Below are 126,900 nucleotides of genomic sequence, written 5' to 3' on the forward strand. Positions count from 1 at the left end.
CCTGCTTTGTCTGTGCCCTTATGATTGGCCTGCTTTGTCTGTGCCCCTTGATTGTCCTGCTTTGTCTGTGCCCCATGATTGGCCTGCTTTGTCTGTGCCATATTACGCATGCTATTGACCTGGTGGCTCCATACCCTGGACCAACTTTTGTTGAGCCTGCATGCGTTTAATACTTGCCTCTGCCATACTAGGGGTGCTGCCCCTACTGCCTGCTAGTGATACCTGTTCTCTATCCCCTTAGGTATCACGTGCCGTCGTCTCAGACGTTATGGAAGCCTCTGCACGGGAGCAGAATTTGCAGGCACTGATTAATGCGTCTGTGGCCGCCTCTGTAGAGGAAGCCCTGGCTAGGGCCCTTCCTCAACCACAAACGGACAGGGGTGCGAGAGGATCCCCCAGCTTGGCAGACGACTCGGCTGAGTCAGACTCTCAGGAACGAGAGCAGGCAAGTGCGCAAATGCGCTATTGGAAGGGTGAAGGCCCTGAACCTCGCTCCCGGAAGGGCAAGGCTCCGGTGAAGCGGTAGGGTTCGAGGTTATCAACCTCGCCGGCCGGCCGGGCGCCGCCGTTTATCGGGCGCAGGGGAGGAGGCCTCCTTACCCCCCTACTATGGCCGTGCTGGATGAGTGGCGGGAAGACCAATCTCCCTCAGAAGAAGAGGATGATAGGGAGGAGGACCGTGGGGATGGTCCCGGTTGGCGCTGGGAGGATGAAGACGCGCCAGAACAGAGGCCCCATCGGCGGTGCCGGGAGACGACCCCTTTCTGGGTGCTACGGAAGAACCCCTGTTTGACCCTCGGTCTATCCGTCACCCCAGGTCCACAGAATGGTCGTTGCCCGCCCACTTGGCACAGTTCTTGCACTACTGGGTCCGCAGACCCCTTGAAGGGGAGGCCCGCAAGAAGCTGAGGGCGGAATGCCCCAGACCCATCCTGTCGGACAAGGTGGCAGCGACCCCGGAGTTTGACCCCTTGGTAGCCGCGTATTTGACCCGTACGGGTCGGGACCCCAAGAAAGGGGTGGAGCGGAGCCTCCGGTCCGCGCAAGATAAGCAGCTGGACGTGCTGGGACCCCTATGCAGAATGTTGGCCTTAGCGGACGAGGCCTACATAGAAGGTACGGCCCTGGATCCGGCCACCATGCGGGACTGGGCACTACGCTCCATTTGCCTGCTAGGCAATACCAATGTGGCCCTCTGCACTGAGTGCAGGATGACGGCTCTGTTCCGTATGGACAACAAACTGTCGGGACTGGGCTCCAAAGAATTGGGCCCCATGGCTAAGGGTCTACTGTTCGGAGAACCCTTCATTAAAGAGTTACAGAAGCACGTCAACCTGTTTACTTCCCTGGATAAATTCCATTAAGAAGGTTTTTTGGCCGCAAACACCCCGGGATTTTGGACGGGCTGGACGACAGCGGGGTCGTGTCTCCAGCCGCGACTGGTCCCCGGGCCGCCACAGATCCCGTGGTCCGTCCTTCTTTCAGTCCTACCACTCCAGAACCCCCTACGCTCAGAGGACGGATAGAGGTCGCGGATACCGCGCCAGGGGACGGGCGAGTTTTCCTGCAGGTGAGTGCACCTCCTCCCACTTTCGTCCACCCTACTTTGCATGCGGGCAGACTGTTTCACTGCAGGGACTGGTGGCGGGAGGTGTCTTCAGATGTATGGGTCCTTCAGACAGTACAGGGATATGTCATATATTTCCACTTCCCTCCTACACAGGTTGGACCCCCAAGGGTCCCCATCATCGCAAGGGAACAACAGTCCTTGATAGATACTGAGGTTCGGGCACTGTTCGCCTAAGGCGCGATTCAAAGAGCCCCGGATGCGGGGGGTTTCTTCAGCTCGATTTTCCTGGTGAAGATAAAGTCCGGGGAGTTCCACCCAGTGATCAATTTACGAGAATTGAACGCCTTCATGGTCTACAACCACTTCAAGATGGAGGGCATTTATCTTCTGCGGGACCTTCTCCGGCTGGGAGTCTGGTTCACGAGACTGGACCTCAAGGGCGCCTACCTCTCCGTCCCGGTGGACGAGGACTGTCGCAGGTTCCTTCGCTTCCGATGGAAGGGCATTCCATGCCAATTTACATGCCTCCCCTTCGGCCTCAGCTCGGCTCCTTGGTGCTTCACCAAGCTCCTAAAACCGGTGGTTGCCCGATTCAGATCGGAGGGTGTCCGCTGCATGATATATCTGGACAATTTGCTGATCTTTTGCGAGGACCCCTCCAGACTCAGGTATCAGACTCGCTCTGCGATCTCCTTGTTGGAACACCTGGGTTTCGTGGTCAATCTGAAGAAATCGGCGTTGGAGCCTTCCCAGACGGTGGAATTCTTGGGTTTCGAAGTCAATGCGAAAGGATGCGTTCTTCGACTACCCTTGGCGAAGATAGCGACCATTCGGAAGGAGATAAGGCGAATATTATGACAAGACGTGATTCCCCTTCGGACGTTGGCTCGCATGGTGGGACTCCTCTCGGCCTCGATACAGGCGATTTGCCAGGGCCCACTACATTACAGGGCCATGCAATGGCTGAAGGCTCTTTTTCTCCGCAGGAGACCCTTTTATGATCAGATGTTCTCCCTGTCTCCGGACGTGAAGACCGAACTGCGCTGGTGGCTCCTGCATATGTCCGCCTGGAACGGCAAGGCGATATTCGGACCAACCCCGGATTTTGTGCTAGCAAACCAGCTGCCGGACTGCTGCGTCCTCCTTCGGACTGGAAACCCCTGCGATCCCTCTTCCTCGAACTCGAGTATCAGAGGGGCCCGTTCACCTTGGATCTGTTCGCCTCCAGGACGAATCACCAGACCCAGAGGTACTTCAGTTGGCTCCCGGATCCGGTGTGCACAGCGGTGGACGTTTTTCTCCAAGTGTTGACTTCGCGGGGAGCGTATGCGTTTCCTCCATTCGCTATGATTCCCAGGGTATTGCTACAAGTTCGAGTGTGTCCTTGGGGTTGCTGACTCCGCTTTGGCAGAGTCAAGCCTGGTCTCCGGAGCTCCTGGATCGGTCCTGTCGGGATCCTCTTCTGTTACCGTCCTCTTGACTGCTCCTCTCAGACTTCCGGGGCAACCCTCATCCCCTAGAGGGAGACGACTACCTACTCCTGGTGGCCTGGACTCTTTCAGGGGTGCCTGGAATGTCGAGGCGTTATCGCAATCGGCTAGAGGCCTTCTCTGGGATTCCTGGGCTCCCGGGACGAGAAGGTGCTATCTCTCAGCATGGGGTTCCTGGTGTCACTGGTGTTTGGAACGGGATACCGATCCCTTTACGGGTCCTGTATCTAGCGTGCTGAATTTCTTGTCTCATCTTTTTGACCTGGGTCGGTCATAGTCTGCAGGCTCCTGCGGGGAATGAGACTGGCGCGCCCTCCGGCGCCCAAGTACTCTTCCCTCTGGGCCGTGCGTTTGGTTTTGGCGTTCCTTCGGAATTGGCCTGATAACCAGGACCTTTCTCTTCACCAGTTTTCGGCAAAATTTGCCCTCTTGTCGTGTCTGGTCTCGTTCAGACTTGTTTCGGATGTCCGGGCCTTCGATGTCGACACTTTCTTGTTTTCTCCAGAGGGGGTCTCCTTCAAGGTGGTTAGACGTACCAAGTCGGATTCGACGGTTGTATCATGCCCTTACTTCAAGGACTCGCCTAAGCTTTGTGTAGCGAAGGCACTGGCTCGTTATGTTGCAGTTACCGCGCCTTTGCGCTCTTCTCATTCTGTTTCTCAGTTGTTGATTTTCGTATGTCAGACCCCACAAACCGGTCTCGTCCCCTACACTGGCTCGATGGATAAGATGGCTTTTGGGCTCTGGCGGGCGTGGATGCGACCTTCGGAGCGCATTCGGTTAGGGGCGCCGCAGCTTCCGGAGCTTTTTTGGCGGGCGCTTCCCTTCAGGACATTTTGCGTTCGGCGGACTGGTCCCGTGAAGAGACTTTTCGACAATTCTACTTTAGACCGTCGGACCATGCTTCTTTTGCTTTGCTGTCGGAGCGTTAAAACAGCAAATATGAAGCCTCCTGTCATGCTATAAAATTGTAGATTATACTAGCTTTAGTGTAACTATAATCTTAATTTTATTAATGACAGGAGGCGAATATTTCCCTCCCAGTTTGGTTTCTCCCCCCCCTGTTTTGGATGGATTGCATTGATTGTATTTCTGTTGATTTGTCTGATTATCTAGGCTAGGTTTGGTAGTCTGGGGTGATGTTGTGGGAAGTGCATGTTATATTGTATTGACGGTAATTAGTGATGGATTTCATGTCTTTATTCTATCAGTACTGGATCGTGGGATTTATGTTTTATCAGTACATTTCGTTCACTAATCAGTGTTTTCGACTCTGTTTATTTCGTTTCAGTTTAATGGTTCGACTTCAGTTCATAGAATCGGCTGTTTGGCAGGATGAAGATCAAGATCATCCATTATCCGAAGTTTTTCCAGATGGCATTCATTGTTATGTTGTAAATTTTTCTTTATTTAGTTATTGTCATTGTTGTGTACGTTACGTTGTCGCAGCGTGAAAGAGGAAATGGTGGCTTAGGAGGAGCCTTATATAGATACCTTATGTTTTTGTCTTTGGTGTATCTCTCTATGTGCTCCTGTGGAGTTCAAGTAAAGAGAGACTTAAGCAAATATTCGCCTCCTGTCATTAATAAAATTAAGATTATAGTTACACTAACGCTAGTATAATCTACAATTAGCAGCAATGTATGCAATGCAGATATGGATTATGCAGGTTTGTATAATTCAGGTTGGCAGGATAAAGCAGGGCTGTAAGCCATCCAGGTTGGTATGGATTATGCAGGTTTGTATAATTCAGGTTGGCAGGATAAAGCAGGGCTGTAAGCAATCCAGGTTGGTATGGAGCAGGGTTAGTAGTAAATCAGGTTGACAGGATGAAGCAGGGCTGTAAGCAATCCAGGTTGGTATGGAGCAGGGTTGGTAGTAAATCAGGCTGGCAGGATAAAGCAGGGCTGTAAGCAATCCAGGTTGGTATGGAGCAGGGTTGGTAGTAAATCAGGTTGGCAGGATAAAGCAGGGTTGTAAGCAATCCAGTTTGGTATGGAGCAGGGTTAGTAGTAAATCAGGTTGACAGGATGAAGCAGGGCTGTAAGCAATCCAGGTTGGTATGGAGCAGGGTTGGTAGTAAATCAGGCTGGCAGGATAAAGCAGGACTGTAAGCAATCCAGGTTGGTATGGAGCAGGGTTGGTAGAAAATCAGGTTGGCAGGATAAAGCAGGGCTGTAAGCAATGCAGGTTGGTATGGAGCAGGGTTGGTAGTAAATCAGGTTGGCAGGATAAAGCAGGGTTGTAAGCAATCCAGTTTGGTATGGAGCAGGGTTAGTAGTAAATCAGGTTGACAGGATGAAGCAGGGCTGTAAGCAATCCAGGTTGGTATGGAGCAGGGTTGGTAGTAAATCAGGCTGGCAGGATAAAGCAGGGCTGTAAGCAATCCAGGTTGGTATGGAGCAGGGTTGGTAGAAAATCAGGTTGGCAGGATAAAGCAGGGCTGTAAGCAATGCAGGTTGGTATGGAGCAGGGTTGATAGTAAATCAGGTTGGCAGGATAAAGCAGGACTGTAAGCAATCCAGGTTGGTATGGAGCAGGGTTGGTAGTAAATCAGGTTGGCAGGATAAAGCAGGGCTGTAAGCAATCCAGGTTGGTATGGAGCAGGGCTGGTAGTAAATCAGGTTGGCAGGATGAAGCAGGGCTGTAAGCAATCCAGGTTGGTATGGAGCAGGGTTGGTAGTAAATCAGGTTGGCAGGATAAAGCAGGGTTGTAAGCAATCCAGGTTGGTATGGAGCAGGGCTGGTAGTAAATCAGGTTGGCAGGATAAAGCAGGGTTGTAAGCAATCCAGGTTTCTATGGAGCAGGATTGGTAGTAAAATCAGGTTGGCAGGATAAAGCAGGGTTGTAAGCAATCCAGGTTGGTATGGAGCAGGGCTGGTAGTAAATCAGGTTGGCAGGATAAAGCAGGGTTGTAAGCAATCCAGGTTGGTATGGAGCAGGGCTGGTAGTAAATCAAGTTGGCAGGATAAAGCAGGGCTGTAAGCAATCCAGGTTGGTATGGAGCAGGGTTGGTAGTAAATCAGGTTGGCAGGATAAAGCAGGGCTGTAAGCAATCCAGGTTTCTATGGAGCAGGATTGGTAGTAAATAAGGTTGGCAGGATAAAGCAGGGTTGTAAGCAATGCAGGTTGGTATGGAGCAGGGTTGGTAGTAAATCAGGTTGGTAGGATAAAGTAGGGCTGTAAGCAATCCAGGTTGGTATGGAGCAGGGTTGGTAGTAAATCAGGTTGGCAGGATAAAGTAGGGCTGTAAGCAATCCAGGTTGGTATGGAGCAGGGCTGGTAGTAAATCAGGTTGGCAGGATAAAGCAGGGCTGTAAGCAATCCAGGTTGGTATGGAGCAGGGTTGGTAGTAAATCAGGTTGGCAGGATAAAGCAGGGTTGTAAGCAATCCAAGTTGGCATGGAGCAGGGTTGGTAGTAAATCAGGTTGGCAGGATAAAGCAGGGTTTTAAGCGATCCAGGTTGGTATGGAGCAGGGTTGGTAGTAAATCAGGTTGGCAGGATAAAGCAGGGTTGTAAGCAATCCAGGTTGGGATGGAGCAGGGTTGGTAGTAAATCAGGTTGGCAGGATAAAGCAGGGCTGTAAGCAATCCAGGTTGGTATGGAGCAGGGCTGGTAGTAAATCAGGTTGACAGGATAAAGCAGGGTTTTAAGCAATCCAGGTTGGTATGGAGCAGGGCTGGTAGTAAATCAGGTTGGCAGGAAAAAGCAGGGTTGTAAGCAATCCAGGTTGGTAAGGAGCAGGGTTGGTAGTAAATCAGGTTGGCAGGATAAAGAAGGGCTGTAAGCAATCCAGGTTTGTATGGAGCAGGGCTGGTAGTAAATCAGGTTGGCAGGATAAAGCAGGGCTGTAAGCAATCCAGGTTGGTATGGAGCAGGGTTGGTAGTAAATCAGGTTGGCAGGATAAAGCAGGGCTGTAAGCAATCCAGGTTGGTATGGAGCCGGGTTCGTAGTAAATCAGGTTGGCAGGATAAAGCAGGGCTGTAAGCAATCCAGGTTGGTATGGAGCAGGGTTGGTAGTTAATCAGGTTGGTAGGATAAAGTAGGGTTGTAAGCAATCCAGGTTGGTATGGAGCAGGGTTGGTAGTAAATCAGGTTGGCAGGATAAAGCAGGGCTGTAAGCAATCCAGGTTGGTATGGAGCAGGGTTGGTAGTAAATCAGGTTGGCAGGATAAAGCAGGGCTGTAAGCAATCCAGGTTTCTATGGAGCAGGATTGGTAGTAAATCAGGTTGGCAGGATAAAGCAGGGTTGTAAGCAATCCAGGTTGGTATGGAGCAGGGTTGGTAGTAAATCAGGTTGGTAGGATAAAGTAGGGCTGTAAGCAATCCAGGTTGGTATGGAGCAGGGTTGGTAGTAAATCAGGTTGGCAGGATAAAGCAGGGCTGTAAGCAATCCAGGTTGGTATGGAGCAGGGTTGGTAGTAAATCAGGTTGGCAGGATACAGCAGGGCTGTAAGCAATCCAGGTTGGTATGGAGCAGGGCTGGTAGTAAATCAGGTTGGCAGGATAAAGCAGGGCTGTAAGCAATCCAGGTTGGTATGGAGCAGGGTTGGTAGTAAATCAGGTTGGCAGGATAAAGTAGGGCTGTAAGCAATCCAGGTTGGTATGGAGCAGGGTTGGTAGTAAATCAGGTTGGCAGGATAAAGCAGGGCTGTAAGCAATCCAGGTTGGTATGGAGCCGGGTTCGTAGTAAATCAGGTTGGCAGGATAAAGCAGGGCTGTAAGCAATCCAGGTTGGTATGGAGCAGGGTTGGTAGTTAATCAGGTTGGTAGGATAAAGTAGGGCTGTAAGCAATCCAGGTTGGTATGGAGCAGGGTTGGTAGTAAATCAGGTTGGCAGGATAAAGCAGGGCTGTAAGCAATCCAGGTTGGTATGGAGCAGGGTTGGTAGTAAATCAGGTTGGCAGGATAAAGCAGGGCTGTAAGCAATCCAGGTTGGTATGGAGCAGGGTTGGTAGTTAATCAGGTTGGCAGGATAAAGCAGGGCTGTAAGCAATCCAGGTTGGTATGGAGCAGGGTTGGTAGTAAATCAGGTTGGCAGGATAAAGCAGGGCTGTAAGCAATCCAGGTTTCTATGGAGCAGGATTGGTAGTAAATCAGGTTGGCAGGATAAAGCAGGGTTGTAAGCAATCCAGGTTGGTATGGAGCAGGGTTGGTAGTAAATCAGGTTGGTAGGATAAAGTAGGGCTTTAAGCAATCCAGGTTGGTATGGAGCAGGGTTGGTAGTAAATCAGGTTGGCAGGATAAAGTAGGGCTGTAAGCAATCCAGGTTGGTATGGAGCAGGGCTGGTAGTAAATCAGGTTGGCAGGATAAAGCAGGGCTGTAAGCAATCCAGGTTGGTATGGAGCAGGGTTGGTAGTAAATCAGGTTGGCAGGATACAGCAGGGCTGTAAGCAATCCAGGTTGGTATGGAGCAGGGCTGGTAGTAAATCAGGTTGGCAGGATAAAGCAGGGCTGTAAGCAATCCAGGTTGGTATGGAGCAGGGTTGGTAGTAAATCAGGTTGGCAGGATAAAGTAGGGCTGTAAGCAATCCAGGTTGGTATGGAGCAGGATTGGTAGTAAATCAGGTTGGCAGGATAAAGCAGGGCTGTAAGCAATCCAGGTTGGTATGGAGCAGGGTTGGCAGTAAATCAGGTTGGCAGGATAAAGCAGGGCTGTAAGCAATCCAGGTTGGTATGGAGCAGGGCTGGTAGTAAATCAGGTTGGCAGGATAAAGCAGGGCTGTAAGCAATCCAGGTTGGTATGGAGCAGGGTTGGTAGTAAATCAGGTTGGCAGGATAAAGCAGTGTTGTAAGCGATCCAGGTTGGCATGGAGCAGGGTTGGTAGTAAATCAGGTTGGCAGGATAAAGCAGGGTTTTAAGCGATCCAGGTTGGTATGGAGCAGGGTTGGTAGTAAATCAGGTTGGCAGGATAAAGCAGGGTTGTAAGCAATCCAGGTTGATATGGAGCAGGGTTGGTAGTAAATCAGGTTGGCAGGATAAAGCAGGGCTGTAAGCAATCCAGGTTGGTATGGAGCAGGGCTGGTAGTAAATCAGGTTGACAGGATAAAGCAGGGTTTTAAGCAATCCAGGTTGGTATGGAGCAGGGCTGGTAGTAAATCAGGTTGGCAGGAAAAAGCAGGGTTGTAAGCAATCCAGGTTGGTAAGGAGCAGGGTTGGTAGTAAATCAGGATGGCAGGATAAAGCAGGGCTGTAAGCAATCCAGGTTGGTATGGAGCAGGGTTGGTAGTAAATCAGGTTGGCAGGATAAAGCAGGGCTGTAAGCAATCCAGGTTGGTATGGAGCAGGGCTGGTAGTAAATCAGATTGGCAGGATAAAGCAGGGTTGTAAGCAATCCAGGTTGGTATGGAGCAGGGCTGGTAGTAAATCAGGTTGGCAGGATAAAGCAGGGCTGTAAGCAATCCAGGTTGGTATGGAGCAGGGTTGGTAGTAAATCAGGTTGGCAGGATAAAGCAGGGCTGTAAGCAATCCAGGTTTCTATGGAGCAGGATTGGTAGTAAGCCAGGTTGGCAGGATAAAGCAGGGTTGTAAGCAATCCAGGTTGGTATGGAGCAGGGTTGGTAGTAAATCAGGTTGGCAGGATAAAGCAGGGCTGTAAGCAATCCAGGTTGGTATGGAGCAGGGCTGGTAGTAAATCAAGTTGGCAGGATAAAGCAGGGCTGTAAGCAATCCAGGTTGGTATGGAGCAGGGTTGGTAGTAAATCAGGTTGGCAGGATACAGCAGGGCTGTAAGCAATCCAGGTTGGTATGGAGCAGGGCTGGTAGTAAATCAGGTTGGCAGGATAAAGCAGGGCTGTAAGCAATCCAGGTTGGTATGGAGCAGGGTTGGTAGTAAATCAGGTTGGCAGGATAAAGCAGGGTTGTAAGCAATCCAGGTTGGCATGGAGCAGGGTTGGTAGTAAATCAGGTTGGCAGGATAAAGCAGGGTTTTAAGCGATCCAGGTTGGTATGGAGCAGGGTTGGTAGTAAATCAGGTTGGCAGGATAAAGCAGGGTTGTAAGCAATCCAGGTTGGTATGGAGCAGGGTTGGTAGTAAATCAGGTTGGCAGGATAAAGCAGGGCTGTAAGCAATCCAGGTTGGTATGGAGCAGGGCTGGTAGTAAATCAGGTTGACAGGATAAAGCAGGGTTGTAAGCAATCCAGGTTGGTATGGAGCAGGGTTGGTAGTAAATCAGGTTGGCAGGATAAAGCAGGGCTGTAAGCAATCCAGGTTGGTATGGAGCAGGGCTGGTAGTAAATCAGGTTGACAGGATAAAGCAGGGCTGTAAGCAATCCAGGTTGGTATGGAGCAGGGCTGGTAGTAAATCAGGTTGGCAGGATAAAGCAGGGCTGTAAGCAATCCAGGTTGGTATGGAGAAGGGCTGGTAGTAAATCAGGTTGGCAGGATAAAGCAGGGTTATAAGCAATCCAGGTTTGTATGGAGCAGGGCTGGTAGTAAATCAGGTTGGCAGGATAAAGCAGGGTTGTAAGCAATCCAGGTTGGTATGGAGCAGGGTTGGTATGGAGCAGGGTTGGTAGTAAATCAGGTTGGCAGGATAAAGCAGGGCTGTAAGCAATCCAGGTTGGTATGGAGCAGGGTTGGTAGTAAATCAGGTTGGCAGGATAAAGCAGGGCTGTAAGCAATCCAGGTTGGTATGGAGCAGGGCTGGTAGTAAATCAGATTGGCAGGATAAAGCAGGGTTGTAAGCAATCCAGGTTGGTATGGAGCAGGGCTGGTAGTAAATCAGGTTGGCAGGATAAAGCAGGGCTGTAAGCAATCCAGGTTGGTATGGAGCAGGGTTGGTAGTAAATCAGGTTGGCAGGATAAAGCAGGGCTGTAAGCAATCCAGGTTTCTATGGAGCAGGATTGGTAGTAAGCCAGGTTGGCAGGATAAAGCAGGGTTGTAAGCAATCCAGGTTGGTATGGAGCAGGGTTGGTAGTAAATCAGGTTGGTAGGATAAAGTAGGGCTGTAAGCAATCCAGGTTGGTATGGAGCAGGGTTGGTAGTAAATCAGGTTGTCAGGATAAAGCAGGGCTGTAAGCAATCCAGGTTGGTATGGAGCAGGGTTAGTAGTAAATCAGGTTGACAGGATGAAGCAGGGCTGTAAGCAATCCAGGTTGGTATGGAGCAGGGTTGGTAGTAAATCAGGCTGGCAGGATAAAGCAGGGCTGTAAGCAATCCAGGTTGGTATGGAGCAGGGTTGGTAGTAAATCAGGTTGGCAGGATAAAGCAGGGTTGTAAGCAATCCAGTTTGGTATGGAGCAGGGTTAGTAGTAAATCAGGTTGACAGGATGAAGCAGGGCTGTAAGCAATCCAGGTTGGTATGGAGCAGGGTTGGTAGTAAATCAGGCTGGCAGGATAAAGCAGGACTGTAAGCAATCCAGGTTGGTATGGAGCAGGGTTGGTAGAAAATCAGGTTGGCAGGATAAAGCAGGGCTGTAAGCAATGCAGGTTGGTATGGAGCAGGGTTGGTAGTAAATCAGGTTGGCAGGATAAAGCAGGACTGTAAGCAATCCAGGTTGGTATGGAGCAGGGTTGGTAGTAAATCAGGTTGGCAGGATAAAGCAGGGCTGTAAGCAATCCAGGTTGGTATGGAGCAGGGCTGGTAGTAAATCAGGTTGGCAGGATGAAGCAGGGTTGTAAGCAATCCAGGTTGGTATGGAGCAGGGTTGGTAGTAAATCAGGTTGGCAGGATAAAGCAGGGTTGTAAGCAATCCAGGTTGGTATGGAGCAGGGCTGGTAGTAAATCAGGTTGGCAGGATAAAGCAGGGTTGTAAGCAATCCAGGTTTCTATGGAGCAGGATTGGTAGTAAAATCAGGTTGGCAGGATAAAGCAGGGTTGTAAGCAATCCAGGTTGGTATGGAGCAGGGCTGGTAGTAAATCAGGTTGGCAGGATAAAGCAGGGTTGTAAGCAATCCAGGTTGGTATGGAGCAGGGCTGGTAGTAAATCAAGTTGGCAGGATAAAGCAGGGCTGTAAGCAATCCAGGTTGGTATGGAGCAGGGTTGGTAGTAAATCAGGTTGGCAGGATAAAGCAGGGCTGTAAGCAATCCAGGTTTCTATGGAGCAGGATTGGTAGTAAATCAGGTTGGCAGGATAAAGCAGGGTTGTAAGCAATCCAGGTTTGTATGGAGCAGGGTTGGTAGTAAATCAGGTTGGTAGGATAAAGTAGGGCTGTAAGCAATCCAGGTTGGTATGGAGCAGGGTTGGTAGTAAATCAGGTTGGCAGGATAAAGTAGGGCTGTAAGCAATCCAGGTTGGTATGGAGCAGGGCTGGTAGTAAATCAGGTTGGCAGGATAAAGCAGGGCTGTAAGCAATCCAGGTTGGTATGGAGCAGGGTTGGTAGTAAATCAGGTTGGCAGGATAAAGCAGGGTTGTAAGCAATCCAGGTTGGCATGGAGCAGGGTTGGTAGTAAATATGGTTGGCAGGATAAAGCAGGGTTTTAAGCGATCCAGGTTGGTATGGAGCAGGGTTGGTAGTAAATCAGGTTGGCAGGATAAAGCAGGGTTGTAAGCAATCCAGGTTGGGATGGAGCAGGGTTGGTAGTAAATCAGGTTGGCAGGATAAAGCAGGGCTGTAAGCAATCCAGGTTGGTATGGAGCAGGGCTGGTAGTAAATCAGGTTGACAGGATAAAGCAGGGTTTTAAGCAATCCAGGTTGGTATGGAGCAGGGCTGGTAGTAAATCAGGTTGGCAGGAAAAAGCAGGGTTGTAAGCAATCCAGGTTGGTAAGGAGCAGGGTTGGTAGTAAATCAGGTTGGCAGGATAAAGAAGGGCTGTAAGCAATCCAGGTTTGTATGGAGCAGGGCTGGTAGTAAATCAGGTTGGCAGGATAAAGCAGGGCTGTAAGCAATCCAGGTTGGTATGGAGCAGGGTTGGTAGTAAATCAGGTTGGCAGGATAAAGCAGGGCTGTAAGCAATCCAGGTTGGTATGGAGCCGGGTTCGTAGTAAATCAGGTTGGCAGGATAAAGCAGGGCTGTAAGCAATCCAGGTTGGTATGGAGCAGGGTTGGTAGTTAATCAGGTTGGTAGGATAAAGTAGGGTTGTAAGCAATCCAGGTTGGTATGGAGCAGGGTTGGTAGTAAATCAGGTTGGCAGGATAAAGCAGGGCTGTAAGCAATCCAGGTTGGTATGGAGCAGGGTTGGTAGTAAATCAGGTTGGCAGGATAAAGCAGGGCTGTAAGCAATCCAGGTTGGTATGGAGCAGGGTTGGTAGTTAATCAGGTTGGCAGGATAAAGCAGGGCTGTAAGCAATCCAGGTTGGTATGGAGCAGGGTTGGTAGTAAATCAGGTTGGCAGGATAAAGCAGGGCTGTAAGCAATCCAGGTTTCTATGGAGCAGGATTGGTAGTAAATCAGGTTGGCAGGATAAAGCAGGGTTGTAAGCAATCCAGGTTGGTATGGAGCAGGGTTGGTAGTAAATCAGGTTGGTAGGATAAAGTAGGGCTGTAAGCAATCCAGGTTGGTATGGAGCAGGGTTGGTAGTAAATCAGGTTGGCAGGATAAAGTAGGGCTGTAAGCAATCCAGGTTGGTATGGAGCAGGGCTGGTAGTAAATCAGGTTGGCAGGATAAAGCAGGGCTGTAAGCAATCCAGGTTGGTATGGAGCAGGGTTGGTAGTAAATCAGGTTGGCAGGATACAGCAGGGCTGTAAGCAATCCAGGTTGGTATGGAGCAGGGCTGGTAGTAAATCAGGTTGGCAGGATAAAGCAGGGCTGTAAGCAATCCAGGTTGGTATGGAGCAGGGTTGGTAGTAAATCAGGTTGGCAGGATAAAGTAGGGCTGTAAGCAATCCAGGTTGGTATGGAGCAGGGTTGGTAGTAAATCAGGTTGGCAGGATACAGCAGGGCTGTAAGCAATCCAGGTTGGTATGGAGCCGGGTTCGTAGTAAATCAGGTTGGCAGGATAAAGCAGGGCTGTAAGCAATCCAGGTTGGTATGGAGCAGGGTTGGTAGTTAATCAGGTTGGTAGGATAAAGTAGGGCTGTAAGCAATCCAGGTTGGTATGGAGCAGGGTTGGTAGTAAATCAGGTTGGCAGGATAAAGCAGGGCTGTAAGCAATCCAGGTTGGTATGGAGCAGGGTTGGTAGTAAATCAGGTTGGCAGGATAAAGCAGGGCTGTAAGCAATCCAGGTTGGTATGGAGCAGGGTTGGTAGTTAATCAGGTTGGCAGGATAAAGCAGGGCTGTAAGCAATCCAGGTTGGTATGGAGCAGGGTTGGTAGTAAATCAGGTTGGCAGGATAAAGCAGGGCTGTAAGCAATCCAGGTTTCTATGGAGCAGGATTGGTAGTAAATCAGGTTGGCAGGATAAAGCAGGGTTGTAAGCAATCCAGGTTGGTATGGAGCAGGGTTGGTAGTAAATCAGGTTGGTAGGATAAAGTAGGGCTTTAAGCAATCCAGGTTGGTATGGAGCAGGGTTGGTAGTAAATCAGGTTGGCAGGATAAAGTAGGGCTGTAAGCAATCCAGGTTGGTATGGAGCAGGGCTGGTAGTAAATCAGGTTGGCAGGATAAAGCAGGGCTGTAAGCAATCCAGGTTGGTATGGAGCAGGGTTGGTAGTTAATCAGGTTGGCAGGATACAGCAGGGCTGTAAGCAATCCAGGTTGGTATGGAGCAGGGCTGGTAGTAAATCAGGTTGGCAGGATAAAGCAGGGCTGTAAGCAATCCAGGTTGGTATGGAGCAGGGTTGGTAGTAAATCAGGTTGGCAGGATAAAGTAGGGCTGTAAGCAATCCAGGTTGGTATGGAGCAGGATTGGTAGTAAATCAGGTTGGCAGGATAAAGCAGGGCTGTAAGCAATCCAGGTTGGTATGGAGCAGGGTTGGCAGTAAATCAGGTTGGCAGGATAAAGCAGGGCTGTAAGCAATCCAGGTTGGTATGGAGCAGGGCTGGTAGTAAATCAGGTTGGCAGGATAAAGCAGGGCTGTAAGCAATCCAGGTTGGTATGGAGCAGGGTTGGTAGTAAATCAGGTTGGCAGGATAAAGCAGGGTTGTAAGCGATCCAGGTTGGCATGGAGCAGGGTTGGTAGTAAATCAGGTTGGCAGGATAAAGCAGGGTTTTAAGCGATCCAGGTTGGTATGGAGCAGGGTTGGTAGTAAATCAGGTTGGCAGGATAAAGCAGGGTTGTAAGCAATCCAGGTTGATATGGAGCAGGGTTGGTAGTAAATCAGGTTGGCAGGATAAAGCAGGGCTGTAAGCAATCCAGGTTGGTATGGAGCAGGGCTGGTAGTAAATCAGGTTGACAGGATAAAGCAGGGTTTTAAGCAATCCAGGTTGGTATGGAGCAGGGCTGGTAGTAAATCAGGTTGGCAGGAAAAAGCAGGGTTGTAAGCAATCCAGGTTGGTAAGGAGCAGGGTTGGTAGTAAATCAGGATGGCAGGATAAAGCAGGGCTGTAAGCAATCCAGGTTGGTATGGAGCAGGGTTGGTAGTAAATCAGGTTGGCAGGATAAAGCAGGGCTGTAAGCAATCCAGGTTGGTATGGAGCAGGGCTGGTAGTAAATCAGATTGGCAGGATAAAGCAGGGTTGTAAGCAATCCAGGTTGGTATGGAGCAGGGCTGGTAGTAAATCAGGTTGGCAGGATAAAGCAGGGCTGTAAGCAATCCAGGTTGGTATGGAGCAGGGTTGGTAGTAAATCAGGTTGGCAGGATAAAGCAGGGCTGTAAGCAATCCAGGTTTCTATGGAGCAGGATTGGTAGTAAGCCAGGTTGGCAGGATAAAGCAGGGTTGTAAGCAATCCAGGTTGGTATGGAGCAGGGTTGGTAGTAAATCAGGTTGGCAGGATAAAGCAGGGCTGTAAGCAATCCAGGTTGGTATGGAGCAGGGCTGGTAGTAAATCAAGTTGGCAGGATAAAGCAGGGCTGTAAGCAATCCAGGTTGGTATGGAGCAGGGTTGGTAGTAAATCAGGTTGGCAGGATACAGCAGGGCTGTAAGCAATCCAGGTTGGTATGGAGCAGGGCTGGTAGTAAATCAGGTTGGCAGGATAAAGCAGGGCTGTAAGCAATCCAGGTTGGTATGGAGCAGGGTTGGTAGTAAATCAGGTTGGCAGGATAAAGCAGGGTTGTAAGCAATCCAGGTTGGCATGGAGCAGGGTTGGTAGTAAATCAGGTTGGCAGGATAAAGCAGGGTTTTAAGCGATCCAGGTTGGTATGGAGCAGGGTTGGTAGTAAATCAGGTTGGCAGGATAAAGCAGGGTTGTAAGCAATCCAGGTTGGTATGGAGCAGGGTTGGTAGTAAATCAGGTTGGCAGGATAAAGCAGGGCTGTAAGCAATCCAGGTTGGTATGGAGCAGGGCTGGTAGTAAATCAGGTTGACAGGATAAAGCAGGGTTGTAAGCAATCCAGGTTGGTATGGAGCAGGGTTGGTAGTAAATCAGGTTGGCAGGATAAAGCAGGGCTGTAAGCAATCCAGGTTGGTATGGAGCAGGGCTGGTAGTAAATCAGGTTGGCAGGATAAAGCAGGGCTGTAAGCAATCCAGGTTGGTATGGAGAAGGGCTGGTAGTAAATCAGGTTGGCAGGATAAAGCAGGGTTATAAGCAATCCAGGTTTGTATGGAGCAGGGCTGGTAGTAAATCAGGTTGGCAGGATAAAGCAGGGTTGTAAGCAATCCAGGTTGGTATGGAGCAGGGTTGGTATGGAGCAGGGTTGGTAGTAAATCAGGTTGGCAGGATAAAGCAGGGCTGTAAGCAATCCAGGTTGGTATGGAGCAGGGTTGGTAGTAAATCAGGTTGGCAGGATAAAGGAGGGCTGTAAGCAATCCAGGTTGGTATGGAGCAGGGCTGGTAGTAAATCAGATTGGCAGGATAAAGCAGGGTTGTAAGCAATCCAGGTTGGTATGGAGCAGGGCTGGTAGTAAATCAGGTTGGCAGGATAAAGCAGGGCTGTAAGCAATCCAGGTTGGTATGGAGCAGGGTTGGTAGTAAATCAGGTTGGCAGGATAAAGCAGGGCTGTAAGCAATCCAGGTTTCTATGGAGCAGGATTGGTAGTAAGCCAGGTTGGCAGGATAAAGCAGGGTTGTAAGCAATCCAGGTTGGTATGGAGCAGGGTTGGTAGTAAATCAGGTTGGTAGGATAAAGTAGGGCTGTAAGCAATCCAGGTTGGTATGGAGCAGGGTTGGTAGTAAATCAGGTTGGCAGGATAAAGCAGGGCTGTAAGCAATCCAGGTTGGTATGGAGCAGGGTTGGTAGTAAATCAGGTTGGCAGGATAAAGCAGGGCTGTAAGCAATCCAGGTTGGTATGGAGCAGGGTTGGTAGTAAATCAGGTTGGCAGGATAAAGCAGGGCTGTAAGCAATCCAGGTTGGTATGGAGCAGGGTTGGTAGTAAATCAGGTTGGCAGGGTTATAAGCAATCCAGGTTTGTATGGAGCTGGGTTGGTAGTAAATCAGGTTGGCAGGATAAAGCAGGGTTGTAAGCAATCCAGGTTGGTATGGAGCAGGATTGGTAGTAAATCAGGTTGGCAGGATAAAGCAGGGCTGTAAGCAATCCAGGTTGGTATGGAGCAGGGTTGGTAGTAAATCATGTTGGCAGGATAAAGCAGGGCTGTAAGCAATCCAGGTTGGTATGGAGCAGGGTTGGTAGTAAATCAGGTTGGCAGGATAAAGCAGGGCTGTAAGCAATCCAGGTTGGTATGGAGCAGGGTTGGTAGTAAATCAGGTTGGCAGGATAAAGCAGGGCTGTAAGCAATCCAGGTTGGTATGGAGCAGGGTTGGTAGTAAATCAGGTTGGCAGGATAAAGCAGGGCTGTAAGCAATCCAGGTTGGTATGGAGCAGGGCTGGTAGTAAATCAGGTTGGCAGGATAAAGCAGGGCTGTAAGCAATCCAGGTTGGTATGGAGCAGGGTTGGTAGTAAATCAGGTTGGCAGGATAAAGCAGGGCTGTAAGCAATCCAGGTTGGTATGGAGCAGGGTTGGTAGTAAATCAGGTTGGCAGGATAAAGCAGGGCTGTAAGCAATCCAGGTTGGTATGGAGCAGGGTTGGCAGTAAATCAGGCTGGCAGGATAAAGCAGGGCTGTAAGCAATCCAGGTTGGTATGGAGCAGGGTTGGCAGTAAATCAGGTTGGCAGGATAAAGCAGGGTTGTAAGCAATCCAGGTTGGTATGGAGCAGGGTTGGTAGTAAATCAGGTTGGTAGGATAAAGCAGGGCTGTAAGCAATCCAGGTTGGTGTGGAGCAGGGTTGGTAGTAAATCAGGTTGGCAGGATAAAGCAGGGCTGTAAGCAATCCAGGTTGGTATGGAGCAGGGTTGGTAGTAAATCAGGTTGGCAGGATAAAGCAGGGCTGTAAGCAATCCAGGTTGATATGGAGCAGGGTTGGTAGTAAATCAGGTTGGCAGGATAAAGCAGGGCTGTAAGCAATCCAGGTTGGTATGGAGCAGGGTTGGTAGTAAATCAGGTTGGCAGGATAAAGCAGGGTTGTAAGCAATCCAGGTCGGTATGGAGCAGGGTTGGTAGTAAATCAGGATAGAAGCAATGAAGGTAAATCACACGGTGCTTCCCAAGTCTCAGGATCTGAAGTCTCTTCAGTATGAACATCAACTTCAATGTAAAGGCCTCTGGTTTTCTCAGGTGTGGCCTTTTATAGCAGACTTGATTCATGCTATCCAGGTGACTAGGGGCTAGGGAGGCCACTAGAGGCGAGAAACAGGTATTGCATGAAAAGAAATACAGAAGGAATTAAACATGTTCCTGGTTGTCAGGATAGGATCCTGACACTTATCGTGACTCCTGGTTTAATCAATACACATGTTCAGTGTGATCTTATGCTAAAAGTCATGGATTGGTAGTAAGTACAAACATGCTTGCTCACAGTGCAATCCCTATGATATAGGTTCAGTATGGAACTCCTGTACAATCCTTTAAGAATGGGACTGCATTTAGAATGTTAGTCACATAGTTACATAGCTGAAAAGAGATTTGCGACCATCAAGTTCAGCCTTCCTCACATCAGTTTTTTGCTGTTAATCTAAAAGAAGGCAAAAAAAAAAACAGTTTGAGGCACTTCAAATTTTGCAACAAACTAGGAAAAAAAATCCTTCTTGACCCCAGAATGGCAGTCAGAGTTATCCTTGGATCCACTGGCGTACATACCGCGGTCACAGGGGTCGCAACTGCGACTGGGCCTGGCCCACCAGGGGGCCCGGCCACCCTGCGACCGGGTATGTACGCCAGTATGCAGCCTCTTCTCCAGGGAGGCCCAGGAGCTGGCAGTGCTCTCACCGGGCGGGCGCGCAAGGGAGCATTCTCCCCTGAGCGCTCTCTGCCCAGCTCCCTCGCGCGCACCGCACTGATACCCAAACCGGAATATGACGTCATTCCGGCTCCGGCATCAATAAGCGGCGTGCGAGGGAGCTGAACAGGAGCATCAGTGCTCCCTCGCCGCCTGCCGTCACCGGCCGCCCAGCAGCTCCACTGAACTCCAGGGAATCCCCTCAGCACTCCCAAAGGTAGGAGGCTGGGGAGTAAATATTAAATAAATAAAAATATGAGTGTGTGGGTTAGTGTGTATGTGTGTTCATTTTTGTGTGTCAGTGTGTGTGTGTTGTTACTGTATGTGTGTGTCTGTTATTGAGTGTGTGTCTGCTAGTGTGTCAGTGATTGTTAGTTTTTGTGTGTGTTTGTGTGTGTCTGTTATTGAGTGTGTGTCTGCTAGTGAGGGTCAGTGTGTGTGTGTGTGTGTGTGTGTGTGTGTCAGTGAGTGTGTTACTGTGTGTTTCTGTTACTGAGCGTGTTAGTTTGGGTGTCTGTTAGTGAGTCTGTTTGGTGTCTGTTAGTGAGTGTGTGTTTGTCAGTGAGATTGTATGTTTTGTAAGTGAGTGTGTATGTATGTCTGTCACTGAGTGTGTGTCTGTCAGTAAATGTGTGTGTCTGTTAGCTAGTGTGTATGCGGCTGTTCGTGAGAGTGTGTGGTTAAAACCCTTTGCACTGGGGATCTCTCCGCCCCAATCCGCCCCAATCCGCCTCTCAGCTCCGAATGCGCATGCGGCACATTCAAACCGCCCATAGGAAAGTATTACTCAATATTTTCCTATGGACGTCCAGTGTCTTCTCACTTTGATTTTCACAGGGAGAATCGCGGAAGCGCCTCTAGCGGCTGTCAGTGAGACAGCTACTAGAGGCTGGATTAACCCTCAGTGAAACATAGCAGTTTCTCTGAAACTGCTATGTTTTCAGCTGCAGGGTTGAAACTAGAGGGACCTGGCACCCAGACCACTTCATTGAGCTGAAGTGATCTGAGTGCATATAGTGGTCCCTTAAGTGTATATATCTGCATGCAGTGGCGTACATAGTTGCCCGCCGCCATGTGTTGCGGCCCTGTCACACACAGAGTTAGCGTGCGGGGGGGCCCACAGATCAATTTTCGCACCGGGGCCCCATGGATCGTGTGTATGCCACTGTTCGTATCAAGAAACTATTACCCTACATTGAACAATTACATCCTTGAATATTCTGTTTTTGCAAGTATGCATCTAGTTTCTGTTTGAACATCTGTATGGACTCTGATAAAACCACTACTTCAGGCAGATAATTCCACATCCTTATTGTACCTAACAGTAAAAAAAACTTGTCTTTGCCTTAGACGAAATCTTCTTTATTCCAGTCTAAACGCATGACCTTGTGTCCTATTTAAAGTCTGGTTTGTGAATAGATTTCCACACAATGGTTTGTATTGGCCCTGAATATTTTTGTATAATGTTATCATATCTCCTCTCAGGTGACATTTTTCTAAACTAAAGAGGTTTACATTTGTTAACCTTTCTTCATAGCTGATATGTTCTATTCCTTTTCTTAATTTTGTAGCCCGTCTCTGCACTTTTTTTGTGCCATAATATCCTTCTTTAGAACAGGTGCCCACAATTGCACAGCATATTCAATATGTGGTCTTACCAGCGATTTATAAAGAGGCAAAATGATATTCTCATCCCGAGAATGAATGCCCTTTTTCATGCATGACAATACCTTACTGGCCTTAGCCACTGCTGATTGAAATTGCACATTGTTGAATAGTTTGTTGTCTATAACAATTCCCAAGTCCTTTTCGTGTGTTGTTATCCCTAATTTGCTTCCATTAAGGGTATACGTTGCTTCTGCATTCTTTACGCCAAAGTGCATAACTTTGCATTTTTCAACATTAAATTTCATCTGCCATTTGAGTGCCCAGTCCCCCAGTCTATCTAAATCCCTCTGCAGCAAAGTAATATCTTGCTCACATTGTATTATTTTACAGAGTTTTGTGTCATCTGCAAACCCTGGATTTAATATCAATCCTACTTAGAATCTGTTATTAAAATGGAGCTGCACTTAATTATGCTATCTGCATTAAATGGTTTGGAACCTTAGTGTACTTAGTAAACTTAGTAACATTTAGTCACAAAAATAAGCAGAGTCAAAACAACTTAAGGGGCGCCTATCATGCCCTAAACAACTTATGCTCATTTGCTTGAGCACAAGATTTTATCTATTCGTTGTGCTAGCAGTTTTGCTAGCAAATGTGTCGATTATTTAAAAAAAAAAAATATTTACAAATATTTATTTTTTCTCCTAGATGTCATTCAATACTTTGGTGTGCTGAGACATTGACTGACAAAGGAGAGTAGAAAAGACCCATGTGCTCTCCTCGTATAGAAACCACAGCACATGAACTACGGTTGCTATCGGAATTCGCTAGCAAGCACTTCTACCACTGGCTAAGGAATAAATTGCTATTTTTTTCAAACCTCATAAACAAACATTTGTTAAATATAGGACGTAATCAAATGTTGTACCAAACATCAAGGGAAATTATGGGAATAAGGTATTAGCTCTAAGTTCATTTTCATTCATTTTGTCCTTTCCCCACTCCCTTAGTTCCCTGGTTATAGCATGTTGGTATCAACATTGTTTAACATTGTTTGAAATTCTCAATACTTTTTAACTGAGTAAAGCAAGCACCCCTGCTTACTGCAATCCACTGTGATGATTATTAATATACATATATAGTATTTCAATAGGTAGAACTTTCATTATATGGTATAATTAAAGGAACATTATGGCTTTAGGAACACAAACAAGTATTCCTAACATAGTGCTCCCCTAGCTATGTATGTCCTTGTAAGGATTAACAATAATAATTGTTCCTTACTCTACATTAAGTGTATTTTGGATTGGTGCTGCCCTAGGAATGACGGAACTCGGGCACCCCCTTATTTAAATTTGCCCAACCCCTTCCTCCCAAGGCCACACCTCTTCCTGTTAAAGACCAACACATTTTGACTTCCAGACACACTGACACACACACACACACACACACACACTGATTTGACACAATCTGACAGATACACAAAAACATTCAGACACACACTGACAGACACACACACTGACAGACGCACACACGCACTGACAGAAAGACACACAAACACATTCACTGACAAACAAAGGCACACACACGCATTTTCCCCCAACACTCACAAATTATTATTTTTTTTAAATTTAAATCCAACCAGCCTCCTTACTTTTGGGAGAGCTGGGTGCATTCTTTACCTGGTGTCCAGAGGGGCTGCTGGGCCGACAGGCAGGCAGGCTGGCAGACTTGCGGGTAGGCAGAAAGGTGGGCGGCAAAAGTAGGCAGTGAGGGAGCTGTGATCTTCCTGCTCAGCTCCCTCGCACGCCGCTTTGTGATGCTGGGAACCACAAGGACGTCTTCTGGCTCCCGGCACCACTGCAGGGCGCGTGAAGGAGTTGAGCAGGAAGAGCTCAGAAACCAGCGATCCCTTGCTGCCCAGAACACAACTGGGGGGAAGGGCTCAAAGATAACCAGCTGGACAACTCTTGGGCCCCCATAAAACGAGGCTAATAAGCAGGGCCGGATTTAGATGAAAAGAGGCCCTAGGCTATTCCACTTATGAGGCCCTTTCACCTCCCATGTTTAAGTTTGTAAATTACATGAGAGAATAAAATACATCATTACTGTGTTATATATCAATATGTTAAATGAAACATGTTGTGATTGGTACTAACCTTTATAAAAAAATGTGGCACGGATAATAAATTAAAAAAAAGTTGAGATGAGGAGGGGGGGGTGATTGTGAGAGGGAGGGGGGTGATGAGGAGAGGGGGGGTGACTAAAAAAATTACCTTAAATCCCTGGTGGTCCAGTGGGGGCTGCCTGGTGGTCCGGTGGGGTCCCTTCCAGTCTGCAGACCATGGATCTCGCGAGACCCAATCAGAGCGTTGCCGTGGTAACCCGCGGCAACGCTCTGATTGGGCAGTGCACACGAGATCCATGGTCTTCAGCTCTGCACATTGCGGAGCTGCAGACCGCCGTTCTCGGCGATCGCAGCAGGAGGGGCATTGCAGTCTGCCCCGGGCATCCCCTAGTAAGTGGCACCCGGGGCGGACCGCCCTCCCCTTAGTACGCCACTGGTCATATATGCGTAGAATTTCTCCTTATTTTCGGTTCAGTGTTTTAGTGTTCACTGTTTTTAGAATAGTGTAATTTAATTTTGCTAACAATTTGAATGTAGGCCCCTCTTGATCTTGAGGCCCTAGGCTGAAGCCTAGTTAGCCTATAGGAAAATCCGGCCCTGCTAATAAGGCATTTGTTAGCCTCGCAATAAATACAGCCCTCCTTACATCCTATGGCATGCTGGTCTATATTCTGCTGAGGTTTAACTCAGTTGCACTTGCAGGGTTAAAATGACAGGGTCTTGCAAGCAGACCACTTCATGGAGATTACATGGTTGGGGATCCTATAGAGTCTCTTTAAAAAATCCTGAACATTTTTGCTTTTAATATTTTTTCGTTTCAATATTTATTCTTTCTTCAAACTCCTCTTTTCTAGACCATCATGGAATTCACCTAATGGCACAGGAATTTAAAAAAGTTATCGACATAATTGAGGAATCAGACGTTAGAGGTACTTCTACAGTCTATTGGGATTAGTTTTAATATTTCACTTGAACTACCTGGAATTTCTTCTAACCATGACTCTTTGTACTATTTGGAGACCATTGCCCACAGTTCAAACAATTGAGAATGAAGTCAACTGCATCAAGATTTTTTTTTCCCGATGTGCTAAATAATCCTATTAGTAAATTAATCCAAGCATGTTAATCACAGTTCTTATTTTACAGAAGAACTGAACGGCAAATGTAGATTAGTCAACAGCCATCTAATGTACCTTTAGTGAACAGACAAATGATGATTTTTTCCCTATGGTTTTTCATTATGAGATATAATTTGGCAAATTAAGGCCTCAATTTAATATGTTTTCCAAATGATTCAATACTGTTAGAAAATCATTTTAAATGATCTATGTACAATTCCTAGAATTTAATGCTGCACCTTTTCTGTGGAACACCCTTCCCTCTGTTAGACTTTCACCCAGTCTCCACTCCTTCAAAAAAATCTTTGAAAATACACTTCTTCAGGAAAGCATATAATTTAAACTGTTAGCCCCCCCCCCATGATTCCTCTCCTGCAACTGTCAAAAATAATAAATACGTTCTCCGTGAATACTTTTCTAGCAGCCCATTTCTTTACCTCTACTTATACCATGCAGGGCCGGCGCGTCCATAAGGCGGCACAGGCGGCCGCCTTAGGGCGCACCGGCTCTGGGGGCGCAAAATTCCAGTGACCGGCAGGAGGGAAGTGCTCCCTCCTGCCTGGTCACCACCTGGATCCCCGGAGCGGCGCTGAAGTTCATTAGGAGGCGGCGAGGGAGCTCTCTGATCTCTCTGACCGGCTGCCTCGCGCGCCTTTTGCTGATGCCGCGGGAGCCGGAATATGACGTCATATTCCGGCTCCCGCGGCATCAGAAAACAGCCTGCGAGGGAGCCGGTCAGAGAGATCAGAGAGCTCCCTCGCCACCTCCTAATGAACTTCAGCCGCACGCCTCCCAGCAGCCCCACTGGACCACCAATGAAAGACCCACGCCAGCACTCCAGGTAGGGAGGCTGGGTGGGAAATGTAAATTTAATTTAGATAATTAATTACTGTGTGTGTATGTGTGTGTGCATGTGAGTGTGAGTGTGTATGTCAGTGTGTGTGTGTTTGAGTATGTGTCTGTGAGTGTGTGTGTGTCTGTCAGTGAGTGTGTGTGTGTGTGTCTGTCAGTGGGTGTGTGTGTGTGTGTGTCTGTCAGTGTGTGTGTGTGTGTGTGTCAGTGTGTGTGTGTGTGTGTGTCAGTGAGTGTGTGTGTGTGTGTCTGTCAGTGTGTCTGTCAGTGTGTGTGTGTGTGTGTGTGCATGTGAGTATGTGTGTCTGTCAGTGTGTGTGTGTTCGAGTATGTGTCTGTGAGTTTGTGTGTGTGTGAGTATGTATTTTTCTGTAAGCCTGTCTGTATGTATGTATCTGTATGACAGTATGCCTCTGTATGTATGTATGTGTCTGTATGTCTTGTACGTATGTTTCTGTATGTCTCTGTATGCATGTATGTAACTGTATGCCTTTATGTCTCTGTATGTACGTATGTGTGTGTCTCTGTATGCCTGTATGTCTTTGTATGCATGTTTCTGTATGTATGTGTCTGTATGACGGTATGCCTCTGTATGTGTCTGTATGACGGTATGCCTCTGTATGTATGTTTCTTTATGCCTGTATGTCTGTATGTATGTGCCTGAATGTCTTTGTATGTATGTTTCTGTATGCCTGTCTGTATTTATGTGTCTGTATGACGGTATGCCTCTGTATACATGTATGTCTTTATATGCCTGCATGTCTCTGTATGCATGTATATCTCTGCTTGTATGTCTCTGACTGTATGTGTCTGTATGTCTCTGTATGATTATTTCTGTCTTTGTATGACAGTGTACCTGTATGACTTTGACTGTGTGACTGAAAAATGATGCCTGTGTGCCTGTGGCTTGGGAGGAAAGACACACAGGTGAAGATGCATTTTGTTTTTTTAATGAGGGTTGGGGGCGCCAAAATGCATCTTCGCCTGTGTAACTAAAAATCCTAGCACCGGCCCTGATACCATGTGTGTCACTATACCCCACTCCCTCTAGTATGTAAGCTCATTGAGCAGGACCCTCAACCCCTTTGTTCCGGTGCATCCATTTGTCTGGTTACAATTACGTGTCTGTTAGTCCACCCATTGTACATGTATAAACTGTTAGCGGATTTTCATTTCTCCCCCCCATGATTCCTCTCCTACAACTGTCAAAAATAACCTAAGTTCTCAGTACTTTTCTAGCAACCTATTTCTTTACCCCTACTTATAACTTTTGTGTCACTATACCCCACTCCCTCTAGCATGTAAGCTCATTGAGCAGGGCCCTCAACCCCTCTGTTCAAGTGTGTCCATTTATCTGATTATAATTACTAAATTTACTAAAGCCCCAAATGGTTCACCCTCCTAACCACTCACTGAACTAAAGAAGGGGAAAAGCGATAGGGAAAAAAACAAAGATATATATATTTACAGCTAATGCAAAAGTGAACTGTATACACCTACAGAAAACTATAAGTGGGAAATAATCCCACTACTCTTGAGAGTATACAGGGAAAAATCCACCTAAAAAAAGGTCCCTACTTATACCTCACAACACCATAAACTAGAGAGTGCACCTATATAGCATACATACCAGAGAGAGAGACAGGTGGAACGAAATCCCCAAAAAGGAGGACAAGGACAAAGAGCAAAAGTAAATATATGTTATAGCTAATTCAAAGATAAACTGTATTTACCTACAAATACCTAAACGTAGGGAAAAATCCCACTACTCTTAAAGGTATACAGGAAGATGGATACCTAAAAACAGGTTACCTCAGTGCACCATAAAGCGGATGCTACACCTATGTACCAGAGAGAGACAGGTGGAAAAAATACTTTAGCTCTCCCCCCAAATAGGAGTCATTCTGTTTAGTGACTATTTCTAGAGGAATGTTTTTATACCTTTTTTTTTTTCTTCAAATAAATCCATTGGAAACCATCTCTGCTTGCCTTCCTTGCTTGTGGACAACTATCCAAGCCAGTATTGCACCTTGAGGCTGACAATATAGAGCAGGGGTAGGCAACCTACGGCACTAGTGCCATGCACGGCACTCGAGGTGTCTTTGCACGGCACTCGAGGTGGCTAGAGCCAAACAGGCTCTGGCCTGTCTGGAGTCCCAGTAAAACTTCAGATATCTGCTAATCCGAAAAGGTGGTGAAGGACAATCCTCAGTTTATGCATTGCAGCATAAGAGGAAGTGACATCAGATCACCTCCTCCCAGCACTTGTGAATGGGAATCCACACCGTAGTAGAGCAGCTCGCAGTTGCTGTTGCAGCTCCTGTCCTTGACATGTACCTGGCCGGCCTAGTCTCCACTGGAAGCCACCCACACTGCTAGATATGCACAGAAATGCAGAATAACCCTCCCCTCATACAAATAATACGAACAGCCCACACACAAACATACACACAATCCGCACAAACGAAACACCACTAACAATCCACATACATGCACACAACCCCACATGCAATACCCCAAACAGCCCCCACACACTACCAAACACACACTGTGACATATCCATCTCCACACACACAATCCCACAAGCAGCCCCCATACACAGCCCACATTCATATGTATCATACACAATACCATAAACTACTCATGAACATATACAATGAAATAGCTCATATACGCAGGGCCATCTTTAACGCGGGGCAAACTGGTCAGCTGCTCCATGAGCTCTGCTGGCCTCAACTATTTCTAACCCTCTGGCCGGTAATCCGCACACTAAGGAGGCCCACCGGGTGGCCCATGCACAAAGGACCACCCGGTGGGCTTCTGTCAGCAGGGGCCCGGTTGCACGCTGAGGCACTTTAACAGCGCAAGCGGGCCCTTTGCTTTTCGGCAGCAGGCTGGGAGGAAGTGACGGCCGCACATCACTTCCTCCCACAAAGAGAGGAGCGCGCGGGAAAGAAGAGTAGGCAGATTGGAGGGGGGCTGGCCAAGAGCGCTAGACCACAACTCCCAACACCTTCAGCCACCAGCAGGAAAGGTAGCAAACTGGAGGGTGGGTTTTAAAGTGTATGTCTGTGTCAGTATGTCTGTCAGTGTGTGTGTGTCATCTGTGTGTGTCAGTATGTTTGTGTGTCAGTATGTGTCAGTATGTCTTTGTGTGTCAGTATATCTGTGTGTGTGTGTGTGTGTCAGCATGTCTGTGTGTTTGTGTGTGTCAGTATGTGTGTCAGTATGTCTGTGTGTGTATCTGTGTGTGTGTGCAAATTTCAGTGTGTATATATCTCTGTGTGTGTGTATATGTGCATACATCTCAGCATTCACACACTAACACTACACACAAATACACCCCTGCATTCAAATTTCAACACTACGTCCAAACACATGTCTGTGTTACACACCAAAATTATATGTAAATACACCCCTGCATTCAAAAACCAACACTACGCAAATACATGCTTGCAATCACGCCAACACCACATACAAACATATTCCATAAAAAAACCTGTTTACATTAAAACACACAAAAACTGCTTAGTGCTAAATACAGACCTGCAAACATGGGTAAATGGTAGAGCCCCAGCTGTCAATGCATTTCTGGAGTTGCACGACAGATGGGGATCTACCTTTTTAATCACCCGGGCAACAGGGAGACCCCCAAAAATTATTGCACCTCTCTACTTTAGGTCTGCCACTGTATTGAGGTGGAGGACGTGATTGCATGCCTGGGGAGGGGGGACAGGGTCCAGGGGGCCTCAAGCAAATGCTTTGCCCAGGGTCCAGTTACTATTAAAGACGGCCCTGCATATATGCACAAATACAACGATACAAAGCAATTACAGTAAAAATAACACAAGCAGAATACGGCAGCATACACACCTCAATTAAAAAAAATAAAAATAAGACCGGCACGCTACGGGACATCACATTCCTATATCGGCACAGTGCTGCTAAAAGGTTGCCTACCCCTGATATAGAGCCTCATACCGCTGAGTATGAGGCTCTGTGAGTATAACCACACATCTATTTTTACTTTATTGCTATTTTAACAGGTTACACTATTTATTGTTTTATTTATCTTTTATAGATCCCTCTTTATTATATCTTTACCAACATTGGGACATTCTCTGTGTTATATACCATTAAGTATATACATACATTTTTGTCCTCTAATTTTGACACTTGAAAACTTACAGGAACGATAGGTTGAAGAGGACCCTACTCAAACAAGCTTACAGTCTATAGGAGGTGGGGTGTAAAACACAAAAGTACAGGAAATAGCAATCAAAGAAGGTGGGAGTGAAGCAGAGCTGGTGGAGAGAGTAAAGTGCTGCCCTTTAGGAGAGAGCAAGATACAGATATGTGAGGTAGAGGTTACTCTGCGAGGCCATAAGCTTTCCTAAAGAGTTTTAAGGCACTTCTTAAATGATTGGAGACTAGGTGAGAGTCTGATGGTGGTAGGCAGTAGGCAGGCTATTCCATAGGAAGTGAGCCACCCGTGAAAAGTACTGCAAGAATGAGTTGGCCATACAGGTGTGAGCAGCGGACAGGAGAAGGTCATGGGCAGAGCAGAGAGACAGAGATGGGGCATACCTATGGATCTGTGAAGAGATATAAGAGGGGCTAGAATTGTTTAGTCCTTTATAGGTAGGGGTTAGTACTTTAAATTGACTCCTATAGGATACAGGAAGCCCATCTAAGGACTGATAGAGGGGTGAGGTGTGAGAGCACCAACTTGAGAGGAAAATCAGTGTGGTGGCAGCATTCATTACAGACTGTACCGGGGAAATATGTTTTTTGGGAAGACCAATTAGGAGGGTGTTACAATAATCCATACGGGAAATTACTAGAGCATGGACAAGCTCCTTAGTAGCATCTTGCGTAAGAAAGGGTCGGATGCGGGCTATGTTTTAAATATGGAATCTACAGGATTTGGTGACATACTGGATGTGAGGCTCAAAGGTGAGGAGAGATATATCTGGGTGTCATTGGTATACAGGTGGTAGTGAAATCCAAATGAGTTAAAAAATTTGCCAAGAGAGACAGTATAAAGAGAAAATAGATAGGGAACAATGAGAGAGCCTTGGGGGACATCAAACAGACAGGACGAAGGGAGGAGGTATCATTAGAAAAGGAGACACTGAATGAGCATTGTGAGAGATAAAAGGAAAACCATGAGAGGACAGAGTCACAGAGACCGAGTGAAGAGTTTGAAGATGGAGAACATGATCAACGACGTCAAAGGCAGCAGAGAGGTCAAGAAGAATTAGTATGGAATAGTGACCTTTGGATTTAGCTGCGATTAGGTCATTAGTAACTTTGATAAGAGCAGTCCCAGTAGAGTGGAGGGTCGGAAGCCAGATTGAAGAGGGTCAAGGAGAGAGTTGGAATCGAGGAAGTGAGAAATACAGGTAAAGACAAGTAAAGGGAGCAGGGACGATAGTTAGAGGGGGAGGATGGGTCCAGAGATGTTTTTTTCAGGATAGGTATTACAGTGGCATGTTTAAGGACAGCAGGGACAATGCCAGAAGAGAAAGAGCAGTTGAGATGTGTGTTAAGTAAGGCACAAGACAAGGGGAGAGAGATCTAATAAGGTGAGATTGGACAGGATCAAGCATTCAGTAGCTTGTTAAGTAGCTGGGAGAAAGTCTGAAGGGTAGGAAAAACATGATCTGCATGTGGCTGAGAAAGAGAAATGCTGGGTGGGGAGAATTCTTTCCTTAGCTGTTCAATTCTGTAGGTAAAGTAGCATGCAAAGCTATCGGCTGTAAGGTTAGTCTGGGGGGTGGCCACAGCAGGGCAAAAAAGAGAGATAAAAGTGTCAAAGAGACGCCTGGTATTATGGGAGCATGAACTAATGAGAGATGAAAAATATGACTGTTTGGCGAGGGCAAGGGCTGTGCTGTATGAACACATTATGAATCTATAATGAAGAAAGTATGACTGGGTGCGAGACTTCCTCCAGGAGCGTTCAGCACAACGGGAGCATCTTTGCAGGTAGTGTGTTGATTTAGTATGCCACGGCTGGGGGCGTGTCCTCCTCGAGGTGCATGTTTGGAGTGGAGCTGCAGTGTTCAAGGCAGAGGTGAGGGTAGTGTTATATGTGGATAAGGCCAGTGAGGGAGAGGAGAGGGAACGGATTAATAGGAGTTGTGAATCAATATCAGCTGACAGCTGCTGGAGGACAATAGAATTAAGGATCCTCCTAAGTTGAGGAGGCTAGGCTGAGGTTGTTGAGTATGGGGGTACTCGAGAGCAAATGATAAGAGGTGGTGATGAGAGAGAGGAAATGGAGTGCTGCATATATTAGACACTGTACTGCTAAATGTGTTTTACTTTATCTCTTGGCAAAAAAGAGAACTTATAAATTAATAGTTCTAGGCATGTACAGTCATTATCAGCATATTAATGCTAATATACTAATTAGTAAATTGTATTGTTTTTATGATTTAAGGCATGTTGCTATTGAACACCATTACTATGCACTTTGGAAAACTAAAAGAAAAATTTGACAAGCTAATAGCAAAGTATTATGCAGAAAGTAAGTTAAAGCATTTAAATATTTCACAGTCTTAATGAACATAATATGAAAAGTTTGTGTTAGTATTAATAACTCTTTCCCTCACAACATTTGTTTACACAGAGAACTTGTTTTATTATGCCCCCACATGCCTTACCTCTGATTGAGTACAATTGGCATTCTGACTTATTGCAGTGATTGTTTTCAACTGGGTAGTTGTATAGCAGACCAAGATGCTGCAAGTTCTGCAAGTAGTGAGGTGGGGTCTCCATGGATCAGATTTGTTGTTCCAGCACATCCCCCAGATGCTCAGTTGGATTGAGATCTGGGAAATTTGGAGGCCAAAACTATTTGTCATCTTCTTCAAACCATTCCTGAACATGTTTTGCAGTGTGGCAGGGTGCATTATGCTGCTGAAAGAGGCCACTGCCAGTAAACACCATTGCCATGAATGTGGTCTGCAACAATCCCTAGGTAGGTGGTATGTGTCAAAACAACATCCACATGAATGACAGGACCCAAGGTTTCCCAGCAGAACATTGCTCAGTGTATAACACTGTCCCCCTGGCCTGCCTTCTTCCTATAGTGCATCCTTCTGCATTCTCTTCCCCAGGTAAAAGACGCGCGTGCACCTGGATATCCATCTGATTTAAAAGAAAATGTGATTCATCATACCAGGCAACCTTCTACCATTGGTCCATGGTCCAGCTCTGACGCTCACATTCCCATTGAAGCACTCTGACCGGTCTGCGGTTACACAGCTCCATATATATGCAGCAAACTGTGATACACTGTGTATTTTGATACCTTTCTATCATGGCCAGCGTTACTTTTTCAGCAAATTGAGCACATGGGGAGTGAAGATATAGCAGCAAGTGAAATTTATAGCGCTTGTTCTTTATGTGTGTAGCAGCTAAAACTTTCCCAAACCAGAGTCTCTTCTTTCTGGTCGTTGATGTAAGTAAAACGTGGTATGTAGGGAAGCAGCGTTTAACAATTGAATTCCTTGTGTGGGGTCCAATGGAGCCAATATAAGGGAGAAAACAAAATGGGACAGGAATACTAATATAGTGTAGTATGTCTATAACAGCAGAGGCAGAATATAAGGAAAAAATATATGGCACTCACACTTTTCTGGAGCTCAAGATCAGCTCCAGATCACAGCGTATGGATGGTACAATCGCCCGTCTGTGGATGTTAAGATGGTCCTGATTTCCTCTAGTATCGTATCCCTGTGCCAATAATCCACGTGGTGTATTCCAGATGATGCTCCAGTAATACATAAGGAATATAAAAGAAAAGGAATAGTATTCTCTGTATTAATAAAACAAATAGAATAAAGAGAGAAATATACTCACAATGGATGAGCAAATAGGGATTGCTTAGTCCTTTATAGCATAGGTGGTTTGTCCCCCACCCGGGAATGTGAGATACAGCTTCTACAATAAAAAGATGTCCAATGAAGGTCCAGGGGTACAAAGTAGATTCATTTTATTAAACAAATAAAAAGTAAGTAACACACTAACGCGTTTCACCTATACAGAAGGCCTTTTTAAAGTGTAGCCTTCTGTATAGGTGAAAGCCTTCTGCATAGGTGAACCTTTAGAAGTCTTGTGAAGTCCATGCCTCGATGCATCAGAGCTGTTTTGGCAGCACAAGGGGAACCTCCACGATATTAGGCACGTGACTTTAATGTTGTTGCTGAACAGTGTATAGTCTGTGTATTTGGTGAATGTGTAAAAGTCTTCTCCTATGCCTACTGATGGACATTTTTAAGATAAAGGATTATTGGATGAGAAATGGAAAGAAATGCTGAGTGAGAATAAACTGACATCTATAACTTCTTTCCAGAGGTAGACTAGAGGGAGGTGTGGTACGGTAATACCTGTTGTGATGATAATAAGTTCAGATCTCTATTTTGATCATGTACACTCTTTGTCCTGACATCTTCAAGATTCTACATAACCTGCTAATCTCAGTTCTTCCTTCAATTGGAATTCCTGCATAAATCACTTTAGATATATCTAGATGTACTAAGTATGGACCATGCAGCTTATGATGATGTTCCACACATCACTGTCAAGAAGAGTCTAGATTAAATTAATTATGCTGAATTGCATGCATTGATAATATATGGGGTGCATTCACTAAATAACAAATGTTAGTGAACTTAAAACCAACATGTTGTGATTATGACTTATTTGGAGAATCGTTATTTTGACCTAGATTTGACACTTAGATTTAGAAATTCATTATTCACTATTCACTATTTGGTATTTACTACTGATATCTTCTGTTTACTGTAAACTTATGTTTACTGTTTTAAACTAATAATGTTATATTTATCTACAGGGCTCTGTCCAAACAAAAGGGGTAAGTTTCTTTAGTATTATTTACTTATTTAGATAGTTTCATAAAAAATTTATTTTTTTTAATGAGTGTGTGACAGAACCAACTGCCTGTGAAATACTTTTATTGTTCCCTCATTCATCTGTTTGTTCGGCTATTTCCCTGTCCATACGGTCCTCACGCTTGTTTCTGTTTTACCAAACAATTCACCGAACGGCCGGCAACCCAGCATGGAAGTGTGCTGCTGGTTAATCTCTTGGCCCCATTAGAACATTGTGGTTAACTGCATACACTTCCTAATTGTCGAATGCCGACTGGGTGGTCGTCGTTCGTATGCCAACCACGAAGCGGTGGCCATCTTGGGCATACTGTCAGGGTATTTATATCGGCAGACATTTGTGCTATGATAGAAATACAAAGTGTATATTCTGAAATCATTGCTAAACAGACCAGACTCCATTTTGTTATTCTCAAGTTAACAAAGACACAACATTTCTTTCCTTTCTCTATTGCTGACTGTTTAGCCAGAGCTGAATGGAATGTGTATATAAACAAACCAAATAGATAAGACATTGAGAATGGGGGTAGACAGACTGTCTAATTAATAATGGAATATAATAAATTCTATTCCCAGACTTAGGTGACAGAGGAGATTAAACAATTAAATTTTACTTTCGATATTGTACAACGTCCCATTATAGTTTAAGGTGAAACTTAGTTCACAAACTATCAATTTTAGGAATTACTACAGAAAATGGAGACGCATAGTCTGGATAAGTCCGAAGAAATCCCTTTGATCTGACAGAAGATTTGAGTTAGGGCAAACATAAAGATAACGTAAATGACGTCAAAAATAGCCACCAGGAAAAGTTAACTCTTTCCTGGATAGGTATGTGTAGTGGAACAATACTGCCATCTAGAGTCTGAATATTAAATTGGTTACCTAGAAGGGAACCACACCCCACATTTGTGATTGGCTATCACCTAAGGAATTTTTCCCTTTAAAAAGTTAAGACAAGGGAAGAGAGGGGGATTCGGAGATTCAAAGATTGAAGAGAGAGACATTACGACACTCTGGGGATTCAGAGAGATCCAGGCAGAATCGGGCGACCAGAGTAACCAAGAAACTCTCACACTCCATGCAGAGAAAGAGATCTATGACATTTAGCTACCTGAGGATATCTGATGAGAAAATATCTACTTAACTGGTAAATATACAGACATTTAATTAATTAAAATTAATTAAAATTAATAGCATGATATATGACTGGATAAATCATGTTTGATTTCATATTTAGAAATCGTAATTATTAAAGAATATATATATGGTTATAGCATCCCATCTGCAGTTGGGATTAATATAGCCATTAATGTATTTGTGTGATTAATATCACGTTAGCATATCATGACCATTTATCCAGCTGTATTGATTGGCTCTAAAATAAGATAAAATATCTGTTTAGACAAATTAATTAAAATATCAGCTTATAGAACATAGTAGATTTTCTCATTGGATGCAAGGAAATGTTGAAATGGTTGATGACTGGTTAAATGTTATTTATTAATATTACATAGGAGTAGATCTTAAATCCCTAGAAGAGGTCTAGCCAGCATTGAAAGGGTTATTTCTAACTGCTAGCTAAGTTCTATTGCCCTACACTGTAGCTCTGTGTGTGAAACATCACATTCCTTCTGTGAAGCCCATCGTAAATCAATCTTGACACCTAATGCTTTAGACTTAAACTACCTCTTAGTCATTAGGAAATGTTGTTTTAAATTACCATATTGTATTACATATTCATGTTATACTGAAAATTCCATTGATTATTATCATGCATGTTACTTATATTATTATCATTTGAATATAAAAATAAATATCTATTTTTTTTTTAACAAATTTGTAATTTTAATTACCGGTATATGGTTATACATTTCACTTATAACGATAAACGTTCTTAGGGATCTGAGAATTGAAATCGTGGGCAATTCTCTCTGTTTACAATTATTATCCCATAAATATCCCCACAATACGAATGCTCAGCGGTGTTCGTCGATGATTTCATGGAACTAAAAACGGACATTGTTTCTCACGAACACCGCTGAAAGCCGCCGACCTCCCTTCTTCTATTTTTACAGGATACGAACGCCGGTTCGTTTGGTAGTTTATTTTCACGAATAGACTTATCCCAGATAGCTGTGCCATGGAGCCCATTCGTATAACGAAAGACTATGTGAAAGACTTTGGCTCCATGGCGATTGAACTGTGTGTATAGGATCTGAGCGCCATTCGGTAATAATGTGCGCTCAGATCCAAGCTATCTGGGGATGTGTGGAATGTATCTATTGTGTTCGGTAGTTTTTGTATTATGTATTTTTTTATGTATTTTCACTATTCTGTATAATAGTTTGGCCTCTGTCCTCGGAGATAATCGAGTTACTTCCCAATTATCTCCAGGACAAAGAGGAGGGTCCTATACAGTAAAAGAGGAGTGGTTATGTCTTTAACTCTGTGATTGGCTAATGTACGATAAGTGTCCCAGTTTTCCACCAGGTCCCCTAGGGGAGTGTCCACCTGGTGGAAAACCTGCATAAACACCGTGCAGGTAGCCCATAATAAACTAGATTCCTGCTGACCCTCAATACGGAGCTTTGTCTTGTACTTGGGGGGATTTATTTGTATGGTGATTCTCGTTTGGATGTTTGGGGGGTATACGATTCGTATGGTTCCTGTTCGGCTGATTGGAGTGATTGGTAGTTGCCTGCGTATTCGGGAAAGGAGCATCTTATACGGTTTTAACCGTAACAGAGTGTATTGCATCCACAAACTCTAAAATCCAGATAAAACTTTGGCAACCACAGCTTTTAAGAAATAACACTGCATTAACCCTGTGGCAGAGATGCCTCTGCCACATGTTCATGGAGGGGCCTGCTGGCTAGCCTCCTGCCCAAAGACTATGGGCCATGCAAAATACATGGTAAAATACTTTGTTTGTGCAATTTCCCTATACTGTTCGGGATCTGAACAGACGCATAAACCATGAACCACCCGTGTGCTTGTTAAGCGCTATTGACACCTGGTAACGATTCACACCTCAGTGTTTTAATTGTTCGTCTGGGTGGCCAAAGTATGAATGACCACAAGGTGGCGCCCATCTTGTTTGTATGAACGCAGGCAGTGGTGTTTGGTCATTGAGTTCATGGAACTAAAATTGGACACTGAAACTCCCGAACACTGCTGGACTTCCATCATCACCTGCGTTTGGTTCTTTATATCCTAGCTAGAAGAGCACTGTTCGGTGGAATCGTTTGTCTGGGTGAGGGGAACAAGCTTCATGGTTCAAATATAGATTACGTTCGGTAGTTCTTTTGTTTTTATGTTACCGAGATTGAGTCAAAAAAGTGACTTCCATGGAAAACCTGACCCCTGAACTGATCTGGGTGATTTTTTTGATATGTTGGTCACTTAGTTCGGAGCTATCTGGGGATGTGACTTTTGTGGGGCTTCCATGGATTTTGAGGTGTTTGTAAATTATGTGTTTTCTGTACCTGGAGATAATTGAGTTTGTACAGTTCCTGACTCAATTATCTCTCAGGCACAGGGTAGGGATTACCCTGTGATTTTGTGTAAGAAACCCCTTGCATGGGCTTGTGCATAAAAGGCCGTGTGTGGCCCTGAATAAAACAGATGACTTCCCAGCATTAAGCCTCAATTCATGTTGGGGGGGGGGGGGGGGACACAGCTATAATGCTCTATTGATTGATTGAGATGTCTACCCAATGGGAGCTGGACAAGGGGCTACAGTGCTTCTGGTGTCCGGTGCAATACTTATGGTACTCAGTAATTACTAGGAATCGTGATTGTCGGAGGTACCGAGTCGGCGTGCCAGGCGGTCCGCCACAACCCCTTAATGACTGCTGAGTTATACACTGAACTAAAATTATAAATGCAACACTTTTGCCCCCATTTTTCATGAGCCGAACTAAAAGATCTAAGAGTTTTTCTATGCACACTAAAGGCCTATTTCTCTCAAATATTGTTCACAAATCTATCTAAATCTGAAACATCACATTCCTTCTGTGAAGCCCATCGTAAATCAATCTTGACACCTAATGCTTTAGACTTAAACTACCTCTTAGTCATTAGGAAATGTTGTTTTAAATTACCATATTGTATTACATATTCATGTTATACTGAAAATTCCATTGATTATTATCATGCATGTTACTTATATTATTATCATTTGAATATAAAAATAAATATCTATTTTTTTTTTAACAAATTTGTAATTTTAATTACCGGTATATGGTTATACATTTCACTTATAACGATAAACGTTCTTAGGGATCTGAGAATTGAAATCGTGGGCAATTCTCTCTGTTTACAATTATTATCCCATAAATATCCCCACAATACGAATGCTCAGCGGTGTTCGTCGATGATTTCATGGAACTAAAAACGGACATTGTTTCTCACGAACACCGCTGAAAGCCGCCGACCTCCCTTCTTCTATTTTTACAGGATACGAACGCCGGTTCGTTTGGTAGTTTATTTTCACGAATAGACTTATCCCAGATAGCTGTGCCATGGAGCCCATTCGTATAACGAAAGACTATGTGAAAGACTTTGGCTCCATGGCGATTGAACTGTGTGTATAGGATCTGAGCGCCATTCGGTAATAATGTGCGCTCAGATCCAAGCTATCTGGGGATGTGTGGAATGTATCTATTGTGTTCGGTAGTTCTTGTATTATGTATTTTTTTATGTATTTTCACTATTCTGTATAATAGTTTGGCCTCTGTCCTCGGAGATAATCGAGTTACTTCCCAATTATCTCCAGGACAAAGAGGAGGGTCCTATACAGTAAAAGAGGAGTGGTTATGTCTTTAACTCTGTGATTGGCTAATGTACGATAAGTGTCCCAGTTTTCCACCAGGTCCCCTAGGGGAGTGTCCACCTGGTGGAAAACCTGCATAAACACCGTGCAGGTAGCCCATAATAAACTAGATTCCTGCTGACCCTCAATACGGAGCTTTGTCTTGTACTTGGGGGGATTTATTTGTATGGTGATTCTCGTTTGGATGTTTGGGGGGTATACGATTCGTATGGTTCCTGTTCGGCTGATTGGAGTGATTGGTAGTTGCCTGCGTATTCGGGAAAGGAGCATCTTATACGGTTTTAACCGTAACAGAGTGTATTGCATCCACAAACTCTAAAATCCAGATAAAACTTTGGCAACCACAGCTTTTAAGAAATAACACTGCATTAACCCTGTGGCAGAGATGCCTCTGCCACATGTTCATGGAGGGGCCTGCTGGCTAGCCTCCTGCCCAAAGACTATGGGCCATGCAAAATACATGGTAAAATACTTTGTTTGTGCAATTTCCCTATACTGTTCGGGATCTGAACAGACGCATAAACCATGAACCACCCGTGTGCTTGTTAAGCGCTATTGACACCTGGTAACGATTCACACCTCAGTGTTTTAATTGTTCGTCTGGGTGGCCAAAGTATGAATGACCACAAGGTGGCGCCCATCTTGTTTGTATGAACGCAGGCAGTGGTGTTTGGTCATTGAGTTCATGGAACTAAAATTGGACACTGAAACTCCCGAACACTGCTGGACTTCCATCATCACCTGCGTTTGGTTCTTTATATCCTAGCTAGAAGAGCACTGTTCGGTGGAATCGTTTGTCTGGGTGAGGGGAACAAGCTTCATGGTTCAAATATAGATTACGTTCGGTAGTTCTTTTGTTTTTATGTTACCGAGATTGAGTCAAAAAAGTGACTTCCATGGAAAACCTGACCCCTGAACTGATCTGGGTGATTTTTTTGATATGGTGGTCACTTAGTTCGGAGCTATCTGGGGATGTGACTTTTGTGGGGCTTCCATGGATTTTGAGGTGTTTGTAAATTATGTGTTTTCTGTACCTGGAGATAATTGAGTTTGTACAGTTCCTGACTCAATTATCTCTCAGGCACAGGGTAGGGATTACCCTGTGATTTTGTGTAAGAAACCCCTTGCATGGGCTTGTGCATAAAAGGCCGTGTGTGGCCCTGAATAAAACAGATGACTTCCCAGCATTAAGCCTCAATTCATGTTGGGGGGGGGGGACACAGCTATAATGCTCTATTGATTGATTGAGATGTCTACCCAATGGGAGCTGGACAAGGGGCTACAGTGCTTCTGGTGTCCGGTGCAATACTTATGGTACTCAGTAATTACTAGGAATCGTGATTGTCGGAGGTACCGAGTCGGCGTGCCAGGCGGTCCGCCACAACCCCTTAATGACTGCTGAGTTATACACTGAACTAAAATTATAAATGCAACACTTTTGCCCCCATTTTTCATGAGCCGAACTAAAAGATCTAAGAGTTTTTCTATGCACACTAAAGGCCTATTTCTCTCAAATATTGTTCACAAATCTATCTAAATCTGTGTTAGTGAGCACTTCTCCTTTGCGCAGATAATCCATCCACCTCACAGGTGTGGCAAATCAAGATGCTGATTAGACAGCATGATTATTGCAAAGGTGTGCCCTAGGCTGACCACAATAAAAGGCCATTCTAAAATGCACAGTTTTACTGTATTGGGGGGATCCGTGGGAGACCGAGGGGGCCGAAAACCAGTCAGTATCTGGTGTGACCACCATTTGCCTCATGCAGTGCAACACATCTCTTTCGCATAGAGTTGATCAGGTTGTTGATTGTGGCCTGTGTAATGTTGGTTCATTCATCTTCAAAAGCTGTGCGAAGTTGCTGGATATTGGCAGGACCTGGAACACGCTGTCGTATACGCTGATCCAGAGCATCCCAAACATTCTCAATGGGTGACATGTCTGGTGAGTATGCAGGCCATGCAAGAATTTGAATGTTTTCAGCTTCCAGGAATTGTGTACAGGCCCTTGTAACATGGGGCCGTGCATTGTCATGCTGCAACATGAGGTGATGGTTGTGAATGAATGGCACAACAATGGGCCTCAGGATCTCATCATAGTATCTCTGTGCATTCAAAATGCCATCAATAAAATGCACCTGTGTTCGTTGTCCATAACATACACCTGCTTATACCATAACCCCACCGCAACCATGGGCCACTCGATCCACAACGTTGATATCAGCAAACCGCTCACCCACACAATGGCATACAAGCTGTCTGCCATCTGCCCTGTACAGTAAAAACTGGGATTCATCCGTGAAGAGAACACCTCTCAAAAGTGCCAGACACCATCAAATGTGAGCATTTGCCCACTCAAGTCGATTATGAAGACGAACTGCAGACAGGTCGAGACACCAATGAGGACGACGAGCATGCAGATGAGCTTCCCTGAGACGGCAAACCGATTGTCCTGCTGGATGTGGAGGTCCTGGGCTGGTGTGGTTACACGTGGTCTGCGATTGTGAGGCTGGTTGGATGTACTGCCAAATTCTCTGAAACTCCTTTGCAGACGGTTTATGGTAGAGAAATGAACATTCAATTCACGGACAACAGCTCTGGTGGATATTCCTGCAGTCAGCATGCCAATTGCACACTCCCTCAAAACTTGTGACATCTGTGGCATTGTGCTGTGTGAAAAAAAAATGCACATTTTAGAGTGGTCTTTTTATTGTGGCCAGCCTAAGGCACACCTTTGCAATAATCATGCTGTCTAGTCAGCATCTTGATATGCCACACGGGGGAAGTGGATGGATTATCTCGGCAAAGGAGACGTGCTCATTAACACAGATTTAGACAAATTTGTGAACAATATTTGAGAGAAATAGGCCTTTTGTGTACGTTGAAAAAGTCTTACCGGTAGATCTTTGAGTTCAGCTCATGGAAAATGGGGGCAAAAACAAACATATAGCGTTTTATAATTATGTTCAGTGTATATCACAAAGCACCTTCTTGAAAGTCAGCGTCAATGTACCCCTCACAGGCATCCACAAGGGTGGGGCTAGAGGGGGCAAATCATCCTAGCTTTTGTAAACTAATGTTCTCATGTTGATGTTGAACAGGTACATACCTATATTTTAGCTACCTCTACCACAGTGATATAATATATTTCTTATTAAAGGAAAACTAAAATTTACCTCCAACCAGGAAACCCTTCTCTTGAGCCAGCGAAGCTAGGCAATGGGGAGGAGTAATTGGGATTGGAGAGGGAAAAAGTGGTGAAGCATATTTTGCCCTGCAAAAATCCTGCGGTCTTCCATGGTATCCCTCATGTCTTCCAATCACATACTGGGGCCTCAACTCTCCTGGATTGAGACCAACTATTACTATATACATTGTTCATGTGATCAAAAGATTACCCCAGATTATCCTACAGCCCTTAAAAGGTGTGTTTTGTCTCCCTTTGTTAATACAACAAATATCTAATAGCGATTTTAAGTATATGCCTATACATATATTGAAGCACCCAGGGGATGTAGTGGAATACAAACCGTGTGAACATACCACAGAAGAACGTCACAGGGTTTATTAAATGAGTTGGTGTTCTAGGATAACTCAGTAGCATAATACCTTCTGCTATCAGCTGTTTGTTTTAATTACAGATACTTCAGAAAAAATATAATTCTCTTACCAATGTTTTTCTCTCTTTCATTAGATAACATGGATTGCGGTAAGTTGAAGTTTAGTTTCACTGTAATATTTTGTTATAATACAGAGTGATCTGTTTAGTTGTATTTGATAAATCAACATTTATTCAATTAATGTTATCTAGACATGATAATCAATTTCACTTTATCAATAACCATTTATTTCGACTAAATAATTTACTTTTATTAGACCTGTTAAAGATAATAGGAATGAATACAGGTTCACACTACACCCAAAGATATTTAAAAAATTATGTTATCTAAAAATTGCAACACCACACTCTCAGCTCAATTTATTAGAGTCCAACAAGCTTTTTTATGCTTGCACAGCAACGTAACGCCAGAATGCATGCTCACTAACTGGCGGAACTTTGCTTTAACACCTCCATAGTAAATCATAAAAACCCCAACACTATTTAGTATTCACTAACAAAAAAGGTCATCAGACAAGCCATTTTAACAGCATTAACGCTTCATCCAGACAAGCATAAATTCTCTCTAGGCCAGGTTAAATAAATTTGTAAAAAAAAATATTTTATATTTGCCTGTCTATGTATAAATTGAAAACATACTTATCTTCAGTCTTCGACAAATATAATTGGCAAAACATAATACATCAAAATTGACACATTTTAAAGGGCATGCATCACATGACAATTATTTTTTATATCCCTCTCACCTGCCCACTTCAGTTTCAGACCAGTTTACTTGTGCAGCAGCAGATGGGACAAACCCAACACCAGAGACTACTCTGCATAATCACAATGATCAGACTCTTCTCCCCCAGAATGTTAAAAGGTAAAGAGATTTTCCAACCACACATGTTAATCTGTTAGGCTTGCCCAATGCACTTTTGCAACATTCCTAGGGATAGGATACTGATTGGTTATATCAGTGTCACCCCTGGAGTGGTTGTGGAATGCATAAGAAACAAGTAAACATGAAAATAATCATATTTACTTGCTTTTTTGCAGCCTGCAAAGTGAAGCAACTGTCTTATTTAAAGCTAAAGCTTTTGAATGAAACCTTTGTCCCAGCGTGATGCATGTCCCTTTCGTAAAACAAAAAACAAAAAAACTCACCATTTGCAACAAAACAGATACTCCAGAGCAAAAATAAAAAAACTGTATGAATGTTTGTGCATAGTCTGTGCATACTGAGTTGCAAATATGGGAAAGGCTTTTCATGCTTTGAATGCTTAGTATGAACACTTAGCATGTCTTAGCACTGAAAGCTGATTCAATGCTTCTTTATGAGGCAGGACAAGTTGAATGCCACACACAAGAGTGAAACATTCTACTGTCATCGATAAATGTTTATTTAGTACATTCTAGTGTTCCTTTTAAATGAAAAGTCATGAAATGAAAAATCATAAAGGTGAAATGTTGGGTTAATAGATGAGGTTGAGTAATTACTAGCTTACTACATATTAATTATAAAGATATCTTCCCACTTTTTCAGTGATACCAAATGCAGCTCTAATATATTTGTAGTCAAGATTTCCCCCTTAATCCAGCCTCCGTATTAACAAAATGTGATTCCTTGCCTCTAAATTTAGTTAGAAAGCATATTTTTTACATTCCATAAAATGAAGCTGCTTTTTGTTCATTGAATCATATTGTACAAGGCAAAATGAGTCAAAATTAGTGTTTACCAAAAAATTGTTTGGTATTAAATAAACTAAATTAACTCTAGAACTGTACAAAAACACAATATTATATTGCCCCCTTTATTGGCAGTATGCCAAAAGGCTAACCAGTCTCAGGACATTAATATTGTATGATTCCCACAGCCGTCACCTATGACGGCTGCTGAGATTTGACAAAGGTTTATATGCCAGGATCTGTGTCAGTTCAGTACTATTGCATATACATGAGAGTACAACACTGAGGTCCATGGATAATTCTGCAAGATGTAGAATGGCTTACGTAGATCTTCTCTTACGATGACCATGGCAATGACTGATTCCCATCACTGTCACTTATAACAGTTGCTGGGATTTGACAAAAGTTGATAGCGAAGCTCTGCTTTTTGTCAACCTCAGGCTTGCCCCCAAGACATAATCGGCCCTACTTTGTCCTAAGATATCTTTGGTTTGGGTTGGAATTTCAAGTTAATTTAAAAACAGTCAGCATTTGCTTTTTATTTTCATATTTAATAATTTATTAAATCTAATTTTTCAAATAGTGACAGATTTTTATAATAATCTACTAATACTTTTCCTCAGGTTTGATGATACAAACCGTAGTTGACTGCAAAACTTGTGACCCGAAAAAGTTAATTTGTGCGGGCGGTTCTAAACGTTGTCAAGGTAAAGTTTCCTTTCACATTTCATTCAAGTATGTTGCAGGATTCCCTATGTTGTTTGTACATGCGCAAATCCTATATGGGACATCTGATCTTATCACAACAAATACACCAAACTGGAAAAAGGATTTCTTATATAGAAATACACAAATAAGCTTATATTGAAATACATACACTTTTCAAATTGTTGAATTAGATCTATGTGACTGGCTAGACACAGTTCGCCATGAACTATTCGCCAGCGAACATAGCTTGTTCGCGTTCGCCACGGTGGGCGAACATATGCGATGTTCGGTCCGCCCCCTATTCGTCATCATTGAGTAAACTTTGACCCTGTACCTCACAGTCAGCAGACACATTCAAGCCAATCAGCAGCAGACCCTCCCTCCCAGACCCTCCCACCTCCATGACAAATAGGGGGCGGACCGAACATCGCATATGTTCGCCGGCGAACAGTTCCCGGTGAACTGTTCGGGACATCTCTACTGGCTAGTAATGAGATCACTACAGTTTAAATGCAAGGAAAGAGATAGATCTTCAAGAAGCATATCATCTAGTAGATGGGCCAGGCAATATACATCCAAGAGACATACAATAAATGAAAAAGAAAAAAATCCCACTAAATACAATATAGAGATCTCACAGTAGTGTATTCCTAAAAAAAAAGGGAACATAATGGGATATTGTATTTCTGTAATTTCCTATATATATATATATATATATATATATATTCCAATATAGTAGCAGGTATCACACTCACTTTTTAAACAGATAAATATCTATAAACTCTGAGGTGGTAAGCATTTTTGGTATCCCCACACCCATGCCCAGGGTCTACATGTGGATATCAACATGAGTAAATGTTGAGTAAAAGTCAGAAAGTTCCAATAGTGTTATGTCATAGCTATGAAGTCTCAATAAACGTAAATCAAAATACTTACAGATTTGTGAGCCTTCCCCTGTGCTCGAAAGTAGTGCACTTATGGTGGTATTATACCTACCAATGGATATCTCATGATCTCAACGGTGGACAAAAATCACAGATTTAAAGGAACATGGGGTAAAAAAAATAAAAATTTAATAATGACAGTATAATTAAAGAAACATGGTATATGAAAGATAAAAAACGACAATTATCAGCTTTGTGGTTATGTTTGCAATTCACCCCAATCTCTACTCAAAAGGTCTAATACCGTATATACTCGAGTATAAGTCGAGTTTTTCAGCACATTTTTTGTGCTGAAAAACCCCCACTCGACTTATAGACGAGTCACTGTCTGTATTATGGCAACTTACATTGCAGTCCTGTTGGGGGCTGGCAGCGAGCTGTAACTTACCTTTCCTGCAGCTCCTGTCAGCTCCCTTCTCTCTCCTCCGTTCCGGTCAGCTCCCTTCTCCTTCACTGTAAGTCTCGTGAGAGCCGCGGGGTCAGAGCATTGCCGCGGGTTACCGTGGCAACGCTCCGCGCGGCACTCAGACCGCAAGACTTACAGGGGAGCTGACCGGAACGCAGGAGAAGGGAGCTGACAGGAGCTGCAGGAAAGGTAAGTTATAGCTCGCTGCCAGCCCCCCTCCTGACAGCCCATCCACTGGACCACCAGGGAATGAGAGCCCCCCTCCCTGGCCATTTATCAAGCAGGGTGGGGGGAACGAAAATAAAATTAAATAAAAAAAATAATAATATTACAATTAAAAAAAAGTAAAATATTAAAATTAAATAAAATAAAAAATAATCCTAATTTTTTTTTTAAAAATTAAATTAAAATAAAGAAAATTAAAAATAATAAAAAAGGCCCTCCCCCACCCAGTTCACACACACTATACACACTGATACAAACACACACTCTGAATTATATACACACACACACACTCTGCATTATATACGCACAGTGTGCGTATATAATGCAGAGTGTGTGTTTGTATGAGTGTGTGTGTATATAATGCAGTGTGTGTGTGTTTGTATGAGTGTGTGTATATAATTAAAATATTTACATAATTTCATAGCCCCAAGTTTTACCCTCGACTTATCCACGAGGCATAGCATATTTCACAATTGTTGATCACAAAACTGCACTTGACTTATACATGAGATCGACTTATACACGAGTATATACGGTAGATGTTATAAAAGTTGAAATAATTTATTGGAAAGTTATATAAAACAAATATATATATATATATATATGGAAGGCTGGGTCTGTAGTTGTGGGAGGTGCATGATTTCCCTATTTAAGGACCGCCAGACTCCTCCTCATTACCATTGATGGTCTGGCAATTTGCATACCTGGATTTACGTCTGCTGCAGACCGCCATCTTGCTTCCTTTCCTCGTGGAGACCTTAGCTGCCTTCAGAGTGTCTGCCTGTTCCTAGATCAATGTTCTTTCTACTGTTAAAGGCCACCGGGTTCTTCCCCTCTCCTACGGTCACTACCGCACGGTCGCCAAGCTACTGTAACAGTGAGTTGGTTGACCCTGTTGCAGGCACACAGCGTCATCACGGGCCAACTCTATTTTCACATACTTACCTCTGTTCATATACTTTCGTGCATCCTTTTGTTTAAACCTTCATACGAACAACGGTTCGGTAGTTGGCCGCTATATTCTATCGGTTCGTATACTTGTCTTTCGTGGGATTATACTCACCTGTTCGGTACGCACAAACAATACTCACGTTTTTCACACAAGTAGACATGTGCTATTCGTTTCAGTCCGAATGTGAATTCTGATGAATTTCATGCAATTGGACATTCGGATACTTCCGAATGTCAGAATAGCTGAATTGACGAAGTCCCAAAATTCTAGTGATACCGGAGAAACTGACGGAAGCCAAGCACAGAGAGATGGACACAGGTTTCTTCAGGAAGAAAGAGATTCTTAATTCGGTTCACCGATCGGGACTCAGAGGGACTAATGTCACCAAAATACAACAAGTTCTGAGCCCCGGACAATAGTGTAGGCTCCTTATATAAGCATGTAACTCCACCCGTAAGTAGCTCCACCCACACATTCTCTTACCCAATCAATCGAATAAGAACTAACTTCCGGTTTGACCGCATGGCTTGCCCAGCAACCAACCGACCGATACACCAGTATACGCACGTACACATGCCACGTGGTAATCTCGGCCTACTAAATTTATTTTTACCGAGATTCCACCACACTAGAAGTCCCGAAGTTGCTGAAGTTCCGAAGTGTCAAAGTGCCGAAGCACAGTATTGCCTAAGTACTAATATATCTACCCAGTGGAAGAATACTGTATACAAGTTTAAATAAAAAGTATACAAACATAGCCAGGATTCAGCTGTAAGCATTCACAACAATCAAGTAACACACATTCATATAAAATGTAAGTTACTTAGCCAGTCAATGGAATGACAGGCATGAATAAGTAGATAACTCCCTAATTCCCATGGTATTAGGGAGCTATCTACTAAAAGGCTGAAAGACCTAAATTGGTCTTTACTTAATACTAAGTAAATTATGCCCCTACTCGCTATTGTGACTCGGATTGTTTTCATAGTGATCTAACCCTTGTGAGACCTTGTGAGACCTTGTGCTTGGCCTGTATAAGCAGATACGGTCACTGCGGACAATCCTCCTCAGATAGCTGAACTCACCAATACTAGTTTCATCCAAAAGCTGGTTTATTCTGAACATCACACAACAGGAATACAGCAGAATGAATGGATTTCAGTATTATGCGGTCAAAAGATGATGCTTTCCTTAGCTTAACATGTGGAATACAAGAGTCCAAATTACATGAGGCAAATGCATGGTCGCCATGACACCAGAAGTACAGCAAGAACAGGGCGGAGTTTACATACCAGGAAATGATGTAAGATGCTCACAGGAGGAACAAGAGCATTACCAAAACGGGCCAGAAGGTGGCAACAAATACCTACCCATAGAAAAATACAAGGTAAATAAATCACAGAATATGCTATGTAAATTGCATCTACAATAACGAGAATATTAACTGTGTAACAGCACACTCGCTATATCGCGAGTAGGGGCGAGTAGGGGCAAAAAAAACTATTGCCCCCCCACAGCCCCCATCCCTGAATGGCGGGTGGGGGCCCTAAAGTAAAATAAAGGGGAGGACCTACAGTCCTCCCCCCTGGCCCCCACCCCTGAGCACCGGGTGGGGGCCCTAAAGAAGAATGAGGGGGGGACCTATAGTCCTCCCCCAGGCCCCCACCCCTGAGCGGCAGGTGGGTGCCCTAAAGTAAAATAAAGGGGGGAACCTATTGTCCTCCACCCCAGTCCCCACCCCTTAGCGGTGGGTGGGGGCCCTTAAGAGGAATAAGGGGGGACCTATTGTCCTTCCCCCAGCTCCCACCCCTGAGCGACGGATGGGGGCCCTAAATTAGAATAAGGGGGGACCTATTATCCTCCCACCCGGCCCCCACCCCTGAGCAGCGGGTGGGGACCCTAAAGAAGAATAAGAGGGGAACCTATTGTCCTCCACAGCCTCCACCTCTGAGCGGCGGGTGGGGGCCCTAAATAAAAATATAACTCCCCCCAGGTGACTAGGGGTCCCCAAACTAGCGGTCCCCTAGTCACCCCACTCCCCCCAAAAAATTAACCCCTACCTACCCCCCTCACATTAAAAATAATGAGGGGGGACCGTTAATTAGGTACCTGTAAAAAAAATATATAAAAAAATTACCATTTGATGTCTTCTTTTTTCTAAAATCTTCTTTTTTCAGCCCCAAAAACGGCCAAACAAAAATCCATAATGACCGTCGCAAAAAAAAAAACCTGAGCGCAAAAAATAAATAAATCCATGTTCACCCAGTCTGCGCAGACTGAGTTCTGCAGGGCGGGGGAAGGCTTATAAAGCGTTTATAAGCCTTCCCCCACCCTGCAATTAGTCTCAGAGCACTCTGGTTGGTTGGTTTAAGCCATCCAATCAGAGTGCTCTGTGTCATTTTACACAGCGTTGGAAAGTTCTTTGGAATTTTCCCACGCTGTGTAATTTCACTCATAACAACACTCTGATTGGTGGATTGAAAGTAACCATTCAGAGTTATGAGTCAAATTACACAGCGTAAGAAAATTCCAAAGAACTTTCTCACGCTGTGTAAAATGACACAGAGCACTCTGATTGGCTGGATTTCAAGCTAACTAATCAGAGTGCTGTGACAGGCAAATGTAGAGACACAACCAGAGTACTCTGAGCCTAATTGCAGGGTGGGGCAAGGCTTTATAAGCCTTCCCCCGACCTGCAGAGCTCAGTCTGCGCGGAGCCCTCCATGGGTGAACATGGATTATTTTTTTTGCGCTGTTTTTTTTTTTCAAAGTGCAACGGTCATTATGGATTTTTATTTGCCCTTTTTTTGCGGGCTGAAAAAAGAAGACATCAAATGGTAAGTTTTTTTTTTCACAGATACCTAATTAACGGTCCCCCTTCATTATTTTTAGGGTGAGGGGGATAGGTAGGGGTTAATTTTTTGGGGGAGTGGGGTAGCAAGTAGGGGCAGAATTTACTAATACTAAGTAATTTTTTTCTCGGTTTACGAATATAACACGTTCTCTGGGATGTTTTTAATGCGAAAAATTTGTAAACTGAAACGCGGTTTCCCATAGGAATGCATTGAAAACCAATTAATCCGTTCTGGAGGTCCGAAAAAAGTCAAAAGGAGCTGGCATGGAAACCAACCCACAATGCAGAACACACAATAAAAGGCATGCAAACGACAAAGCTCAGCTCCCTACCTTTCCACAGCTTGAGAAATGCACCAAAAAGTCCCCAAACAACTGCAAATAATTTCCAGAATGGCTCAAAAGCTTGATGCAAAAGCCGCTCCAACAACTCCAACACCTCCACACTGAACGCCACCTGCTACCCACAGGCTCCAGTATGCAGGGGGCAGTGCTATAAACCTCCCAGGTGTAATGCATCCTGGGGTAACTTGCTTTGTATTGCGAAAACATTTTGTAAACCGAGGCATTATTTTCAATGGATTTTCATTTGTAAACCGAAAATTATATTAACCGAAGCGTTTGTAAACCAATGTCCCACTGTATTAGTAAATTTGGCTGAAAGACCAATTTAGATCTTTCAGCCTTTTGGTAGAAAACTCCCTAATACCGTGGGAATTAGGGAGTTATCTACTAAGCACCTGCAAGAGAAGTGCCGAATTGCCAAAGTCCCGAAATTCCGAAGTGCCGAACCGAACCAAAGTGCCGAAGTTCTGAATTGCCGAAGTCCCGAATTTCGGAATGCCGAACCAAACTGAAAGTTTTCCCCATGCACATCCCTACATACAAGTATGTAATAGTGGTTCGTTTTACTGGAGCGTTCGGCAGTTATAACACTCTTTGTTCCTCTTTGGGAGCCGTTCGTATGATTACTGCCGAATACCCTATTTTCACCTGTAGGAATTGCGACCATTCGGTTTAAATTCCACAAATATGCTGGGTAGACTATTGACTCCTAGAGGTCATAAAGAAGTACTGCACATACTACTTTTCTCAAAATGTGTTTTCACAAGTTAAACTCAGCGGCACTTTGTCGCTATTTTTGTCTAAGCTCTGATCCCTTATATACATATTTTATAGGTAACCAAGCCTGAACCCCCCCCCCCCCTTTTTACTGTACCTCTGAAATTGTGAAGGCTTATAATTTCTGATTGACTCTGGTTTTCAATTGTCACACTCTTTAGGTGGGTTCTGTAATTTTGATCGGTTAGTAATCCGTTTAAGTTCTAATGTTGGCCATATTTATATATTACAGATTGAGGTCACTCTGCATATTCACATATGTTCCCTGTCTTTTCATTCCTACAATATTACATCAGTTAGTGTTTTGGTTTTATCTTCGATGTCACATTCTGCCCCTCATTGCTCGGAAACCTAACTGTTTCCTTTATGTTACTAGGCCCTACTGGTTATACTACCAATTACGTTCCAGCTGCTTCATTTTTTAGGCCTAGTCTATTGACTGGTATGTATTCCACATAATTTCACATTACTACCTCCTTTTACAGTCCAATAGTCATCATATAGTACCCATCTCAGGACCACCAAGATGGCGGCTCCCCGCGGGGACAGAACGGATAGCCCAGACTGGCATGGGTGATAACAGCAACGACAGTATTACAGCGACTGATGATAATATTAAAGAGACTATTTATTCTTGTAGGTATCATTCACAGTCATCTACGCTTTCCTACCCTATTCATCTGATATATTACAGGTAGGTGTACCCAGAGATCGTTATACTTTTCCATCCCCATCCGGCACTACCTACTAGGCTGATAGGGTTCAGAATCCACTTAGTTGATTTTTCTGGCCTTCTGGCCAAGTCTTAGTGGTCCCGCGAGGCCAACACCCATCTTTATACTCGGAGGTAACACATAGTTAGTCGCCTCGCATAGTGGTATAGAGAGGGCCTCCCCTGTCACTCCCATTCTATCTTTTGCCTTACTAGTCACCGAGAGGCCACCACCCCGCCACAACGTCAGTGGCCTCAAAAATCCCCTCGGGCCAATACATAGCTAGAGCCTCTCATGCCACTTGGCAACTAGTAAGGGCTTCCCTCTCCTGTCATAGATAATTTATTTGCCACTTGGCATTAGATAAGCTAGCCAGTACATTGCTATCACTTTGGTTACTCATTAAATTTTATCCTATTGTAGCATGTCTGAACTACCAGAACCTAATGAGGAGGTGTCCATTCCATGTACTCTGACAAGGTCCATCTCTCTATCTCAGGGAGGGGACAATGCCAGCCTGTCTTCCCTCAGGTCCTGGACAATACCCAGGATCACAACCGAACTAAGAGGCAGGAATATTCCTTACCCTGCCACTGCCAGGAAAGCATAGTTATATAGATTGCTTAAAAACCAACATGGACAACACCAGGGCTGGCGAGGGCTCCAGTAGTGCCCAGTCACCCGACCTCCATGCCATACTATCATCAGTCCTGTCCTTATTGGGACGCATTACGGATAAGCTGGACCGGTTGGATGCTAATGATAGGCCAGTGGCACCATCTGGATTGGTTACTCCAGAAACTACTGGTCTCTCAAGCAACCCAGACTGGTAAATTCATTGGCCCACTCCAAAACCCAAACATCATTAACCCAGCTCATATGGTACCAGCACATATTAAGAAGGATATCTTGGAAGGTAAGGATGTCAATCTAGTTTCGCTGCTGATTGCCTCCCAAGATATCGTGGTAAACAAGACGTATTCATATGGCGATGTGCCTGTTGTACTAAAAGATAGACACCACATGTTGAATAGGAAGCTGTCCATCCCTGAGTTCGTCCTAGCTTTTGGGATTTATAGGGACTGGGGGTGCTCAGTTTATCCACAACGCAGAGAGGAGTTTGACTTGTATTTACACAAGTTGGTGGACCTGGGGCATAAATATGGTGGTACTTTTTTACATTTTTTTAATTCTTTATTTTGGTAGTGCGCATAGATATTACAAGTAGGCATGAGGTGCCCCGAAGGCAATCCCCAGGCATTTTCCACGCTAAACATGCGGGACCAGAGATTAACAGGCACAATTTGTATGTTATATTCAGCTTAAGTTCAGCTTTTCACTGTAGGTTTTTACTGTAATGAGGCTTGGTCAGTGTCTATACTAGTTATACAGATGTCGCAAGTTATGACTTTGGTAGCTGTATAGACATGTTAGGGCATAGGCATTGTAACTGGTGTTCATGCTAGATTTCTGTTAGTCGCTTTCAGACTATTAACGGTCACTTTAATACTATTGTCAGTCGCTTAAGTGCTCTCATCAGTCGCTTTAATACTAACATTTGTCGCTTTAGTACTATCGTCAGTCTCTTTAATATTATCATCAGTCGCTGTAATACTGTCGTTGCTGTTATCACCCATGCCAGTCCGGGCTATCCGTTCTGTCCCCGCGGGGAGCCGCCATCTTGGTGGTCCTGAGACCGTTCTCGGAGGGGGGAGTCCCACTGCAGACCGATACCAGTTCTCCTCATTCTATGTAGTGGGGGAGCAGGCATCTGACCGCTGTCCAGCCCTGCTGCTCTGTGGGTTGCACGCTGGCATCTCATGGGCTGCAGCTGCTTTGTGGTGTGCTTGGTCCTCCGAGGGCCTGGGTCAGCCGTGGTGGGAGGCTTAGTGTTGTCTGCATGTGGTCGCTTGGTAGCAGGCTGGACAAAAGGTGAGTGGGATGTCCAGCTTCGTGCTGGGGCACCCTGCTTGGCGCCCTGCTCGGTCCTTGCAGCCTGATGTTGTCGGGGCGCGGGGAAGTTCTGTCCCCCCTGTGCAGCCGCTGTCATCATTGGTTTGGACGGCTGCTGGGGCAGATAGTAGGGATCTTGATCCCTTGCATGGCAGTATTTGCTCTTAATCCTCACACACCACTAACCTATGTCCTAATACCCCTGAGCAGGGTGCGGCCTATCCTTTTCCTACTCCCTCAGCTAAACCTAAGAGAGGGATTAAGGACAAGCTCGGTCGTAATATTGTTTTCCTTGGTAAATCCCAGATCTGCAATAACTTCAATGCAGGTTCCTGTCCATTTAGTGCATGCCGGTTATTGCATGTATGTTCTCTTTGTTTCAGGGCACATGCTAAAACAATGTGTCCTAATAAATTGTTTCCCAAACCCTACATGCCTTTCAGCATCATAGAATGTAAGAACCTACTATCCGACCTAACCAATCCAACATCAGTAAACAATCTGTTACAAATTAAATTAGATCAAGGTTTTCTACTTGGGCCGTTCAGTTCCCCACCTTTCTCAGCTTGGAGAACTTACCCCATTGGGGTGGTCTCTGGGAAAATTCTGCTAAGCAAAGGTTGATTGTCGACCTCTCTGCTCCCCACTCGTCCACAACACCCAGTTTGACTTCTCTAATTCCTTCAGAGGAATTTTTCCTGTGGTACGCTGCTATCGATAACGCCATTGACGCTATTATGACAGCAGGGAGGGGAGCATGGCTTAGTAAGACAGACATAATTAATGCCTTCAAGATCCTCCCCATACACACTTCTTTGTGGCATCTACATGGCATTAAGTGGCAAGGTTCTTATTATTTTTTACTCATCTCACTTTTGATACAGAAAGTAGCCCCAGGATCTTTGATACCTTTGCCGAGACGTTATGCTGGCTACTAAATGTCTGTAAATGCCCCACAGATATTCACTATTTGGATGACTTCTTGACTATTGAGAGTAACTTATTCCCACCCAATAGCCTAAGAACCACGACCCAGCTATTCCAATCTCTGGGGGTCCCCGTGTCCCCCAAAAAGACAGAAGGACCCAACACATTGATTAATTTTCTTGGTATCACACTAGATTTGGTCAACATGCTGGCCAGTTGTCCTAGAGATAAGATTTAGCGCATCCTATCAAACATAAACTTATATCTCTCTACTGAACCCTGTAATCTCAAAGAACTACAGTCCTTATTAGGCGCCCTCAACTTTGCCATGAAAATTACCCCACAAGGTAGGGCTTTCATATCAAGACTGCTCAATCTATTTTCCAGTTTTTAGACAGACAGTTCCCGCGTTACACTAGATGGACCTGCTACAGCGGATTTACGCATGTGGCAGGAATTTCTCAGAAGATTGAATGGGAAAAGCATGTTTATCCCTTTACTTACCTCTGACTCCCTCACTATTTTCACCAATGCAGCAGCCACCTCAGGCTTTGCGGCTATTTTTGGTGATCACTGGCTTTGGGGGGCTTGGCCTAGGAAGGTATATAATGTACCAGGGTTTTTCACCACGTCTGCCCTGTTCGAGCGCTACTCTATTATAGATGCTGCAGTAGCTTTGAGAACAGCCTGGTCAGATCAAGAGGTAAGATGTTTTCGGATAATTTGGCAACCTGCAAAATAATTAACAAATTACGTTCCAAATCTCTGACCATCATGAGCTTTCTGAGGAAATTGACTTGGCTAGCAGCCAACTATAATTTCTTCCTGGTATGTGTACATATTCCTGGCATTCAGAACGTAGCGGCTGATCATTTATCTCGTTCTCAGTTTCAGGAATTCCACAATGCATTACCAATGGCAGCCCTGGTGGCTACCGCGGCTCCGCCATGGCAGGACATGACATTGGATTTGGAGATCTGTTAAAGCATGGCAGACTCATAGAAACATAGAAACATAGAATGTGACGGCAGATAAGAACCATTCGGCCCATCTAGTCTGCCCAGTTTTCTAAATACTTTCATTAGTCCCTGGCCTTATCTTATAATTAGGATAGCCTTATGCCTATCCCACGCATGCTTAAACTCGTTTACTGTGTTAACCTCTACCACTTCAGCTGGAAGGCTATTCCATACATCCACTACCCTCTCGGGAAGTAATACTTCCTGATATTATTTCTAAACCTTTGTCCCTCTAATTTAAGACTATGTCCTCTTGTTGTGGTAGTTTTTCTTCTTTTAAATATAGTCTCCTCCTTTTACTGTGTTGATTCCCTTTATGTATTTAAATGTTTCTATCATATCCCCCCTGTCTCGTCTTTCCTCCTAGCTATACATGTTAAGATCCTTTAACCTTTCCTGGTAAGTTTTATCCTGCAATCCATGAACCAGTTTAGTAGCCCTTCTTTGAACTCTCTCTATGGTATCAATATCCTTCTGACAACATGGTCTCCAGTACTGTGTACAGTACTCCAAGTGAGGTCTCACCAGTGTTCTGTACAATGGCATGCGCACTTCCCTCTTTCTACTGCTAATACCTCTCCCTATACAACCATGCATTCTGCTAGCATTTCCTGCTGCTCTATTACATTGTCTACCTTTAAGTCATCAGAAATAATCACCCCTAAATCCCTTTCCTTAGCTGTTGAGGTTAGGACTCTATCAAATATTCTGTGCTCTGCCCTTGGGTTTTTACGTCCAAGATGCATTATCTTGCACTTATCCACATTAAATGTCAGTTGCCACAACCTTGACCATTTTTCTAGTTTACCTAAATCACTTGCCATTTGGCTTATCCCTCCTGGAACATCAACCCTGTAACATATCTTAGTATCATCCGCAACCAGGGGCGGACTGAGAACCCTCAGGGCCCCCGGGCAAAATAAATCAAGGGCCCCCTTACAGGCCCCACCCATGTCCCGCCTCCATGCACCGCCTCCAGCCACACCCTACACAATCTTTAGACACAAGGAACAAAAGTGCAATAATCCCTTCAAGGCCCCAGTAGAGACTACAATTGAGGGCTAATGGGCCATGAAGGGGGGTCTTTCTAGCAGAGGCTATCTCAGTGTCCTTTAGAGAGTGTGTTAGAAAGAATACCCTCCAGGTCCCATTAGAGACTACAATGGAGTCTAATGGGGCCTGGAGGGGGGTCTCTCCAACACTCTGGTTCCTATTCACAATATAGCAACACAACATAGCTCGCTGATACCTAGGCCAAGTTGGCTCCTCTTACCTTAATTACTGTTGCTGGCTGGCAGTCTGGACTTGCTGGAAGGCTGTGGGCTTACTGGCTGTAGCTGGCAGGCTGTGGGCTTGCTGGCAGGCTGTGGGCTTGCTGGCTACTGCCGGCAGGCTGTGGGCTTGCTGGCTGCGGCTGGCAGGCTGTGGCTTGCTGGCTGTGGCTTGCTGGCTGGCAGGCTGTGGCTTGCTGGCTTTAAGCCTAACTGGTGGCCTGTGGGCTGGCTGGCTGGCTACTGGCCAGCCTGTGGGCTGGCTGGCTGGCCGGCCTGTGGGGCACTCGTAGATTATTTAAAGAAATAATCCATGCACAATAACCACTACTGCTCTGTGTAGTCGTTATGGTGCCAGGAGGGCCGGGCCCCCCTCCTAGAGTAAGTAGTCAAACCGTTTAAGAACAGTTTGACAACTTACCTGGGGTCTGCTGGGATATGAGGCTGTAGTAGGGTATAGGAGAGGTGGTGCAATGTGTAAGGGGTGCAGTGTGTGTGTGAAAGGTTCAGTGTGTGTGAGGGGGTGTAGTGTGTGAATGTGTAGGGTGTGTGGGGCAATGTGTGTACGAGGGGGCTGTGTATGTGTGTGGCAATGTTAGTATGGGGGGCTGTGTGTGTATGGGTGGGCAGTGTATGTGTGTGTGTGTGTGTGTGTGTGTGAGGCAATGTGTGTAAATGTGTATGGTCTGTGTGGGGGCAGTGTGTGTGTGTGTATAGGGGGCAGTGTGTGAATGTGTATGGTGTGTGGGGGCAGTGTGTTTATTGGGCTAGAGTTCACTCTCACCACTGCGACCACCAGGAATACCTGGTGGTCACAGTGTTGAGAGTGAACTCTAGCCCGTAGCTCCAGGGCTAGAGTTTACTCTCGCAAGAGCCGTAACGTTGCCGTGGTAACCGCGGCAACGATCTGTGCTCGCGCAAGAAGGACCCAGAGGAGCTGCAGGCTGAGCTCCCGGGTCCTCTCTTCCTCCCTCCCCTGCCGGCTGCCCGCACGGTGCCTGCGGACAGGGAAGGGGGCAATTGCCCTCCTCTTACTCCCCCCTCCCCCTCTTCTTACCCCCCCTCCCCCTCTTCTTACCCCCGTCCCCCTCTTCTTACCCCCCTCCCTCTCTTCTTACCCCCCTCCCTCTCTTCTTACCCCCCTCCCTCTCTTCTTACCCCCCTCCCTCTCTTCTTATTTCCCTCTCTCTCTTCTATACCTCCCTCTCTCTTTTAACCCCCCCTCTCTTTTACCCCCCTCTCTCTCTTTTAACCCCCCTCTCTCTTTTAACCCCCCTCTCTCTTTTAACCCCCCTCTCTCTTTTAACCCCCCTCTCTTTTAACCCCCACCTTCCCTCTCTCTTTTAACCCCCACCTTCCCTCTCTCTTTTAACCCCCACCCTCCCTCTCTCTTTTAACCCCCCTCCCTCTCTCTTTTAACCCCCACCTTTTTTTTTTTTCACACACACACCTTTCGCTGTACCAAGATTCGAGGGGGAGAGGGTTAGGGGAAACAATCTTTTTCAAACGCTATGAAGTACAATAACCAGGGTTCAAAAGGTGCTTGTCTCCATGGAGAAAAGGACTGGGGAAGACTCTATGAAACATATTGCGTTTTAGTCATAATTTGGCAATTTTCGTTCTAAAGAAGATGGAGTTGAGTATCTATAATAAATTGTTAGGGCCCTTTCCTTTTCTAATTCCCCTTTCCTCCTTCCTCTTAGTTATAAGTCCCTTTCTTAAATGTTTCTACATTGCCCTAAATTTCCCAATTGCCCTGACCCTCTATTAACAAAACGTAAGAGAAAAAAAAAAAAAAAAAGGTCCCGCACCCGCCGAGGGTCAGTCCCGAGTCGGTCTTAAGAACCCGAAAGGCAACACTCATCCTTATAACTACTGATCAGGTTACTCATAAACACAGATATCTTGAGAGTGGACGCACAGGGTTCACCCCCAACCACAGATCCATAGCATATACATCTTATTATGAATTAAGAATCGTTTCTTCTACCTAATTTTATAGTCCATTTCTGCCATTGTTCGATTCGCGGGTTAAAGTAGTGTTCTTGTCTTAATATCCCTATTTCCATTTTACAGTTATTCAAGACCTGCTGTTTTATCAGCTCCCAAGTCGGGGAGTCTGGGTTTTTCCAGAATCTTGCAAGAGTAGCTTTAGTTTCAATGAGAATGTGAATTATTAACTCTTTTTTATCCTTTGGAATTATAGGCCAGCCCAGATGTAATATCATAGAACTACAGGTGTAATCAAGATCTACCTCTATTGCTTCCCTGCAGAATTTCGCTACCTTTTGCCACAATGGAGATATGATCGGGCATGACCACCATATATGGACATAGTCTGCTCTCAATGAAGCGCAGCGCCAGCAGAGATATTGAGATCCTGGATATATTTTTGTTAATTTAGTTGGAACATAATGCCATCTATTGATGACTTTATAATGACTTTCCGTTAGGTTTAGACAGTGTGAAGCTTTCAGTACCGCTTTATTGGCCTTAAGCCATTCCTTTCTTGTGATTGTAATTTGTAAGTCTCTTTCCCATGCTTTTAGGGCTGGGAATTCAGGGATTACCTTATATTTACTAAAAAGTTTTGAGCTTTTAGAAACTAAATTTTTATTATGTCTGATGTTTATCAAATCCAAAAAAGGTTGTAATTCCTCAGAAATCTCAGTTATTCTATGTCTCATTAGGAAATGTTTTATCCTTAGATACGCAAAACTTTCTCTATAAGAAAGCAGAAAAATTTGTTTAATCTCCTCAAAGGGTCTGATTTGTTGCTGTTGGAATAGCTGGTCTATTCTATTAATACCTTTGCTTAACCATGGCTCTAGATTTAGATCCTCAATATTATTGGCCAATACATGCAGTGGTAAGTCAATGATAATTTTATCTTCAATCTTAAGTCTTTTTTTCCAGATTCTCCATTGGGCCAATAGGTTAGCTAGGATTAGACCCATATCATCTTTCTCAAACTTATCTATACTCCAGAATAAAGTCGTTAAGTCCGGAGCTGCCGCTTTCCTAGCCTCAATTTTTTCCCATGGTTCACCACTAGAACTCTCTTTCATAGAGGAAATAACATGCGCCAATGAACAAGCTTCATATATATCCATAATATCAGGGATTCCCATCCCTCCCAAATTAGGCTTTAAATTCAACATTTTTTTATTAACTCTGGGTTTTTTCCCCAGCCATATATATTTGTCTAAAGCAGCTTGAATCATCATGAGCCATGGTTTAGGCATTTTCAATGGTAACATACGGAATATATAACTCCATCTAGGGACCAAATAAGACTTTACGATGTTGATTCTACCTGTCCATGATATCTCTGCTGTTCTCAAATCCTTTAGTTGTTTATTAATTTGCATCATTAGAGGTAGAACATTATATTCCATAATCCTAAAAGGATTACTGGAAATCTTAATGCCTAGATAGGTAATACATTTTTTTGCCCATTCGAAACTATATTTCGCTTTAATATATATTTTCTCTTCCTTCTTTATATTTTTGGCAAGAATAGTTGTCTTATCTACATTTAACTTGAAATTGGAATAATGCCCAAATTCATAAATCACCTTTAACAGTTCGTCTATTGATATTATAGGGTCTGATATAGTGATTAGGACATCATCTGCATAAAGTAAAGTTTTAAGTTTCTCTTGTCCTATTATTATTCCCTTTATTTTCTCATTAGACCTGATGTCACAGATCAGGGGTTCTATATATATCAAATATAGCAACGGGGACAGGGGACACCCCTGTCTTGTCCCATTTCTTATGTTAAACCACTCGGAGGTTATACCCCTACCAATTGTTCTTGCCATTGGGGAGCCATACAAGGCCATGATAGCGCTCAGAATCCAACCTTCGAAACCAAAGGCCTTTAATGCCTCCCAAAGGAAGTCCCATCTGACCCTGTCAAAGGCCTTCTCCGCGTCCAATGACAGGGCCAGCAATGGAGTGCCTGATTCATGAACGTATTCCAAAATGTCAATCACTGTCCTTATACTATTGTTTGATTGTCTGTCCTTCATAAATCCAACCTGATCTCCATGGATTATGGACGGGAGGACTCTTTGTAATCTCTTTGCCAAAATACTTGCGTATATTTTTATATCGGAATTTAGTAAGGATATAGGACGATAATTCCCCACTAATTCCGTTGATTTATCTGGCTTTTGTATGGGAATTATATTAGCATATAGTAATTCGTTGGGCAAATCTTTTTCTCTAGCTATGCTATTGAAAAGATCTTCAAGGTGTGTTACCAACACGTCCTGGAACTGTTGGTAAAATATGTTTGGAAAGCCGTCCGGCCCCGGGGTTTTTTTTTTTTTTAAAGACTCTATTGCATTTATTATTTCTATTTTTGTAAAAGGTTCATTAATAGAATTCAATTGTTCCCTTGATAATTTTTTTAGGGTTTTATTTTGAAAATATGTTTCTGGTTTATAGGGGGAATCAGGTAGATTATACAATTTTTGATAAAATGAATTAAATGCTTTACCTATATTTTCAGGCGTTAATTGAATGCCCTCGTCTGTAATAATTTTTTGTATTAATTTGTTTAATTTCGCACCTTTAACTCGATTTTTAACCCCCCATCTATTTTAACCCCCCTCCCTCTCTCTTTTAACCCCCTCCCTCTCTCTTTTAACCCCCACCTTCCCTCTCTTTTAACCCCCCCCTCTCTCTCTTTTTTAACCCCCCCCCCTCCTCTCTCAACCCCCCCTCCCTCTCTCTTTTTACCCCCTCCCCTGTAGCGCGGATGAGCGGCTTTCCGGTCCGCGGCCGGAGTGATAGGAAGGTGCACACTGTGCACCTTCCTGTCAGTCCGGCCGGGTACAGGAAACAGAAACTTCTGTTCCGCGCGGAACAGGAGTTTCTGTTTCCTGTACCCGGCCGGACTGACAGGAAGGTGCACACTCAGTGTGCACCTTCCTATCACTACGGCCGGGCACCGCGGACCGGAAAGCTGCTCGGCCACGCTACAGGGGAGGTGAGCAGCTGCAGCCGCCTGAGCGCTCTTAGGAGAGCGCCCAGGCGGCTGCAGCATTTAAAGGGGCGGCCGGGCCCCCTGATGGCGGGCCCCCCTCCCGGCCGGGCCCTCGGACCATGTCCGAAGTGCCCGACCGGTCAGTCCGCCCCTGTCCGCAACTAGCTTTGTCTGACAACACTAGGAAGTCATACGAAAGGGCTTTCCATGTTTATAACAAATTCTTGTTGGACTTTCAAGTTGTAAATAAACACTCTATGGAAACTATTGTAGCCTTCACTTCTTTTTGCCACCTCAAATTAAAATTATCATACAATACTACCAAATTATATCTGACAGGGATACAACACTATGTACTCACATTTTGGCCAAACAACCACAGTTTCCTATCTTCTTACCAAATCAAAACCATACTAAAAGGCATTAAAAAATCAAAACCCATGCCATCATCTAGATCAGGCATAGGCAAACTTCGGCACTGCAGATGTTTTGGACTACACCTCCCATGATGCTTTGCCAGCATTATGGGTGTAAGAGCATTGTGGGGGGTGTAGTCCACAACATCTGGAGTGCCGAAGGTTGCCTACCCCTGATCTAGATCATCTATCCATAGTCAACTCTTCAAATTATTATCAGACCTCATGGATACAACCCCTTTCGAATCACACACCAATCATATCATTAAAACGGCTATCTATTTACCTTTCTATAGGCACCACAAACCCAGAGAGTTTACCACCACGAACATCACTTCCCAAGACGGCCTTAAGAGATCCTAAATTGTTAAAATACAGCACCACTACAAATTGTCCCTCAAACACACCAAAACCACACCCAGGGAACAGCTGGTACAAATAACCTATTACCCTACTGGCAACAAATGGTGCCCGGTTCAAGTCCTAGATGCATTCCTAACCACCGTTCCAGGGTCTCCAAACCAATTTCTGCTCACATTACATGGTAAGGTTCTCACTGCCAGTAAATTCATGCTGTATATATGAGTATTACTGACTAAATTAGGTCTTAATCCATCTCACTACTCAGGACACTCCTTCCGCATTGGAACAGCCACCACTGCTTCCAGCAGAAACATACCGGTACATATTATCAAAACATTGGGACGGTGGAATTCATCAGCACATACCAGATACATACCTCATCCAATACAGGAAATACGTGAAGCATTTTGTAACCTGAATACGTGATATATCTCACATGATTGTCCCTGTAGGCTGAATAAGTCTTGCATGGTATACTTTTTTTGCCCTCTTTATAACAGGCATACCGTAATGTCGGCACAACATAACCGACTGTTCATATTTTCTATGTTATCATAAGGTATAAGTTATATAAGTTACATACTGTCACTACGACTTTCTATGCCCTGAACACAAATGGAAGACTGGCACTGTAGTTTTGGGAGGTGCATGATTTCCCTATTTAAGGACCGCCAGACCTCTTCTCATTACTATTGATGGTCTGGCGATTTATCCCTCCCACCGCTCCCCTTAATAACAACAATACCCAGGGTGGTCCTCTTTATCACAGGCCTACCATATCGTCGGTTTCGGCACACCACAACCGACTGTTCATATTTTCTATGTTACCATAAGGTATAATTTATATAAGTTACATACTGTCATTACGCCTTTCTATGCCCTGAACACAAATACACACATACATACATATATATATATATATATATATATATATGTGCACCCCCTTCCCACCTGTCTTCCCACCATCTCTTCCACCTTATGGTAATGCCAACACTTTTTAAACTAGTTGACTGCATGTAAAATAATTTACTGTCTTTCTGTTTTGCTTCATTTTTAGATGTTGTTAAGAGATGCCATTTGTGCTATTGTTTTGAAGGGGTCGCCTGCATCAGTAAGTCACATATAGCTAGATAAGATACAAATAAAAACAGAACATCCCTTTAAATTGTTTGAAATTATTTCTACCGTTGTACAGCTTGGAGAGTATTCCCTTTGCCTTAAAATGTATTATAAATGTAATGCCATACTCAGATGCATTTTAAAAAACAATACATAATATCAAAGATACTCACATGTGATTATTCCTGCACTATAAGGTTTAAGGTTATCATTAGCGTTACCGAACCCACTGTATTTTCTTGGATGCCCTATGATGATGATGATGATGATGAGTAACACTTAAAAACTGCTACCATGGCGTATGTAACATTCATATGCCATTAAAAAGAAACAAATAATTAATGTAGTATAAAGCCTTCAGTAATGTGAATAGTGTTAAATTGTATTAAATGCTTCACACTGCTGAAGAGAATGTGTGTATGAGTATACAACAGTGTGCATAAATGTAGTACACAGTAATGTGCAGTATGTAAGAATGCATCACATAGCTATACTCTAATGTGTATGTAGTGTGTTTTGGTGAATAACAGAACCCCCAAATGCCAGTTTTCAACCCTTCAATATTGGTCACTATGGGTCCATTCAGGTATATAGACGCTACCGACAGACGACTGCTCCTGGTCATTCTTACCTATCGCATTTAGCATTTATAGCTTTTATATATTTTTATAATTTTAAAGGAACAAAGATCCTGTTGCAAGTTTACTTTACAAAGTGCTTTAGTTATTTATCCTAGTTGATAACTTGACTATTACTGAAATAATTCAGTGTCCGAAGACTCAAAGGGCACTGCATAAATATTGTATAATAAATGCGACAATGACAAAAAAAATATATATATGTGGATTAAATAGATATTACAGAAAGAAAAAATATGTGTGACATGTCATGATTCCCTTTTATTCCAGAAGTTTGGTTCTTAAGAGGTTAGGCTAGGTGTAGTGGAAGAGTGAGGTGCTGAAAAATCAATGATGAGTTTTTTTATTATTAAACTTCCCTGTAGCTATGCCTAGAGGGTTAGTTCTCCAGGATGTAAAAGGTGGGGTAGAGAAGGGCCCAATCATGAAACCATTCTCTATTTCTTTATTGATGAGTTCCTGCAAACTACTTGGGTCAGTGAGTGCCAACTGTAGGTTGGGGCATTCTAGAATTCCTGTGGGGAGTGCAACAAAACCCGTGTGAAACCCATTAGTGAAAGCAGAGGTGAGAAATTATTAGATCTATTAGATCTGAAGAAGGATTATCAGATAGGTAACGTTGCAAATTAGGTACGTTTATTGGTGTAGAAGGTTGTGGCAAACCTAGCCACTTCAGACTATATGGCTATGAATTTAAAGGTTGTCCGGAACACTGCTGCGCTACTATGTTTAACCCCTTAAGGACCAAACTTCTGGAATAAAAGAGAATCATGACATGTCACACATGTCATGTGTCCTTAAGGGGTTAAATGTATTTTGCTTACTGTGTGAAAATGTCTGCTTGCATGTACAACCTATAGCATTCGTATGCTAGCATTCACATGGTTGTTTCACGAACAGCCACTTTACCGGCTGTTCGTAAAACGAACCAAGTACCAAACCAGAACCCACACACTGAGGGTCGTGTGGCTCCAATTAACGGATTGCAACATTGTTGCAATCGGTAGTTAAGTGCTTTCCTGGGTGGCCGTCGTTCAACTACCGACCACGCGGCGGCCGGCCATCTTGGATCCTTTGTTAGCCCAGCGGTGTTTGGTCGTCGAGCGCCTGGAACTAAAATCGGCTACTCGATGACACGAACACCGCTGGACTTCCAGGCCGTTCGGGAGCTCTGGTCTTTTAGTGTTGGGTTCCCCAATAGGTGTTCGGTACTTTTAGGTGAATGCAATAGAAATTATGTTTTCGTGTGCCGTTTGGTTATTTAAGATGGGATCTGAGCGGTAAAAAAGAAACAATAAGTATATGGAAAAAAGGTGAAAAAATAAAAGTCTAAATGTAAAAAGGAATAAACAAAAAAGTCCAACCTGGTGATGTAGGAGAGAGCTCTCTTTGTTCTGATCTTGTATGTCCTGAGTCTGCTTGTGGGTATATGAGTGTGCAGCTCGGTTGAAGGCTTAGAAAAAAACCTCCTTGTTGCAGGATAGAGTAGATATCAGCCGTTTTTCCACTTACTCATATGTTTATGGAGATCCTATTGCCTGGTAGCGGGTGTGCATCTGGGTTGTTGGTAGGAGAGCTGAAAATGAGTATTCTCCTCTCCTGATGCTCATAGAGTATTGGGGATTCCCCTGTGTAATACACCGTCGGAGCAGGGCACACTGAACTGCTGTGCGTGTATGCGACTGCTCGCTCTGGATCTCGGTGTGGGGTCCTTGTTTCAATGTGCCGATCGTTCCTACGCGTTTAGTAAGGCTGCCCTTACTTCCTCAGGGAAAAGTTACCTTTAAAAAATTTGAGAATTGTGTATTGATTTCTACCTATTTAAAGCATATCCATATAAAATATTCCTTTATCTATTTAAATTAAAAAATCTAGGTTGTGTAGGTCCATCTGAAAACCTACACATATCATTAAAAATTATGGATGAATCAAAAATCACAACAAAAATGTTACATTTAAAACAAGTGTCCCAAAACAGTCCTTTTAAAGGGAAGGAAACTATTTTGTTTGATAGTAAAAAAAAAATATATATTTTTAGAGCTGAGGCCAAACTTTACAGAAGAACTATACATAGAACTATAAAAAAATGGGCTATATGATAGTTTTTCGTTCAGTCCTCTTGGTACAACGGTGTCTAATGTGAAGATCCAAAAAGTTTCCTTTTGTAAGATTCTGTTTGCTCGATTGCCACCTATTTTGGGCCGAGGGATGTGGTCGATTCCTATAAATTTTAAGACTGATAGAAGGTGCTTCTTTTTTTTGAAAATGTTTTGCCACTGGCTTATCTGAAGTTTCATCCCTGTACGCTGTACATATGCTGGATCGATGTCCCTTGACGGGATGTGTGAGACACATTTGCAAATTGGGCTCTTAGTTTTTCCTCTGTAAGACAAACCACATGGGTAGGCAGTAGCGTACTAAGGGGGGGGGGAAGGGCTGGTGGCGATCGAGGGGTGGGGGGGGGGAGGGCGGTCTTCCCCGGGTGCCACTCACTAGGGGGATGCCATGACTAGGGCGGCCTTAGGATGTGTGAGCTGTGCGGCAGGGACAGGTTGCCATGGCAGCCACAGAACTTTAAAACTGCCGCAAGTTGGCAGCGGGGACGGAGCCAAACTGTGAGCGAGGCAGAGCTAAACACTGCCTCCCCCCGCTGCTGTTGCACATTGAGGGTAAGCAGTATGGACTGAACCCACTCCTCCACCAGCCCAAGCAGACTGTAAGTAAGAGAAAGAGTGTGTGTGTGTGTTGACTGTCTGCCTGTGAGTGTGTGTGTCAGGGGCATACCTAGAGCATTTGCCACCCAGGGAGGATCTTGTGTTTGCCACCCCCATCCCCCTCTCCTCCTTCCACTTTAAAATGTAAAAAAAAAACACAGTATTTTTAATGTTTAATATTTTCATTTTAAAAAATTGCACAAATGTGTAAATTTTGATAAAACCCTGTCCTGCCCCCTTCTACAAAACCCCTATCTTCCCCGCCATTCTACAAAATGCATGTCCAGCCCCCATTCTATAAAACCTCTGCACCCCCTTCCATAAATCCCCTGCTCAGCCCCCCTTAAACAAAATCCCTGTCCCCCTTCTACAAACCCCTGCACCCCCTTCCATAAAACTCCTGCACTCCCCTTCCCCCAAAAAACTGCCTCTCCCTCTAAAGCCCTTGCTCAGCCTCTTACAATATCATTCATTTTTTTACACAACAATATTAGCAACAGTCTTCAGAGTCCAGTCCCAGGCACATAGTCACTCGCACACAGTCATACATACAATAACAGGCAGATAGTCACACACACACACACACACACAGTCACAGGCAGCATCCCCCAATCATAGGCAGACAGACACACACACACACATAGTTACATGCACACTGTCACACACAGACAGTCACCGGCAGACAGTCACACACACACACACACACACACAGAGTTACAGGCAGACACATACACACACAGACAGTTACAGGCAAACAGTCACACAGTCACAGGCAGGCTGTCAACACACACACACACACACTCTCTCTCTCTCTTACTTACAGTCAGCTTGGGCTAGAGGAGGAGTGGATTCAGTCCATCCTGTGTAGTTGTTGGGGAAGCAGGGACTTCATCCTGCTTCCCCTCGATGTGCAGCAGTAAGAGCAGCGGGTGGAGGCAGTGTTTAGCTCCACCTCCGCTACTAGTTTGGCTCCTCCCTCACTGCCGATTAGCTCCGCAACATTTATTTTAGATGCAGCATTTTAAAAGTTCTGCGGCTGCCTGTCCCTGCGTGTGTGAGCTGTGCGGCTGCCATGGCAACCTGTCCCTGCCGCACAGCTCACACATCCTAATGCCTCCCTGTTCATGGCACCCCCCTAGTGAGTGGCACCTGGGGCAGACCGCCCTCCCCCACCTCACATTAGTACGCCACTGGTGTGTGTGTGTGACTGTATCTGTGTGTGTGTGTGTGACTGTCTGTGAATGACTGTTTGTGTTGACTTTCTGCCTGTAACTGTGTGTGTGTGTGTGGCTGTCTGTCTGTAACTGTGTGTGTTTTGACTGTCTGCCTGTGACTGTGTTTGTGACGACTGTCTGCCTGTGACTGTGTTTGTGACGACTGTCTGCCTGTGACTGTGTTTGTGATGACTGTCTGCCTGTGACTGTGTTTGTGACGACTGTCTGCCTGTGACTGTGTGTGTTACTGTCTTCCTGTAACTGTGTGTATGTGTGACTGCCTGTAACTGTGTGTGTGTGTGCGCGCGTTTTGTAGAACGGCGGGCAATAGAGGGGTTTTGTAGAAGGGGGCAGAACAGGGTTTTATCAAAATGTACACATTTGTGCAATTTTTAAAAATGAAAACATTAAACATATTGCGGGTGTTTTCTACATTTTCAAGTGGGAGGAGGTTAGGGGGGTGCCAAACAGGATCCGCCCTGCGTGCCAGGTAAGCTTATAAATTACAAAAAATGGTTTTACGTGTTATCCGGTATTTGATATTATATTTCTTGCCTGTGTGAGGATGGTTGAAGGTGTGTCCTCTAGTCATGTGCCCACAGGTGACACAGCTGAGGCACCTGACACTTCCCTTATTCTGCTGTAGTTGCTGTCCTGATGAAAGCTCCATGCGGAAGCTGAAACATTGACATAATTTTAATGGATTAAATAAAAGTTAAGTCTTATTTCAATTTTTAACAAAGTCCCTGGTGTGCGGTTCTTTTTTCTTATATCTATCTGTCTATCTATCTATCTATACTACTCTTCACATGCTTTTGCTTAAGTATGTAAACTTAAGAGGGATGTAGGGCAACAAAACTGGTGTGGACTGGCTGACAATGAAATTAGTTAAGGTAATGCTGACTGCACTATGCACATGCTCTTGCTGCTAAAGTTTCTGTAACACTGTGGCAAGTTCCCTTTCTTCTACACTCACTACATACACCTTTTCTCTGTGCCAGACTGTATAACAGGAGCTTCTGCCTGCTAGTAAGAAGGTTAGGAAAGGAGTGTACCAGTAAGTGCCATAGGACAGTCCTTAGAAAGCGTGGAGCTAGCGCATCATTAAATGCATTTATGCCAAGCTCAGGTTGTTGTCTGCACAGTATGCCCTTGGTTGGTCATCGTGCATGATTGGCAGGCAACCTGATGTGCAGGGCCAGCCTTAGGTGATCAGACGCCCTGTGCGAGCCCAACATATGGCGCCCCCCCCCCCCCCCCTTCAGCAAAACCCCTGCCCCTTCTACAATAGCCCTGTTCCACCTACACAAAACCCCGCCTCCCTTTCTACAAAAGCCCTGCCCTCCTTTTTACAAAACACCTGCCCCGTCTACAAAACCCCTGCTCTCCCTTTAATACAACCCCTGCCCACCCTTCTACAAAGTTTTTTCTCCCCCTTTAACAAAACACATGCTATCATTATATATATCAACTATACAGCAATGTACACATAATATCACTAAAAACCGCCCCCCTCCAGCAAAACCACTGACACCATCTACAAAAGCCCTGTACTCATTCTACATAAACCCCTGCTCCCCTTCTACTAAACCGCTGCTCCCCTTCTACTGAACCCCTGCTCCCCTTCTACTAAACCCCTGCCCACCTTATACTAAGCCCCTGCTCCCCTTATACTAAGCCCCTGCTCCCCTTATACTAAGCCCCTGCTCCCCTTATACTAAGCCCCTGCTCCCCTTATACTAAGCCCCTGCTACCCTTATACTAAGCCCCTGCTCCCCTTATACTAAGCCCCTGCTCCCCTTATACTAAACCCCTGCCCCCCTTATACTAAACCCCTGCCCCCTTATACTAAACTCCTGCCACCTTATACTAAACCCCTGTCCCCCGTCTACAAAACCCCAGCTCTCCCTTTAATACAACCCCTGCCCACCCTTCTACAAAGTTTTTTCTCCCCCTTTAACAAAACACATGCTATCATTATATATATCAACTATACAGCAATGTACACATAATATCACAAAAAACCTTCCCCCTCCACCAAAACCACTGCCACCCTCTACAAAAGCCCTGTACTCATTCTACATAAACCCCTGCTCCCCTTCTACTAAACCGCTGCTCCCCTTCTACTAAACCCCTGCTCCCCTTCTACTAAACCCCTGCCCACCTTATACTAAGCCCCTGCTCCCCTTATACTAAGCCCCTGCTCCCCTTATACTAAGCCCCTGCTCCCCTTATACTAAGCCCCTGCTACCCTTATACTAAGCCCCTGCTCCCCTTATACGAAGCCCCTGCTCCCCTTATACTAAACCCCTGCCCCCCTTATACTAAACCCCTGCCCCCTTATACTAAACTCCTGCCACCTTATACTAAACCCCTGTCCCCCTTATACTAAACTCCTGCCCCCTTATACTAAACTCCTGCCCCCTTATACTAAACTCCTGCCCCGCTTATACTAAACCCCTGCCCCCCTTATACTAAGCCCCTGTTCCCTCTACAAACCCCCTGCTCCCCCTTCAACAAAACCCATGCCCCCTCCACAAAATCCTTACCCTGCCACTTCACCAGAAATGCCTGCCCCCTCTTCTACAAAACCCCTTCCCTACACCACAACCCTAACCCCTTTTATAAAACCTCTGCTCCTCTCTAAACCAAAACCCCTCCCCTTCTACAAACCCCCTTACCTAAAATCCCAGCCAGAAAACCTCTGCTCCCGTTCTGCAAACCCCCCACACACAAAAACAACAATCTATTTAATAAAAGAAAAACAATAGTTACAACAAGAATAAGCAGACTCACATTAAATATTGCTGCTCCCTGGACCCTCCTGACAGAGTCCCAGTCGGCCGACCTTGATACCAGCACTGACCTCCTCCCTGACACTCACTGTGCGGATCCTTCCGCCAATGACTGTGGAGGCGGAGCATGCTCTTCCTCCGTGCTCCTGACCTCCTCTCTCTCCCGGCCGCTGCTCTCTTCATAATTTGCAAGTCAAGTGTACAGCACCATGCACTTGACTTTTTCTGCACATGACTCGGGCCAGCCTGTGAGTGACTGAGTGCAAGCTGTGTCGGCCGCCCGGCGCCCCTTTTGCCATGGCGCCCTGTGCGGCCGCACAGCTCGCACACCCCTAAGGCCGGCCGTGCTGATGTGTATTCACGGCAGGCTGACCATCTAATTTTTCGTGCAGACACGCCCCCTTTTTGGGCATTGTTTGTCCCTTTGGGCAGTTCTGGTTACGTGAATCATGTCATGGCCCACCCTTTTATCCTGCCCACAGAAATCCTGCTTCACCGGAAACTGCTGTTAGGGGGTATGGATTTACTTGAAAGATGAAAGCGAAAGATTAGCATAGGGTATGTGTTTTCTGATGGTTATATCAGGTGAGTTTTCCTCCAACACCTTTTCTCTGTCCAAGAATGTATAACAGGAGCTTCCGCCTGCTAGTAAGAAGGTTAGAAGAGGAGTGGACCAGCGAGTGCTATGGGACAGTCCTTAGAAAGCGTAGAGCTAGCACATCATTAGACGCATTTATGCCACGCTCAGGGTGCTGTCTGCACAGTATGCCCTTGGTTGGCCACCCTACATGATTGGCAGGCAGCCTGACGTGCATTCATGCCAGGCTGACCATCTTATTATTCTTGCAGATATGCCCCCTTTTTAGGCATGTTTGTTTCTTTTAGCGGTTCTGGTGACCCACCCTTTTACCCCACCCACATAAATCCTGCTTCACTGGACACTGCTGTTAGAGGGTATGGATTTACTTGGAAGATGAAAGCGAAAGATTAGCATAGGGTATGTGTTTTCAGATAGTTATATTGTGTGAGTTTTCCTCAAGCACCACCTCCACCAGATATAAGACGTTTGAGAGGTATGACTATTTTAGTGTTTTCTGTTGATAAGATTCTGTAATTAGGCCCATCAAAATTGTCAGCACCAGGCCCAATAGGCTCTTAATCTGGCCCTGGGGGGTTGTCATAGAAAGCAGATGTGCCTGAAAGTGAAAGGTGCAGATTGGAGAATAGCAAGAAAAAGTAAATAAACAGAGGAGAGTGAATAAGCTAGTTAACCCCTCAACGCCGTTACGGCGTTCTATGCCGTCCCGCATTAAAAGGGCTTTAAAGCCGTTGCAGCAGCATAGAACGCCGTAACGGCTTTGAGCCCTGGAGCCTCAGAAATACTTACTTTCCCGGCGCTCCGCTTCGGGAGGACTGCCCTTTGGGAATGCTAGGGGGGGGGTGCTCACTCTCCCTGGGGTCTAGTGGGGTGGGCGGGTGGGCGGGTGACGCTGGCGATGGAGCACTTTCCCCTGAGCGCTCTGCTCAGCTCCCTCACGCGCCGCAGAGTGATGCCGGGAGCCGGAATATGACGTCATATTCCGGCTCCCGGGATCACTCTGTGGCGCGAGAGGGAGCTGAGCGCTCAGGGGAAAGTGCTCCCTCGCCAGCGTCGCCTGCCCGACCGCCCACCCGACTGCCCACCCGACCGCCCGCCTGGCTTGTCAGTTAGCCGCAAGGCTAACAAGACATTTGCCCTGGGCATTTGGGGCGGCTTTTTTTGCCGCCCCCTGGAAAGTGCCGCCCAAGGCAAATGCCTTGTTTGCCTCGCGGCTAATACGTCATATTCCGGCTCCCGGGATCACTCTGTGGCGCGAGAGGGAGCTGAGCGCTCAGGGGAAAGTGCTCCCTCGCCAGCGTCGCCTGCCCGACCGCCCACCCGACTGCCCACCCGACCGCCCGCCTGGCTTGTCAGTTAGCCGCAAGGCTAACAAGACATTTGCCCTGGGCATTTGGGGCGGCTTTTTTTGCCGCCCCCTGGAAAGTGCCGCCCAAGGCAAATGCCTTGTTTGCCTCGCGGCTAATACGTCCCTGAGTGCCACGGGAGGGGGACCCTGAGGGTGAGGGTCCCCCAAGGATTATATAGTGTCAGGAAAACTGCTTTAAGTATTATGTTAGTCCAATAAAAAAGGTATAATTGCATACTGCAATTTTGGCACTAATATATATATTATTGAGTAAATTACCTTAAACGTACACACTAGGCATTTTAAGCACTTCATCTCATTGAAGTGGTTACAATGATGGAGTTGCCTGGCACCATCCAACATTTTACTGTACATTTTTGATTGGTTTGATACTGAGTCAGGGTTCCCAGGCATCCATGAATCCAACCCAGGCAAGAGGTATTGCTAAGGCAGAGTATAATTCACAATAGCTATGCCAATTCAAACCTGCAATGTTTAGTAGAAACTGTTACAAATATATATTTTTTCTTTCTTCTAGATTTACTGTATCATGAACCCTGTGCGTATTGTGAAGGCTTGAATGAATGCATGATGGATATTAAAACATGCGGAAGTATGTTTCTAACACTTATCTTTTTTTAGGGTTTTAAACTGAAAATGATACTGAGGCTGTGCTAAGTGATGATGTTTGATGTGTGGAAGAATCAATGTTAATTTATTACATTTGTCACTCATATACAGCCTACCATTTAATAATGTTTCCAAAAACACAATCACACATGGAAACATTAACACATCGAATCACATTTAAGTATCATAAACCATTAAAGGACAATTGTTAGGAAATACCTGCTCCCGACAACTTGAATATATCAGCAGTTGGTCAGATAACCAACTTGGCTGTTCAGCCAGACAAAAAATTTACATTTTCCTAAAATGTTTCCTAAAAAAATAAATACACATTATTTGCAGAGGGCATGATCTATCCACCCAAACTACTTTACTAAACTAAAGTTGTTTTGATGCCTTTAGTATCCCTTTAAGACAAGCAAATATAATTTCCTCTTTTTTCTTATAGAGTAAAACTGTCAAGTTTACTGAACTGTGATTTATATAACTGAAAGCATAATCTCCCTGTATTTTGGAAAACTTAAGTGGTTCTTGTTTTATATAGTCAAGGGATACATTCAAATTAACATTATACCTAGCAAAAGCAATTCAGGGTAACAACTGTAATACCTCCAGTGGCCACTCCTCAAATGGCTACTAGAGGTGCTTCCTGGGGCAGTGCTGCATAGTGTGCATTACTGCTGTCCACCCTCTGCATGGAGACGCTAAACCAGGGGTCCTCAAACTCCGGCCCCCCAGATGTTGCTGAACTACAACTCCCATGATTCCCTGGTTATCTATGTAATTCAAAGAATCATGGGAGTTGTAGTTCAGCAACATCTGGTGGGCCGGAGTTTGAGGACCCCTGCGCTAAACTTTCCTCATAGAGATGCATTGATTCAATGAAGAGGTGCTGATGAGCCAATTCAGTGTTTGGCCCCGCCCCCATCCTGCCGACTTGCCGATCTCAGCCATGGCTGAAATCATACATTCTGATCATGTCAGCAAGGAGGTTTATCAGGGGCAGGGCCACCTAAATAAAGTAAGTTTTATTAAGGGACTAAGGAGATTAAGGGGAGGGGGGGCAAGCCACCTAAATGGGGAAGGAGGGGGGAAGGGGGGATGGGGCAAACTACCTAAATGGTGGTTTTAACACTATTTGGTCGGGAATACATGTTGGTGTTCCTGACCCTATAGTGTTCTTTTAAGTTTTAATTTCTTTTCTTCTGTTATTTTATAAATAAAACTTTAAGCATTTACGTGTGATTGGTACTTTTCCCTTCCCTTCTCTCCCGCCTTCTGTTCAGATCGAGTTGTGTGTTGGATTGGAATTGGGCAATTATTGATATATTTTTGTCATTAGAGAGTGGAAGCTCCTAAGTTTGGAGCTCTCCACTTCTGTGTTTTTCATATTCAAAATAAATAAATTTAATACAGCATTCTTCTTATTATTATAGCACGCTATATAGAAGTCGAGGAGGAAGATGATATCATATTTGAATGTAGTCTGTATTGGCATGCCAGAGTGGAAAACCCAATCAGTTATAGCTTTGAAAAAGTAAGGGACTTTTTACAATTTCCATAACTGTTATAATGAAATAACGCAATGATAATAATAACAAACATAAACATCCCTTTAGTATTTTTTGTTGTCCCTGTAAAGCCAACTGTTCCTTATTCTTCCACCTTTGTTCTCTGTTGTCCCACCATCAAATCCTTAAAACTTTACTTATTGTTTTTAAAAAGTTTATTAAATTTAAAGGGACCCTATAGTCACCAGCTTATTGTAGTTGTTTTGGTATCTATAGCCTGTCCTTGCAGACTTTTTGCTGTAAACACTGCCTTTTTATAGAAAAGGCAGTGCTTACATTACAGCCTAAGATGGCCACTAGGGGAGCTTCCTGGGTCAGGGCTGCACTGTATGCGGCACTGATGTTCAACGTCTCTATGCTCTGCATCAGAATTGACAATCTCAGCAAATCCAATGCTGGAAATAAGGTGAGACTGTACTATATTTAAAGGAGCAAGAGAGAATCTGGGGTGCTAAATAGTGATTTTAACACTGTAGGGTCAGGAATATATGTTTGCTCTCTTAATTATACTTGTTTATTGATGTATACAGATTTTTTGAGAAAATTCACTTTTTGTCCTTGGCTGACCAGTTATGCTGGTTCAGGCTACTGCTATCTGACCAACTGCTTCTAAACCTAACTTGCCTTCTGCTGTAAATGCTCTTTGTGAACCAACAGTAAAAAGCAACAATTGGTCAGATTACATCTAGAATATGACCCAACACAGCTGCTTAGGCAGAAATAAATGATTTTTTCTCAAGAAAAGTAAAAAGGCATAATTAAAAAAAAATCATTAAGTTAAACATAGAAAAACGTTTAAAAAAAACCCAAAAAAACTTGAAGTGAAAGTTTGACGACATCTTTTCAATTAGCTTGCTTTGCACTATTCAAAAACAGGGCATTTAATCGATACAATAATACTTTAGGAGGGCCGCAGGGCTCTAAATATGGGTTTCCATTTGAAGGACACTGAGCTGATTTGATCACTTTAGGAAGGGTCTTGCCCTGCCTTTTCTATTAGGATTCTCTTCTAGCTACCAAGAGCTTACCAAAGCTCATACTATTTATGTTATGCTCCCTGTGGGCTGTTACAGGAGTAAGCTCCTTATTCTTCTACCAAGTTCCAGCTAGAATGCAATACCAACCCACTAATACTATAATACTGAGATCATTGACAAGAAAATGTTCCAGTCTCCTTACTGTGTTAGTTCTAAACCTGCTTATTTAGTGATAAGTATTCTGTAGTGTTACAACAAATGTTGGAATGCAGACAATACAACAAAGACATATAAGTACATGATAGTTATAGTGATTGTGATTAGTAAGAAGGCCCATCAGCTTACAATCTAAAGGTCATAATGCGGAACTGAGACAAGACGTTGCACAGAGTATATGAAGCAAAACTTCCACCTGTGGCATGTATCACTGCAGTTTTTTGCAGTAGTCGTTTGCAACTCCCTGCGTTTACAATCAGATTTGTACTAGGATAAAGAGATGAGGGATCTCTTTGCGCCTTTTCTGATGCAAAGAATATCCGCCATTATGGTATAAATGGTAATTCAATCTGCTTTGTCATCATAACAATGTGCTCTGGTTATTCTATAGGTGCATTGCGATTTAGTCTATATGAGCTATATCCTGACCAGACACTACTTCAAAACCACCTGCCTAATATCATGTAGGTCCCCCTTGTGTTGCCAAAACAGCTCTGATGTGTTGAGGCATGGACTCACTCACCCATAGACATCAATGAGCCTTGGGTGCCTATAACCCTAATACCAATTTACTGGTTGTCCTTTCTTGCACTACTTTTGGTAGGTACTAACCATTGCATCCCAGGAGCATCCAACAAGAATTACCGTTTTGGTGATGCTTTGAACTAGTGTCTAGCTTTCACTATTTGGCTAAGTCTCTTAGATCTTTTCCAATTTTTCCTGCTTCCAACACATGAAATTCAAAAACTGACAATCTCCCTCCATGCCCCAATGCAATTTTGATTAGTGGTGGGCTTTGTTAATTGCCAAGGACAGAGCGCAATACATTGGATATACTATTTCCAGTGCAATATATATAAAGCTGTCATATTGAAAATAACCAGTAGGTGGCAGCAACATACCACTCTGTTTTAGTTTAGCATTCCCTTTGCTATAATCATTACTAATATTAGCAGGGGGAAACCTTTGGGATTAAGATTAAATTAAGGATTAAGATTAGGTGTAAATTAAGTATAGACTTGAAAGAAAAACGAAAAAAAATGGTTAACCTAGAGCCAGGAGATAATTACATAAAGGTAGAAAGCAGAAAAAAGGAGGGTAACCCCTAAATAGTGAACATCAATAGAGAAAAAACGCAAAAGAAAAAAATTCAATTCTATCAAAATGGAGTATATAAAATAATATAGAGAACATAAAATATAACTTTTAATAGATAAATATAAAATCTATGAAAAAGGGGGCGGGGCTGGACCGCCGAGCTGGACGGTCGCAGGCTAGATCAGCTCCTGAAATTTACACACATTAAAGCTTCTAAACTATGGAAAACCACTTGAATACCGACCGACAGCACTGGTCCTCAGTACTACGGGGACACTGGATCCAGGGAGAGGCTGGCTCATCGAGCTACAGTCCCCTGGAGGTGAGGCCTTTGACGTTCAAGTTGGGGCCTATGCTGGCGGTGAGAGGGGCAGATGGCCGCTGCCCCACTATCCTGCCCAGCGGTACCCGACCTGGGGCCCAGACCCGGAAGGATCCGGCCCTGCCCCCCCCCCTATGGACCGGTGGGGGTGATCCCGGTCCTCACCCAGAAGCCAGGCAGCCAGAGCCCAAAGGCACTACCGCCACACTCGAGGGCCAGACCGCACCACACAAGATGGCGGTTGCCATGTGCAGAGGGGAATGCTCCACAGCGGAGCTCAGAGCACCCAGCGAGGCATCCAGGCACGGGCCCAGGAGGTCAGAGGAGTTTGTGGCCTTCCTTCCTATCATTGCAGCCCAGCAGGCGATATCATACCTGGCCACGCAACGATGCATGCTAAAGGTGGGCAGCAACAGAGGCCCAACCGGACCCACAGCAGCAGCTACACTAGTACGGGAGTCCGCTCAACACTCACCCCTGCCACTGACGGATGACCCTGCCGCTGAGCGAGGCGCTCCCACAGCAGGGCCGACCGCACTCTCGCCCTACGCACTGCCTGCAGCGCAGCATCCCCGAAGAGGGCCAAACAATGACTCCCAGCAGCAAGCCAGAGTTAGTAACGTCCGAAAGCCAATTCCGGAGACCACTCACCTCCCGATGCCCAAAAGAGGCAAGCCTAATCAAACAAGGAAGCAGCCCACAGAAAACCAGCGAGGAGCCCAGAGATACACCTGGAGAAACATCGCCAGTGCCACAGCCTTGAAAGACACTAACACCCTGTCACTCCGACACGGCAGATCAGGCATTGGCTGACCTTATGTCCACTACCACCCGTGAAGCATCGGGCTCGCCATATCGATGGTCCCTGGAGCGTGTGCCAGCTCACAAACTTTCCGATCAGCCAGGGTGAAACTTTGCATGTAGAATGCTGTTTAGCCTTAGCATGTTTATATACTGAGCTTTTACGTATAACTTACCGTACTAACCTTCTCACACACCCAATAGCCGTGCATTCAAACTACCAGCTAGCACTACACAGCACACTGGTACCTAAGCTTGTTCCACACTATGTTAAACTATTTACTGTATCTTTGCTTTATCACTTAAAACAGACTTAGGCTCATACACATGTTTGGGTTTATAGTATGCTAGATTGAAACTACAAGGCATTACAAACAAGCATAAAGTATGTAAAACATACAAGTTAGCATGTTACACAACACGATTATAACTACTTCTTTATCTTGCAATTCTTCTTGTTTAATCCATGTTCCTACTCGACAAAAAAAAAAAAAGTGCAGCACCTCTTGACTATATATACCAATTGTTTGCAATAATATTGTATACTAAACATGTCACCGATTAAGCCTGTAATTATCTCTGCACTCAAAAATAAAGAATTAAAAAAAAAAAAAATCTATGAAAAAGAAGTATAGCTAAAAATGTAAGGAGAAAGGAGAAACTGTCTAATAATATAGCTCTTAGTCAAGTAGATAGGGCAGGTTGCGATAGTAGATATACACTGATATAAGTGTGAGTACATTGGTAGCACTATTGCAATATCTCTTGATACAGTACTAAAAACAACGTAGCAGAATAATGTATAAATGCCACTACTGACTATACCTAGGGGGGAGCGATATAGGGTTAAAGAGCAAGCAACTAAGTAGACTGCTTGAAATAGACCTAACACAAAGATAGATAAATAAGACAAACGTAATGTCTATAAATAAGGATAGAGCGCTAATAGCTAATAATAACTACACATAGATATACTAGTGCCGAGAGTGGCAGCGTGTTTTTAGTACTGTATCAAGAGCATATTGCAATAGTGCTACCAACTGTCAGGATCGGGACAGGGATCCAACACGCAGAGTACAAAGAGTAGCAGATACGTATACCGGACCTTAGAATGGCCGGACTTAACGTAATACTACGTATAGAATGGTCAGGGACAAGCCGAGGTCGAGGGAACGAGAAGACAGGTAAGCGAGAGACAAGCCGGGTCAAGGATAACAGAGAAGACAGGTAAGTAATAACAAAGCCGGGTCAGAACCAAAAGACAAGAGAATACAAGAGCACTGTGTGACTAGGCTGGCTAGAACCACGACAGGGCAATGAGCAAATGCTGAGAGCTCCCTTAAATACCCTGGTTCTAGAGACTAATCACGCCTCAGCCGAGACCTGATTCAGCGGCTCCGTTAGACTGAGGGTGATAAGCAGAAGAAAAATTCTATTTAATGCCTAGTTGAGAACAGAATGATCTCCAGAAACGTGAAACAAACTGAGAACCTCTATCAGAAGTAATCTCGGAAGGTATCCCATGTAAGCGAAAGATCTCTTTAGCAAAAATCTCCGCTAATTCAGGTGAAGTCGGAAGTTTAGGTAAAGGCACGAAATGAGCCATCTTGGTAAACCTATCCACCACTGTGAGAATAACAGTGTGCTTTTTCGAAACAGGCAAATCCACAATAAAATCCATCGCCAAACAGGACCAAGGTTTTTCTGGAACTTCCAGGGGATGTAAGAGACCACAAGGAAGCGAATGAGGTAGTTTAGTCTTAGTACAGACCTCACAGGCTCCGATAAAATCCTTAATATCCCTCCGTAAAGAAGGCCACCAGAAATCCTTAGAGATCAAGGAATATGTTTTGCGAACGCCCGGATGACCAGCCACCTTACTCTCGTGAAGACACTGTAAGAGCTCCAGTTGGAGTTCAGGAGGAACGAAGTGTCTAGACGCAGGAGTCAGTCTAGGTGCCAGATGCTGCAAGCTCCTGATCTGATCCAGAAGCGGAGAATGGATTTTGAGAGTTGTGTTAGCGATGATATTACACTTAGGTACTATAGAGGATAAAACCGTCTCAGATATGGCAGAAGGTTCATGTTGGCGAGACAAGGCATCAGCTTTAGAATTCTTAGAACCAGGCCTATATGTGAGTATGTAATTGAAGTGAGTGAGGAATATAGACCAACGGGCCTGTCTCGATGATAATCGTTTAGCCTCCCCAATATAGGATAAGTTTTTATGATCCGTCAAAATGGTAACAGGATGCAAAGTCCCCTCCAATAGATGTCTCCACTCCTTTAAAGCCATGATAACCGCTAGGAGTTCCCTGTCACCAATGTCATATCTGCTCTCAGTACCCGATAATTTTTTGGAAAAATACCCACATGGATGTAATGGTTTATCCACACCCAACCTTTGGGACAGGATGGCACCTATACCCGTCTCAGAAGCGTCAACTTCGAGTAGGAAAGGTAGAGTAGTATCAGGGTGAACTAAAATTGGTGCAGAAGCAAACAGCTCCTTGAGAGTCTTAAAAGCCAGAAGTGCTTCAGTAGACCAATTCTTAGTGTCAGCCCCTTGTCTGGTCATATTGGTGATAGGAGCAATAATAGAGGAGTAACCCTTAATGAAACGTCTGTAATAATTAGAGAAACCAATAAATCTCTGAATGGCCTTGAGACCCTTAGGTAAAGGCCAATCTAAAATGGATTGGAGTTTCTCCGGATCCATTTCAAACCCCTCTCCAGAAATCACGTAACCAAGAAAGGTAGTCTGGGATTGGTCAAAGCTACATTTCTCTAATTTGCAGTACAAGCCATGTTGAAGAAGTTTGTGCAAAAACCTTCTGACCTGTCCGTGGTGAGTCTCAATATCCCTGGAATGTATAATTATATCATCAAGGTATACAATAACACAGTCATGCTGAAACTCCCTAAGAACTTCATTAATAAGATCCTGAAATACCGCCGGGGCATTACAGAGACCAAAAGGCATTACAGTATACTCATAGTGCCCATAACGAGTATTGAACGCAGTCTTCCACTCGTGTCCCTGCTGAATTCTCACCAAGTTATATGCACCTCTGAGGTCTAACTTAGTGAAAATCTTGGAACCCTTTAATCGATCAAAAAGCTCGGTGATCAAGGGGATCGGATAGGCATTTCTAATGGTTATCTTGTTCAAACCTCGGTAGTCAATGCAAGGTCTTAAAGAACCATCCTTCTTTTTAACAAAAAAAAATCCAGCCCCAGCAGGGGAGGAGGATCTCCTAATGAACCCTTTGTCTAGGTTTTCACGAATATACTCCTCTAAGACTAAGTTCTCATTCGTAGACAAAGGGTATACATGGCCCCTGGGAGGCATAGTACCAGGAAGTAAATTAATTTTGCAATCAAAAGGCCTGTGTGGTGGTAAGGTATCAGCCTTTCCTTTGTCAAATACCGCCTTTAAATCTAGATACAAGGACGGTATCTGTACTTTAGTAGAGTCGGTAGAGTTATTAAGTGTGTTAACAATACAAAGGGGTGACACTCTCTTTAAACATCTCTCTTGACAACCCTGACCCCACGAGACTATTTCCCCTGATTTCCAATATATAATGGGGTTATGTCTCTTCAGCCAGGAGTATCCCAGGACTATGGGAACAGAAGGAGATGAAATGAGTAGTAGAGATATCTCCTCCTTGTGTAGAATACCAGTAGTTAAGTTAAGAGGTGTGGTCTCCCGGAAAATCACAGGCTCAACTAAAGGTCTACCATCTATGGCCTCAACAGCCAAAGGTGTCTTCCTTAACTGGGATGGGATAGCGTGTTTGGTGAGAAAAACTTGGTCGATAAAGCTCTCAGCAGCTCCGGAGTCTATCAATGCCACAGTCTCTAAAGTTCCCTTCTCCCAAGTTAAAGAGACGGGTAATAGAAGCCTGTGTTCTTTGTAGTTATGAGTAGAGGACAAAATAGAAACACCCAAGGCCTGTCCTCTAGAGAAACTTAGGTGCGAGCGTTTCCCGGGTGATTGGGACAATTCAAACGTAAGTGACCTCTGACTCCACAATACATACACAGTCCCTCCCTTCTCCTGTTTTGTCTCTCCTCTTCTGAGAGGCGAGTAAGGCCTATCTGCATAGGTTCTGGAAACTGTGGAGTTTTGGTTTCAGGACTTTGAAATGAAGGAGCTAGCCTAAAGGAAGGTCTACCGGTTCTATCTCTAGTGTTCTGCCTCTCTCTTAGACGTTCGTCAATGCGAGAGATAAAGGAAATTAAGTCCTCCAAATTCTCGGGAAGCTCTCTCGTCGCTACCTCGTCAAGTATTACATCGGATAATCCGTTTAAAAATATGTCTATATAAGCCTGTTCATTCCACTTAACCTCTGCCGCCAAAGACCTGAACTCTAGTGCGTAATCCACAAGTGTTCGGTTCTCTTGTCTAAGGCGCAACAGTAATCTAGCTGCATTGACCTTTCTGCCAGGGGGGTCAAAAGTTATTCTAAAAGCAGCTACAAAGGCATTATAGTTATAGACTAATGGATTAGCATTCTCCCACAACGGATTAGCCCATCTCAGAGCCTTCTCAATGAGTAAGGTGATAATAAATCCCACCTTTGCCCTATCAGTAGGGTAGGAACGGGGTTGTAGCTCGAAATGGATACTGATCTGGTTCAAAAAGCCACGACACCTTTCAGGAGAACCAGCATAACGTACAGGTGGGGTAACTCGGGAAGAAGCACCTACAGTGGCTACCTCTAGCCCTGAACTCACAGGAGGAATAGAAGTGTTACGCATCTCCTCAGGTGGATTATTAGGACGTGATAGTAACGCCTGTAGTGCTAGTGCCATCTGATCCATTCTATGATCCATGGCGTCAAACCTAGGATCAGGAGAACCAAGCTGACAGTTTGTACCTGCAGGATCCATTGGCCCTGTCGTAATGTCAGGATCGGGACAGGGATCCAACACGCAGAGTACAAAGAGTAGCAGATACGTATACCGGACCTTAGAATGGCCGGACTTAACGTAATACTACGTATAGAATGGTCAGGGACAAGCCGAGGTCGAGGGAACGAGAAGACAGGTAAGCGAGAGACAAGCCAGGTCAAGGATAACAGAGAAGACAGGTAAGTAATAACAAAGCCGGGTCAGAACCAAAAGACAAGAGAATACAAGAGCACTGTGTGACTAGGCTGGCTAGAACCACGACAGGGCAATGAGCAAATGCTGAGAGCTCCCTTAAATACCCTGGTTCTAGAGACTAATCACGCCTCCGCCGAGACCTGATTCGTGTCCGGGATTTGACTGACAGGTCGGGCTAGAATAGCGTCATGACGTCGACTATTGAGCGTCACGTTACAAAAAGGCATAGTTCTCTCGCGGCCGGCGTTTACATGCGCGAGGGGACCGCGAGGAACGGGAGAATCATGCCGTCTGGATGGAAAAACGTCTAAGTCTCTACCCGTCTCAGGGGTAGAGACTACAGGTACCCTGACACCAACGTACTCACACTTACATCAGTATATCCACTATCGCAACCTGCCCTATCTACTTGACTAAGAGCTATATTATTAGACAGTTTCTCCTTTCTCCTTACATTTTTAGCTATACTTTTTCATAGATTTTATATTTATCTATTAAAAGTTATATTTTATGTTCTCTATTTTTTCATATACTCCATTTTGGTAGAATTGCATTTTTTTCTTTTGCGTTTTTTCTCTATAGATTAAGTATAGGGTTTAATATTAGGTTTAGATTAAAAATGGTTTTAAAATTAATTGTAGGATTGGGATTAGGTTTCAGAAATTGGGTTTAGATTAGGATCCACAAGGGAATTCCTATGCGGACATCAGCAGGGAATGCTTCTGTGACAAAATCCCTATTTTGCCTTCCCCAGAGGCATTCTCCTACTCCGTTCAGGCATTTCGTTACTATTTTGTTACCCATTCATCCGAAGAGACTAAGTACCGAACACCGACCACCCCCCTGGCTCATTAAGTTCAAAAAGACCACAGGAATACAGTGCTCTCTTTGTGTGGCCGCCGTTTGTATAACTGAACGCCATGTGGTGGAGAAAACGCCGGCCATCTTGTCACAAGAAAGCAGACAGTGGGACTTGGTCGTCAAGTGCCTGGAACTCTGAGGCAGCCAATCGATGGCCCGAACACTGGTGAAAACGTACTAACGCCTGCTACTGTTCGCGGCAAGCCAGGAGAGCGTTATTCAACAGATTGTTCGACGGGATCTCCCGAACAAAGCCCACACTATGAGCCAGGGAACCCGTTCTCCTTTTGGATTTGTTCACATTTTATTTCATATGAAAACTCTCGAACTAAGCCGACCGCTATCCCTGAAACTATGGAACTATTTTTGGGCAGACACCTGCAGAGCGGTCGGTCCATTCTTTACCACAGTGGCGATTTGACTATGTTCCTGGGATCTAAGCGCTTTTCAGATATCTTTTGCGCTCAGATCCAAGTTATCTGTAGATGTGCAGACTATGGGGGTTTGGTTGTATGAAATATGACTTTATGTATTTTAAAATGTTTTTGTGAATTTATAAAAGAATGAATATTTTCTGTACCTAGAGATAATTGAGTTTAAGACAGAAACTAAACTCAATTATCTCCCAGGTACAGAGTAGGGATTATACTGTATATGTGGTAGTATCCTGGACCTCGGTGTCATTTTTATTGGGTGATTATTTTGTGTTACTGTCCCCACTCAGGTCCAGGTGGGGAGTTCCTTGTGCATGGGGACCTGCATAAAAGGCCAGCTGTGGCTTCCATTAAACAGAATGCTCTACCTCTTCGTGGAGTCTTGGCTCATGTTTAGGGGGATTGGGAGTTATAATCACTACAACTTCTTCTATGCTTGGACTTCAGGAGATTCTTCACGGACATACTCAGCCGTTGTATAGGCGATCCATTACAGCTTCTAACACTATTTATAGAATAAGGTATGGGTTAGGATTAAGGTTTGTGGGGATATTTATGGGATGATAATATTAAACAGTCGAGAATTGCCCACTATTTCAATTCACTTAGATCTAGAAGATCGTTATCATGTAAGTGAAATGTATTCTATATAAATAAAATCACAATTTGTTATAAAAATAGATATAATTTATTGTGACAAATAATAATATATTAGGCAGCATGCATGATAATAATCAGTGAATATTTAGTATAACATGAATATGCAATACAATGGCATGGCTATACACAGTTCCAATGGCTAACAGCATCAATTGTCAAGACAAGATTTATGAGGGTCTTTCACAGACAAAAAGTAAAACTCCAGCGAACAGCCATAAAACCTTGGCTAACAGTTAACTGAGTAACCATTTCAATGCTGGCTAGATCCTCCTAGGCATAATATATCATATTCTTATGTAGTTTTGAATCAAAATAACATTTAAACCAGTTCATTAATCATTTCCTGGAACCATCCAATAAGAATAATCGACCAGATTCTATAAGCCGAATTTTAATTTGCCTAAAAAGATATCTTATCTTATTTTAGAGCAAATCAATACATCTGGATAAAAACATCGGTATGCTAACACGTGATAACACATCAATATATAATTAGACTTAATTCCACCTGCAGAATGGAATGTTTTAACTATATATTCTTTAGTTAACTAAGATTTCTAAATTTTGAAATCTGACCGTGATTTATCCAGTCATTTATCATGCTATTAGATTTTTAATTCATTTAGATTAATTAAATAAAACCAGCATAATTACCAGTTAAGTAGATGTTCTCATCAGATGAGTAGGTAGTCCCAGTATTGGTTGTATGCGTGTATGATTGATTGAATGGAGGTGTGTAAGTAATAGTGAAAAATAGTGTTGCTTAGAAAGTAGGAGTAAAATTCTAAGTGTTTCTTGAGTTGGGTCCAAGAGAGTTTTAATGTTAGTTAGTCCCAGAGTGAATATCTGTCATAGATCTCTCTGCATGTCCGAATCTGAAAGCCCAAACTCCAACTTCAACTCCTAACTTTTCCAACTCTTCCAACTAACTATCTCTTCCCTTTGTCCTCACTTTTAAAGGGCCAGACTCTCTGTACGTCATTACTTGATAAGGCCAATAGGAAACTGAAGGTGTGGTCAACCTGCAGATCGCAATTTAGGTATTTGGTCCATAGAGGGCAGTCTCGCCTCACTAAACCTTCCTATCCAGGAAACAGTTAACTTTTCCTGATGACGTTTTTGACGTCATTTGGCTTATCTATATGACTACCTATAACTTAAATTTTCTGTCAGTTCAAAGCATTTCTTTGGTTTTTCTCCAGACAGTGCGTCGACAATTCCTGCTGTAATTTCTAAAATTGACAGTTTAAACTTAATTTCAACCCTTCTTTATACAATGGGACCTTGTGAAATTTAGAAAGTAAAATTAATTATCTGTCTTATCTGGTCACTGGTGTCTCTGTTTTCTTGTGTGAAGCTAACATTAAGAAGAGTATTCCATCCCCCTTCTCTGTTAGACTCATTGCCTTGTTTATATAATGCATTCCTTAGCTCAGGCTAGTGTTTAGTTACAAAAAGGCAATTATGTGTCTCTTTGTTAGCCTGAAAATAGCAAAAATTGAGTCTGCTCTGTTCTGAGTGACTCAGGCAATATACACTTTTAATTTCTATCATAGCACAAAATGTCTGCCGATATAAATATCCTGACAGGTTGAGGGGTATTATTAGATTTGGGGATAGATTTTGAATTATAATTTGGTTTAGAATTAGAGTTTAGTTTAGGATGAAGGATTTAGTTTGGGATTAAGACTACTTTACAAACATATACATATGGGATATTGTTGTACTCAGGAGATGTTGCTGTATATTGTTAATATAATTTTATTACAATAGGACACATGAGATTTAAATATGTATTTAAAAACTGAAAAATAAAAAATAATATCACAAATGGAAAAATAAATGGTGAAAAAATGGCACCTCAATAAAGGTAAAAATATATAAGGTGATAGTCCCCATGTTGTCCACTTTTGCAAATGGTATGCATTTATGTAGTAATTAAGATGTGTGAGCTAATAAAATGCCCAAAAATGCATCACAGTCTCATCTTCAATTTGCCATTTAACCCCCCTCCCCCCAAAACAAAAAAACCTACAATGGGCAGGTTATAAATTCAGCTCTGAATTTTCATAAAAAAACTTGACAAGGGTATACGAATTGGGTCATTCTGTACTCAGGATTTATAGCTGAGCACAATTTAGTGATTTTTATTACAGTAGCACATATAAAGTTTACAAAATAAACCTCTAAATTGCAATGTGCAAATTTGAAAATAAAATAATTTCATAAACTCTGAAAGAAATTGGTGTTAAAATGGCTGTATAATAAGGTTCACAGCATACAATATGACATACTCTGTGGCCTCTACTTTCACAAATGCTATGCATTTATGGGATAATTTGAACTGTCGAACTGCTACAATGCCTCAAAATGCAGCATAGGCCCATCAATTTAATCTCTAAAAATGTTTTATTGTAAACACTGAAATGTCAGGTATCTTATATTGTATTGTAAATTAGTCCCAAAGGTGTATATACATGATGGTATTGATTTTTTCAGAAGAGCTTACTGATCATAATTTGGGGGGGGATTGATCACAGTGGCACCTATAAGAGAAATTGATATATTGAAAAGTGCCCAGTTAAATTGCAATGACAACAAAATTATCACAAACTTTGACATAAACTGGTGAAAATGGCAGTACATTAAGGCATAATATATTCCATATGAGATACCCTGAACTGTCTATTTCCACAAATAGTACTCCTTTGTAGAATATTTTGTACAAACGACTATATTGCCCCAAAATGAGACATCCCCGTCAAATCCATCTAGAAAAATTATAGCTGTAAAAACTGAAATTGCTAGGTCTCTTACATGGCACTCTAGTACAGCACAGAATAGTGGCAAAGGCAAACATTGGGGGAAGAGTCAGAACCGAACCAACAGCATTTAAGAAAAATAAAATAATATATATATATATATATATATATATATATAAAACAGTAAGAGTCCTCGCACACAAGCTGTATATATACAAATTTCTTTGCCGGGTGCCAGCCAGGGTTCAATTATAGAGAAAAACAATAAATGTAGCTGCACTCACGGTTGGCGATAAAAATCTTCAATGCTTTATTTAATTCATTAAAATTGGACTTTCCTCCGGCTCAAGACAATATATATATATTAATGAAAAAAGGCTTGCACTCACGGTCTTATAACATTAAAATTAGGTTTTTCTTTATTCAGTTATTCCATAAAAACATCAATGCTTCAGCTATCGTCCGTTGCTTTCTTCAGGATCAACTAACAATACATAACTGACATCAAGTCCTGTATTATATAGCCCGTAAGAAGAGAAATTAACTCACCACAGGTGATTGAAGTCAGAGTGTCGGCGTCCCACCGAGTCATGTGCGCATGCGCCTCATACCTGCAAATAGAAAAAATTGCGCGTAACCTGGTTGCTGTGGTTACACGCTGATGCCGAGAGCACCATAGTAACATGAAACATAAAGCGTGTAGGGTGTATCAGGAAAAATAAAGATCAAGATCCCCAAATATATAAGAGATATCTTCTATAACTAATACCCCCAAAGAAGTGTGAAATACTTAAAACCCGATATTAGGGGAAAAAGGATGAGACTTACGGTATAGCTATACGTGCCTAGGCTGGATAACAAACCCATCCAGAAATCCAATTAAAGTGAAAGGTGCTAGACGTGCTTGGGCTGTAAGATTAGCTAAAGTGCAAAGTGCTACATGTAAATGAGTAAAGTGCTAAGGTGAAGGGTGTACCACAGTGCTTTTAGAAACTGAAGCAGTGCCTAAAAGGTTAAACCCAATATAGTATGTTTAGTAGAACATCATGAATTAAAAATTATAAGCATGCACGAGGTGTGGTCTTCTTGCTCAAAAAATCTCTTTAAAAACAATATCTGAAGAAAACTTGTCTGGAAGAAATAAAAATACAAAAAATTAAAAAAAGAAAAAATATTTACAAAAAGAAAAAACATTTTTTTCCAAAAATTATCTTCAACCAGATGATTTGATGTAGCTTAGTTTTATATAAAGGAGTGATAAGATATTAATTTGTTCAGGCCATAAGGTGACACCGTATTTAGTTCATGAATCCAAAATGTCTCTTTAACAACATCTTGCTGCGGTCTCCACCATGTTGAGGTTCTGGTACATGGTCTATTGCCACGAATTTGAGTGTGGCAAGAGGGTGACCAAACTCCAAAAAATGCTTGGCCACCAGCTTGTTTGTACGGCTATCCCTATAAGCTGTTCTTATGTTCGATCTGTGCCCCCGGATACGCTCACAAAAGGGAGTATCTGTTTTACCGATATATGCTAGCCCGCATGGGCAGGAAATTTTATAGATGACAAATGGTGTCTTGCATGTAATGGTATAACGAATGCTGTAGCTTTTGTTTTTATGTGGTTGGTTGAAGGTGCGTGACGGGACCATATGTCCACACATCACGCAACTAAGACATCTGACACTGCCTCTGATGTGTGTATTCTGATCATGTTGATAACTACTCACCGGGTCAGTCTTCACGAGCATGTCTCGTAGATTCTTATTATGACGGTAACAGATCATCGGTGGTTCCTGGAACAGTTTTGGCAACGTGTTATCGGTAACCAACATGTTCCAATTTCTCTTCACTGTATTGGAGACCTTGGTGGCTCTGTTGTGGTAAGTCATAGGAAAAACTAACCTAGGAGCTGTCTTGGAATTTTCTGGGGTGTGTGCACACTTTGCTTTATTCAACGCCTTTTCCGATGTATATTTATTATAGCCACGTTCCAGGAATTTATTTGTCATATCTATGATCTGTGATTGCATAATCGATCGTATTGTCGGAATTATTACAAATAACTCAGCGGTATTGGGCATAGGGTATTGATTCAATTAGTGCTTTTGGATGAGCACTATTATGATGTAACACTGAGCTAATATGTGCTGTCATCCTTACTGGAAAAGGAAGATGATTTAGGTACTCAACCATAGCATATGCTTGAGATTCCTTTCCCTTCCATAGAATCAACACATCATCGATGTAACAAAAGTAGCTGGTAATGTGTTGTTGGAATGGTGAAAGAATATTTTCAATTTCATAGGCATACATAAAAGCATTGTTCTACATGGGTGCCATCGCTGCACCCATGGACGTACCTGACACTTGCATGAACCAATCTTTTTCAAAACGGAAATAATTGTGGGTTAATGTGAATTCCAAGAGCTCCAGAACATTTTCAATGTGGGGGCCCATATAAACCGTAGAATGGGTGAGTGCTTGTCTCATAGCATCTATACCATCATCGTGAGGGATGATGGTATAGAGGCTACTGACAACCATGGTAATGAGAGCATGATGTGTTTCTTCAATGTAGAGACTTTGTAACTTAGATAAAAGGGTAGGGGTGTATTTGACACATGTGTGTAGACTCTCCACTGTCTCTTTAAATAGAGCATCCAGCCATTTGGCCACTGGTTCTAGTATTCCACCCACTGCTGACACTATAGGGCATCCAGGTGGGTTAGTGAGGCTCTTGTGTATCTTCGGAATAGTGTATATTACCGAACTACGAGGGTATCGTTGAATAAGATAAAGATACAAATCTTGATCAATATAATTAGCACTTACTCCCATTGATAGGGCTAACTCCAATTTGAGCTGTATTGCTTGAGTTGGGTCACCTTTAAGAACCTTGTAGGTGCTAGCATCTTGAAGTTGTCTTTTGATCTAGTTTGGTTTGGTCTAGTGCATATTGTTGGTAATCCATTATGACGATGCCCCCGCCTGTCAGCAGAGCATATCACTATATTGGAGTCCATGGCTAGGTTGTTGATAAGGAGCCATTGTTTCTTGTTAATGTTATGTCGCTTCCGATATGGTTTTTGCATAATTTCCATGGTCTCATGATGGACCATTGAGAGGTATGTTTTAATATTAGCCTTATTTGTTTGTGGATCGAAAGTGGATTTGGGTCTGAATTGATTGTAACTCGCTGTCTGCTCCTGATTTTCTGTCAGTGGTTTATGGAAGAATTCTATTAATCGCATTGCTCTATCAAATTGGAATAATTCTATGTTCCAATGAAATTTATTAGGAATAGATGTGGGGACAAATATAAAACCTAAACTCAAAATTTCAAATTCTTCAGGAATTAAATGGCGTTGTGAAAGGTTAAACATCGAGATTACCTCCTGTGAGGGGGTTTTCCACAGATGGTTTGCTTTCCCCTTACAGCTTCTTCTCGAAATGCGCCATCTGTGCCTCTGTCACGACTCCTTGTGCTAGTGTCCATCGTTGTAGTTCCTATAAAAATTGTGTTGTCATTAGGTGGCTCTGAGTCCGATGCTGACTCTCCAGATGTTACGTCCACTGTAGGTATAATAGGGCATATGATACTTTTGCGCGGTCTTCTGGGTCTGCGTGTTTGTTCCCCAATTAACCATTTGTATACGCGGTGCTCCTGGTAATCCTGGAAAACCCGTTCAAACTTCTGTTTCTTGAATTTTATAAGATAATTTTTATACTTAAGGAGTTCTTCCTTGAATTTATCCTGTAGATTTATTCCCTCTTGAGTTGATAAAAGTATGGCTTGTTCAGTCTCCTTATCCACTATCTTACATGAAATGTCTTCCAAATCAAACTTGACATCCTGTATAATGATCAACATGAGATCAAGGGATGCCATGTTAAGAACTGCTGTCCAATCCTTACAATCCTTTGCCTTAGCTCTTCCTATGGTTGGAATGTTCATAATGCGGAAACCCCTTGGAATCCTCTTAGCCTTGTAATAATCCAAAAGAAACAACCCGTGAAGGTCCAGATCTATGCGTCTCTTATGCAATCTTAAAAACTGAAAATATATATCTTTTTTCGTGACATTATATGGTAAGTCAGAACTAGTTTGTGTCCACAGTATCGCCTGAGCTTCTTCATGTGTAAATTGCAAAGTGTCTGCTTGCTGATCATCAGAGCCGCCACCAGAAATTTTGGGGCCCCTAACTCAGCTCAGGGTCTGGGCCCACCTCCAATCCCACCCACAGGGTCCGCCTCCAAATCCCGCCCACAGGAATACACACACAGGCACAAACACTGATACAAAAGGACACAGATCCCCTCACACAGATACATACTAACAGACACACATACTGAAACAGACATACACGCATATAGGCATACATACTGACACACACATACGGAGACATACACACATATACAGACACAGGCATACATAGTGACAGACAGACACATACTAACATACATACAGACACAACTCATATTGCCTTAATAACTATCTCCACAGAGTCCTGCTGTTACTATTGATTATTCAATAGACACACTTACTATATACATACAGACACACCTGCATGAGGATATACATACACATACATACATACACACTGACATACATACAGACACCGACATACATACACACATACATACATACACACAGACATACATTCATAATAACATACCGACATACATACATTCATACTGGCATACATACATATATACATACATACAGACACTGACATCCATACATACAGACATACATTCATAATGGCATACATGCATATATACAGACATACTGACAGACATGCAGACATACATTCATACTGACATACAGACATACATTCATGATGACATACATACAGAAATACATACAGACATACATGCATACATATATACATACTGACAGACATAGACATACATAATGATATACAGACATACATAATGACATACAGACATACATACAGGCATACATAATGACATACAGACATACATGCATACAGACACACACACACACACACACAGAGCTCATTTTCCAGCCACCCTCCTGTCTCTTACCGTTTCTTTGCAGGAGGGTGGCTGGGGCTGATAGGCTGGCTCTCCCTCTTCACGGCCTGGCTGGCGGTCCTCCCGCGCGGAGTGAGCTGGGAGGAAGTGACAACTTTCTCCCAGCAGCACTTGCTGCATTTTTTTTTTAAAGTTGCCCGGTCGCGCTATTACACGGCCACAGCGCTGACCGGGCCCCTGAAGATATAGGGCCCATCGGGTGGCCCTAAGTGCGTGGGTCACACGATGGGCCCCATCAACGTGCAGGCCCCGGTGCAACTGCACCGGCGGCAGTTCCGCCGCTACACATGGGGCCCGGCGGCCGGGCCCCCCAGGGGCGCCGGGCCCGTGACAACCGTCATGGTTGTCACCCCCTGATGGTGGCCCTGCTGGCCAGGCTTGGGGTTCAGTGAGCTGTGTGGCTGCACCGGGTGCCATAGCAGCAGTGGCGCCGGGCAGCCGACACAGCTCACACACGCAGGGGCTGGGAGCAGGAAACCTACACGGAGATTTGGGGGCAGAGCCAGATCTGCCGTGGGGGCGGAGCCAATCCGGATGTGGGGGCAGAGCTAATGGCAGCCTCTTACTGCTCACACAGAGGGGAAGCAGGAAGGAGTCCCTGCTTTCCCAACTCCAACACACCAGGGACTGAATCTGCCTGTGATTGTGGGTGTGTGTGTGAGTGACTATCTGTGACTGTGTGTGTGACTGTCTGACTGTGATTGTGTGTGTGTGATTGTGTTGTGTGTATGTGTGACTTTCTGCCTGTGTGACTGTCTGCCTGTGATTGTGTGTGTGACTGTCTGTGACTATGTATGTGTGTCTGTCACTGTGTGTGTGTGTGACTGGCTGCTTGTGATTGTCTGTGTGACTCTGTGTGTGTGACTGTCTAACTGTGATTGGGTGTGTGTGGCTGTCTGCCTCTGATTGTGTGTGTGTGTGTGACGTCTGTGACTGTGTTGTGTGTATGTGTGACTGTCTGTCTGTGTGGCTGTCTGCCTGTGATTGTGTGTGTGACTGCCTGTGACTGTGTGTGTGTATGTGTGACTGTCTGCCTGTGTGACTGTCTACCTGTGACTGCATGTTTGACTGTCTGTGACTGCATGTGTGTATGTGTGACTTTCTGCCTGTGTGACTGTCTCCCTGTGACTGTGTGTTTGACTGTCTGCCTGTAACTGTGTGAGAGTGACTGTGTGTGTGACTGTGTGCATCTGACTGTGTCTGACGGTCTTCGCCCTGCAGTGAGCCGGCAGCTGGGATATGATGTCATCGCGGCCTCTGCGTCATTACAGGGTGTGCGATGGACCTGTGCAGGAAGAGCACAGAGATCACAGCAGCAACCACTGACCACCAGGGACTGAGGATCCACTCGAGCCCTTCTAGAGCAAGGTAGGGAGGCTGGGTGGACCTCTTAATTATTAAATGTGTCTATGTATGTAATGTTTGTGTGTGTCTGTGATTGCATGTGTGTGGGTCAGTGATTGTGTTTGTGTATATCTGTGATTTTGAGTGTATCTCTGTGTATGTGTTTAGTAGATAGCTCCCTTATTTGGTGTCCTTAAATATTGCAATCCTACATAAGGATAACAAATAAGGGATTTATCTACCAAACAACTGAGAATAAGAAATGGACTTTTTTAATCTAGATCCTTTAGCTGTTTTGTAGAAAATTCCCTGAATTGGTGCCCGTATGTGAGATTTCCATATTTAAAGATACCACATGAGGGTGCTGTTTAGCAGATAGCACCTTATTTGGTGTCCTTAAATATGGCAATTCCACATAAGGATAGCAAATAGAGGGGTTTATCTGCTAAACAAAGATTCAAATTAAGAGGTGTCAGCCAGCCCACAACAAGAAATCTGGGTTGCTAATGTTAATTATATGCAAATGTGTAGTCAGATGCCAGCATGCAGAACACAGCATGCTGGCATCAGACAGCCAATGGCAGCATATCACCCCATTCCCTAGTGAAACATTTTACTGCTCCCCCTCCCCCCCCCCCCCCGTTTTGACTGTGGTATCTTTTTTGCCCTCCTCATATATATTGTTCTTAGAGCTGCCACGATGTCTGCATGTGTGTCAATGTGTATTTGTGTGTGACTGTGTATCTGCATGTGTGTATATGTATCTGCATGTGTGTATGTCCGTGTAGGTGTATATGTGCAAACATCTCAAAATCTCGCCAACACTACACATAAATACACCCTTGCATTTCAACGTCAACACTACATACAAATCCCACCAATATATACTCACACATACTCCATACAAAAATATGCATACATTCAAACACACAAACAGTGCTCAGTGCTAAATACATAAAAAAAATGTTGGTTGTTTTTTACCACGGGTGCCAAATGCTCTAGGTACGCCCCTGTATATGTCACATCATATTATATTTAATTTCTCTTTATTTAAATAATTTTACATTCATATATACATGAATTACTTTAGTTAACATTGATATAAAAGAGCATTTAATTGACACATAACATGACTTACCAAACTTACTTAACATACATAACAAACATTCATCAGTTATTGGTTGGTATCTTTGTATATAGAAAAAGGAAAAGAGTTTGAGAGAAACTTGTGTTATCTGATAATCCAAGAAGAATACATGTTTATTAGGCTATATCTTTATTTATTTTTTTAGCCATTTATCCAGATGACATATGTATTTACAGTTATTATTTGAGTATGCAACTCCTCTCTCCATTTCAAGCTGAAATAATAGTTGAGCTATAAACTGTTTCATATCTGGCGTTGTTATTTGTTTCCAATTTTTTGCAATTAGTATTTTCCCCGCTATAAAGGAGTGAATAGTCAATATTAATTGATCCCTTGGAAGTTTGCCCCCAGTTAATATGGAGTAGACCTGCTTCTGCACATTTTTAACATTAATATTTAAACGTGACAAAAAAAGATAAATTGATTCCCATAAAGGACATATCCTTGAACAACCCCATCAGATATGCAACATATTTCCCTCCTGAGTTAAACATCTCCAACACAGGGGGAAATTAGACAGAGATATTTTGGTCATCCTTGTTGGAACTAGGTACCATCTGTGCAGAACTTTAAAAAAAAGTTTTGTTTAAATTTAGGCAATGTATATGTTTTCTAAGTACGGTAATTTCATAGGGGAACACCATATCTTGTCAGATAATTTGACATTAAGATATTTTTCCCATTGCTTTTTAGCTGAAGGCTGAATGTTTAAATACATTTGTCTTATTAGGTCCATAGCAATGGAACATATTGATTTAGTTTCATTTTTGTAAAAAATTTTGTATAACAAATTATTATTATCCCCTTCCTTTCTCAATAAAGACTAATTTAGAAATCCTCTTACTCTTAGATAAGAAAAGATTTCTCTATCCAAAATATAAATTTTTAACTTAAGGTCAGAGGCGGCTCTCTAATTAGGCGATTTAGGCGGCCGCCTAAGGCCTCGCGCAGTCAGGGGCCTCGCGGCCGCCTAAATCGCCTGAGGGCAGACTGACATGTCGGGTTCTCGGTCTATGACCGAGGACCCGACACAGGAGGGGGCCCGGCGGCTTGCCCGGTATGCCGCGGGGGGGCGAGGCCCCTCCTGTCAGGCCGCCCGGGGAGAGAGCCAGCCTCAGTCTGCAGCTCCGCCGGGTGTGAGCTGCAGACTGAGGTCTCGCGATCTCCAGCCAATCAGAGCGTTGCCGTGGGTTACCACGGCAACGCTCTGAATGGAGATCGCGAGACTTTGCCCATGTGGTCTGCAGCTCTGCATCCGGCGGAGCTGCAGACCGGAAAGCCCACTGGACCACCAGGGAGCCATCCAGGACAGATTGACCCCACGGACCACCAGGGAAAAAGGTAAATTTTGAACCCCCCTCACCCCATCTCACCCCCCCACCCCATCTCACCCTGTCACCCCCCTCACCCTGTCACCCCCCTCACCCCCCTCACCCCATCTCACCCTGTCACCCCCCTCACCCCATCTCACCCCCCTCACCCTGTCACCCCCCCTCACCCCATCTCACCCTGTCACCCCCCCTCACCCCATCTCACCCTGTCACCCCCCCTCACCCCAACTCACCCTGTCACCCCCCCTCACCCCATCTCACCCTGTCACCCCCCCTCACCCCATCTCACCCTGTCACCCCCCCTCACCCCAACTCACCCTGTCACCCCCCCTCACCCCATCTCACCCTGTCACCCCCCTCACCCCATCTTACCCTGTCACCCCCATCTCACCCTGTCGCCCCATCTCACCCTGTCGCCCCCATCTCACCCTGTCGCCCCCATCTCACCCTGTCGCCCCCATCTCACCCTGTCGCCCCCCATCTCACCCTGTCGCCCCCCTCACCCTATCTCACCCTGTCGCCCCCCCTCACCCCATCTCACCCTGTCACCCCCCCTCACCCCATCTCACCCTGTCACCCCCACCCCATCTCACCCTGTTACCCCCCCTCACCCCATCTCACCCTGTAACCCCCCTCACCCCATCTTACCCTGTCACCCCCCTCACGCTGTCACCCCCCTCACGCTGTCACCCCCCCTCACCCTGCCACCCCACTTCTCACCACCTTCTCACCCTGCCACCCCACCTGTCACCCCCTCACCCTGCCACCCCACATGTCACCCCCTCACCCTGCCACTTCACCCTGTCACCCCCCTCACCCTGCCACTTCACCCTGTCACCCCTCTCTCACACTGCTACCCCACCTGTCACCCCGCCACCCACCTGTCACCCCATCTCACCCTGCCACCCCACCTGTCACCCCCTCTCATGCTGCCACCCCACCTGTCACCACGTCACCCTGCCACCCCATCTCACCCTGCCACCCCACCTGTCACCCCATTTCACCATGTCACCCCCCTCTCACGCTGCCACCCCACCTGCCACCCCACCTCTCACCCTGCCACCCCCTGTCCCCCCTCTAATCCTGTCACCCCACCTCTTACTCTGTCACCTACCCTGTGACCCCCACACTGTCGCCCACCCTGTCACTCCCCACACACTGTCACCCCACCTCATACTGTCACCCCCTCTCACCCTGCCACCCCACCCTTACCCTTCCTCCCCTCTCACCCCACATCTGACCCTGTCACTCACCCTGCCACCCCACCTGTCACCCTGCCACCCCACCTGTCACCCCCTAATACTGTCGCCCCCTCTCACCCTGCCACCCCACCTGTCACCCCCCTCACCCTGCCTCCCCTCTCACCCCACATCTGACCCTGTCAGTCACCCTGCCACCCCACCTGTCACCCCCTCTCACCCTGCCACCTCACCTGTCACCCCCTCTCACTCTGCCACCTCACCTGTCACCCCACCTCTTACTCTGTCACCCACCCTGTGACCCCCCACACTGTCACCCACCTTACTCTGTCACCTTACCCTGTCACTCCCCACACACCATCACCCTCTCTCACTCTGTCACCCCCCTCTAACACTGTCACCCCCTCTAACACTGTCACCCCCTCTAACACTGTCACCCCCTCTAACACTGTCACCCCCTCTAACACTGTCACCCCCTCTAACACTGTCACCCCCTCTAACACTATGTCACCCCCTCTAACACTATGTCACCCCCTCTAACACTAGGTTTCCCCCTCACACTAGGTTTCCCCCTCACACATTAGGTCTCCCCCCTCTCACCCTGTCACCCTCTCTCACCCTGTCACCCTCTCTCACTCTGTCACCCTCTCTCACTCTGTCACCCTCTCACCCTGTCACCCTCCTCTCACTCTGTCACCCTCCTCTCACCCTGTCACCCCCTCTCACCCTGTCACCCCCCTCTCACCCTAGGGTGTCCCCTCTCACACTAGGGTTTCCCCCTCACACTAGGGTTTCCCCCTCACACTAGGTCTCCTCCCTCACACTAGGTCTCCCCCCTCACACACTAGGTCTCCCCCCTCACACACTAGGTCTGCCCCCTCACACACTAGGTCTCCCCCCTCACACACTAGGTCTCCCCCTCACACACTAGGTCTCCCCCTCACACACTAGGTCTCCCCCGTCACACATTAGGTCTCCCCCGTCACACATTAGGTCTCCCCCGTCACACATTAGGTCTCCCCCCTCACACATTAGGTCTCCCCCCTCTTACCCTGTCGCCCCCTCTTACTCTGTCGCCCCCTCTCACTCTGTCGCCCCCTCTTACTCTGTCACCCCCTCTTACTCTGTCGCCCCCTCTCACTCTGTCACCCCCCTCTGTCTCTCCCCTCTTACTCTGTTACACCCCTTACACGAATGTAACCCTCTCACACTAATGTCATCCCCTCACACTAATGTCACCCCCTCTTACTCTGTCACACCCCTTACACTAATGTAACACTCTCACACTAATGCCACCCCCTTCTTACTCTGTCACCCCCTCACACTATGCCACCCCCTTACACTATGCCACCTCCCTACACTATGTCATTTCCCCCACACACTCTGTCACCTCTCTCCACACACTGTCACCTACCTCCATACACACTGTCACCTACCTCCATACACACTATCGCTCCCTCTAAACACACGGGCACCACTCTGGCACCCTCCTGCTCTTTTACACTCACCCTGCCACAGTTACTCCTTTACACACCCTGTAATCCCTAAAGGCAATCATTCTACACACTGTCATAAAACATAGCGTCGCCATGAACTTAATGCCAAAGGCCACAGGCAGTACACAAACATACACATGCTCAGGGAAACATACATAAATATACAAAGATACTCACTGCCAGACACACACTCTCAGGCACACACAGGTAGACAATGCAACAATGTATACAAAGACTAGTTCTCTATATCCAGTACTGCAAGCTTCCCCTTCAATATATCTACAGCTTCTTATACACACACAAGTCAACTGCAATTTTTTTCCAATAATGGTGTTAGTGGGGGCCTCATGTATGAATTTCGCCTAAGGCCTCGCCAAGTCTAGAGCCGCCACTGCTTAAGGTTATCGAATGATAGCAACCTAGTATTGTGGAGAAGATCTTTAATATAAATTTCTTTATGAGCTCTCCATGTAGCGAGATTAAGATCGGGGATGACTCTTTCCAGGACCCAAATATTCGCTCCTTCAACTATTTTTTTTGGATATGTTAAGAAATGTTTTGATTCGTTGCCATTCTTAAATAAGCTGTGATACAATAATTGAATTAGATTGGATTAAATTAGTCTTGTAGTTAGTATTGTCATCCCAAATCAGAAGGGCTAGATCTTTTACGTTTGTTCTAATTGATTCTATCTGATACCAAGGTTGGTTTCTTGAATCTGAAATCTGGAATTTATGGATATGGGAAATAATATTAGCGCTATATACATCTTTAACGCGTGGGAAGGCCATTCCTCCTTGATTATTTTTTTTTGTTAAGATTTGGATTTTTATTCTTGGTGTTTTCCCATTCCAAATAAAATTTGAAAGTGAATGTTGAAGCATATCCATCCAGGGTTTAGGCACCCTTAATGGAATCATGTTGAAAAATAAATACACCCCTGCATTTCAACGTCAACACTACATACAAACCCACCATTATATATAACCATACCACTGCATTTAAATACCACACAACACACAAATGCATGCTTGCATTCAAACGCCAACACTACATACAAACACACCCCTACATTCACTCACACATACTCCATACAAAAACATGCATACATTCAAACACACAAACAGTGCTCAGTGCTAAATACATAAAAAAAAATGTGGTTGTTTTTTACACTGGGTGCCAAATGCTCTAGGTACGCCCCTTTATATGTCACATCATATTAAAACCTTTGTATCCATTAAAAAAATGTTTTTAGCATATGTTGGTGCAATAAATGAGAAAGATTGTAGTTGTTAAAAAGAAACAAATCAAGCTTGGTTATATAGAATTTAAAATTAACAAAAAATCACTTTGAAGTCTAACTTTAGTGAATAACCATGTTAATATTTTGATGCACAGCCATAAAAGGGTTAACATGTAGTATTATTATCATTATTATTTTTTATGACTATATTGCAGATTGCAAAGTTCCATAATTGCTCCTGTTGTGATATATTAGTGATTTAAAAATCACCTGAACTACCATCAATATGCTTTGCGAATGAAATGTGTTTAATTAAAAAAAAATACAGCATTGTCAGGAGAGGATAGGTGGGTAAAACATAACATTGCTAAATTTATTTTTTTTAAGGTCCATGAAAAAGAAAATAAGGTGTTGCTACTCACAAATACACCCTACCTGATGAAAAAAAGTGCTGGTTTTGTGGACAGAGGAAATTATATCTGCAATGCGGAACAGGGAGAACGTCTTCCACTCAGTACTCTAAAGTATGTAGTAAGAGGTATGTTTTATGATTTAGTATTTATCATTTTAATAGAGTGCTAGCATATTGTATTGTGATGTACAATGGTTATGTATTATCAATAAACATCAAAGCAATATATACCAAAACATTAAAGGCACACTATAGTCACCAGAACAACTACAGGTTAATGTAGTTTTTCTGGTGAGTATAACATGTCCCTGCAGGCTTTTTGCAGTAAACACTGTTGTTTCAGAGATAAGGCAGTGATTATATTACAACCAAGGGACACCTCCAGTGGCCACTCCTCACTAGAGGTGCTTCCTGGGGCAGTGCTGCACAGTGTGCAATATGACATTCAGTGTCTCCATCCTCTGCATGGAGACATTGAACATTCCTCAGGCAGATCACGGGCACCAGCAGACTGGAATAAAGGGTAGCAGGGGGACTAGATAGTGATTTTAACACTATAGGGTCAGGGATGAATGTTTGTGTTCCTGACTCTATAGTGTTCCTTTAAACAGAAACAAGAGGCAGGTACCCTACTCCAACAAGCTGACCATCTAGAAGAAGAAAGGAACACTGTGTGGGAAGATAGAGTGCAAGGTATACAATCTTATTCTATCCAAACAAATGGACTATTGCTATATTTTCCTTACAAAATAGGCTTTTTGGGATTTCTTGGAGGAGCTGAGGCAAAGAGAAGGTCTGATGTTGGCCTGTTTTGGTATGATTCACTGAATTCATCTGAAAACACTGAACCCTGCTGTAACAGAACCTTACCTTTGCCTAGGAAGATTTATTAATAAACCGGCACTTTAACCACTAACCAGGTACCTGCACATTAACAGAGACTATAACTACAATGGAATGTGCTTACCTGGTTCATGTGGATTACTTTTAACACAGTTCAGGACATTTAACCATTGTAACAAGCCCCTACCATGTTGCCTGGGAACCTCTACCTTTTGTTTGCTTTTACCATTATCCACATTGCCTAAAGAAAGACTGTCTGGCCCTTTAACTATTTTTGGACAAAGGGTTGGTACATTTGATATGGCCCTTCGGATACAGCCGAAGTGCCGAAGTAGTCAAAGTGGCCGCCATTAAACAGTCGAACCCGTGGCAGCGGCCATTTTAATCCAGTCGAACGTGGTCAGCGGTGTGTGCTGTCAAATCCATGGAACGGAAAACGGCCACACAATTGCACGAACACCGCTGACCTGTACCTTCCCCTACCCTTTGACACTGCGGCTGGAGACTAAGTCCCGTTCGAAGATTCGAACACCCGTTGGAACGAACTTTGTCATTTTGGTGTAAAATAGACCTACATTAGACTATTGAACACTGTTATTTTCAAGGCAGAAATAGACCGACCGCACAGCCTAAATCTGTGGAACTGTTTTTGGGCATGCAAACAGGCGTGTGGTCGGTCCAAAGAGACTTTATAATAATTCTGGAACCACTGGACGGATTCTCACGAATTTTGAATATGTTGTTCCACAATTTATGTTGTTCATAAAACATTAAGTTTTATTCGTGTACTATGTAAAATGGGAAAGTTATAAAAATGCATAAAAAATATAAGTTTTAGCTTGGAGATAATTGAGTAGATACAGTAAGAAACTTAATTATCTCCCAAACAGAGGGGAGGGAATCTGTGGGTTGTAACCATTGTTTGATTGGTTAACTTCTAATTGGTTGTGGGCGTCTCCCTTGCATGGGAGCACTGCATAAAAGGAGAATCCCTGTCATTAAACCTCAGTTCTTCTTGACCCTTCAAAACTTAGCCTCGTCTCGTTCTTGGAAGGGGATTTTTACTGCATTATTACTTTACTTTTTAACAGCTGAACCTGACTCTCCTCTTGGATCTTGTGGATGGGAATAATCAACTTCACTACTATACAGCAACTTGCCGGGAAAAAGGACGTCTCCAATGGCTGATACCCTCTCACAACCTGGGTAGCCGTTACATTGGTTGATGGTCCTTTCATCCACAGAGCAAGTGCTGAATGGAGTCTCAGTACGCCAGACTAAAGAGACCCACACTGAAGGATCTATTGGTGTGTCGTGGAAGGTGTGCCAGTAACAGACCATGGAGAGAGCTGATAGCTAACCTGCTGGAGCTGGACAAAATGGATAGGTCCATGGAAGTAACCGAGCCTCTTGCGCCTGTCAGCGAGGAGGATGAAGTTACCAACATTGTACAGAGGAGATTAACCATGTACCCAGCAACATCAGTGGAACTGATTGAACGTCTGTTCCTTGAAGTGAGAACAGCGATTCGGGTGAAGAGGGGAAACGAAATTGAACTGGCAAGAGCAAAACAGCCCATTATACAGACAGTTCATACTCCCCCTCCAACTAACGCAGCAAAGTAAGTACCCTTTACTGCATTTAAAGCATTTGTGGAGAACGAAGAAAAAATTGATGGATGTTTGGCAGATTTTGAGAGACAGTGCTCGCTACATCAAGTACCCCCAGAGCAATGGGTCACTATTTTGTCCGGGAAATTGTCTGGCAAAGCAAACAAGGCTTTTCGGGCTCTCACCCCGGAGGATATTTTACAATATCAGCGGGTCAAAGAGGTGCTGCTAACCAGATATGCAGTAACTCCAGAAACCTACCGCCGCCGCTTCCGGGAGTCCAAGAAAAAGGCTGTGGATTCCCACATGGAATGGGCTAACAGGATACAAAAAGTGGCATCCCACTGGGTGAGAGGGTGCAACGCAAACACCGGGAAAGAAGTGCTGCAGTTATTTCTACTAGAAATTTTTTTCCAAGATTTGTCTGCCGACTTACAGGACTGGGTAACAACAACCTCAACGTGGCGGCATCGGCTGGCAGATGAATACGCCGAAACTAGGAAAGTGAGCCAGGGTACCACACGACCAGCTAACAAAGTGGAACCTCATACCCCAGCCATCACCCCTCGCCCGGAGTTCCGCGCTCCCGTACCCCCAGGGTCACTTTGCCCTCAGGGGTCTAACCACTACCCCCGGGACTTGCCTAGAACGACTTGCCATCGGTGCAGCAACACTGGACATATTGCCCGTTACTGCCCTTTGGGATCAGCAGCTAACAATTGGAGGCGCACTTCCTCTAACTCCGAGAACCACACACCTCGTACCTCTGCTGCCCACTGCCTGGAGACTAGGATGGGCCCAGAGGAATGCCTGGGAATCTTATATGAGGCGGACCCGATACAAGCTGCATCCCCAGATAACCGTCAGCATCATCGTCAGGAGGTACGCGGAAATGGACAGGTAGCTCAAGGCTTGAGAGACACTGGGGCTACCATCACACTGATGCAAAGGCATTTGGTGAAACCAGAACATCTGTCGAATCGCACAATTGCTGTACGTGTAGCAGGAGGGGCTGTGTTTTGTTTACCCACGGCCCGGGTACCCCTGGACTGGGGGGTCCGGTCAGGGAAAACTACTGTGGGCATCATGGACAACCTGCCTGCTGAAGTGGTGTTGGGCAACGATATTGGCCCCCTGGCTTCAGCATACTTTTTTTTTTGTCAATCATATTTTATTGAAATTTTTCACAGGTATCAACAATATCACATAGCTCATATGTCAAACAGAGTTTTGTGCATAACATTTGCTAACAGTGTAACGTCTAGCATGGTCTTGAAACATTGTTAGGATACATTTCTCAGGGTACCAGAGCTAGCAAGGTTTTCTTTCACTTAGTCACGTATCGGTCTTCGCCTGGGTTTACCTGGTCACAACTGCGTGCCTCTTCAATTAGTGGTACGCGTTCACCTCCCCCCTAAGATTGTCAGCTTAATTCCTTTGTCTTTACAGCATGGGCATCTGTATAGTACCATGGTGCCTTTGTTGCATTGGGTCAGTAAAGCTCTGTGCATGCGTGGGTACCGCGTGAAGTACTAGCTTCAATAGCATGCGGTGCAAGTTTAGTCGAAGGCTTCTTAACAGGGAGGGGGGGGATAATCGTCGCCCCTTGTGATTCCCTTCTCAGTGGGGTGCCATGTCCAGGCTGCTAGCTGTATTAAAGGGTCAGGGTTTGTCTGTGGGCCCATGTCTAAGTGACTTTTGGCTCCTGTGTCTACGTGTGTGTTTACATCTGAATCAGTCGTGTGGGTCTGCCTGTTTGGCAGTTACTGGTCTTGTTCCATGTGGCCGGGTTTCGGCTCTAGTCAATATTTGCACCTGGCGTCGCTTGTCTGTCTGGGTAGCGTCTTGTCAGGTTAGGGCTAGCTTCGCCTTGTGCCCTGTGGTGTAGGGAGGGTTGTCGGGTAAGGGCTGGTTACGAGGGAAGTGGGGAGGGGGGGGGTAGGGCAGGAACAGGTAGGGTCGGGGATTTAGAGCCCGGGTGAGGTCCAATCTTTGCAGTTCCCATATCCCATCAATGCGGGGCGTGTATCGGCGTGTCTATGCGGCTCCAGCGGCCACTCTGGGCCCCATGCCTGTCCCAGAAATTTTAAGCGATCCCCCTAGAGACATAAAGCCTCCAGGGGTACCACTGTAGTGGGCTTCAGCATACAATTGCTGCTGCTTGCCCCGTGACCACCCGTTCACAGACCCGTATCGCAGACGATCCTACAACAGGACGGGAGACCCAGGTAAGCAAAGAACTGCCCCTTAGACCCACTACAGTAGAAAGACCTCTAGCTTGTGATACCCCAGAGGAGTTTCGGAGGGAAACCAGAGAGGTCCCAACCCTCCAAAAGTACCGTGAACTAGCTGACAGTGGGGGGGATGAGCATGAACGTTTTGTATGGTATAACAACAGGTTGTATAGATTGACCTAAGGTAGGAACAGAGGCTGTGTCCCTTCGCAGAAGAGCCAATTAGTGGTACCCAGAAAGTACCGATTGGAACTTCTCCAAATTGGCCATGATATTCCCTTAGCAGGGCATTTAGGGGGTAACCGCACCACCTACAGGCTCACCCAGACCTTTTTTTGGCCGGGGATCTCAAAGGATGTGTGGTGCTACTGCAGTACGTGTGATGTCTGCCAACGAGTAGGGAAGAGAGGGGATCATCCTAAGGCTCGACTGTGACCTATGCCCGTAATCGAGGAACCATTTAGCAGGGTGGAAGTCGACTTGGTAGGACCCTTACCTAACCCCAGTCCCTCCGGTAAGAAATATATTCTTACCATGGAGGACTACGCTACCCGCTACCCGGAAGCCGTCGCTCTGACGAATATCCAGGCGGACACTGTCGCCAGTGCTCTAGTCGGGATATTCACCAGAGTGGGGTTCCCTCAAGAAATACTGTCTGACAGAGGGACCCAGTTTACCGCTGACCTAACCCAACAGTTATGGAAGGTCTGCGGTATTAAGACCCTCCTCAGCTCACCATATCACCCCCAGACTAACGGTCTCTGTGAACACTTTAATGGAACCCTGAAGCAGTTACTGCGGACCTTTACTGTGGAATACAGAGACTGGGAGCGATTCTTGCCGCACCTCTTGTTTGCATACTGAGAGGTGCCGCAGGAATCCACTGGGTTCTCTCCATTCAAACTGCTCTATGGAAGGAGAGCTCGAGGCCCTCTCGACCTCATCCGGGAGCACTGGGAGGGAGAGATGGAACACAAGCAGGTCCCCATTGTGCCATATGTTCTGGAGATGCGGGACTGCATGGAGCATTTAGCTCGGATGGCACGGGACCATCTCCATGCAGCCCAGGGTCGACAGAAACGTCGGTAAAGAACATTCCAGGTGGGACAGAAGGTTCTGGTACTTAGACCCGTTAAAGGAAATAAACTCCAGACCTCCTGGCAGGGCCCTTACAAAGTAGTAGCGCAAGTCTGCGACACTACTTATGTGATTGCCAGCAGCAAGGATGAAAGGATTCAGAAATCCTTCCATGTTAATCTGTTGAAAGAATACCAAGAGAGGCCAGAGGATATTGCAGCCATATGCATTCCTGCTAACGAGGACCCAGATAGCCTACCTATCCCAGATCTGATAGCACGCACAGAACCCAATAGCTTGCTTAGTACGGTGCAACTAGGGGAGCGCTTAAACCCAGCAGAAAAGGGTCAGCTCAGACAGCTATTAACTGAAAAGGGATTAACGTTTTCCCAAGAACCAGGATACACCCCGCTAGCGACCCACTACGTAGAAACCCCAGGACAAACCCCTCTTAGACAGACCCCCTACAGAATCCCTGAGGCAGTGAAGGAGGAAATTAAAAAGGAAATCCAGGAAATGTTGAGACTAGGAGTTATAGAGCCATCCGACAGCCCCTGGGCCTCGTCCATGGTACTAGTGCCCAAAAAGGACGGAACTACCAGGTTCTGTGTGGACTATAGACGCCTCAACGACCGTAAAGTGACGGATGCCTACCCAATGCCCAGAGTAGACGAGCTATTAGATCGCGTTGCCAGGGGGCGAAATCTGACCACCATTGATCTGTGCAAGGGATACTGGCAGATTCCCCTGGCCAAGGAAGCTATCCCCAAGTCGGCGTTCGTCACCCCGTTTGGCCTGTACCAATTTAAGGTCATGCCATTCGGGATGAAGAACGCCCCAGCTACATTTCAGCGCTTGGTGGATAGACTCCTTGATGGCTTCCAGGACTTCGCTTACGCGTACCTGAATGACATTGCGATCTATAGCGAAACTTGGGGAGAACACTTGAGACATGTAGAGGCCATACTGGATCAGATTCGGCCCACAGGCCTAATGCTGAAGCCAGAAAAGTGTCACTTCGGTATGGCCGAAGTACAGTACTTGGGACACAGGGTAGGGTGTGGGAAACAGCGACCAGAACCAGCTAAAGTTGAGGCTTTGGCGAACTGGCCCACACCCAATACCAAGACTCAAGTATTGGTGTTCTTAGGGACAGCCAGGTACTACAGGAAATTTGTCCCTGACTACAGCGCCATCGCTAAACCCCTGAGAGACCTGACTAAAAAAAACCTGCCTAGAATAGTCCTGTGGTCTCCCGCCTATGAAACAGCCTTTCAAGCCTTAAAGAAAGCTCTGATCAACGCACCTGTTTTATCTGCCCACGTCCCTAACAAATGATTTGTCGTTTATACAGATGCGTCCATGTACGGACTGGGGGCAGTTCTAAGCCAGATCGGGGAAGATGGAGGGGAACACCCTGTCGCGTACCTGAGTAGAAAATTTTTACCCAGGGAAGTGAGCTACGCGGCAGTGGAGAAGGAGTGTTTGGCCCTGGTCTGGGCTTTAAAGAAACTTACACCATATCTGTATGGCCAGGAATTTACCCTTATTACAGATCATAATCCCCTGGTATGGTTAAACAGGGTGGCTGCAGATAATGGACGCTTGCTGAGGTGGAGCTTAGCGCAACAACCATACAATTTTTCCATACAATACCGCCCTGGCAAGTTTAATGGTAACGCGGATGGACTGTCCAGGCAAACAGAACTCCTACCCTGACAGCCGGCCGGACAGCCCCAAGTTGACCCGAAAAGGATCAATCCGGGTCTGCCGGAGTGTTCCACAAAAGGGGAGCAGTGTAACAGAACCTTACCTTTGCCTGGGAACATTTATTACTAAACCGGCCCTTTAACCACTAACCAGGTATCTGCACATTAACAGAGACTATAACTACAATGGAATGTGCTTACCTGGTTCATGGGGATTACATTTAACACAGTTCGGGACATTTAACCATTGTAACAAACCCCTACCATGTTGCCTGGGAACCTCTACCTTTTGTTTGCTTTTACCATTATCCACATTGCCTAAAGAAAGACTGTCTGGACCTTGAACTATTTTTGGACAAAGGATTGGTACATTTGATATGGCACTTCGGATACAGCCGAAGTGCCGAAGTAGTCGAAGTGGCCGCCATTAAACAGTTGAACACGTGGCAGTGGCCATTTTAATCCAGTCAAACGCGGTCAGCGGTGTGTGCCGTCAAATCCATGGAACGGAAATCGGCCACACAATTGCACGAACACCGCTGACCTGTACCTTCCCCTACCCTTCAACACTGCGGCTGGAGACTAAGTCCCGTTCGAAGATTCGAACACCCGTTCCAACGGGACTTAGTCATTTTGGCCTAAAATAGACCTACATTAGACTATTGAACAATGCTGAAACGCACCCTGGTTCCACTTCGACACTTCGACAAAAGTCGAAGTGAGTTCGACGATTCGAACGCCGCCTTCGGATGGGACTTTGTTGGGAATTTTCAAGGCAGAAATAGACCGACCGCACAGCCTGAATCTGTGGAACTGTTTTTGGGCATGCAAACAGGCGTGCGGTCGGTCCAAAGAGAATTTTGAATATGTTGTTCCACAATTTATGTTGTTCATAAAAAAATAAGTTTTATTCATGTACTATGTAAAATGGGAAAGTTATAAAAATGCATAAGAAATATATAAGTTTTAGCTTGGAGATAATTGAGTAGATACAGTAAGAAACTCAATTATCTCCCAAGCAGAGGGGAGGGAATCTGTGGGTTGTAACCATTGTTTGATTGGTTAACGTCTAATTGGTTGTGGGCGTCTCCCTTGCATGGGAGCACTGCATAAAAGGAGAATCCCTGTCATTAAACCTCAGTTCTTCTTGACCCTTCAAAACGTAGCCTCGTCTCGTTCTTGGAAGGGGATTTTTACTGCATTATTACTTTACTTTTTAACAGCTGAACCTGACTCTCCTCTTGGATCTTGTGGATGGGAATTGTAACAGACCGTTTCAGCAGACAAGGGGTTAAAATCCGTTTAGGCGATAATCCCCTTTTCACAGACAGGCACAAAACTCACGAATTGGATATAAGTGAATGCACCAAACTCCCGAACTGCATACAAGGGAATAAGGTAGCACTCCAAACTCCCGAACTAGAACCTCACGAATAGCTGCTAGCAGATGAACAGGAAAAGCTCCTAAGCGGCTTACACTCCTGGCAGTCAGTCCCTATCCGCATACAGTGAATCCCCCCAAGAACGAGACAAGGCTCCATGTTGAGGGTCAAGCAGTGGTCTGTTTCTTGAGGGCTACCTGCCCCTGTATTTATGCAGGTCTCCCACCTGGTGGACACTCCCCTAGGGGACCAGATGGAAGACTGTAACAATGGACAGACATTTAGCATTTCAGGACATACAGCAGTAAAACATCCCCACAATGCATCCTGGCTTCCTTCCCTCTGCCCTGGAGAAGTAATTCAATTATCTCCCAGGACAAAGGCAAAACTCCATTACACACGTGGGGACACAAAGACAGACTATCACTTTAAAATACATAAAGACACATTTTATACATAAAACACAGACATGTAACATATCCCCAGATAGCTCAGGTCTCAGTGCACATTATTAGGTGAATGGCACTCAGACCACACAAATACAGTTGAATTGCCATGGAGCTAAAGTCTTTAATTACACTAATATGCTCCATGGCATGGCTATCTGGGTTAAAACATTCCTCCAACATAAAATACCGAATTTACATGCATTCACCAAATCCATACGAATTAGAACCCGGGGCTGGAGGTTCAGTGGTGCCTGCACGTAAAAGTGTCCGATTTTGGTGCATGAAAGCCGGGCAGAAAAGCGCTGGCTGCCCGGGGAGCTCCAGAACACCGCCACCTAGCGGCCGCTAAGTGTAACAGCGGCCACCCAGTAACAAGCAATTAAGCTGCGGTTAACCGCAGCTTCAGGGAGGTAAATTGGCAGCACACTCCAGCTTCTGTGTGGCCAATTAACAGCGCCGGCCGGCTTCCCACGGCTCTGGGGAGGTTGCAAACAGGCTGTTTGTTCGTTAGATAGAATCTACCGAACGGCTGTGCAGAAAGGGAGAAATAAATCCTTCTGCACAGTAAAATTAACCCTTTAGCTGCCGGTCCATAATCCAAAGGCAGCAGGCGGGCAACCAGGTTCCTCCAATGCAATGTGGCGAGGTTGGTCTCGTCACAGGAATAATCAACTTCACTACCATACAGCAACTTGCCGGGAAAAAGGACGTCTCTAACGGCTGATACCCTCTCACAACCTGGGTAGCCGTTACACCTGCCCCCCCCCCCTCCCAAGAAATGTGTGTATTTTACAACCTAAAAGGCTATTCTTACAATATTACTATGTAATGACAATAAACTGTAATTATACTGCATGATTTACTTAATTAGAAATCTTGTTGTTTCCCTTGTAGTGGTGCCAAGACAAGGACCAAAACTATATATAACTCGACCACCACTTCCTCCTTTGGAAGGTGAAGAAGAAAAAAAACGTATTGCTCACCACCGGAACACCATATCATCATCAACAACAACAACAATAATAACTTCATCAATTTTGGGGTCTTTCTTGATACTTCTAATCATTGCTATTAGGTGAGTACATTTTCTAAGTGTTATTTACAAACTTGTTAAAGGGTCAGTATAGGCATCATAATCTCTACAGTGAACTTTAGTTTTATGGAGCCAGAAGTTCTCTGACACAGTCCCTTGGGGGTCATTTTTTTCAAATGGCTTGACACCTACCTGGATCTTCCTTGCCTACACAATCTGGCCTCAACATCTGATATAGCTAAAGCAGAATTTTCCTTCCACACCTGACATATCAATTTGTCCCCTATTTGGTTGCTCTCATGCGAAAGTAGGAATTTCTGCTTCATCTTCTATATATTAGATAATTGTCCAGCATATGATAAAAGTAGGCTCTTCACCTTGTTTTAGAAAACGTATAAGTAACATCACTGGACATGATGCCTCAAGATGTTTCATAACATAACAGGAAGAGGAAAAAAAATTTGGAAGGGGAGATTCCCCTAATTCACTAAAAAACTACTTTAAAAGATTGTATTGACTGTGTCTGACTGTGTGTGTAGTATTCTGAGTATGTAGCAATGTAAGTCAGGGTGTATAATGTGTGTGTATACTGTACGGTATTTAACATTGTGTGATGTGTATATTGTTCATAGGAGTGTGTGTCATTGTGTGTACACAGTGTCGTGTGTGTCTTTACATAATACTGTGTCTGGGTGTGTGTATTTATTGTCATTGCGTTTGTGGCAGTGTGTGTCATTGTGTGTATACTGTGTCTGAGTGGGTGTGTTATTGTGCATATATTGCAATGTGATTACAGGACAGCCTCAAATGCCAAATTATTATTCATTTTCAAATCGTGACTAGTTATAGCTGTTTTCCCTGTCATTATGCTGTGGCCTCATCATATCTAATGTGGTATTTTCTTTTATATTTTCAAACAATACATATGTGGCCCCTTATTTAATTAAAATGTATGCCTATATAAACAGATCAAAGCCCCATGAATTAAAAATTTATATTTTTGACCCTAGTTATATATACTATTTATATTCATTGGGTTTTTATCCTGACTTAATTAGCAATGTTTTATTCAGGATAAAGTACACAGTGTATCTGATAAAATGAACAGGTATAGTGATTAGTGAGCATGGGTCTTGGCCAGGGGTTCCCAACCCAGTCCTTAAGTCCACCCTACCGGTCCAGGATTTAAGGATTACCCTGTTGTATCTAAAGTGTTTTTTGTTTTTTTTCTAAAAACACCTTAGACACAACTTGGCAATCCCTAAATCCTGGACTGTTAGGGGGTACTTGAGGACTGGGTAGGGAACCACGGATCTAGGCTCATGGTAAAAACCCTATTAGAAGCTGCAGAATTGTCAATTACTCTCCCGTAGTTTCACACATTTAGACTGCATAGTTTTGCTTTCCATCACTGTAGGCTTTTATTTTTTTGTAATTGTTATCAAGTAACTTCAACAACTAACAAAACAGATACAAATCCTATTGTAACCACCAATTCCCTTTAAACCTGAATTCCAACCTTAAAGAGATACTATATACAGCAAGCAATTTTAGTTTAATGAATCAGTTTTGGTGCATTATGCCCCTGCATCTCACCAGTGGCGTCTCTAGGATTCATTTTTAGGGGGGGCACAGGGTGGGCCAGGGACAAAAGTAGGGGGGCACATTCAACCCCGCCCTCGCCGCAGTTTGACCCCGCCCCTGCCGCATGTTAAGCCCTGCCTCCGACACAATGTGTTGTTTTTTGTTTTTTTTTATAATCGCTGGTGGAGGATTCATTATTTTCCACCAGAGATTATTAAAAAACAAACACATTTCCTTTGATACAGTGCCATAGTTGCCAACATTTGAAAAAAAATCCCAAGGACATTTTGCAGCACAGCTATAAATTACTGTCTGTGTATAATATCCCTGGACAGTCAGTGCTCTCTGTATAATACAGGGTTGTGTGTATAATAAATTGGGACAGTCAGTGCTCCCTGTATAGTGCTGCTCTCGGTATAATACATGGCTGTGTGTATAATATCCCAGGAGAGTCAGTGCTCCCTGTATAGTGCTGCTCTCTGTATAATACAGGTCTGTTTGTGTATAATATCCCAAGACAGAGAGCAGCACTATACAGGAACACTGACTATCCCGGGATATTATACACACACAGATCTGTATTATACAGAGAACAGCACTATAGTATTATACAGATAGCTGAGCATATACCCCATGTCCCAATCTCTAGACTACTAGTACCTGTCAACAGCAGCTCCCAGATGCGTGTAACAGGGCTAAAGTGTGCGGCAGCTCACACAGATGATTCAGCGGTAAAGCGCACTCGCTGGCAGAGCCAAACTGAGAATCCAAAGCAGCCCTGGAAAACAATGTATGGCATTTCTACAAGTCAATATGTATATATTGTACAGTAAGCACACAAGCTCACTGACATGCGCAAATAGGCTTACTGACAGACAAAACTCTCACACAAGCTTACTACAGACAAACTCACTTGTATAAACACAAGGCTTACTACAAAGAAGTTCAGGGACACACACAAGCTCACTAAAGACAAGATCACTGACACACACATGCTCACTAAATAGAAGCTCACTGTGTGTGTTTGTGTGTAGTGCAAAGTGTGTTTAGTGAATGTAGTGTGTGTGTGTAGTGCAGAGCGTGTTTAGTAAATGTAGTGTGTAGTGAGTGCAAAGTGTGTTTAGTGAATGTAGTGTGTGTGTAGTGCAGAGTGTGTTTAGTGAATGTAGTGTTTGTAGTGAGTGCAGAGAGTGTATAGTGAATGTAGTGTGAGTGTGTAGTGCAGAGTGTAGTGCAGAGTGTGTTTAGTGAATGTAGTGTGTGTGTAGTGCAAAGTGTGTATAGTGAATGTAATGTGTGTAGAGCAAAGTGTGTTTAGTGAATGTAGTGTGTATGTAGTGCAGAGTGTGTTTAGTGAATGTAGTGTTTGTAGTGAGTGCAGAGTGTGTTTAGTGAATATAGTGAATGTATTGTGTGTGTAGTGCAGAGTGTTTAGTGAATGTAGTGTGTGTGTGTAGTGCAGTGTTTTTAGTGAATGTAGTGTGTGTGTAGTGCAACGTGTGTATAGTGAATGTAGTGTGTGTGTGTGTAGAGCAAAGTGTGTTTAGTGAATGTAGTGTGTGTGTGTGTAGTGCAAAGTGTGTTTAGTGAATGTAGTGTGTGTGTAGTGCAGAGTGTGTTTAGTGAATGTAGTGTTTGTAGTGAGTGCAGAGAGTGTATAGTGAATGTAGTGTGAGTATGTGTAGTGCAGAGTGTGTTTAGTGAATGTAGTGTGTGTAGTGCAAACTGTGTATAGTGAATGTAGGGTGTGTAGAGCAAAGTGTGTTTAGTGAATGTAGTGTGTGTGTGTAGTGCAAAATGTGTATAGTGAATGCAGTGTGTGTGTGTGTAGAGCAAAGTGTGTTTTGTGAATGTAGTGTTTGTAGTGTGTGCAGAGTATGTTTAGTGAATGTAGTGTATGTATAGTGCAGAGTGTGTTTAGTGAATGTAGTGTGTGTGTAGTGCAGAGTGTGTTTAGTGAAAGTAGTGTGTGTGTGTGCGTGTAGTGCAGAGTGTGTGCTTGTAAGGATTCAGTGTGTGTGTGTAAAATAGGGGGGAGGGGAGTATTTTTTAATTTTTTTATTTGTGTATATTTCAATTTTATTCCTCCCTCCCTGGTTCTTACCGTGCCAGGTAGGGGGGAGTTCACATTCCCTGTTGGTCCAGTGGCATGGGGAGGGAGCCAGCCGCGGTACGTTGAAGAGGGGGCCCAGCAGCACACACGGTCTTCCTTTCCAGCTCCTCTCTGACTAACTCTTGCGAGACAGGCCTGCATGCCACGACCGCCGGGCCCATGACAACCGTTATGGTTGTCATGCCCTGATGGCGGCCCTGCTGCTGAGTCCATACACACACACACACACACACACATAGACTGCTGAGTCCATACACACACACACACACAGAGACTGCTGAGTCCACACACACACACACACACACACACACAGACTGCTGAGTCCATACACACACACAGACTGCTGAGTCCATACACACACACACAGACTGCTGAGTCCATACACACACAGACTCCTGAGTCCATACACATACAGACACACAGACTGCTGAGTCCATACATACACACACACACACACACACACACACAGACTGCTGATTCCATACACACACACAGACTGCTGAGTCCATACACATACAGACATACAGACTGCTGAGTTCATACACACACACACACACACACAGACTGCTGAGTCCAGACACACAGACTGCTGAGTCCATACACACACACACACACACACAGACTGCTGAGTCCATACACACACACACACACACAGACTGCTGAGTCCATACACACACACACAGACTGCTGAGTCCATACACACACACACACACACACACACAGACTGCTGAGTCCATACACAAACACACACACACGGGGACTTCTGAGTCCATACACACACACAGAGACTGCTGAGTCCATACACACACAAACACACACACACAGACTGCTGAGTCCATACACACACACACAGACTGCTGAGTCCATACACACACACACACACACAGACTGATGAGTCCATATACACACACACACACACAGACTGCTGAGTCCATACACACACACACACACAGACTGCTGAGTCCATACACACACACACACACAGACTGCTGAGTCCATACACACACAGACACACACACACACACACAAGCTTCCTCACTAGCAGAGAGACAGACACAGAAACACACACACCAAGCCTACCTGTTGCTGGGGGTCAGACATCTTCTGGCTTTTGCAGCAGCAGCAGCAGCATGGGCTGCTGCTTAACGGCGGGGGCGGGTTTTATTTGCGGGAGGCAGGGCTTCATTTGGGGGCGGGGCCTGTGCCGGGGAGTCTATCAGTGCTCCCTCCGGCCACAGACAGCCCCCAGCACCGCTCCATCTCCTCTCTCCTGCATTCCCTTGGGCTGTCACCGACTGTTACAGCCCGAGGGAATATAATTTAAGCCCATGGCCTCCCCCTAGCGACGCCACTGCATCTCACTACAAATGCCAGAAACATCCTGCAATAACTTGGTACATGCCACAATCAGTATGGAATCTATATAAACAAGAGAAGGAGACAGTATTGAATATCTGTTATTTTGTATAATGAATTTTAGTATAATTTCTGACATTTTGATTCGTTGCAGCACTTACATATATCGAACAGCAAAGCGAAAGGGGGAAGTGGTGTCAGAAAAGCAGAAGGAATACGATGAAGATATGATGCAATTAATGTTGCACTAATATCACTGTATTTTAGAGATCCAAATAAAAACTGTCCATATAAAAACTGATCCAAATAATGGGAATAGAAATTACTAATGATCCAACTAGAATGATGGAACGTAATTTGCTATCCATGCTGAAAGAAATGAGTAAAACACGAAATAAATGAAAGAAGGTGGAGGTATCATGGTGGGGGAGAATCAACATAATTAAATCATATATCTACCCAAAGTGGGTTTATCTCTTCTGCATGGTACCTCCAGAAAGTTGGTTGACCTTGGTTAAGTCGATTTAAAAAAAAAAAAAAAAATACATTTATTTGGGCAGGGAAACACCCACGTTTTAGCTCAAATCGACTGGCCTTAAAGATCAGGCAAGGTGGTTTAGGTATTCCACAGTTACAACAGACATGGAAATCATGTAATATTGTACAGGCAATTATCACTTAATTAAATAATCCAAAGAACCAAATTTGGTATAAAATGGAACAAATATTATAAAATAAAGGAAAGAGGAACTAAGTACCTTATTTTGGATAAACAAGGATAAAAATAAAGCGACGTACAGATTCAATTCTAATAGGATTCAGAAATGAAAGATAAAATATTTACTAGCCTTCCCATAAGTCAATTAAATAGCAATATGTTGGATCTAAATGTACAGAAATGGATTAACCTCAGTATTATGGAAATTGAGGATATAGTAAAGGATGGTAAAATCAAAGACTTCAACTCTTCAAAGACGGAATATTATATTGACCGTAAATATAGTTTTACATATATGAGGGTAAAAGGATATCTTAATGATCACTTACTTAAAGATAAATCAGATAAACAAGACAAATTCGAAAGAGTATTAAAAAATAGAAATACTATAAAGAAACTGGTCTCAAGCTGCCTAGATTTATATGAAAGAGATCCAGAAAATCTTATCCGTCCCACTATCAGCAAATGGGAAAGAGACACAAATATTAATATAAGTTATGAAGAAGGGAAAAGATCACTAGCTATCGTCTACAAGAATATACATTGTTTAAATATATCTGAAGTACAGTACAAGATCATGAACAGATGGTACCTAACTCTAAGCAGGCTAGCAAAAATGTATCCAAATGCTCCCGATAGATGTTGGAGATGTGACCTCCATAAAGGAGGGTTGATACATATTTGGTGAGAGTGTGGGTCGATAATTCTTTTTTGGAACATGCTGGCCACTAAAATAAATATGTTGACTAATATCAAGTTTGATATACTCCCGAGTATATTTTTATTACATCTAAATATTTATCAAATCTTTGGGCAATCCTCGGTACTAGTTTTACACATATTGCTAGCTGCAAAATTAATAGTGGCAAGAAACTGGAAGTCTTCTAAGGTTCCATGTTGGGATCTAGTTAAGGAACAACTGGTATAGGAAGAGGCTGAAAGAATGTCTGTGCAAAATAGAACAGATCTAGGTAACTAAATCTACCCCCTCACCCCCCCCCCCCCCCCCCCCCCGAACAGTACATAATATAATGGTAGTTAAATGGCATTAAAATGTGGTGGGGTCCCAACTATCCTAGTCTCATCCGCAGGGTTAATCGAGAAAAGTTAAGTAATAGTAAATGTTGTCTAGTGATGTTTTGTATGTTATGTGAGGTAAAACATATTACAACAAAAATATTGTCAGTAAAAGTTCCGTTTGTGTGTGAAAAATGCAAAAACGTAACTTTTACTAAAAATATCATTGTTGTAATACAGGTTACCATTTTGAAACACTAATATTTGTGTTCAGCGAAGTCTCCCGAGTACCCCCCATGTACAGGTTTTATGGTGTCTTGGAAAGTTACAGGGTTAAATGTAGTGCTTGCAATTCAAATTCTGTGCACTTTTTGCCTGGGTTGTCAGGCATGTCAATCACATTTTAATTAATTAAATCACATAATTATGTTAAAATATTACTTAAATATACACATAGAATTTTAATATATACATATATATGTATTTAAAGTCTACGTGTACACTTATGTAGTTATTTATGTAATTATAAATATTTATCTGTATATATTTGCGGTTATTTGTATTTTATATATAGATAGATAGATAGATATAGAATGTCATTCTAAGTGTATTTTGTTACCAATATATATATATATATTAATAACAAAATACAGTTAGAATCAAATTCATATGTATATATAATTTATTTTATTATTTTAAAAAATATTTTATTTATTTATTTTATTATTTTCTTTATTATTGTAATTATACGTGTATATATAAATATAAAATATATATAGATGTATTATATATATAATATATATATATGTAATGTCATTCGAAGTGTATTTTAATACTAATATATATACTTATATTAACATTAAAATACACTATATATGACATTATATATATATATATATATATATATATATATATATATAATATATATTTATATTACATTTATTTTAAACATGTTTCTATAAAAAAAAAAATAATTTCCCACCAGCAGGGGCACTGTCTGACATTTCAGATAGTCCCCCTGCTGGCAGATCCACAGCCAGCTATAGGAGGCCATGTGATCGCTCTTTGAGAGTGATCACATGGACCCCGGGGGCCTGATTTGCCAGAGGAGGGCTGTCTGGGCTGTTAGGCAGTCCTCCCGAAGAGGATCGCAGCGGAGGTAAGTAAATTTTACCTCCAGGGGGCTTAAGCCGTTACGGCGTTCTATGCCGCCGCAACGGCTTTAAAGCCCATTTAAATGGGGACGGAATAGAATGCCGTAAGGCGTTAAGGGGTTAAGATCTGCATGCTGTTTGCCTAAAAAAAAACAAGCAGTCGGCTGTCATCATCAGAAGTGGTAGCCTGATACAATCACAGTGCTTCGCCATAGGATTGGCTGAGACTGACAATGAGGCAGATCAGGGGCAGAGCCAGCATGATTCAAACACAGCCCTGGCCAATCAGCATCTCCTCATAAAGATCAATTGAATCAATGAATCTCTATTAGGAAAGTTCAGTGTCTGCATGCAGAGGGAGGAGATACTGAATGTTTGGATGCATTTTAGGCAGCCATGACCCAGGAAGGATCTCTAACAGCTATCTGAGGAGTGGCCAGTGAAGTTACCACTAAGCTGTTTTGTAAACACTGCATTTTCTCTGAAAAGACAGTGTTTACAGCAAAAAGCCTGAAGTTAATGATTCTACTCACCAGAACAAATTCAGTTTCCTTCACTAGTGTGCGTTTCAGGGCCTGACCATTGCCACCATTCACTCACTGGTGTCACAATAGCTTGCATTTAAAAAAAAAAAACTTTTTGGACTGTAATATAATAGCAGTCAGTTTCCTTCACGAGTGTGCGTTTCAGGGCCTGCCAGGGCACAGTGTCACGCCAGTGCAACTCATATCTGGTGTAACAGTAGTGTACATTTTTTTAAAAAAATACAGTTTTGACTGTAATAGATTGAATAGCAGTTAGTTGTCTGCCAGCGTCTGTGCCAGGCTTGCAGCGTATACTGTGCTCACTTGCCCAGTGCCACCACTCATATCTGGTGTCACAATAGCTTGCATTTAACAAAAAAAAACCTTTTTGGAATGTAATATAATAGCAGTCAGTTTCCTTCACGAGTGTGCGTTTCAGGGCCTGCCAGGGCACAGTGTCACACCAGTGCAACTCATATCTGGTGTAACAGTAGTGTACATTTAAAAAAAATAAAAAATGTTTTTTGACTATAATAGATTGAATAGCAGTTAGTTGTCTGCCAGCGTGTGTGTCAGGCTACCAGCGTATACTGTGCCCACTTGCCCAGTGCCACCACTCACTCACTGGTGTCACAATAGCTTGCATTTTAAAAAAAAACTAAACTTTTTTGACTGTAATATAATAGCAGTCAGTTTCCTTCACGAGTGTGCATTTAAGGGCCTGCCCAGTGCAAACACTCACTCATATCTGGTGTCCCAATAGCTTGCATTTAATAAAAAATAAACTTTTTGGACTGTAATATAATAGCAGTCAGTTTCCTTCACGAGTGTGCATTTCAGGGCCTGCGGGGGCACAGTGTCACACCAGTGCCACTCATATCTGTTGTCACAGTAGCTTGCATGCATAGTACCACTAATCGGAAAAAAAATGACAGGCAGAGGCAGGCCAACCCAGCAGGGGCCGTCGTGGTCGTGGTTCTGTGATTCCCTTTGGCCCTAGAATAATGCCCAGTGTTCAGAGGCCACGTACCCTGAACTTGAAAAGTTCTGAGGACATAGTTGACTGGCTAACACAGGACACCCAATCTTCTACAGCTTCCACTCAGAACCTCGACGCACCATCCTCCTCCAGCTTAGCTTCGGGCACCTCTCAAGTTACCACTCGCCCGCCTGCCGCCACCACCAACACTAGCACCACAGCCGTTTCACTTGGTATGTCAGAGGAGTTATTTACACATCAGTTGGAAGAAATGAGTGATGCGCAACCATTATTGCCAGAGGATGTAGATAACAGGGATATGTCTCAGTCAGGCAGCATTACACACGTACGGTGTGATGATGATTATGTTGTACCCACTGCTGTTTCCTTTGCTGAGTTGTCAGATACAAGTGAAGAGGTTGATGATGACGATGCGTCCCTGGATGTCACGTGGGTGCCCGCTAGAAGAGAAGAAGAACAGGGGGAAAGTTCAGATTGGGAGACAGAGAGGAGGAGGAGACGAGTTGGAAGCAGGGGGAGGTCGTCGCAAGGAGCTAGTGGCACAGTCAGACAGCATGCATCGGCACCCGGGGTCAGCCAGACAGCACGCCAATCAACGCATGCTGTTGCCACCACCAGAATGCCCTGCCCCCTCTCAACTATCCGCCCCTCCGTCTCTCGCCTTGAGCAGTTCCTGCTCATCTGCCCACACTCAGGTATCTGTCAAGGACATGTTTGAGCGTAAGAAGCCAATGTCACAAAATCACCCCCTTGCCCAGCGTCTGACAGCTGGCTTGACTGAACTCTTAGCCTGCCAGCTTTTACCATACAAGCTGGTGGAGTCTGAGGCGTTCAAAACATTTGTAGCTATTGGGACACCGCAGTGGAAGGTACCCGGCCGAAATTTCTTTGCACAAAAGGCAATCCCCAACCTGTACTTGATTGTGCAAAAGGAAGTAATGGCATGTCTGGCACACAGTGTTGGGGCAAGGGTCCATCTGACCACTGATACCTGGTCTGCAAAGCATGGTCAGGGCAGGTATATCACCTACACTGCGCATTGGGTAAACCTGCTGACGGCTGCCAAGCATGGAATGCGTGGCTCTGCAGAGGAGTTGGTGACACCGCCACGACTTGCAGGCAGGCCTGCTGCCACCTCCTCTACTCCTCCTACTCCAACCTCCTCGGCTGAGTCCTCTTCTGCTGCTGCGTCTTGCTCCACATCAACGGCACCCCCCCAGCTCCCAAGGTACTGTTCCACATCCCGGATACGGCAGTGTCACGCCGTCTTGGGATTGACTTGCCTGAAAGCAGAGAGTCACACCGGACCAGCACTCCTGTCCGCCCTGAACACACAGGTGGAATAGTGGCTGACTCCGCACCAACTGGAGATCGGCAAAGTGGTTTGTGACAACTGAAGAAATTTGTTGGCGGCATTGCATTTGGGCAAGTTGACACATGTGCCGTGCATGTCACATGTGTGTAATCTGATCGTACAACGCTTTGTGCATAAGTACCCAGGCTTACAGGAGGTCCTTAAGGAGGCCAGGAAGGTGTGTGGCCATTTCAGGCGTTCCTACATGGCCATGGTGCACATTTCCGATATCCAGCGTCGAAACAACATGCCAGTGAGGCGCTTGATTTGCGACAGCCCGACACGTTGGAATTCAACACTCCTAATGTTCAACCGCCTGCTCCAACACGAAAAAGCCATTTACGAGTATTTGTATGACCGGGTGCTAGGACAGGCTCTGCGGAGCTGGGATTTTTTTTGCCACGTTACTGGACGCTCATGCGCAATGCCTGTAGGCTCATGCATCCTTTTGAGGAGGTGACAAACCTAGTCAGTCGCACCGAAGGCACCATCAGCGACATCATACCATTTGTTTTCTTCCTGGAGCGTGCCCTTCAAAGAGACCTGGATCAGGCCGTAGATGAGCGCGAAGAGGAAGAGTTGTGGTCACCATCACCACCAGAAACAGCCTTATCAGCATCGCTTGCTGGACCTGCGGCAACGCTGGAAGAGGATTGTGAGGAAGAGGAGTCAGAGGAGGAATGTGGCTTTGAGGAGGAGGAGGAAGACCAACCACAACAGGCATCCCAGGGTGCTTGTTGTCACTTATCTGGTACCCGTGGTGTTGTACGTGGCTGGGGGGAAGAACATACCTTCAGAGAGATCACTGAGGACGAGGAACAGGACATAAGTAGCTCGGCATCCAACCTTGTGCAAATGGGGTCTTTCATGCTGTCTTGCCTGTTGAGGGACCCTGGTATAAAAAGGCTGAAGGAGAACGACCTGTACTGGGTGTCCATGCTACTAGACCCCTGGTATAAGCAGAAAGTGCCTGAAATGTTACCCAATTACGGCAAGTCGGAAAGGATGCAGCAGTTCCAAAATCAATTAAAAAGTATGCTTTACACAGCGTATAAGGGTGATGTCACAGCACAACGGGAATCTAACAGGGGAAGAGGTGAAAGTAATCCTCCTCCTCCCACGACCACGCCGGCAAGGACAGGACGCTTTACAGACGTGTTGTTGATGGAGGACATGCGGAGCTTTTTACGTCCTACGCATCGCCACAGCCCTTCGGGGTCCGCCCAAAGAAATTGACTCTACCGACAGGTAGCAGACTAACTCGCCGTAACTGCAGATATCGACACGCTGAGAAGCGATGAACCCCTTGACTACTGGGTGTGCAGGCTTGACCTGTGGCCTGAGCTATCCCAATTTGCGATAGAACTTCTCGCCTGCCCCGCTTCAAGTGTCCTGTCAGAAAGGACCTTCAGTGCAGCAGGAGGTATTGTCACTGAGAAGAGAAGTCGCCTAGGTCAAAAAAGTCTAGATTACCTCACCTTTATTAAGATGAATGAGGGATGGATCCCGAAGGGCCTGACACTGGGCGATACATTCAACTAAAAAAGGCCTGATGAGGGGGACTACTTAACACACCACTCCTATCTGGTGGCACATTATATTGCAGGTGCAGTGCCCCAAATTTGAAGTAGGAGGACCGACCAAGCATGTTTTTCCATCTCCCGCTTCCTAAAATCAATGCCTTATATACACGTCCCTGATAGGGGACGTAACAGGGATTAAACTGATAAGAATAGTACTACTTAACACACCACTCCTATCTGGTGGCACATTAGATTGCACGTGCAGTGCCCCAAATTTGAAGTAGGAGGACCGACCAAGCATCTTTTTCCATCTCCCGCTTTCTAAAATCGATGCCTTATATACACGTCCCCTGATAGGGGACATAACGGGGATTAAACTGATAGGAATAGTACTACTTAACACACCACTCCTATCTGGTGGCACATTAGATTGCACGCGCAGTGCCCCAAATTTGAAGTAGGAGGACCGACCAAGCATGTTTTTCCATCTCCTGCTTCCTAAAATCAATGCCTTATATACACGTCCCCTGATAGGGGACGTAACAGGGATTAAACTGATAGGAATAGTACTACTTAACACACCACTCCTATCTGGTGGCACATTAGATTGCACGTGCAGTGCCCCAAATTTGAAGTAGGAGGACCGACCAAGCATCTTTTTCCATCTCCCGCTTTCTAAAATCGATGCCTTATATACACGTCCCCTGATAGGGGACATAACGGGGATTAAACTGATAGGAGTGGTGTGTTAAGTAGCACTATTCCTATCAGTTTAATCCCTGTTACGTCCCCTATCAGGGGACGTGTATATAAGGCATTGATTTTAGGAAGCGGGAGATGGAAAAACATGCTTGGTCGGTCCTCCTACTTCAAATTTGGGGCACTGCGCGTGCAATCTAATGTGCCACCAGATAGGAGTGGTGTGTTAAGTAGCACTATTCCTATCTGGTGGCACATTAGATTGCACGCGCAGTGCCCCAAATTTGAAGTAGGAGGACCGACCAAGCATGTTTTTCCATCTCCCGCTTCCTAAAATCAATGCCTTATATACACGTCCCCTGATAGGGGACGTAACAGGGATTAAACTGATAGGAATAGTACTACTTAACACACCACTCCTATCTGGTGGCACATTAGATTGCACACGCAGTGCCCCAAATTTGAAGTAGGAGGACCGACCAAGCATCTTTTTCCATTTCCCGCTTCCTAAAATCGATGCCTTATATACAGTTCCCCTGATAGGGGACGTAACAGGGATTAAACTGATAGGAATAGTACTACTTAACACACCTTATAATAACGCAGAGAGAGGCAACGCAGAGAGAGGAGTCTGAAGAAGAGGAGTCAGAGGAGGAAGGTGGCTTTGAGGAGGTGGAAGACCAAACACAGCAGGCGTCCCAGGGGGCTTGTTGTCACCTTTCGGGGACCCTTGGTGTTGTACGTGGCTGGGTGGAGGAAGAGACCTTCAATGACATCAGTGAGGACAAGGAACGAGACATGGCTAGCTTGGTATCCAACCTTGTGCAAATGGGGAGTTTGCGGTTGTGCAAATGGATTGTTTGCGGTTGTTTGCGGTGCGTTAAACGGGGAGTTTGGTCTGTCACTGTGAAGCGTGTGTAACCCTTACACTACCTAATCGATACAACATCATACCTGATGTTTTAAAGCACGTTATTCCAAACAATTTAGGAATGTTAGGTGATTTATGCCCTTTTTGGATTAAAACCAGACTCTGCAAGAACTATGTAATTTTCCATGGGAGTTTTGCCATGGATCCCCCTCCGGCATGCCACAGTCCAGGTGTAAGTCCCCTTGAAACAACTTTTCCATCACTATTGTGGTCAGAAAGAGTCCCTGTGGGTTTTAAAATTCGCCTGCCTATTGAAGTCTATGGCGGTTCGCCCGTTCGCGGACATTTGCGGAAGTTCGCGTTCGCCGTTCGCGAACGCAAATTTTTATGTTCGCAACATCTCTATTGGCCTTTATAAAGACATCAAGCAGAACATTGACGCCATTTAACTGGAACGTACAGGCTTGATGTTGAGGCATTTAAAACTAACTTTCTATTCTAAAGGAAATAAAACCTCTGCATCTGCAATGTTAGAGTCTAAATTGAAACTCAAAATATAATAATAATATAACGATTGAACACATCATAACTGATAGAGGTGAAAAAGTATGTAATCCAACCAAAATTAACAACTTATTTGTTGACTA

At 44.4% G+C, this 126,900-nt stretch overlaps 1 protein-coding gene across 1 annotated transcript; it reads left to right on the plus strand.

Moving 5' to 3' along the window:
- The first annotated feature begins 1,918 nt into the window (after positions 1-1,918).
- Positions 1,919-117,833, plus strand: IZUMO1 (izumo sperm-oocyte fusion 1). Its single transcript, XM_063435594.1, has 11 exons — positions 1,919-2,072; positions 2,222-2,464; positions 2,576-2,819; positions 42,378-42,445; positions 44,650-44,733; positions 63,955-64,008; positions 73,862-73,936; positions 75,390-75,490; positions 101,979-102,129; positions 112,202-112,382; positions 117,548-117,833. The coding sequence occupies exons 1-11, from the start codon at positions 1,919-1,921 to the stop codon at positions 117,642-117,644; spliced, it is 1,452 nt and encodes a 483-aa protein (XP_063291664.1). The 3' UTR covers positions 117,645-117,833.
- Positions 117,834-126,900: the final 9,067 nt, after the last annotated feature.

This window comes from Pelobates fuscus, chromosome 11 (genome assembly GCF_036172605.1).
Source record: "Pelobates fuscus isolate aPelFus1 chromosome 11, aPelFus1.pri, whole genome shotgun sequence".
Classification (NCBI taxonomy): Eukaryota; Metazoa; Chordata; class Amphibia; order Anura; family Pelobatidae; genus Pelobates; species Pelobates fuscus.

What these genes read in the sequence shown, in the direction of transcription:
- IZUMO1 (XM_063435594.1), top strand. Translation starts at nt 1,919, where the DNA reads ATGGTCTACAACCACTTCAAGATGGAGGGCATTTATCTTCTGCGGGAC. An exon ending in CCTTCGCTTCCGATGGAAGG is followed by an intron (nt 2,073 to 2,221) that starts GCATTCCATGCC and finishes ATCTTTTGCGAG; the next exon opens with GACCCCTCCAGACTCAGGTA. An exon ending in TTCGGACGTTGGCTCGCATG is followed by an intron (nt 2,465 to 2,575) that starts GTGGGACTCCTC and finishes TTTTATGATCAG; the next exon opens with ATGTTCTCCCTGTCTCCGGA.